General features: G+C 40.4%; 1 protein-coding gene, 1 long non-coding RNA gene and 1 pseudogene across 3 annotated transcripts in view; all 3 read right to left on the bottom strand.

The window, feature by feature from the left end:
* Positions 1-12,772, bottom strand: part of Nek7 (NIMA (never in mitosis gene a)-related expressed kinase 7) — a 135,921-nt gene extending 123,149 nt beyond the window's left edge. For both annotated transcript variants that reach the window (NM_001311148.1, NM_021605.4), the window contains exon 1: positions 12,567-12,772. The gene's annotated coding sequence lies outside the window, so the exon portion shown is untranslated. The remainder of the gene's footprint in view (positions 1-12,566) is intronic.
* A 20,337-nt stretch (positions 12,773-33,109) lies between these two features.
* Gm5833 (predicted gene 5833) lies at positions 33,110-75,090 on the bottom strand. Its single transcript, NR_040304.1, has 5 exons — positions 74,988-75,090; positions 70,831-70,945; positions 49,827-50,986; positions 46,670-46,735; positions 33,110-33,595 (listed from the first exon to the last, which is right to left on the bottom strand). It is a non-coding gene; the product is annotated as a predicted gene 5833 (long non-coding RNA).
* Positions 75,091-82,325: 7,235 nt separating this feature from the next.
* On the bottom strand, positions 82,326-117,854 carry Gm8790 (annotated as a pseudogene).
* Between the last annotated feature and the right edge of the window lie 26,325 nt (positions 117,855-144,179).

Consider the following 144,179-nt stretch of genomic DNA (forward strand, 5'->3'; position numbering starts at 1 on the left):
AAAGTCTCTGAGAAAGAGGCATCTGCCGTTCCCTGAACAGCCAGTTCTGACAAGAATGGTACGGGCTGTATGGGAAACACAGATGTGTACAGGACATGATTCACACCTTCCAGAAACCGACATTCCAGGAACAGCAGTAGGACAAGCACATCTACAGTAAGAGAGGGCTCTCTGGGCCGGGAGCAGAGGAGCAGACGTCTCTTTGTCATTTTCTGTATAACTTTGAGCAGAGGCTGAAAAGATGAAGATGACTTTAATAACTGAGATAGAATAGCCGCAGTGTGGGAAGCGGCATAAAAACAGCAAGAGGAGAGTAAAGACAGGGCAAAGGGCCCGGAAGTCAGCTAATCCCAGAAAGGATACATTGTCAGGCTGATTAAAACAAGGGGACACAGAAACAAATCTAAAAAGATAGGTCAGGAGGTGTAGACAGGTCAGTATAGATAGACAGGTCAGTATATGTAGACAGTTAAGTATAGATAGGTCAGTAGATGTAGACAGATCAGTATATGTAGATAGGTAGGTCAGTAGCGTATGAAGACAGGTCAGTGTAGCTAGGTCAGTATAAATAAGTCAGTATATGTAGATGGGTCAGTATAGATAAGTCAGTATATATAGATAGGTCAGTATATGTAGAAACGAACTCCTCATTGAAAATAGGTGAGCCAGGCCATCCTATACAACGCTAATATTTAATTTACTCTCACATTCTATACATAAAGCTGAAGTATAAAAAGCAAAAAGCTGGGAATTTGATTCCATCTGGAACATAATCTTACAGACTCACTGTGTAGTCTCAACGTGACAGTCGAACCCCAAGTGAAGCACCTCATGAGATTTTTGGTTTTGGTTTTGGTTTTTTTTTTTGGCAAATAAGCTTAGCACTGGCAAAAGAGGAGCAGGCTATTTTGACTACGGGTTAACTAAAATTGCCTGCCCTTACATAAACAGCCAACAAACACAAACGCTACTTAGCAGCTTTATTATCTACAATCAAAAATCATGTGCAGATAAATCTTAATGTTTTGTCTGCCACCTTAATTCCAAACTAGACGACTGCTAGCCGCCCTGGGCACACACTACACGCCTCCAGTGTTAGGATTGAGAACAGTCTCCATGACTGAAGAGCGTGGAAAGTTACTCACCTGCCTTCCTTTCTCATATTTGCTGTATCGCTCTCTCCCTTTTAATGCTATCTTTTTTTTCTTCCTGGTTTGCAACAATGGTTCTATTTCTGTACCCATACCTCCCAAATGCCACTGCTGCCTGGGATTTTCTTCCCCGCTTCTGTGACGGCCCTTTCCTTAAATGTCAGCAGTTCTGTTCACTTCAGCTACACACCCAACAAGCTCTAAATTTCTCTGGGAATGGAAGACTAAAGAAGAAAAGGAGAAAAAAAAAATCAAGAAAAAATAAGAGACAAAGGCCATCTGACTTACAGAACCACCTGACAGAGGCCATGAGGCCCCAGAGATCACGTGCTCTGTCGCTGGCAAATGGGGCTCCAGAAAGTTCACCCTGATTTGAAACTGGCTTTAGCAGCAAACTGTGTGCAGGCAACTGGTTCAGCTTTTGAATATTTTCAAAATATGTATGCAAAACAGCCTGCAAGGTTCTCAAGGCCGAAAGTGTGGAACTCCCACCGACCTCGTGGAGAGCCCTAGAATGTGGTCTTGCCCACTGGAAGACCATGTTCTGGGAGACAGAAGCGCTGCCACTCTGTAACGGTATCAGTCCTCCATCTTTCAGCTCAGCCTCTTCACCCATACCGCAGTCAGTACCGTCTCTCCCCAGGGCAGACATGGAACTGGGCTCCACGGCTATGTAGTTAGCCTGTATTGTCAAACCCTGCATTAGGCGTGTGACAAGATACAATAATGAACCTGTACTCGGTCCTCTAATAAGCGCATCAGGGAAAGGAGATGGGGACATAGTCATAAACAAAAGGAAGCTACAGTGTTCATAAAGTGTATGTTTAAAACAGAAAGCACTGGCAGAAGGTTTAAAATGGCCAAATAGACATTCTTAGTCAACGCGTTTTATAGTCAAAGGCCTGTATCTAGAAACAGGGAGGGAAGAGTGAGGCAACCCAAGTACCAGTCACATGTTATCAAAGCACCGAGTGGAAAGTGGGCAGTCACGGAAAAGGTGGGGAAGAGTAAGCTATTCATCCTAACGATACTGAACGCTTTCCAGCACAGTCGGACACTCAAGACAGAAACCTCCGGGGCAACGAGGCAGGAAAGCACAGGCAGGTATCCAGCCTCCGGAGCTACAGGCAAAAGCTCTACAGGGCAAAGCAAAGGAAGTTTGCTTTTATAAAAAAAAAAAAAAAGAAAAAAAAAAGAAAGAAAGGCGACAGGAGCAAGGGAAGTGGTAAGCTTTCACACTGAGCTACAAGTCCTGGAACAACACCAGGTGGAGCGACACACGGTGGAACGACACACGGTGGAGCGACACACGCAGCAGCAGCAGCAGCAGCAGCAGCAGCACACTAGCAAGGGGGCGGGATTTCACCTTATCTGAAGTGGAATGTTTCTCTGCTTTGCTCAGTGGTTATTTAGAAAATATTTCTCTTCTTTACTTAGGAATTTATAGTTAGTGTCTAATGATTTCAAAACACTCATCGATATTCTGAGCTGAGACGTTGTTTACATACTCTATGAGCGTCTGACGGCTAGATGGACATCAAGCCAAGACGTTGCATAGCCCTGACAGAAATGATATCTGCAATAGGAAAGAGTTCTCGCTAGAAGTAAAAGAAAAAGATATCACAATAGAGCACTGTACTGGCTAGTTTTGTGTCAACTTGACACAGCTGGAGTTACCACAGAGAAAGGAGCTTCAGTTGAGGAAATGCCTCCATGAGATCCAACTGTAAGGCATTTTCTCAATTAGTGACCAAGGGGGAAAGGCCCCTTGTGGGTGGAACCATCTCTGGGCTGGTAGTCTTGGGTTCTATAAGAGAGCAAGCTGAGCAAGCCAGATGAGGCAAGCCAGTAAAGAACATCCCTCCATGGCCTCTGCATCGGCTCCTGCTTTCTGACCTGCTTGAGTTTCAGTCCTGACTTCCTTGGTGATGAACAGCAGTATGGAAGTGTAAGCCGAATAAACCCTTTCCTCCCCAACTTGCTTCTTGGTCATGATGTTTGTGCAGGAATAGAAACCCTGACTAAGACAAATTGGTACCAGCAGAGTGGGGTATTCCTGTGACAATTTGACCATGTTTTGGGGAGGACTGTGGAAGGACTTTGGAACTTTGGGCTTGAAGATCCATCCGTTGTTAAGAGCTCTGTCGGATGTCGTGTAGGAGCTTGGAAGATAATGTTGAGAACACTGCAGAAGATGGAGCTCTGGTTTGTGAAATTTCAGAGGGAAAATTAAAGACTCTTTTCAGGGCCATTGCTGTTTTGATTGTGAAGATTCTGTAGTTCTGGTTAGTTGGGGCTGAAGAATCAGCTGTGATTAACAAGATACCAGAACTACCAAAGCAAAAACTTTGCATTACTGGGACTATTGATGCTGGTTAGCTGGAGCTAAGAAATTAGCGGTGATTAAGAAGAGACCAGCATCATTGAGGTGACATCTTCTGGGAAGTGTTTTCTGAAAGCACAAAGAGGCTGTGTTCCAGAGATGGCCAAGGTTGTACTCCTGCTGCAGCGGGACTTGGTAATATGTAAGGGTCACCCAGGTGGTACTGGTTTTGAAGGCATGAAGGGGTCACACAAAGCAGCTGAGGCTTGGCACTGTGAGAGGCCATGGAAGGCCATTGGTGAAGGTGCAGCCTCAGTTGCAATTGAAGGCCCAGGACTGAAGGGGTCATGCAGTGTTTTGGAGATGCCAGTACTATGAGATGACCACCAAGAGCAGCAGCAGCAGTGGAGTACAGGCATCTGGAGCCTAGAGGATGACGTGTGTGCTACAAAGGGCCTGGCTGGAGAAGTGACCCAAGCCCTTGGAGGAGCCCAGAAGATCGTGAGTTGGATCCCAGACATTGGACGGTTAGAGATTGACTTTTGCTTTTGATTGTGACTGTGCCCTGATATTTTCCCTCTTGAAGGAAGAAACTGTTTTAGTGGAGTCCACAGTTAAGAGACTTTTAATTGTAAAAAGACTTTGGATTTTAAAAGAGATGGACATTTTAAAGAGTTTGAAATTTTAAGAATATGTAAAGACTGTGGGACTTTTAAAGTTATTTAGATCTTGGGGATGAATAAGATTGTAAGGGTTGAGGCTTACTAGTGATGTGTTTGTGTGTCAAGTTGACAAGGGGTCAATTGTACTGGCTAGTTTTGTGTCAACTTGACACAGCTGGAGTTACCACAGAGAAAGGAGCTTCAGTTGAGGAAATGCCTCCATGAGATCCAACTGTAAGGCATTTTCTCAATTAGTGACCAAGGGGGAAAGGCCCCTTGTGGGTGGAACCATCTCTGGGCTGGTAGTCTTGGGTTCTATAAGAGAGCAAGCTGAGCAAGCCAGATGAGGCAAGCCAGTAAAGAACATCCCTCCATGGCCTCTGCATCGGCTCCTGCTTTCTGACCTGCTTGAGTTCCAGTCCTGACTTCCTTGGTGATGAACAGCAGTATGGAAGTGTAAGCCGAATAAACCCTTTCCTCCCCAACTTGCTTCTTGGTCATGATGTTTGTGCAGGAATAGAAACCCTGACTAAGACAAGCACTCTCTATTGGAGGTGTGAGGGACCCCTGCTTGAGAGTGGTCTGCACGATGTATTGACAATGCACGTTTCCAACACAGAACAATCCTTCCCATACCAAGCAAGGCTCATGAGCATCAAATCAGGCACTCTGAGGTCCATAGCTTCAGAAAACAATTTTGAAGAGCCGTACAAATTTTTCAATTTACAGTTTACTAATGGATTATGTAAATTTACAACTTACTATTTAAAGGAATCATGAGATCACACAGAATTGATCTGGTCCACTTCTACTTGACAAGAAGAACTGTCAACACACAGGCATTACACACAATAAATATACCAACACAATTTCTAAGAGTAAATCACTTGACTAAAGAAGTAAAGAAAACAAGCAGTGTTTGGTGTCTGAAACACAGCAAAAAAAAAGAAGAAATTGGCAGATACAAGTATGAGTGGCTATTTTAAACTTTCAATATACTAAGTAACAATGTTTGACTTTTACTAATAAAGGCATCTGACCAGATAACCTGTGACTACCCAAGAACATTGACTTTTCCTGTCCTTACTAGTAAGTAAGGATTCCTCTCTAGAACAAGCCTCCATACTAGTCAATTCTTCTTCCTTAAACCTATTTCAAAGTCAGACAGAGCATCAAGTCCTAAGGTTTCATCAAGTCCTAAGGTTTCTCCTTTTTTTTTTTTTTTTTTTTTTTTTTTTTTGCTGCAACAGAAATACTTCACAAGGGCACACTTCAGCATTCAGATATCTGCTGACTGAATAGTGTTCAAGGTCTTAACGTGGATGCTGGAAGGGGGACAGTGTTACCTGTCTCTCAACAAATCTTTACTGAGCAAACAGGGGCCACAAACAAAACACAACAGATTTGCTAAGTCAGGATGAAAAACACACTATATATCATCAGGAGCCTGTGACACGTACACAGGCCTCACAATTATTAGAAAGCAAAGACCAAGCTGTCTGTCAGGAGAAAAGGGATCCAATGAGATACAGGGGAGGAGCCTGCATCCTCTGGTTTTAGCTTATTCCCACATTCATTGAGAAGTCTAATCTAGACTTTGGCAGCTTCCTTCTACTTCTGAAAATACATGATTTAGTAAGTTAGACACTTGCAGTTCCCTCAGGAAACTACAAAATAATAACGGGAAATGGGAAGCTCAGTTCCAGAACATTCATCTCACTGTTTCAGGAGAATTCTATTCCTATTATAAATCTATAAAACGACACAGCCCTTGCACAAGCTTAAACTCTGCCATTATAGACAAAAGCATCAGAAAGTTCAAAATCCTTACTATAGCAAGGACTCTAAGTAAAGAGTATAAGTAAAAAACATTGTCACTAACTTTTAAGTGCAAGGAAAATTAGAGGTACAGCATATTGCAAAATTAGGTCCTCTGAAGAGACCCTGAGTGGACAACGTGCAATTCTATAACAGTGAAGTCTAAGTCACAATGGAGACCCTAGAATGGAGGAGATGCCAGGAACATAATAATGTCTACAGAGAAAAGCTACAGGTACTGTGTAGATTGAACCCTAGAGAAGCCACAATATTACAAATGGCAGAGCCAGACAACTGGGGTTATCTAACCCTATGGATGCTGAGAAGATGCCACCAAGGGACTAGGTGCTGGGTAGGGAGCTCCAGGTTTTGTTTTTTGCTCTCCATGTTTCTCTTGGAATCTTTCCTCCTTGCTGTGCCCCATTTTTCCCATTTTGAATGACACTTACTCTGTGCCATTGTATACTGAAAACACACGATGCAGATTTTCCCTTTTACAGGAGTTCACAGCTAAAACTGTGGACTTTTAAATAATACTGGAACTCTTGAGACTAAGTCAGACTGAACTGTGAGATAGCCATGAACTTATGGGAGTCCCTTCAGAATGTTGTAGTTTGAATGTGAAAAGTTCCCTGTGGGTTTGTGTGTTTGAACACTTCATCTCCAGTGGTGGTGCTGTTTTGGGAGACTGTAGACCCTTTGTGACATTAAGCCTAACTTGTAGAGGTATATCACTTGGGGAGGAAGAATATCTTCAGAGTTAAAGCCTGGCCCTGGTTCTAGCTCCCTCATCTGTTTCCAGCACCACTAAGTTATGAATAAGCCATATTACACATTCCTGGCAATCATGGTCAAGTCTCTCCTATGACTCCTCTGACACTAATGACTGTAGCCTCCCAAACTATGGTCCAACATTAACCTTAAGTTTAAAAAGATGTGGCAATTAGTATGTCCTTTTATAAGAAGATACAGATGCAGGCATACAGAGATGCTACCATGTGGCAGAGGCAGATTAGAGTGGTACATTTATTAACCAAGTAAAGACAAAATCTGCCACCAATACTGGACAGAGAAGGAAGGGGAGGAGGAAGATGAGGGGGCAGAGGAGGAGGGCGAAAAGGAGAGAGAGGAAGAGAAGGACGAGGAGGAGGAACAGCAGGAGGAAGGGAGGAAGAGGAGGGGGAGGAGGGGAAGGGGGAGGGAGAGGAGGAGAAGAAGGAGAAGGAAGAAGGAAGAAGGAAGAAGGAAGAAGGAAGAAGGAAGAAGGAAGAAGGAAGAAGGAAGAAGAAGAAGAAGAAGAAGAAGAAGAAGAAGAAGAAGAAGAAGAAGCAGCAACAATAGATGTAGCATATACTTTCCCTAACCTTCAAAGAGAAATTTGCTCTCTAATGTCCATCCTTCAAAACTGGAATAGAATAGAATCAGTCAAAGTTGTTTTATGATGCCAGCTAGCAGTATGTCACAGCAGTTATAAGAAACTCACATAGGTTTAGTGTCCCAGGGCTCAGTGATTCCAGTTCGGTAATGGGAATGGCTAGAGTATGGACCTGGGGCACCTAGGGTAGCAACTTCCTCCTTGATGCAGCTTTACTTTAAAAAAAAAAATCATTAAAATGCTATCTCAAATGTGCAAAGCATTAAATTATAAATAAGAGAAATCACAGGGCAAAGGAAAAGGAGAATTGAAGCAGAGGAAGATGCAGCTGCCTAACTGTGAGGCACCCTCATCAGACAAGGCCAGGCCGCGTGATCAGAAGAGTCTCTTAGCTATTTCCATCCCCTGAAAGTTCCATGAATAGAGAAACAGAGGAAATGAAACCACCACTCGCTGAACCGACTCTTCTGCACTTACAAAGATGTTCTCATTTACAAGTCAAAGCAAGCTTATGAGAGCTGGAAAAAACTATAGTCTGTACTAACTAAGACTACTCAACACAGGTGATTAAAGAGGAGGAGGAGGAAGAGAAGGAGACAAACCTAGGGTATTGGGCCTGAGCTTCTCTGAATCAAGGTAAACAAGGCAAAAGAGAATACACACGCAGGAAGGTCAGCTAAAGATGTTCCCTGGAGCTGAAGGCCACTGGCCACAAGCTCTAAAATGCCCCAGTTTCCACCTGGCCTCCCTGAGGACTTACAGAGTCAAAATTCCTACATCCAAGGTCCACTCCCAGCCAGGACGAACAAGTTCTGCTGTGTGATTTGCAAGGTGTTTCATTTTCCATTGCATTCCACTGCTTCTGAAGACTTGCACCCCAGCCAGCCCAAAACTCATTCTCAGACTACCTAGGAGGCCCCACTCCTCCTGATGGCCACATGCTGCTTGACAACAGGTCCCTTCCAGTAATTTATTGTTTTCCTTTTTCATTAGAGAGACTAAGTCCACTTTTCTTTCCCTCCCTGTTTTGTTCCTGGGGGCCGGAGGTGCTGCTCTGTTGTGGATGTGCTTGCTGTTTGAGATCTGACACAGCCCAAGCTGCACTGGCACTCCCAATACCCTACCTCAGCTCCTCAGCTCGCTCTGTCTAGGATTACAGACCTGCACTTGGATTCTCCTTTCTTTGTTTTTCTTTTAAAAAAGTTCATTTAAAAAAAAAAAAAAAAAAAAAGCAGCTTACTAAATCACACATACCCCAAATTGCCTCTAATGATAACAGTCATACCAAGAGTCTTACCAACAGTGAGCTAAGATGAACACTAATGAATGAAGCATGTCAGAATTCACTCGTGTGGTGACTATCACTAATTTAAAAGCAGATAAATGGCTGGCATCGGCTCCTACCTGAATTTCCAAAGGAGAAAGCAAGACACAGCATCCACTCACACTAAGTCCATGTCACAGGATGGGTCTAGGGTCCCCAGAGGCGAAGGCTGTCTAAATCTCTGCAGAGACAACTCCCATCCCCTCTCTAGGCTATTCTGAGGCTGTGCCCCCTGCATGTCTGTCTCTTCTTGCAGATTCTTTTCTCTAGTAAATCTTTTCTACATCTGTTCTAGTCTAGTAAGCATTTTTATGCCCTTATCCTTCACAGCAAGAGAGCAACGTGGCTCACACAGTGGCTCACATCGTTATGAACACCGATAAGAAAAATCAGGGAATGTACAGTGGACATCATACACAAAATTCCAAGCATCAAACCTTTCCCAGTGCACTGTTGTTGGAAACTCAATGGCTTAGAATTCATGTGTCGGCCTTTGCTGTTATCTTCCACATAAATACCGTTTTCTTGGAGCAGAGCTACAAGCACATATATGGGTACTGTTTGTGGCTATAAAAGCAGGAGCTCCAGGAGACAACACAGCCCACAAAGCCAAAAATACTTACTATGAGACTGTCTAGAGTTTGTGAACCTATCTGTACATAAGCAGCCTGGAGTTTAAAAGTAGCTCCTCCACACAAGAGCTGTGGCAACATACAACAAAGACTACTTCCACTAAGTCATATAAAACAGACAGCTGTACATGTTTATAAGCCAGTAAGTTTTCCTCATTTGTACACTGTGCCACTGATTCCATTAAAACTCATCCTATTAGGTCAGCAGACACACAGGATGACGGAGTGATTTTATTTTAATAAAGGCTCAAAAAAATCATTTATCCTGACCAAAAGAGCAAAGGATGTTCCTTAGCATCTTAGATTCTGTCCCCATTCCCACCCCTCACCATGAAGCCATAAACGATAAAGCTGCTTTCTTTAAAAGGAAAAGAAATATTCTGAGAGATATATAACACCACAGAGATAATCAAACTTTCAGCTGGAAAATGACAAATCAGTAGTTTAGAAGTTTTGCAGCTATATCAGTTTAGAAATTCTAAGCCAAGGACAGTAACTTATGTCTATAATCTCAGCCCTTGGGAAGTTGAGTATACCATGAGTTCAAAGCCAACCTGAACTGGATACAAAGTAAGTTCCAGGCCAGCATAGACTGCAAAGTAAAACCCTATGTCAAGAAAAAGAAAATGTTTTAACTGTAAATTGTAAATTGTAAAATTATGTACCACAAATGCATATACTTGGGTACAATTATATAACCAATGTTATATCAGCTATAATCTCCACAAATAAATTGTAGGAGGAAGAATTAAAATGGAACAACTTCAAAAGTATAAAGAGGTGGTTCTTTGAAAAACGTTGCAGTATTTGTAGAATTACAAATAAAGCAATTCGGAGTAAATAATAAACCACCATGTCATACAGTTCTAAACTATAAATTCCACACACCTTCTGAACTAAAGTAAGTTTGCTACTGCACTGTGGTTTAGCTTGTAAAGTAAAAGGTCTGCCCACACACTAATCAAATATTTGAAAAGAAAAGGTGAAAATGAGAACAGCTACCCTAAAAATTCTTATAATAATAAAATTGACTTTAAAAAAATTTCACTGGAATTTTACTTTATTTTAGTTTTAGCAAATGCTCAATACTTAATGTTTGTAGTCAGCCAGGGCTGAGAGCCACCAACTGCAGTCACCAGAAGCCTGGGACTGAGAGGGGAGTCCTGGCAGTACTTGTCTTTCCGGAGTGTAATTGCTCTGCACTTCAGCGTGTTGGAAACGGGAATGCTGGATTTTAATTTAGTAAGGAAAGACATGTCCGCAGCCTCTGCTCCCCTCCTCCACGAGTTCGGCCACCGGAACAGATGATTTCTTCTGTTTTACTAGGCTGGAGAGAAACTAAGTGTCCAGCGAAGAAAGTGTTTGTGGGAAAGGAATGGCGGGAGACAGGTATTATCCAGATAAACTTCAAATTACAAAATAGGTCTGTTTGTCTGAAAATGCAGTCTTGTCAATTTAAGCTAATGATTGTCTTAACCGTATTAAAATTGCCAAGCTGCCATAAATGTGTCTAATGAGATTTCTTCTGGTAGTTCTTGGTTTTCAGTTTCAGGCGATCTCGGGCAAAAGCCCCAGTCAGTCACGGACTATATTTAATTTGCTGACCAGGTTCGTTTCTTATCTCCTATGGTTTCGGTGGAAGCGGTGACTTCAACCTGAGCCCGAATCTTGAAAGTCAGCACAGGGCTCAAAGAAAACCAGAGCTCCCTCCCTCTATTTTTTAATGCAGTAATTTCACAAGACTGAGCCTCTCAACCCTTCTTTCCACCGGCCCACATCCTCAGACAAACTTGGCCTCCCTCGCCTAGCTCAGGGCAGCGGTAGGAAGTACCCGCCCTCCTGAGCTGGGGCCGGGTGTCCTCGCCGTTCACTGGCTGCAATGGCTGTCAGTGCCCTCAAGGGCGGGGACTCCCACCTTACTGTGGAATCTGAGGACTGCATGGTCACTGGGTCCAGATTCCCCTCCACTCCGCCCCAGAGTCTGTCCCTTCTGCACTTTCTCCAAAGGCCCTCCTCTCATCATCCATTTTTCTGACCCTCTAAGAAGTAAAGTTTCCCTCCACACGCCCCTACCCCTCGCCAGCCGAAGCAGAAGATGCAACGGTTTGGGATGTAAAGCAAATTATGGTCCGGGTCTCTCGGAGTGGTGGCAGATAGCTGTGAAGATGAAATAACTGCTTAGGTTGCATGTTAGTTCAATAAAGTGCACTGGCCATCACGAAATACTGCAGCCATGAATACTAGTGAGAAATGCTACAAAGCACTGCAGGCTTTATCTTTTATTCATCATTTTCAGAGTTTGTCCGGTTGTCCCAAACTATAAATTTTTGAGTATGAGTACTAAACCTTTCTTGGATCACATCAACATCCCATCGTCTAGAAGAGAACAGATTTATAATAAGCTTATTCGGAACATTATTCTGTAAAGCAACTCTATCAAAGCACACCGTCATGAACGTCAGTTCCTCCCGGGAACTGCAGATTCCTTGGAGGAGAAACTAAAGAGTGGTCCTAATAATGCTCTATAAACTGCGGGCATTGAATCCAATTACAACCTTTAAAGTTAGTAATCTCAAAAAGAAAAAAAAGTCCTTTACATCTCTAGATTGTTTTTGCTATATTCAGTTCCATCACCAGAATTGTAAAGGGCACAAAACATATCTTACTTTAAAGTAAATATATTCTTAGTGTTTAGCGCGGGCAAAGACTTAGGCTATTCGAGTATAGTATGTGAGTCAATAAATGTATCTCTTGTGGGTCTTCCAAGGCCTCTAGCACCAGGCGGAGGCTATCGACATTGCTTAGCAGCATCTTCCACGGCCTAACTTCACCTTCGCCCCACTGGGACTCAGCTCATACTTTGCTGCATCCCAGCCCTGGATCGGTTTCAATCGGACCTCGACCTGACTACCCCACCACTCACGCTCGACTGACTCCCCGGTCCGTGAACTTCACTTTTCTAAACTGGGCTGCAGCCGAATCGGTTGAGCCAATCCTCGAGCTGTAAATAGCCAAGGTGACCAATGAGCTCAGCCCGGAGGCGGGTCTTCGCTGGAGTTCCTCCTGTCGGAGCCCGGAGACCTGTTGCCGCCACCACCACCGTCGTGGAGCTTCCTGGGGTCGAAGCGCCCGGACTCTGAGCTCCTGCAGCCAGCGGCCTGCACCACGCTCCGCCAGTTGCAGGCGTCCCGGGCGGTCCTCGGAGGCACGAGAGCCCGAGGCCCCACGCGGCCCGCCCGCTCCCCGCACCGGCCCCACCCGGCCGGGCCGTACATACTCACCGGGGCGCCGGGGCAGCTCGGTCTACGCGGGCTGCAGGGCTGCGGGATCCGGGGCCGATCGCCTCTCCCCGCGCCACTGCAGGCGCCGGCTCCCACCCTGCTCGGCCCGCGCTTCCCACTGCGAGGTTAGCGGCGGCCCATCCTCCCGGCTCCGCTCCTCCTCCGGCGGCCGCGGCTGTCAGGAGGGTAAACATCCCGGCATCCCCGAGGAGAGGGCGGGCCGCCGCAGGCCCCTCCCCGCGCCCGCACCCTGCTCCGGAGCCCACGCTACCACTTTCCCGAGAACTGGGGTGTGCCTCGCTTACGGCGGTCGACCCCTGCCTCCAGATCGGAGTTTTTTGATCCCACTTACCAAGTAGTTTAAGCTGCCTCTACATGGTGTCAGTGCAGGCAAACGAGAGTTTTCCCGGAGTCTGGCTAAGCAAATCTAGACTTTAGCGTCCCAGTTTTAAGAAAGCTTTTCAGGACCCTTCCGAAAGTTGAACTAGTTGGTAGGTATGCAGAATCTTTGGGATACAGGCACACTCACAAAGTGGCATTACAAAAATATTACATTAGATAAATTCGTTTACACGTCACATATTTGCAATATGGGTCTCTCCCTAGTACATGGAGCTTTTCAAAAGCAAAGCTTTGATTCCTACTGTTCCACTAACCAGATTTGAACGAATGGAGCGAACAGCTAGGAGGCAGTGTAGAGTCTGTCATACCTAGATGCTAATCATTCAGTGGCCAGTCGCTTAACTTATCGTGGTCTTTCTTGGAAGTCAGCCTTAACGCCTCTCCTTAGAAACAGACGATGACATACAACAGCGTGCTTGAGCACAGATCTTAACCATTTGATATCAGTAGGCCTTTTTCTGGTTTCGTTCCCCTGCCAAGGGAATAGAGCCAAAAAACAACAACAAGAAAAAGCGGTATTATAGCTCAAATGGATTAAAACAATAGAAGCAAGATTTAGAAAGTTTGGGCCAGCAAGATGACTCAGGAGTTTGATTCCCAGGACCCACAAATTGTTTTCTGACATCCGTACTGCAATGTGACACACACACGAATGCAAGTATGTGAAATATAATTAGAAAAGAATGCAAACGTTAATTTTAGTAAGAAAATTAAATTTCAAGAGGTGACGTTGGGGCAAGTGCTTAATCGGTACAGATTTGCCAGGTGGAGTTCTACAATCAGCTACGTGCAAGAGCCCTGCTCTCATAAAACTTAGCTTCAGTGAGGAAGTCCAAATTACCTAATGTCTTTTATATCTATTTCATAGAGAAACAAAGCTCGGGGTGTGAGTGCTCCTTTAAACATGTTTATCAGGGAAAGTCACTTGGAATTTGAGCAGAGACCTGAAGATGTGAGAAAAGGAGCCATGTGACTGTCAGGAAGTAGACTGTTTTACCCAGGAAATGCAAGGTTACCCTGTCAGGCATGGGTTCGCCATGTTGGAGAAACAGCCAGTAAGCCTATGCAGGTAGGATCCAACTTAGTGAGCAAGGGAGAGAGGCTGGTGGAGTAAGAAAGGGTGAACTATCAGATGTGGAACTTCGAACTCTTAATTTTTATTCTGAATGAAATGGAAATTCATTGCAGGTGTAAGTTGAGAGACAACAGAGCTGTGAAGAATAAAGTGGAGGGTGAAGAAACTGGAAGTTTAAAAGGAAACATAATGGTATCTGTAACACATTCTGATCAGGCTTAGACCAGAATGCTAGCAAAACCAGACAGACCCCAGATACATTTCCATGATAGAGCCAACAAGGTTTTCTGCTGCATTGAATGTGCTATATGAGAGGAAGCTAGGATGAAGCCAATAAGTTGGCATTTGGCCTATATCATAGGTCACATCACACCAAATCAGCCACAGTGGTACTCCATGCATAGGCATAACTTTAGGAAAAACTAAAAGACCCGAGGTACCAGACGATGGATCAGAGCTTGTTCTTATTCGCTTTGCTATTACCAGTTTAGAAAATGTAGATTGATAGGTACCCCGATTTAAGCACACTGCCAATTTATCTACACGCTGAATAGTCTGTACAAGCTATACTTACAAGCAAACACTGCTAAGCAAACACTATACTTACCGAACACTGAGTGAGGGTCAAATTGGGCAAAAGTCAGCTCATACATGCTTAGTGGCTGCAAAGCCTTTATCTAGAAAGAATGCTTTTGGTGTTATATGATGTCCAAAGTATTAAACTTACGTAATAATGTGTCCTATTTTTTTCTACTTGTAAAGGCTTCATGGCTACAGATAAATAGTATACAGTGTTGCAAAGACTGGGAAGAGGGTCAAAACAGAAGACACTATATATACTTTTTCTTTCTAAATTTATATCCCCTTCTTTGTGGGCAGGCAAGGTTATTCCCAGGCGCCAGCAGCCAGCCTCCTGGCCTAGAGCAAATGCTAATGGAAAAACAGAGAAGCCTGCCCAAGAAGGCTCCTCCGGCTCAGGACACTTAGAGCAGAAGCGCCTTTAACTCCTCTTCTATCCATCTCTCCTCTGAGCGTTCTCCCCAAATGCTGCTTTAGCTTCATGCTCTGCATTCATTATAATCCTTTGTATGAATAACTCAGTATTTATACATAATTACCATGTGGCACATATACTACATATCAGATTAACTTGGTTATAAACAGTATCTGGATATCATACTTAAAAACTCTCAGTTCATAACCAAATCTTCAAGGTTTCTTTTTTCTTTTTTATATATCTGTTGGCCCCACACAAGAAAAAAAATTATCAGCAGTATTTATTCTCAAAACCATCTCTCCATAAACTAACCTGAAACAGATGTTGCATACCAGTGCTGGCATAAATATAATTTCTCCATAAGGAAAGAAACTTACGAGGGGAAAAAATGTTTCCCTGAAGAAGAATGATGAAGTAATATTAAAAATAATTCTCCTTTGAGAGAGAACCTGGCCAGTGGGGTAGACCAGAAAGGTCTGGTCTTCTTGATTCAAACATAGTGCTAGTAACAGCTGTACTTAAAAAGCTACTAGCGAGACTGGCAGCCACTAAGCTTGGCAGCTAAATGGTGATGAGGCTTAGTCAAGCTGTTGAAATGTCTGGACTAAACTGGGCCAAGAGGAGGAAGTCAGAGTACAGACTGCAGACAGCCCAAGGGAGATCACTTTTCTCTGGCCTTGGCTTGTCAGCCCTGTACAGTGTCAGAGAGCAAATACGATGCTTTGAAAGCACCATGAAAAATATTAGCAAGTTTCTTTTCCACATCCAATGACTCCTTGCTATCGTTTGTGGGTTATTAGCAGATGAGCTCCTGTTAAAAACAGCTAAATCCTTCTTAATTTTATCCTCACGTCAAATCCCTAGAATTCAAAATTGCAGAGACACAATGCTACTGTGTCCCAATTGTTGACTTATGACAGCTTGGGGATATAGTTCATGGTTAAAATTAGTGGTATTCTGACCATGGCTTTTCCACAGCTATTTTTGTAGTAGTTGTGAAACTGAAGAGATGTTTTGAGATGTATCTTAAGTAGAAGACACTGAGATACACTTGTGCAAAACAGGAAGCAATCGGTCCAAACAGCTGCTTGGATTTAGATCACAATTTCTTTGCTCATCAGAATTCAACTGAATTTCTTTCTTTGCTCTGACAAATGTCAAAGGACCAGTATGCAACGCGCAAAAGGAACAACGTGGAGAATATATTAAGAAGTTACACCCTCTCCTGTGGAGCCAAACTGTGAAGTCATTTCACAAATGCAATTTCCTCGGTAGTGTGGCACCTCCAGCCATTGCCACAGCTGGCAACCACTGATATCTATACTGTCAGCGACCCAGGTCAATAAAATAATTGAATCCCAAAGAGAGTTCTAATTGTAGGTTTCTTGGGAGTGTGAGTATATGCTTTTGTATCTATCTGGAAATAAGATGTTAAAAATATCCTCTCGTTTTACATAGCTAGATGGAAAGATCTCAAAGAATTGTGCTTAACTTTCACACTCTATCTCCATCCACCTCATCTTGGAGATTTCCTTCTGTGTTCTCCGCTCCAGCTTTAAAATGTAACAGACCCACTCGGGCACGGACAGTCAGATAGTCGGACAGTTGGAGCAGTGGTCTATTTCCTAACAGGAATGAAAGCAAGACAACAAGTACTTGTGTTTACCTTTAGTGTTTCCTCATACCTGTGTTGAGCAGCCTGCCTCAGGTTACATTTCCAAAGGCCTGTCCCTAACACATTCACTGAAAAGAGTGAAAACCAATACTGTTTTCCTCTTCCCAATCCACTTTGTTCAAATTTAAGCTCTGAATGCTTACAATGAACATTTCTTCAATCTTGGGTTACTCTACTTAATGACAGAAGTATGAAATACCTCAGTAATTTTTTTCAGCAGTTCAATTGGGTGCTAATGTTCAAGCTGCTTGGACACCTAGGGTGTGCATAAACTCCGATGTGGAATAGTGCCTCTACTGAAGCCAAAGGCATTACTGAAAGCAGTCTCCACATGCCTTAGAACAATGAGCCTAGTCAATCATAAACAGCCTCCCCAGCCTTTGTAATTCTGCCTCTGAATTCACCACTGGCTGATGTCCCAATTATGGAGTTTTTTTTTTTTTTCTTTCCTCTCTGTAACTCTCACCTTGTTCCAGTATTGTGTAAAGTAAGAAGCTCAGAGGATGAGACTTATAAAGCAGTGTTGTTTAGAAGGCTTGAGAAGTTGACACTGCATATACCATTCAAGCGGCACCGAGGCAAGCCCGTACATATCCATCAGCCTTTGGGATAATCTGCTCTCTAAAAGCATGGAAGGCAAACAGTAGACTGCTTCTCAAAATAACCCTATTTAGATAGAGCTATTATATATGTCTTTCTGTGTTATTTACCACTGTCGTAGGTTTATTTAACTTATAGAATTTTTAAATTTTTAACTGTGTATATAAATAAGTTTTCATCAATCTTTTAGATTAGCATATAATTGAATACATTTATTATAGGGTTTTCATACATATGTGCATGTGTAAGTTTTTTAATATCCCCCTTCTACAACCCTTCCTTCCCACTCTGGCTAGTCCCTTCCTTGTCCAGATAGCCTTTCCCTATTCTGTTATCATATCACAGGTATTCTAATACCTCCTAAAAGAAAATGGTTTTATAGGCAATATTATGTGTGTGTGTGTGTGTGTGTGTGTGTGTGTGTGTGTGTGTGTGGTAAAATTAATTCAACAACCAAAATATGTAACTCCTATTTTTATTTATTCTTTTCTCACTCAAATTAAAAGTAAAAAAAAAAAAAAAAGAATTTATTTTCTGAGGATATAAATAATTAAACCATTAGTTCTTCATCTTTAAATGAATTGAAATCCATAGATTTGCAATACTATATCTATGACCCCTATCTATGCAACCAGGCAGTTTTCTCTGTTCACTGTAGAAATTTAGTAGAAATAAAAGTAGAGATGCACGTTGTTATGAATTAAATTCAATGTTTATATAAAATTTGAATACATATTTCTACTGTTTATGTACAACCAAATCTTTATTACTAATAATATGGTATTGATACATTTATTATAATGACCTGAAGTCTAACTATGTAAGGGGATTGTATTAAGTTGGAATAATCCCATCTGATTTTGTGTTGCTGTTCTGTCTCAGAAACTCTGCTTCTCTCAGACACTCTCAGGATCCCTGGCCTTCCTCTCTTTTGTGGACATCTTTATATTTCCTGATTTATGATTCCTCAAGGTTACGTAGCCATAAACAATACAATCTGCCTGTTTCCAAGCATGCAGTGAGATCATCAGTTGCTATGTAAAGGATTTCACACCTAGAGTATGAGAGCTGCTCTGAGTGAGTTCTAGGGGCAGCAGGGGTTTAGGGTGAAATTTTAGAAGAATTTTACCTCTGGGACTTCTTCAAAGATGACAGATAGGGATCAGATGCTAAAGTAAAACAAACCAAAAAAAAAAAAAAATAGCCAGGAGTGAGGTGAAGGATGGAAGTGCCGAGGAGGATTTGTATCAAACCACATGCAGGTCTTCCAGCCTGCAAGAGCAAAGGGAGCAAGGCTATACTGTGCACAAAAGGCTCACCACTCTCCACACAAAAGGCAGAGGAACAGTGAAACAAGGACAGTGGCCAAGAAGATTGAGCAAGGGAGAGTTGTTGAAATTCCAGCATAATCTCAAAGAAAAAAATTTTAATGATTAGAAAAAAGATATGGCCTACAATCTGATCTAAACTTTCAGGGTAACAAGCCAATACTCTGCTCCCATGAACCATTAAAATGAAATGCACTTCCTCTCCCTGGACGGTTTACATGTAACCTGCCTAGAAACCAACCTTGCTCCGTTTCTGTATTTGTTTGTTTGCAGTGTAGCACGCAGTCAGTTTACCCTCCCCTTCCGGGAGCGGGGACATATCTCTGCTCTCATTTATCTTCCTGTCTTAGCTATACATTTTTGAGTCTTCTCATTTTAACGTTAATAACTCCTACCATGTTTGTTTTCTAACTGAAACTTGTAATTAATATTCAGGCTTTCATTTCTTTGGTTCTTGAATGTTTTTTTGATCTTTGATATCGCTGACATCATGGATATGGTTTCAGAAATAAGCTATGCATTAAACCAACTTAATGAGCACCCTATGGGGATGCCTAGGCAGCCTGAGAGAGCAAAGAATAAGAAGCTCCGAAGGGAGCAACAACAGGGAGAATCTTTAGATGGAATAGTGCAGGCTCCTCTCTGCAAGGGTTACATGAAGTAGGCTGTGAAGTTAAACAAGGAAACAGCAAAATGCTCACCTTCAATGAAGGCCAAAGGCACCACTACCACTGTCTTGTTGCCCTACCTCCCACTTGGAAAGAAAGCAGGCAGAAGACTGTGGCCCTGGGAATGGAGTGTCTTTGTTTTGATTAACTCCAAAGCAGTCAGAACACTATTGATCTGACGTTATCATACATGTGTTAGCTTTCCACTCCTGTAATAGTTTCCTGCGATGATGTAACTTCACAAGAAGAAAGGTCTATTTGACTCATAGTATGGAAGGTTTCTGTCCATGGCCAATTGGTCCCCTTCCCTGAGGCCTATAACTGCACAGTAAATCGTGGTCTAAGCACAGGGCAGAAGATGCCAGTTCATCTCCTAGCCAGGAGAGAGAAAGGAGGAAGAGAGCAGGGTCCCACTATCACCTTCAGGGCATGCCCCCAATGACCAAAAGACCTCTCACTTGACCTGATCTCTTAATGTTGCATTCCAATAATGCAAACTGGGTGTTAGACTTTTAATACAGGGAACTGTGGGGGATGGAGTAGATATTTAAGATCCAACTACAGCAATCTGTGAAAAGCAAACTTAAGATATTTCCTACAAAGAAAGAGTTTAAATTATGCATGTGTTTGGGAAGAGGCCATAATTTGCCCTCAGAACCGTTTACCGTACTTTCTTCCCTTTTCTGTCACGTTCTACTGAATGTCTGCCCCTCCCTCTCTGCCTGTTTTCTTTCCTTCTCTCCTTCCTTTCTTGATTCTTTCCTGTCCCTTCTTCCTTCTTCCTTCCTCTCTTCCTCCCTTCCTTTTGTCCCACCCTTCCATCTTCTTCCTTTTCTTCTTTCTTTCCTGGACACATTTACTGAGTTCTTCTAAAATGCCAGGATGCTACTGAGTGTTTCCCTTACATGTCATTGTTCCCGTGACATTTTTCAACATGAACATCTGTATGCTTCAAATGCATCTCCTATACCATCTTAAAATGAGCAAAGCGTGATACAATATTTATGATAAAAGAAACGAAATTGTTTTCAATAAGGACTGGAAAGATAGCCTACTGGTTAAAGCCTCTTGCTGCAAAGCCTGAGGACCATGGTGCCATCCCTGGTCCCCACGTGGTGGAAGGAGAACACTGATGCTACAGAGTTCCCTTTGACCTGCACATGTGCATTGTATCATGTACACATACACACACACACACACATACATACATACACACACAGAGGAGAGACAGACAGACAGAGGCTTTGATACTAATTTTTAAATCTAAAAATAATGACAGATCAACAGTGAAAATGAAATTTAGGCTAAATCCTTTTTATAGGAGCATCTAATGATTTGATCATTGTAAATAAATCACCTGTCACCATCAAGTAGCTCTTAATCTTAATTGTGGAAAAGAATACATGGTGGGGGGTGGGTGGAGAGATTCCTGAAAAAAGAAAAGAAAATGTTCTTTCAGGTGATAGTAAGTAAGGGGAAACTGGCTGTAACTTCCACACTTCCTATGCAGAAAGGGGGAAGGCAGAGCAAACATCCAAAAAAAATGACTTTTATTGGAATTCACAAGATCAAATAGAATATGGTCCCAGAACTTGGAGTGATTCTCAACTCAAGGCAGGGGAAACCTCCAGGAAACTAAGTTGGTGCTCAAGAAAGAGAGCTGAGACGGGAAGTCGAACATCCTGCCTCTATTCAGCCACTCTCAGAGTCAGCCTCTAACAACCTTTCCAGTCACAAAAGTGAATCCTCTGGCTCTCAACTCTAGTCTGACAACTTAAATAAGGTTGCCATGCCTGCAAGAACAGGAGTCCTGCCCAGTTTAATGTCACAGGCCACGTCTATCAGAGCAGACTGACATCTTGTCATGAGAATCTCCTTCTTTTGGGGTAGAAGAGGTGACAGAAAGGGACAGAGTAGTGGGGGTGGCAGGCGGGTAGGGTGGGTGTAGGGGGGAGGGGGATTGGTGGTGTGCACAGGCTCCTTGTTCCTTTGTGTGTTCTACCTCTTCTGCGCCTTTACTCTCACAGCCTGAGTTGTATGCTAACTGGGTTAGGTCAATCTACAAGAATCAGAGTGGCTGCTCTTCCTGTAGAAACACAGCAGTGGTATGTGCTTGGTTTCATACCTAAGCCCTAATGTGACCTGGGGAGGATAGGATCATGGTTTTCTGTATTTCCCAAAACTCAAGGCCACAGAGAACCCTACAACCCTACAGTAATAGTTCACACTGGGCATGAATAGCAAACCCAAGCATAAAGACTGGAACTTTTTATAGTGTGTCTAAGGACCTCCCCAGGGTGGCATTTACTGCCCACCTCTGCTATTGCACACCATGAACTCTGAATCAGGGATCACTTTTCTTCTTCCCTTCAGTCAAACTGTAGCCATCTGGGATGTATTCCAAGTCTTAGTATCTAAGCCTGTCTAGGACAGGCTTAATGGTTGTTCTGGTTAATTTTTGAATAACAACTTGACTAGACTGAGAACTACCCAGAAGATGAAGAAAGCACGACTCACACTACGTCTATCAGGCTTCCAGAAACAATTAGATTTGAGAGCTCTGGTTTAGTCCGTTGGTGGGGTAAAACTCCGAGCAGATGATAGACGTATGGAACAGGAGGCAGAGTGTGGAAAGTAGAGCCAAGTTAGAGCGAGTGGGTCCCTAGAAGTGCATCTCTGTGGAATATGTCCAGTTCGGCCTCCCTCCTATCATGGTTCCTTGCTTCCTGGCAGTCAAGATGTGAACAATTCTCCTCTGTGTGTACTTCCTCGTGATATTCCCCTACTACTCACCTAATACCGATGGAGTAGCTCATGGTGATGTAAAACCTCACAACAGTGAGCTGAAACCATCCCCCCACTTCCTGTTGCTCCTCAGAGACCTTTCTCATAGTAACAAAAACAAATATGATATTTAAAACATATTGTTACTATATGTCTTGAAAGAGATAACCCATATAAACTATATGATTGATATTATAATTAAGAAGAAAACAGATGTTTTACATTTCCCCAAATAACAACTTTTGTACATTATTACCTTATCTTAAAAATAGTTATTAGCTAATTCATGTAATGTTTCCTTCTAAGAATGCTATACTAAAATATGGTCATATACTATACAGAGCATTAATATTAATTTTATAGACTGAGTTCTGACATATATATATATATATATATATATATATATATATATATATGTGTGTGTGTGTGTGTGTGTGTGTGTGTGTGTGTGTGTGTATATATACATACATACATACATACATACATACATGCATACACACACATGTTTAACCCAAATAATCCCTTTTCTTACCCCAAATGTTCCTTCAGCCAAGCCCCTTTGGTTCAGGTAACTTTCTTCACTGTAGATTACTGTCATATACTCTAAATCTTCTCAGGTAAAGGGCCATACAGTTTTGCATCTCCCACCTTAAACTGTATGGTTTTCAGTTGCTCTGCATCCAGTCTGACATTTTCATTCTGGCTGTTTTTAGCTCTGCCATTGGCTACGCTCACAGAATTGCTATTCAAGCGAGCTGGATGTATGCCAGCCTCAGGACTTCAGCAGGTGATGTTTCAGCACAGTTTTAAGTCAGTGTCCCTCAAGGTATCATTCTCATCAGTCAACTCATCCCATCATCTGTTATATAAAGACAGTACCACAATAAGCTCAAGTCTTAGCTTTCAAATTCTATTCAAGGATGAAGATTTCACTTTATACAGTGTATACCTGTTGGGTAAGACAATGTATGCCATTTTATAAACCATTTTACAAATGTTTTAAAAAGATTTTATTTATTTTTATTCTAAGTGTACTAATGTGACTTTGCATATGTGTCATGTCCCAACACATGCGTGTAGTGCCCAGGGATGCCAGATGATGGCTTTGAATCCCTTGAACTGGAATTATAGACAGTTGTGAGGCACCATGTGGCTGCTGGAAACTGCTCCTGGATCCTCTGCAAAAAGAGAAAATGCTTTTAAACACTGAGCCCTCTCCAACCTGTGAACCAAATTTTAAATTTAAACAAGGAGAAAGCATCTCAAAGCAGGAAAAGAGTCCGGCCATATAGCTTGACATTGTATAGCTTGGGAAGATTTCTGCCCACACATACATAGACAATCCAAACACTCAGAAGCCAACCAGAAGAGATCAGAAATGTGTTAACTAGTAGTCCTTGAAGTATTAAGGATGTGTAGAGTTTAGTGGATCTTACTCTGGTTTTACTAGACCCTGTGTACAAACTGGTCAATTGGTTTAGGAAGAGTTGGTGATATTTCTATTTCTCAAAAGATTTCCAAGTCGCATTAATGTTTAGTCAAAGATAGAAGCCATTGATTATTTGTATTGTTAAATTCACTCCATAGCTAAAGTATCATATACAGTACTTTAGGAGGCATAAGGGTTTGGAGTTGTAATGTTGAATACTCTAGGGATATAAAGAAGAATACAATAAAGAACAGAAAACAATATGGTCTACTATTATCTCTATTATCTGTAGGTATTGGAAAGGCACATCTAAATCTTGTTGTTCCATACACACATGCAGAAACAGCACATTGGGAAGGCATGTAATTCATTCCATTCATTTGCTTTATTATACAAAATAAGCAGTGTCCTCTATTGAGGTTTCTTGACAGGCAATCTGTATTAAAACCTTATAGAGAAATTTTGGAAAGTAAGGTAGCCTTAACCCAGAATGATGGAATTTCAGAGGCTGCATCTAAGGAATATGGGAATATGAAAGTTTTAATAACCATTCACAGAATTCTAAGGCTTAAAACATTACCAAACAACTACCTAGATTATTTTCCCTTATGATATACAAATATTGAAATTCACACATATATAAAATTTTTCTGTGATAAAAATAGTCTTAATTGTCAGATGTATTAGTAATATATCATTAACTGTAATTGCCAGTTGGAATGGTACAGGTATGCTGTTGGCTATATACAATTCCCCCATCCTGCTGGATATGCAGTGGTAGATGTATAAGATTTATAAGTGGTAGATATTTAAGACCCTAAGTTCAATATCTAGCATCAGAAAGAATGAAGAAAGAAAGAAAGAAAGAAAGAAAGAAAGAAAGAAAGGAAGGAAGGAAGGAAGGAAGGAAGGAAGGAAGGAAGGAAAGAGAGAGAGAGAAAGAGAAAGAAAGAAGGAAGGAAGGAAGGAAGGAAGGAAGGAAGGAAGAAAATGGGAAAAATGTAAAACCATAGCAGTTCCAAAGCCAAAGAAACTATCAGCAGCACAAGAAGACCACAGAATTGGCAAAAAGCTTTGTCAACTACACCTCAGGCAGGAATCCAGTGCTCAGAGTTCTCAAAGAACATCAAAAATCTAAAAGTATCTATCATCCAATGAGCTACCAAAGTGACAATTCTCAAAAGAAAAAGAAAACCCAAATGTCCAATAAGAACATATTTAACATCCATTGAATCAGGAAAATGCAAATTAAGTATACATTGAGACGTCCACTTCACCCCAGTCAGAATTACTAACATCAATAAGTGTGACAACAAATGCTGGTAAGGATATGGGGAAAGAGAAACCATTAGTTGCTGCTGATGGGACAGTAAACTAGTGCCACCATTAATGACATCAGTGGAAGGGAGGTTCTCAGAACTTTAAAATAGCCCAGTCTGGTCCCATCCCCAGCTCTGCAGCAGAACCCACGTGGCAGTCTTCCCTGAATTCTCACCTCCCATCTTCTGTGGATTTCACAAATCTTTCCATTCTAACCTCCCTCCCCACACTCTTTACTTTATCTCACACCCAACTCTTGTAGGCACCTCCAGCTAAACCATAGGCCAAGTCTGCCAGAAAACCAGGCCTGCGGATATACAGAATACAAGAGACGGAAGAAAGAATCTTAGGTGCTGAAAACACAATAGAAGAAGTGGACAAATTGATCAAAGAAAGTGTTAAATCTAAAAAATTTATGACACAAAACACCCAGGATATATGAGGCACTATGAAAAAATCAAACCCAAGAGTAATAAATATAGAGGAAGGAGAAGAAACCCAGATACCAGGCCCAGAAAATGTTTTCAACAAAATTATAGAAGAAAAATTTCCTAACCTAAAGAAGGAGATACCTATAAAGGTGCAAGAATCACACAGAAGGGAACACACAAATGGTACAATCAGGTGGGAAAGGGAAGGAAAGATTGAGTTGAGGGAGAAGAAAATATGGAGACAGCTGGAAGTGAGGAGCATTTAAGGGATGGTATGAAAGCCTAGGGCAGAAGAAACTCCCTAAAATATATGAAGGCAATCCAAGTGAGGTTTCCTAACAACGGGGGAGATGGAGTTCCAACCGAGCATGTCTTGTCACCAAACAAGTCTTCTAGTACCAGGACTGCATTGTATTTAATTGAGATGTTGGCCAAGGGTGTTCCAAGAAAACAAACTAAGCTGTGGCTAAGACAATAGGATGCTCTCAGCAAACTGACAATGGGGCCCCACTGCTGAGGGTAACATACACACTCTTCATAAAACACTGAGAATTTGAGCTGGTGCCTACATGGAGCCTTCACCCCATACCTAACGAATAGTAAAGCCTCATGCTGAAAACAATAGCGCTGTAACTTGATGAACATGGAAAGGTCAAGGTGGTGCCTATATTTAGCCTCAAACCTTACTTTCTGGAATATTTGGTGCAGGGAGGTACTCTGCATGCTACCAAAAGAGAAACGTAACCACCAACCCAGCCACAGACCATTTGACCTATAACCTCTCCTGTCTACAAAATATGCCGGGGCAATGATGACATGAAGCTTGCGGGACTACCTAACCAATGTCTCCTCCAGGAGAAAGAATCCATACCCAACACTGCCTGTGTGACCAAGACCAAGAGACTAGAGAGCATAGAGACCTATGGTAAAACCAAACATTATTGTCCAAAAGGAAAAAAAATCAATAAAATGTTCCTAATGATATTCTAATATACTTCTAGGTCAATGCTTTACTCAGTTATCATCAAAAACTTCCTCATGCAGTGGAAGGGAAAAGATGCTGAGACCCACAGCCAGACATTACGATGTAAGGGTTCTTGAATCACACAGTTCTAAATGTGAAAGAAGAAAGAAAGAAAAAATGGAAGGAGAGAGGGAGGGAGGGAGGGAGGGAGGGAGGGAGGGAGGGAGGGAGGGAGGGAGGGAGGGAGAATTAATTTTAGCCACCTGCATAGTCTTATACTCCTAGCAGGGAAGTGCAAAAAAGAACTAAAATATTCAACTGTCCAAAGGATGGGACTATTCTCCAAATATTAGGCATATGTGTGTGTGTGTGTGTGTGTATAAAACCACCTGATGACTTCATCCAGCATATGTATATATACATATATATATGTATATATGTGCATTGTGTATATATATGTATATATGTATGTGTATATACATATATATGTATATATATATTTATATATATATTTGGAAATATGGAGTCCCGACTGGACATGTCTTGATATCTTCTCATCAAACAAGTCTTCTATTACCAGGACTGCACTGCATATAACTATATAGATTTTTAGATTATTTCTCAATATCAATACCCATCTTGATAAGGACAATAATGTCCATATATAAGATGTTAGTCTTTAGCTTATAGCAACATCTACAGACAACAGAGACAGACAAGTCCACTACTGTTTTAACCTAAAAATTAAGTGATGATTAAATATCTTTTCTCTGTCTATCTCGAAGCCATATGGGAAGAATATCACACTGATTCTCGCCACCCTAACACCTACCAACAAGACTGAGAAGCAGGTCCTGGTTTCCTATCTGTGGAGACCAGCCTTAAAGACCAAAGAGGAATGACCAGACTCCCAATAGGCAGATGTTATTGGACTCTATTTTAATGGACTCTGATCTGAATATTTTGAAAATAGTCTCTGTTATGGTTTCTCTTGGTTCCCAGCTCAGTATCTGTAATGCTAATAGCATTCTCCTCTCCCATCTCTCCTCTCTCCATAGCACCATCCAACTTCCTCCTCCCCTCCCTGCACCTGGTTATGTACATTAACCCCTGAAGCCCCAGATTGGCTGTTGCCCTGCTCCCAATAAGGGTAGCTTATTTTCTCTTCAGAGGGGAAGGAGAGTGATAAGGACATAAGGACGGGAGGAAGAAATTTGCTAGGCATCTCAAGGTTAAATGACCCTAAAGCAAAGTAACTATTTCTTGGGTAACAAAAATCTCCCCAGGCTTTTTGCTGGCCTTATCCTTGTTAAAGACCAGGTTCGTTAACATGTTTGGGTACCAGATCTCTGATCTGGTTCCCAAATCATTCTAGGGTTAACTTTTAAGGTGGTGAGAAAAACAAACAAACAAACAAACAAACAAACAAAAACTAAGTCCCATACAACAAAATTCCTTCTGGTCAACACAATAGGCTTTCTGGCCAGGATGAAACCTTCACATTCCAATTATAACAGACCACGCATGTGGTCAAGAAACTACTGTTAATAAGTCAACCTTAAACCACACTTCAGCCATCATTTATCATAGCAATAACTTATTACATTAGAAACTTCAAACAGTGAAACATTCTGGCCAAGACTGAAAAAAACAAAGTATATAATAAAAAGGCTGGAATTATGGAGAAATTTTTCCAATGAAAAGTAGTGTAGTTTTTCTCCTTTTCTATTAAAGTTGGTTAGATGAGCAAACACTCCTATTTCCTGAGCTCTTACCTTCCTCTTTATGATAATTAGCCAGTCTCATGAGCTTGTGAATTTGAGGTCCCACCAATGGGATGAGACAGTTGTCTCCTACATTAGGGACTGAAAAAAACCCAGGAGCTATTCTGGCCTAGTTTGCTTGCTATACTGGTTTAGATATCAGAACACACTTCGTTTAAAAAAGTATTGCCTTACTGAAGATTATGAAAAAATAATAAAACATAGAAAAGAAATATATAGGAAATATGGGGCACTGTGAAATGGTCAAACTTTCTAATTTTGGCCACAGATGAGGGAGAAGATTCCCAAGCACAGACCACATCTAGGTTGTTAACTTGAAGAGTCATAGACCATCTACCAAAACCTCCCAAACCAGGCATGAGGAGGCTTCTTTTTATTATCTGGTCAGGGTTGTCCAAGAGACTCTCAAAGCATGATGGACTGTTGCTATTGCCCTTGGTTGACCCCTAAAAGTGGAATGTAAGTCCTTATTATTGAAAACACCATGCAATTAACACACAGGGCCCAGAGGCTCCTGATCTGGAATTGACCTGAATGCCCCCTCCCTGAGACATAGCTTTTTATGGTACCACATGTCTCCATGCAAACGTCTGAAGATGGGAAGCAACCAACAGTCCTATGCAGCTGTGATGCCTATGAACTACATCAGTGACCAGCATGGCACAAGCAACCATAAGGATGGTGGTAGTGATAACTATTGTTAGTGACAACAACTGACAGTGGTATACTTGGACTTTAGATCTGTTCAACAAGAGCAAAACCATGCCTGGTGCTGAAAACAGCCAACTACCCAGAGCTAATGATCTGATGAATCTTGGAGGAGAACCTATAACTGCCACTTTATTAAACCAGCACAATTCCTAACTTCATTTTAAATATTTGACTTTATACGCCACAGAGAAGTATAGTCCTTACCACTCCTTAAAGCAACTTCTCTTTTGCAAAAGACATAGGCTACTGTAGGAACCCACAATTATTTAAACTTAAGAGTTGTGGAGCCCAGTCTCAGCTGGTACTTCTACAGTACAATTCTTGCACCTAAGACTCAGGAATCACTGAGGAAGAAGGGAAGGAAGGATTGCAACAGCCAGAGGAGTAGGAAGTAGGCTGTGAGATTATAAATCCTAGGAAGCTACCTAAAATCTCAGCAACATGAATGCCTGAGCATGAGATGAACAAGAACAACAACAGGCACGCCATAGTGCATGGCCTCAACTTTACAAAGAGAACTATGAGCAACTACGGAGGCTGAAAGTGGGGGAGAAAGTTTTCTCCAGAGAAGAGCACACCACCTGGTCATCTGGTACCAACTGCTCGGTCAGCCCTGAAAACATACATTTTTGTAACATTTTCCAGACCTATTAGGTTGTACTTGTGTATTTAAGAAAATATAGTACTATATATATAGCAACAATTAACAAAAAAAAAAAAAAAAGCCCTTGAAGAGCTATAGGAATGGGTTGGAGAGAGAAACAGGAAAGGGGAAATGATATAATTGTTTATAATCTCAAAAAGTAAAAAAAAATTTTAAAAAGCTAAAAAAAAAAGGAAAGACTTGACTTGCTGAACTTAAAAAGAAGTCTTGTTTTTTTTTTCAAATTAGGCACACACACACACACACTACACACACTACACACAGAATTACACTTTTTCGCATTGTTGAGTTGTTCTATATTGTTTAACTCATAGATATACAAAGAAGTTACTACTCAACAGGGAAATGCTAGTTACAGCACATTGAAATATTACCTGACATTAGAATAAATTATTTCTAAAATCTAAAAGATGAAATCCCACAAGTGTTGGTGAGGAACTGTTGAAAAGGGCATCCGTGCATACTATTGTCAGGAATGCAAATTAATGCAGTCTATTTGGAAAATAAGTTTCAAGGGAAAGGAGGAGGAGGAGGGGGAGGGGGAGGAGGAGGGGAGGAAGAGGGGAAGGAGGAGGGGGAGGAGAAGGAGGGGAGGAGGAGGGGGGAGAAGGGAGAGGAGGAGAGGAGGAGGAGGAGGAGGAGGAGGAGGAGGAGGAGGAGGAGAGGAGGAGGAAAGTAGATAACTCTTGCCTTTACTTTTCCTGCTAGTCTTTTTCCAGACACGTACTTTCCTGCCTCCATCTGATATTTATGCAAAGGAACCACTGATGCAATTTTGGAGTCTTTTAGATAGATAACCTGAATGTGTACCTCAACAGCCACACCTGACAGAGCCATTGTTTTTCCAATTCTCTATTGGAAAATCCTCAGAGGGGAGAATGATGGGAACAGGGGTTAGAAACCACTGTCAGCTCAGGGCAGGGACCCCAGAAGCAGCAATCCTAGAAACACCCTTGTTTCTCAGGCAGAAGTGAACCCTGGTCTCTTATTTCCCCCTTACTGAGCACATCTGTCTAAAGGCTATAAGTGAGGGAGGAACTAGAATTCCATTCAGTCCAGTGACAGATGCCTTCCAATGGAACTAGATTTCTAAATTTGATGAAAATGGGATGTTACACACACACACACATATGGATATATATATATATGGTTATATGTATATGTATGTATATATATATTACAATTTCAGCCCATCTCATAAATTATTTGAGAGTTACTTCTCCAAGATGGGAAATGACATGATAGAAGAAGACCATTTAGGGAAAAATAGCTCTTTCTGGTCAAAAGAATAGAATCTTTGGTCAGGGTTGGACATTCCAGTCAGGCTGGGACAATGGCCTGAATAATGGACCAGCCCTCATGAAGGCTGGAGTACTCTAGAAGGTAGGGTCACTTAAACCATGCTAAGGAGATGGGCAGAATAATTATCCCTTCAATGAGATGTAATGTTCCTTTGTTTCCCAGAATCCCTGATTCTCAACTAAGTAGCTTAAAGGGCCAGAGGCATACAACTTTACAAGTCAGTGCATTTGTCTGGATTACCCAGAAAAGTGTAAAATTTTTCCTTTTCTTTTTTCTATCTCTGTTCTAACACTTTTTCTAACACTTTGGGTTTCCTTGCTTCTCTAAAGCAGGGATCTCCACCATGAACTTGCCTGCCACCATGTGGCTGACCTTCATGTCAGCTTGACTCAAACAACACAGCTTGTCTTCCCTCTCCATACTCCTCCAGGCAGGAGCCAAGACACACAGCTTACCTGTCTGAAGTTTTCTGAGAAACTCTCACAAAATTGTCCTTGAGCTTTGGGGAGTGGGGGGGTAAAAACAACTACCTAACATATGACCCAGCAACACCAAATCTAGGTCAATTTCCAACACCATCAGATAGCCAGCCAAAAGGTTATTTGCTTCCTCTTGTTCATGCAACATTACTGACAGCAGACAACATGTGAGAATAACCTAAGTGCCCATCTGAAGTAGAAACTTCTAGTTTCTTTGGAAAGTTAGTTATGTCAAGTGTTGTTTTGTTGGGGCACAGGTGAAAGGATGTCTTGCTAAAGCAAAACACATGAAAGGCTGTTTTCCTGAATAAGACACAGGTGACAGGATGTTTGGATATAGCAAACATGTGAAAGGTCGCTTGATGAAGGAGTGAGTATAAATAGGACCCCACAGACAGTGGGAGACAAGCACTGAGCATTGGTTTGGTCTGCTTTGCTTTGCTATTATTGGCTAAACACACACATGTATCGGTTCGCCTTACATAGTGTTGTTGATTTCAACCTATGGTAATTGCTACTATTAAGAGAAGCTTGCCCAAGAACTGCCCTCAAGTTTCCTGCAGCAGTTTGCTGCCTCTGAGGTCTCACCTAGGCCTGTGGATGAGCCTGGAGATTTCTTCAGGATTGAACTACAGCTGCTGGATTCTGCCTGGTGTCTTGTCTGCTTGCTGGAAGGACTGGACTGCAGCCTCTGAGTTGTATAAGGTGTTTGCTACAGGACAGAACTGCTCCCAAAGAAGACCCAGCTCAGCCCCAAAGAACGATTGCTGAGCAGGTCCACCTCCCCCATCTGCTGATAACTTTTCTCTTCCACCACCTCTGCTGGGTGGTGGGCTAGAAGAGAGGTTGGACCCTTATTAAAAGTAGGTTACAAACAATTTATGTCTACACTCATCTACAAAGAAATGAAGAAAACATGGTGTATGCACTGGGCAGGGTATTATCTTCCTTAAAAGGAAAGGAGTTCTGACCTTTGAAACAATGTGGATAAAGCTGGAGGACACTATGTTAATGGGCATACACCAGAGATTTATGCCATTTAGCTTGTGGAATTTAGGTAAAGTCACAAATGAAAAAAAAATTCAAGGTATATTATAAGAGACTGAAGAGAAAGATGTTGGTCAAAGGTTACAAAGTTTCATTAGAGAAATAAATTCTGCAGATCTATTATACAGCATGTTAACTATCATTAATAACAATGCATTATATATTGAAAAATGCTAAAAATACAACTATGCAAAGTGGTAATATGCTCATTGTTCTGGTTGACCATTCCGCAATAAAGACATGTATAAAAATACCATGTTTATGTCATTACACTCATAATTATTGTTTATGAACTTTAAAGCACTTGGTTGTTTAGATCTAATTACTTGATAGGCTGAACTAAGAGATGAAGTTCTCACTTTCTTGTTATAGATTTCTGAAGGTTTCTACTTAGAATTACTAAGATGCTAAACACATGATCCACTGAAAAAGTCAAGGCCCTTCTGCTATGCTGGCTGTAGCCAATCTTCTTGGAGCTCCTCTGGGAACTGATGTTCTAAACCATCTGAGACTTTAGATACTTGAATTTGTTTTATCCTGATTTAAATCTGTTTATCCAATAAACAGTTATTAAATACTCACTGCATGTTACAAAGTTTCAGACACACACACACACACACACACACACACACACACACACAGATGAAAAGTATGTTTTATATTTCCCTACACAGATACACTTTGTACAAAGTGGACTGGTTTTCTCTGATATCTACCTTCTTTGTAACATGCTTACAAATGCTCTTTCCCAAATAGACATGAACACGGACACTTTAACATTTTCTACTTCTAAAGTTTTGCAGATTTAGCAACAATTCAAGAAAACTTCCTGTGTGTAGTACACCATTTGAAGCTGCCAGCTCAATGGCTTTAGACAGAGTATCAAGTTTTAGTAATTCTTTTTATTGAGCTATTTACATCCCAATCACAGCTTTTCAACCCGCTCCTCCCAATCCCTTCTCTCACCTCACTTGCTGGCCATCCACCCCTCCTCTGCTTCTCCTGAGAAAAGGGGAGGCATCTCCTGGACATCAACCGGACTTGGCCTATCAAGTTGCAGTCAGACTAGGTACATATTCTTCTATTAAGGCTAGACAAGTGAGAGGGAAGGGATCCAAAAGCAGGCAATGTAGTCAGAGACAGCCCCTGCTTCCGCGTTAGGAGTCCCACATGAAGACCCAGCTGCACACGTCCTACATGTGTTCAGAGGGCCTAGGTCTGTCCCGGGCATGCTCTCTGATGGGTAGTTCAGTCTCTATGAGCCCCTGTTAGCCCAGGTTAGTTGATTTTGTAGATTTTCTTGTGATGTCCTTGATTCCTCTGGCTCCTTCAATCCATCCTCTGATGACAGTTGTGTTAGGCTCCTGTCCTATATAGCAGAATAGCATTAATATTTTCAGGGGTGGGTTCCCTCTCATGGCATAGGTCTCAAATTGAGCAAGGCATTGGTTAGCCCTTCCCTCAAATTCTGCTCCGTCTTTTACCCCTACACATCTTGCAGAGAGGACAAATTGTGGCTTTAAGGTCTTATGGCTGGGTAGGAGACTTTAGAGAACATTAACAACCAAGAAACAAAACAAAAACTTCATCCACCAGCTCTGGTCATCATGTAATTAGATCTAAACAACTTAGTATTTGAATTTTAAATTCAGAAGTAATATATACTGTGTATATACTGAAATAAGTGTGGTGTATAATACATCCATACATTGTGGAGAACAGATCAGACTAGTTAGTGTTTCTATCACACTGCAAACCTATTTTAGCAAATTTGAATGGGGGAAGGAAGGCTCACCAACAGAACCACTCTCCTTCAAGACAGTTCGACAGTTCATATTTTAGACAAGCCCATTAACCAAGAAACAAGGAAGTCCACCTTAAATTTCAGAATCAGCTTTCACACCCTAAGTAAACCCAGGCGGGAAAGGCCTGGCAGGAATTTCCTCTTGTTTTCTTTCTTTCAGTGAGTCAACGAGCACCTCTGCAAACTAACAAAAAGCAAATACAAGAAAAGTCTAAGGTAATTATTGAGAAAATCATTTCATATGTTACCCCACAGCCAGAGATAATATAGTACAGTCAGTGCATGCCAAAGGCAGGCTGAATCATTTGGGGCCTTTAAATACGTCAAAGTTCCTAGCTAGAAGTTCTGCATCACCCTTGGTATTTTGTGATTTGTTTTTCAATGAGACAGATTTGGAGTTAGAGGAAAACAAAAATATTCTCTTTTGACTTTTTTATCACTATTTTTAAGCTAGACATTGGCTTCTCAAAAATAAATAAATAAAAATGGCAAGAAAAGGAAGGAGAGGGACGGGGAGCAGACAAGAGAAGCAGACGGAATGGCAGAGGTGGGAACTCCAGATCACAGTCAGGGAGAAAGCCGAACTTGATTTACAGCTGTACAAGACGCCAATCCATGAGGCACACATGACTGTCTTGTGTGCCTCCCAAAGAAGTGAAATGCCTAGAACAGAAAGCATTCCGAGAGCTCATTGTCTTCAGAGTCCTTACATTCATTTCAGTAAGAACACTTTAAATAGTAAGGTTTGCACTATACAATTGAGGAAGAAACAGTTAAATGAAGTTCTTAAAACTTATAAGGGTCATGCTAACGTAATTATTAACCTTTAACGGTCGCTTAAAAAGAAAAATTATCTTTTTCTAGGAAACTGGCTGTTCTTATATACCTTTAATAAAACTTGAAGCCGAAGTCATAATTTCCGAGTCTAGAAGCCACCTGTGCTTTAAGTCCTGCTTTTTGTGTCCTTGTAAACTCTGTATTTGACTGACACCTTGAAACCCAGGCAGGATTTTCTTTTGATATTTTCTAGAGTTGCAGTTAGTCAAAATGGTTCAAGGTGCAAATGCTAGTTTAGTTCTTAGCAAAAATGGCTATGATATATTTTGCTTTTAACTAACGTAGGTCTCTTTGCTCTAAGTTCATCCATCCAAATGACAGCATAATGGGGCCAGGGAAGGGGATGGTGGTCCCACTTGCTCCCCTGTGGCAGGAAGCAATACAGTTCATTAACTAGGAAGACAACACATCTTCAAGAATGTTCCACCAGTCAGTTAGCTGGCGTTAACCATTGTCACTGAGCCATGGATTATAACCAGGTCAGAGAAATAGTTTACAACTCATCGGAGAGTAATGTGAGCAGCATGCTTCAGCATGGCAGAGCATAAATAGAGTAAGTGCACGTTTATTGCCAAAATGGCATTCTGCATCACAGATTAGATAAGCTGGCAAACTTCAAACAAAGCAACTGAGATCTATTCCTCAAAGTATTTCTAGATTCATAACCAATAAATTCTGGAGCCATAAATCAAGTTTCAGTTACACATGAGAACATTAAGGTGTTTATGGTGTAATGTTCAGAACATATTCTTCCATAGCCATAAATGTCATATACTCTATGCTAGCCCAAATTTTTCTCTCATTTACAATAAAATAGGCAGGATAATTAAGTGGATTATCTATAGTCCTACATATAGCAGTTATAAAATTACTAAACTATGGGAAACTATAACACAAGTAGCATTGGGCAGAGAAGTGTAAAACAAAGGCTTTTGAAGATATGGTAGAGTTGGTTGGCTATGCAGGCACCTGGGAAAGTGTGTCTTCCCAAGACAACTAACTACTGGTAAGGGATGAAGGCAAGAGATCAGGAGTTGGATGCCCATGACTGATGAATAAGAGGCCACAGTAAGAACAATGGATAAGACTAGGAGGAGAAGGAGAAGAAAGAGGAAGGGGAGAAGGAAGAGGAGGAGAAGAAGGAGGAGGGAAAAAAAGAGGTCACAGGAAACAATAATGGTAGATCAGTAAGGCCCTTGGAAAACCTCTGGCTTTCCTCTGAGTCATCTGTGAAGTCTAGGCATTGCTCTACGTAGAGACATGATGAGATTTTTCCTAAAGCTCGAGACGCTCTTGCAAGCTGTTGAGTTTAATTAACTCTTCTGCGAGACGGACAAGGTATTAAGCAGTAAGATCCACTGGGAAGTGATTGCTGTAACTTAGGCATGACTACAATAGTTAGGATATGGTGGGGGCAGTGCAGCCACTGAGTGAGATTCATTTTGTGTATGATAAAGCGCTTTGAAAACAGAACCAATAACATTTCTGATGAATTGAATTCAATAGCTGAGGAAAAAAAAGTTATCAATATGGTATCAGTCTCTTTAAATCATTTTATAATTTTATATTCTCAATATTGTCCTACCAGTGTATAAGCACTTATCCACTGGAATTGCACATCTGGGAAAGAAACCAATGCCATGACTCACTCCTTCCCAATGTGAGAAGCACACACAAAGGCTCATTTTCCTTGCAACTACAACGTAGGTATGTGACCTACTTTCTGATCAGACTCACCTACTCAAGTCTCACCAACTGGTGCTCAGCTAAGGAGATCTGCCAGGCTACTGTGAGCATCAGTGGAGCAGGTATGTGAGAGAGAGTGGGCCTGACCATTCCCTAGTGTGGTCAGATGTGGTTGGTTCCTGGCACAGAAATGGAATCAGCTGGTGGGCAGAAGTCCTTTGCTCTACTGCTTAGGAGACAGCATCAAGGGTTTTTAATCAGACCTGTTCTGCAACACGCCTTTGAATATGTCTCTTAGGAACAGGATTGAGCGCCGCCCCCCCCCCAGCCCCCAAACACTAAGTCTTCCCAGGACTAAATTCTTATCGTTAACTTTCCAGTATTATTACCAACCTCCTTTCTGCTTATGAAAGTCAAACTTATCTTCCATGGCTTGCATATATTATACTTGATGGATGCAAGCAACTAGAAATAGTATTTGCATCTTGCTTAATTCTTTTGGTGTTGCTGTAACAAATGCCACATACTGGGTGATTCATCAGGAACAAACATTTATCTCTTACAGTTCTGGAGACCGAGAAACCATAGATCAAAGTACCTGTAAGTTGGCCTCGAGTTCAAGGTCTGGTGTGTACTCCAGGGATGAAGAACAATGTAGAGAAGACAGGGAACCTACTCAAAACCCCTTTAATAGTTGTATTAATCATTCATGAACAGAGCCTTTATCATCGAGGCACCCTCAAAAACTCCAAATTGCTGGACTAGATTTTTTTTGCTTGCTTGCTTTTTTTGAGGCAGGATCTCACTATGTAACCCTGGCTGGTCTGTAACTCACTATGTAGATCAGGCTGACCTCAGATTCACAGAGATCCACCTGCCTCTGCCTCTAGAGTGCTGGGATTAAAGGCGTGCGCCACCACACCCAGTTTACATCTCTGATGTTGGAGGACAAGTTGAGAACACAGCAGAATACTTTTATTCTTTGTTTTGTCTGGTGGGAATGGTGACAACCTTGTCTTGCCATCAGTTTCACACACATGCACAAGCACCCACACACACAAGCACTGTACCATCAACAATTAAAACTAGAACTTTTGGAGAATCGAGACTGATTTCCACTGGAGCTCAGGCTGCTGTCACAAAAGACTGGCTGACAAACAAGGAATTTCTTCTCCCAATTGTGAAGCCTGGAGGTTTTTTGAGATCACGTTACTAGCAGTTCTGAGGGAGGCATTTTTTTTTCAAATTGTAAAGTAGAGATTTTCTCAGTCTTCAGAGGGATGAATGTATTCTGTATGGGCACTACTCCCATTTATGAACGCTCTACCCTCATGAGCTAATTGTTTCCAAAAGATTATACCGCCAAACAAAACCACAAAATGGCTTTTATATTTGGACGCATAATCATCACCAAGTTTTATCTATAAGTTAACTCCAGAGGGGGAAGATGCAAGCATATTTTAACTATAATTTGTTATTTCAAATCAAGTTAGTGTTGTGAAACTGTCCTACATACCTCACAGACCTGGATTATCCAGAAGCTCGCATGCTTTTGTACTGTCATTTATTATTTCTTTCATTATTGTTGCATGTGCACTTGCCCACAGGCCGTGGGCATGTCAGAGTAGAGCTTCCAGAAGTCACTTCCTCCACACTGGCTTCTGGGGATTAGCTCAGTCTTGGCAGCAAGGGCTTTTCCTACTGAGCCACTGGACTGGCGCCAATAAGTCCTAAAGATCATTTCAAGTATGGTCAGTTCACAGACTCTGTACTTTTCCTAGGAACCTGGCCTCCTTGGCCAAGCACAGGACTGACAGTGGACTAAGCCCACCTCTCCCTCACTCTCCATTTTCCTTTGTATTTCATACAGCCACTGATGCCTGCATTCCTTGCCCCTCCACTCTTTTGATTAATACTCAAGAGTGTATACTAAAACATTTCCTAAGAAAGGCAACTGAAAATTTGTGGGGTGTTGTTGTTGTTTGTTTGTTTTTCTGAAAGGAAAGACACTCATCTGTTTTGCCCATTGCTTGATTTTAATTCTAGAGAAAGAATATAAATTACAACTAATCTTTTTTATTTTAAAGTCATTATTCAATTTTTTTAGCATCTATTTTCTGATATCCTGCCATTCTCATTCTTAGGAACATGATTCCTTGGTGGATTTTTTTCCCCAATTTTTTATTAGATATTTTCTTCATTTACATTTCAAATGCTATCCCCAAAGTCCCCCATACCTGCCCCTCCCCACTCCTCTACCCACCCACTCCCACTTCTTGACCCTGGTGTTCCACTGTAATGGGGCATATAAAGTTTGCAATACCAAGGGGTCTCTCTTCCCAATATTGGCCGACTAGGCCATCTTCTGATACATATGCAGCTAGAGACACGAGCTCCGGGGGGTACTGGTTAGTTCATATTGTTGTTCCACCTATAGGGTTGCAGACCCCTTCAGCTCCTGGAGTACTTTCTCTAGCTCCTCCATTGGGGGCCCTGTGTTCCATCCAATAGCTGACTGAGAGCATACATCCACTTCTGTGTTTGCCAGGCACTGGCATAGCCTCACAAGAGACAGCTATATCAGGGTCCTTTCAGCAAAATCTTGCTGGCATACGCAATACTGTCTGCATTTGGTGGCTGATTATGGGATGGATCCCTGGGTGTGGCAGTCTCTGGATGGTCCATCCTTTCTTCTCAGCTCCAAACTTTGTCTCTGTAACTCCTTCCATGGGTGTTTTGTTCCCAATTCTAAGAAGGGGCAAAGTGTCCACACTTTGGTCTTCGTTCTTCTTGAGTGTTCATGTGTTTTGCAAATTGTATTTTGGGTATCCTAAGTTTCTGGGCAAATATCCAGTTATCAGTGAGTACATATCATGTGAGTTCTTTTGTGATTGGGTTACCTCACTCAGGATGATACCCTCCAGATCCATCCATTTGCCTAGGAATGTCATAAATTCATTCTTTTTAATAGCTGAGTAGTACTCCATTGTGTAAATGTACCACACTTTCTGTATCCATTCCTCTGTTGAGGGGCATCTGGGTTCTTTCCAGCTTCTGGCTATTATAAATAAGGCTGCTATGAACATAGTGGAGCATGTGTCCTTCTTACCAGTTGGGGCATCTTCTGGATATATGCCCAGGAGAGGTATTGCTGGATCCTCCGGTAGTACTATGTCCAATTTTCTGAGGAACCACCAGGCTGATTTCCAGAGTGGTTGTACAAGCTTGCAATCCCACCAACAACGGAGGAGTGTTTCTCTTTCTCCACAACGTAACCAGCATCTGCTATCACCTGAATTTTTGATCTTAGCCATTCTGACTGCTGTGAGGTGGAATCTCAGGGTTGTTTTGATTTGCATTTCCCTGATGATTAAGGATGTTGAACATTTTTTCAGGTGCTTCTCAGCCATTTGGTATTCCTCAGTTGAGAATTCTTTGTTTAGCTCTGTACCCCATTTTAATGGGGTTATTTGATTTTCTAAAGTACACCTTCTTGAGTTCTTTAAATATATTGGATATTAGTCCCCTATCTGATTTAGGATTGGTAAAAATCCTTTCCCAATCTGCTGGTGGCCTTTTTGTCTTATTGACAATGTCTTTTGCCTTACAGAAGCTTTGCAATTTTATGAGGTCCCATTTGTCAATTCTCAATTTTACAGCACAAGCCATTGCTGTTCTATTCAGGAATTTTTCCCCTGTGCCCATATCTTCAAGGATTTTCTCCACTTTCTCCTCTATAAGTTTCAGTGTCTGTGGTTTTATGTGGAGTTTCTTGATCCATTGAGACTTGACCTTAGTATAAGGAGATAAGAATGGACCAATTCGCATTCTTCTACATGATAACTGCCAATTGTGCCAGCACCATTTGTTGAAAATGCTGTCTTTTTTCCACTGGATGGTTTTAGCTGCCTTGTCAAAGATCAAGTGACCATATGTGTGTGGGTTCATTTCTGGGTCTTCAATTCTATCCCATTGGTCTACCTGTCTGTCACTATACCAGTACCATGCAGTTAATATCACAATTACTCTTTAGTACAGCTTTTTATCAATTTATCATTGTAAAAATGTAGTATATTTTTTTTTATCATTGAGAAGAGTTTTTGCTATCCTAGGTTTTTGTTATTCCAGATGAATTTGCAAATTGCCCTTTCTAATTCGTTGAAGACTTGAGTTGTCATTTTGATGGGGATTGCATTGAATCTGTAGATTGCTTTCGGCAAGATAGCTATTTTTACTATATTAATCCTGCTGTTCCATGAGCATGGGAGATCTTTCCATCTTCTGAGATCTTCTTTAATTTCTTTCTTCAGAGACATGAAGTTCTTATCATCCAGATCTTTCACTTTCTTAGTTAGAGTCACACCAAGGTATTTTATATTATTTGTGACTATTATGAAGGGTGTTCTTCCCCTAATTTCTTTCTCAGCCTGTTTATTCTTTGTGTAGAAAAAGGTAATTGACTTGTTTGAGTTAATTTTATATCCAGCTACTTCACTGAAGCTGTTTATCAGGTTTAGGAGTTCCCTGGTGGAATTTTTAGGGTCTTTTTTATCACTATCAGATCATCTGCAAATAGTGATAATTTGACTTCTTGCTTTCCAATTTGTATCACCCTGACCTCCTTTTGTTGTCGAATTGCTCTGGCTAGGACTTCAAGTACTGTATTGAATTGGTAGGGAGAAAGTGGGCAGCCTTGTCTAGTCCCTGATTTTAGTGGGATTCCTTCCAGTTTCTCTCCATTTACTTTGATGTTGGCTCCTGGTTTGCTGTACATTGCTTTTGTCATGGCTAGGTATGGGCCTTGAATTCCTGATTTTTCCAAGACTTTTATCATGAATGGTTGTTGGATTTTGTCAAATACTTTCTCAGCATCTAACAAGATGATCATGTGATTTTTCTCTTTGAGTTTGTTTATATAGTGGATTATGTTGATGGATTTCCATATATTAGCCATCCCTGCATCCCTGGAATGAAGCCTACTTGGTCATGATGGATGATCGTTTTGATGTGTTCTTGGATCCGGTTAGCGAGAATTTTATTGAGGATTTTTGTGTCGATATTCATAAGGGAAATTGGTCTGAAGTTCTCTATCTCTGTGGGGTCTTTCTGTAGTTTAGGTATCAGAGTAATTGTGGCTTCATAGAATGAATTGGGTAGAGTACCTTCTGTTTCTGTTTTTTGGAATAGTTTGAGAAGAACTGGAATTAGATCTTCTTTGAAGGTCTGATAAGAACTCTGCACTAAATCCATCTGGCCCTGGGCTTTTTTTGGTTGGGAGACTATTAATGACTGCTTCTATTTCTTTAGGGGATATAGGACTGTTTAGGTCATTAACTTGATCCTGATTTAACTTTGGTTCCTTGTATCTGTATAGAAATTTGTCCACTTCATCCAGGTTTTCCAGTTTTGTTGAATATAGCCTTTTGTAGAAGGATCTGATGGTGTTTTGGATTTCCTCAGGATCTGTTGTTATGTCTCCATTTTCATTTCTGGTTTTGTTAATTAGGATGCTGTCCCTGTGCCCTCTAGTGAGTCTGGCTAAGGGTTTATCTATCTTGTTGATTTTCTCAAAGAACCAGCTCCTCATTTGGTTGATTCTTTGAATAGTTCTTTTTGTTTCCACTTGGTTGATTTCACCCCTGAGTTTGATTATTTCCTGATGTCTACTCCTCTGGGTGAATTTGCTTCCTTTTGTTCTAGAACTTTTAGGTGTGTTGTCAAGCTGCTAGTGTATGCTCTCTCTAGTTTCTTTTTGGAGGCACTCAGAGCTATGAGTTTTCCTCTTAGGAATGCTTTCATTGTGTCCCATATGTTTGGGTATGTTGTGGCTTCATTTTCTTTTTTTTCCATTTTTTATTAGGTATTTAGCTCATTTACATTTCCAGTGCTATACCAAAAGTCCCCCATACCCACCCCCCCCCAATCCCCGACCCACCCACTCCCCCTTTTTGGCCCTGGCATTCCCCTGTACTGGGGCATATAAAGTTTGCAAGTCCAATGGGCCTCTCTTTGCAGTGATGGCCAACTAGGCCATCTTTTGATACATATGCAGCTAGAGACAAGAGTTCCAGGGTACTGCTTAGTTCATATTGTTGTTCCACCTATAGGGTTGCAGTTCCCTTTAGTTCCTTGGGTGCTTTCTCTAGTTCCTCCATTGGGGGCCCTGTGGTCCATTCAATAGCTGACTGTGAGCATCCACTTCTGTGTTTGCTAGGCCCTAGCATAGTCTCACAAGAGACAGCTATATCTGGGTCCTTTCAGCAAAATCTTGCTAGTGTATGCAATGGTGTCAGCGTTTGGAAGCTAATCATGGGATGTATCTCTGGATATGGCAATCACTAGATGGTCCATCCTTTCATCACACTTCCAAATTTTGTCTCTGTAACTCCTTCCATGGGTGTTTTGTTTCCTATTCTAAGAAGGGACAAAGTGTCCACACTTTGATCTTCGTTCTTTTGAGTTTAATGTGTTTAGCAAATTGTGTCTTATATCTTGGGTATCCTAAGTTTGTGGCTTCATTTTCATTAAACTCTAAAAAGTCTTTAATTTCTTTCTTTATTTCTTCCTTGACCAAGGTATCATTGAGGAGAGTTTCAGTTTCCACGTGAATGTTGGATTTCTATTATTTATGTTGTTATTGAAGATCAGCCTTAGTCCATGGTAACTTGATAAGATGTATGGGACAATTTCAATATTTTTGTATCTGTTGAGGCCTGTTTTGTGACCAATTATACGGTCAGTTTTGGACAAGGTACCATGATGTGCTGAGAAGAAGGTATATCCTTTTGTTTTAGGATAAAATGTTCTGTAGATGTTTGTTAAATCCATTTGTTTCATATGAACTAAGCAGTACCCCGGAGCTCTTGTCTCTAGCTGCATATATATCAAAAGATGGCCTAGTCGGCCATCACTGCAAAGAGAGGCCCATTGGACTTGCAAACTTTATATGCCCCAGTACAGGGGAATGCCAGGGCCAAAAAGGGGGAGTGGGTGGGTAGGGGATTAGGGGTGGGTGGGTATGGGGGACTTTTGGGATAGCATTGAAAATGTAAACGAGGAAAATACCTAATTAAAAAAAAATCCATTTGTTTCATAACTTCTGTTAGTTTCACTGTTTCTCTGTTTCATTTCTGTTTCCAGGATCTGCCCATTAATGAGAATGTGGTGTTGAAGTCTCCCATTATTATTGTGTGGGGTGCAATGTGTGCTTTGAGCTTTACTAAAGTTTCTTTAATGAATGTGGCTGCCCTTGCGTTTGGAGCATAGATATTCAGAATTGAGAGTTCCTCTTGGAAGATTTTACCTTTGATGAGTATAAAGTGCCCCTCCTTGTCTTTTTTGCTAACTTTGGGTTGGAAGTCAATTTTATTCGATATTAGAATGGCTACTCCAGCTTGTTTTTTCAAACTGTTTGCTTGGAAAATTGTTTTCCAGCCTTTCACTCTGATGTAATGTCTGTCTTTTTCCCTGAAATGGGTTTCCTGTAAGCAGCAAAATGTTGGGTCCTGTTTGTGTAGCCAGTCTGTTAGTCTATTTCTTTTTAATTGGGGAATTGAGTCCATTGATATTAAGAGATATTAAGGAAAAGTAATTGTTGCTTCCTGTTATTTTTGTTGTTAGAGTTGGCATTCTGTTCTTGTGGCTGTCTTCTTTTAGGTTTGTTGAAGGGTTACTTTCTTGCTTTTTCTAGGGTGTAGTTTCCCTCCTGGTATTGCTTTGTTTCTGCTATTATCCTTTGAAGTGCTAGATTCATGGAAAGATATTGTGTGAATTTGGTTTTGTCATGGAGTACTTTGGATTCTTCATCTATGATAATTGAGAGTTTGGCTGGGTATAGTAGCCTGGGCTGGCATTTGTGTTCTCTTAGTGTCTGTATAACATCTGTCAGGATCTTCTGGGTTTCATAGTCTCTGGTGACAAGTCTGGAGTAATTCTAATAGGCCTGCCTTTATATGTTACTTGACCTTTTCCCCTTACTGCTTTTAATATTTTGTCTTTATTTAGTGCATTTGTTGTTCTGATTATTATGTGTCGGGAGGAATTTCTTTTCTGGTCCAGTCTATTTGGAGTTCTGTAGGCTTCTTGTATGTTCATGGGCATCTCTTTCTTTAGGTTTGACAAGTTTTCTTCTATAATTTTGTTGAAGATATTTGCTGGCCCTTTAATTTGAAAATCTTCATTCTCATCAACTCCTATTATCCGTAGGTTTGGTCTTCTCATTCTGTCTGGATTTCCTGGATGTTTTGAGTTAGGATCTTTTTGCATTTTCTTTGATTGTTGTGTCCATGTTCCTTATGGAATCTTCTGCACCTGAGATTCTTTCTTCCATCTCTTGTATTTTGTTGCTAATGCTCGTATCTATGGTTCCAGATTTCTTTCCTAGGGTTTCTATCTCCAGAGTTGTCTCCCTTTGGGTTTTCTTTATTGTTTCTACTTCCATTTTTAGATCCTGGATGGTTTTGTTCTGTTCCATCACCTGTTTGGCAGTGTTTTCCTGTAACTCTCTAAGGGATTTTTGTTTCCTCTTTAAAGGCTTCTAGCTCTTTATCTGTGTTTTCCTGTATTTCCTTCTTAAAGTCCTCCATCATCATCATAAGAAGTGAGTCTAGATCCATGTCTTGCTTTTCTGGTGTGATCGTGTATCCAGGACTTGCTATGGTGGGAGAGTTTGGTTCTGATGATGCCAAGTAACCTTGGTCTCTGTTGCTTCTCTTCTATGCTTGCCTCCTGCCATCTGATTATCTCAAGTACTTGCTGTCCTCAATATAACTGACTGGAGCCTGTCCTTCCTATAATATAATCCCAGTTGGTTCAGGACTCCTCAGAGTCCAGCTTTCTCTGTGATCCTTTGATTGTGGGCTCCTGTGGACCTGAGATTCTGGGTGTGTCAGAGTTCTTGGTAGTCAAGTTCCTCTGAGACCCTGAAATACTGGTGTCACCCAGCTCCTGTTATCCTGGGATCCTGTTGTCCTAAGATCCGGGATCTGTTACAGTGCCTAGAAGTGGTGTCTCCTTTGAGGAGCGTGGAGCTGTCTGGTCAGTGGTCCTAAGATCGCATGGAGAGTCCTCTAGGAACCGTGGGGGTGTCTGCCAGCTCTGTGCCTAAGGTGACCTGGTGTTGGCGCCAACCAGAAGGGACTTGTGCTCCTGGTCAGGCCGGTTTTCTGCTTCCCTAGTGCTGTCTCAGGTCCCGCACAATTGGATTGTAACAGAAGTTGTGTTCCACTCACCAGTGGTCCTAAGATCACGTGGGGTGTCCTGTAGGGACTGTGGGGGTGTCTGCCAACTCAGCGCCCAAGGTGACCCAGTGCTGGCACCGACCGGAAGGCATGGATTTTTTTTTCTAATCTATGTGATTTGATGTTTAAAACTTGCTTCAGAGTAATATAGGATGTGTTATGTGAGCTGTTAATGGAGTTAATGTAGACATAATGTTAGTGATCGTTTTATGCACACATGTTATACAGCTCTCAAATTATATTAATTCAAATGTTTGCTTAGTAAAACTGTTTAATTTTACATATATGCCAATAGTATTTTATATATTTTAACCTAGATAGACAATACATTGACAATATATAGACAATTTTAATAAATTATGTAGATTTCAGTATCACATGCTGATTTTCTTTCAATCACAGTGGACTTTCTAATTTCCTCTCTCTAAAATGCCAGCTGTGGTGTTCGAATGGGAATGTCTCCTATTGGTTTGTTTGTTTGGATACTTGGTCCTCAGCTCGTATAACTATTTGGATAGATTAGGCATGGTCTTCCTGGCAGAGATATATCACTGGGAGTTAGCCTTTGGAGTTCAAAAGCCCATGCCATTCCATTCCTAAAGCCTTCACCCTCCTTTGCCTTTGTTCCCCCATCTCTGTCACTCTCTCTGTGTCTCTGTCTGTCTGTCTCTCCTCCCCTCTCTCTGTTTCTCATATTTTTTCTTTCTTTCCCCCATATCTATCTATCTATCTATCTATCTATCTATCTATCTATCTATCTATCTCTTTGCCTCTCTCACTTGAAGATAAACTTATCAGCTCTCAGCTACTTCTACTTTGTAAGGACTACCTGCCTATCTTTTTGCTTCATGGTGCCTGACATGAGTCATGGACTTACCCACTGAAACTGTAGATCCTCAGAAACTCTTTCTGGTGTAAGTTGCTTTGATCATGGTGTTTTCTCCTGGAAATAGGAAAGGAAATCATCAGCTAAGGCAAAGATAAAGAAAGAAGGAAAGAAGGAAAGAAAGAAAGAAAGAAAGAAAGAAAGAAAGAAAGAAAGAAAGAAAGAAAGAAAGAGAGAGAAAGGGGGAGGGAGGGAGAGAGAGAGAGAGAGAGAGAGAGAGAGAGAGAGAGAGAGAGAGAGAGAGAAAGACAAACACATGTCTCCTTCATCAAGGACTTTGTGTGAGGAGTTATGTTTATGTCTCCATTTCCCAAATGAAGGAAATGGAGGAAAGAGACATTGGGCCAACCAATAGGCAAGAGTCAGAATTCCAGTGTGGCTGGTGCTACCTGTAGACAGTGATCCTGGTCACTGCGCTACATCACTTCCTATATTTATATGGTCTTGAAGCCAGGATTGGCTTAGAACTGTACAGGATGACTTGAGGGGAGGGACCAAAAGATGTTTCCAAAATTGCAACAAGAAGGCCAGAGACTAACGTCAGGAAAGACCAGGTGATAGCAAGAAATAGTACTAACATATCAAACCAACCTCTTGCCTCATGTGCCATATTCAGCAGATACTTTCCTGCACTCAATTTACTCAGCCTAGTGACACCTTCCTGTATCACTCACTGCTTGGCTGACACAAGTCATCTCCCTCCTGGCTTTCCTGCTCCCTCTCCCACAGTTCCTTCTTAGCCTACTTTGAGGGCTGTTGCTTCATGACTCAGTCTCTAAATGTGGCAGCAACTTTAGGCTGACTGCTTTCTGCAGCTGTGTCTCTCTGTATCCAGGACAGTAAATATAATTTTATACTAAATTCCAAATATATTTCATTAGCTTGTATTCTTCTACCAGGCTCCAGAATTATTTATATTAGTGCCTATTCATATGCATAGGGCATCTCAAGCCTGGAAGAGACTTCTGGAAGCTTTCTTGCCCTTCTCCCACGCCTCAATTATTGTCTTTCCTCTACTTCCTCCCTCTAATCCGTCAGCAAGTGTCATCAGTTAAACCTATTTCTAGAATTGACCCATCCCTAATTACTGATATTACCTCAGCCCAAGCCTCCATCATCTCACATCTGTACACCTACTGAGACTTCCTCATTAGTCCCTCTGATTGGCTGGAACTTCCTGGCAATCCACTTTTCACTCAGCACCGGGGACACTTTGAAAAGGTAAGTCTCTGTATGTGGCTTCCCTGCACCTAAACCTTTCAATGGCTTACTTTCTCTTCTGGAATAAAATAAAACTTTTTTCCATGACCACTAGGTACCCTGGGTCACACTGCTAACACTCTGTGAGCTAAATTTAAGATTCAAAAGGATAACTCTAGATAGTTGTGAGGAAATAGGTTGAAAGTAGCCAAGGGTGGATAGAAGGAGATGGGTAAGCAAGGAAGGTCTAGCAAAACTCCAAGGTACAGTGACAAGCTGCAAAAGAATGGGGAAACTGGGTTGAGAAAATGGGTAGAGCAGGATATACTGAGATTTAAAACAACAGCTCAACACACAGCCAATGGACAAAAGTCAGGACCCCACTCTACCCCCCGCAGTGGTTGAATTAGGGAAAGGCTGGAAGAAGTTGAGGAGGAAGGCAACCCCATAGAAAGACCAGCAGCCTCAACTAATCTGGACCTCTGAGATCTCTCAGACACTACACCACCAACCAGGCAGCATACACCAGCAGATATGAGGCCCCCAACACATATACAGCAGAGGACTGATGGGCCTGACCTAAGTAAGAGAAGATGCACCTAACCTTGGAGAGACCTGAGGCCCCAGAGAATGGGGAGGTCTGTTGAGGTGGGGTGAGGTGTGGGAGGTGGAGTGGGGTGGGGACATACTCTTGGAGACCAGGGGAAAGAAGAATGGGATGAGGAAATGTCAGAGGGAGGGACAAGAGAGGGGTAATGACTGGACTGTAAAAAAAGATTAAAGATATTTTTTTTAAAAAACTGACAAAATCGAACCATCGTGAAAAGGAGCTCACACAAAGAAAGAAATTGTGGAACAGAATTTACATTCTAAGGCCATCACGGACTGTACTCTCTCTTGATTTTTTTTAAGGTGGGGTTATCTACATAAGTAACATAGCACTGGCTATGGACTTGGTTGGTTTGGTCTGCTTAGTTTGGTGCAAGAATTCTATCCAAAACAATGATCGTTTACAGTAAATTTAACCGTGTGTGTGTGTGTGTGTGTGTGTGTGTGTGTGTGTGTGTGTGTGTGTGTGTTGGTCAGTAAAGGCAACACTGTGGAAAAGTATTGCCTAGGAGAAGAGGAAAGAAGTTGAGTTAGGAGAAGGCTGTATTAGGCAATACCAACATTTTAGAGTAAAGTTTGGCCTTCTGATTCACTTCCATGTGTTTCTACCTACCTAGAATAGTTTAGTTGCTAATTTCAAGCTTTGCCTGTTTGAAAGAAAAAGAAAGCAAACACTTACCTAATTGTCTTCACAAATAGTTTTTGGCTTATTGTTGAAAGCTACATGGTTAAATCCTTATTGATACTGATACACATTTTCATTACAGAATATTCTGTTCCCATACAAGTTTTTGTTTGTTTGTTTGTTTTGTTCTATAGAATTTTTGTCAGGTAAGAGGAAAATCATGAGTGACCAAGTAAAACTAGGTTCAATCTTAGATAAATGAGTCTTTTATTTAAAATTCCCAGTCTATGAGATGGAACAAACTATGGACAAGACAGGCATAAAGTGCTCAGTACAATATGTGTGAGTCATACAATTCCACATCTGTAAAGGACAAAACTTCTTTTGAATCTCTGTGACTATAACTATTCATTGAAAAAACCACAAAAGCAGTATTCTGAAACGAGGCAAATGACTAAGTATTCCAAAATCCTTGTAACTCTGATCAAAACACACCCAAAATCACGCTTCGCAGTAGAAGAGAATCTTATAGATGATGTGCATACTAATTATCTTTCAGATGAACATTTCGTGCCTTTTTTTTTTTTTGGCTTTTGTAATTTAAGGATTACTGTATTTACTGATACATAGTCACTCAACAGATGATTTCATGAACTCTTCTCTACATATCTCATTTAAGTAAATAAGAAAACAAAGTAAGAAAGGGTGAGCTACCTTAGCCATCCTTATAACAGCAAGGTGTAGATGTGATTCAAGGCTGGAGAGAAGACCGAACAGCATCGCTTCATTTGTGATGCATTTGTAGACAATTCAGTTTCCGTTCCCTGGGCCCACATCAGGCGGCTCACAAACTGCCTGCACCTTCAGCTTCAGGAGATGTGAAGCCTCCAGCCTTTGTGAGCACCAGCATTCACATGCACATGTCCATCCACAGACTGACAATTAAGATAATAAAATAACTCTTAATATAAACATGACCAATAGTTCAATCTAAAAATATAGAAGTCTTGAACAGAACATTTAAGCAAAGTGATATTTGAAGAGTAAATGGATATAAAAAATGAGCTAGTTTAGTTTCGGTCCTCATTATATGGTGACTTTCTCTGGCTCGAGGCAAGCCACCTTTGACTCAGGAGAGATTAAAGGTAGCAATAAACACCAAACAAGCAACCAAAAGTTTCATATTCAGGCTTATAATTCCAAAAATAAGCCTTTGATACAATAGATGATACAGGTTTTCTGACTCAAGAGCAGAGTGATTAGAGATCACAGATAATTATCTCTTGTATGTACCTGTGTTTATATGCAGCAAAAATAAAGAGGTCACGAATTTGAGAGAAAGAGCAAGTACAGGGAGAGCTGAGAGAACAAGGAATATAAATAATATAAATTTAATAGTCATGTCTGAGAAGTCTTTTTTTTAAAGTTTTACATAGAAAACAAATATAAGCAAATTTTAAAGGGGGAGTGATGTATTGCCTTAAAAACTGTAAACATCCTTCCCAAGTTAAGGGTAGAAACCTGAAGATAGAGGAGTAAGAGGGAGGTGAGGAGGAGGTGGGGAGATAATGTGTTCCTTGGGTTCAGAACATCTGAGTGGCCTTCTGGGATATGGTAGGGGTGTCATTGGAGACCATCAGGAAGACCTATGTCCTGGAGCAGAGAGTCCTGCTCCTACTTTCTTCTTGGCAATTGGAGGAGAAAACTTCTTAGTCTTTCTTGATGGTAATAGACAGGGCCAACGAAATGTGAACAGCAGCATGGAAGGCCTGGGGCGAGGCTCTGAGATGGCCAAATACACATTAAATCCGGCACCTTCTGCAAGTCACTCCTCTCAACACACAGAGAACTGGAAAACCGCTGAGGAGTGCCAGCTGGAAAAGAGGGAGCAGTAGAGGTGGATAAGGCAAAAAGGTTGTCATAAAGACTGAACTGGCTGCATTAAAACTTCAAATAAAGAATTTTTAAAGTATAATCTTTGTATAGGAAATGCATATTAAAATATTACTTGTGTGTCTGGAACATACATATTTTCATTGGTCAAATTTGACAACAGGAGAGTGAAACCAGTTTGGCAGGCTGATATATAGTTATATATTCTTTATAAAGCTTGTAAAGACCTAAAAATTGGTGGCTAGAAAAATGACTATGCCTACATTCTACTGGACAGCAGATCACTTTTCAAATTAAAATCCCCACTTGCCAGTAAATTTATTATTTACCTTCTCTTTGTGTGCTTCTGAACTTTACCTTGTGTGTGTGTGTCTGTGTGTGTGTGTGTGTGTGTGTGTGTGTGTGTGTGTGTGTGTGTGTTTGGATATTTCTACCTCTAACGGCATTAAGAGTCTGTGCTCTACAAAATGACAAGTGTGACATTGAGACATAAGTTCATACTTTGCGTTAGGGGAGTATAGAACTTCTCTGATTGACCTTTCTAAATTATAAAAACATAAACTCATCTTAATGGTTGTTTTATGAGATTTGAACTCTCAACCCCACTAGTTACAATTCTCAGAAAATACCTGACCTAGGGGTCAGTATTATTATTTAAAGTGATTTCAAATTCATAGTAAAAACATTACATAATCAGCATTTTATGTGTTGAAATAAGAGATGGTGAGGGTCACTTGCCAACGGGGTCTGTACAGTTTGAAATTCCCATCATTTTTTAAGAAATCATCTAAAGACTGGCCAATTAGAAAGCTGGCTAGATCAGCCAATTGGAAGGCAAAGTTTAATTCTCAGCATTCCATTAGGTTTTTAATGTACAGTAAACCTCGGGGCTACTACTTTTCACTAGCCCTGCAAATGAGCGTGTCTACATGTAGGCTGGAAACTGAGCCAAGAATTGAGTGTTAAAAGGACTTAAAATGGTCTCTTCATCTCTAGGATCTGCAGACCCTATCACATCACTATTAGGAGCAAGTGAGAAAAGTTCAAACATCAACAGGCCCCACACTTTACAGTCCAAGAAGTTTGACAGTGAAGGCCTGTTGGGAACTAAAAAAGCAGGGCCCTTGGGAAGTGGGAGAAGGGAAAGGCCCACACCCCACCAGAGTTCCACCTATTCTCTGGTCAGTCAGGCATGGGAGGGCTGCTAACTACCCTATCCACTCATGCCTGATTGGAAATTCTTCTATCCCACTCTTCAGAGGGTGGCCAAGGGGCAGCCCTGCCTGGGGACCCAGGAGCTACCTTGCTAAAGCCCAAGGGTTATAGGAGAGAGGGATGAGGGAAGAGGTTCCCAACACTGATCAAAGTGCACAGAGGATCTTGATGGAACAGAGACTCTCTATGGTTTAAGAGCTTTATTACAGAAATGCAGGGAGAAAGAGAGACGGTAGAAAGAAAGAGGAGGGAGGGGAGGGGAGGAGAGTGGAGGAGAGGAGAGGGGAGGAGAGGAGAGGGAAGGAGAGGAGAGCAGAGGAGAGGAGAAGAGGAGGAGAGGTGAAGAGGAGGAAAGAAGAGGGAGAGGGGGAGAGGGAAAGAGGGGGAGAGGGAGAGAAGGAGAGAGGGAGAGAGGGGGAGAGGGAGAGAAGGAGAGGGAGAGAGGGAGAGAGGAGAGGGAGAGGGAGGGAGAGGAAGAGGAAGAGGAAGAGGAAGAGGAAGAGAAGAGAAGAGAAGAGAAGAGAAGAGAAGAGAAGAGAAGAGAAGAGAAAGAGAAGAGAAAAGAAAATAGAAGAGAAGAGAAGAAAGAAGAGAAAAGAGAAGAGAAGGCTAGAGAGAAAGAGAGTAAAAGGGAGAGAGGAGAGGACAAAGAGAAAGGAAAGAGGAGAGAAGACAGAGGGGAGGGGAGAGATAGGGTGAGAGTGAGAGGTAAGAGGTAAGAGCATAAGAGAGTGAGGGGGGCTGAACAGCCCTTTCTATGGTCTTTACTGTTGCTAGGTAACTGGGGGGGGGGGAGTTTAGCCTGAAGGTCAGAAGCTTGGGCCATTGCCTACATGACTACTGACCATGCTTTTCTTGTGGGGGCTGTGTGGAGGGTGGTAACAGGCAGGGCCAGAGTTCTAGGAGCATGAGGGAACACCTACTGTGTCATGTAGGTGAATTATGACCTCGAGGTTCAGACCTCAGCTCAACTGGAGACCAACCTGCAATTCCCCACAAAGGGCCAGCTTTCCATTGCCATGTTTTATCAGTTTAGTGCCAGCATCCAGAGCCTCTGATATTTAAATTTAAAGTTCATTCTGCTTGAGCCTTCTGTATTTTGTACTCTCACTGAAGATTTGTGATTTTTTTTTTAAACTCAGCACCTAGTAGAGGCAGGGCACAAGTTATTATTGGGAGAGTTCAATTTATCCTCAAAAGAAGGTTTACTTGACGGAAACATCTTTGCATATGCTGTTGACTCTAGGGATTTAAGGTAGCATTTAGGGACAAAAATCTCAAAATGATACTACTCACATGTAAAGCATAATGTATGTTGTATACTAGTTAACAAAATTATACAATAATGTTAAATATACATTTATATTCATTGCAAGTTTATGCTAATTTCAGAAAATTAAGTTCGTTCGACCAATGCTGATTGAATCCTTGCTTTTGTCAAATGCTATTTTAACAGGGATTTATTAAATTTTTTACTGTGGATTATACCATGCATTCCTTATCTCTCATCAAGGAAACATCTCAGTATGACAGATAGGAACTACTACAGAAAACCACAACCAATCAAAATGCAGAGTTGGGGAGTCCAGGCCTAATAAATCCATCTACCAAACAACTTCCACATCTAAGGCTCATGGAACATTGAAGATGAAAGGGCAGAAAGATTGCAATGATCAAAAGATCAGGGAGTTTTCTATGAAGCTGGGTCTCTTAGGAATAGCAGAAGCTATACCCATAATGTCTCACCAACATGACTGCCAAACTATGAGCTGAACAAGGAGAACAACAATAGCCACCCCAGAATGGACAGGGGAAAGTCCATGAAGCTTCAACCCAACACAAAGAGCTACAGGCACATAAAGAATGCTGACTGGGAGACATAGTCCTACCCGGGGACGAGCACACCAACTGGTTATCAAATACTGAATGGCCAGTCCTGAAATCATATGTATACAAGTAAGATAATGCAGGCTGACAGATTATGCAGGTTGTATTTCAGAATGTATATCTATATACATGCACATATACACATGTAACAATAATTAACAGAATAGTCATGTATTTGAAAGAGAGCAAGAAGAGATATACAGGAGGATTTGGAGGAAAGGAGGAGGAAGACAGAATGATGTAATTGTATTACAATCTCAAAAATAAAAGAAATGATTAAAAATTTTAGTGTGATTGTTATTTTTTTCTTTATTATACACAATGAACAACTCTCTTATTTTATGACCTATGTGGATGGAGTCAGGTGAAAAGTTTAGAAATGAAACTCCACATCAGAAGATGTATAGAAAAATAAAGGTTAAGCACTCACCCCCATCTTAAAGTTACTAAACACCTCCATGCTGCTGGTTTGATGTTAACTTGACTCAAGCTAGAGTCATTTTTGAAGCAAGGACTTCAAGTGAGAAAATGTCCACTCTAGAATAGCCTATGTGCAAGCCTGTGGTGCATCTTTTCTTTTGAATGATAATTGATGTGGGTTAGTGTTTGCTTACTAAGGGCAATGTCACCCCTAGGCAAATGGTCTTGTGTGCTCTAAGTACGCATACTCCATGAGGAGTGAGCCAGTAAGCAGCACCCCTCCATGGTCTCTGCACCAGTTCCTGCCTCCAGGTTCCTGTCTTGAGTTCCTGTCCTGACTTGCCTTAGTTTTGGAGTGCGTGACGGTTTATATATACTTGGCCCAGGGAGTGGCACTATTAGGAGATAATGCCTTGTTAGAGTAGTTGTGTCATTGTGAGTGTGGACTTAAGACTCTCATCCTAGCTGCCTGGAAGTCAGTTTTCTCCTAGCAGCCTTCAGATAAAGATGTTGAACTCTCAGCTTCTCCTGCACCATGCCTGTCTGGGCACTGTTGTGCTCCTGCCTTGATGATGCTGGACTGAAATTCTGAACCTGTAAGCCAACCCCAATTAAATATTATCCTTATAAGAGTTGCCATGGTCACAGTGTCTGTTCACAGCAGTAACACCCTAACTATGACAGAGTGTGACCTGAGAGTTTTAAGGTGAAGTAAGCCTTTTCTCCCCAGGTTGATTTTGGTCATAGTGTTTTATCAAAGCATAGAAACCCTATGATAATCTTCATCACTTTTCTTGAAATTATTTCACATAGTTACCAGGAGAAAGGGAAGTATATATTAAGTTTATTCTTTCTGCATAAGTCCTTTAAATATTATCAACGGTTCTTCTGCAAACTTCTATTTACTTGTAGTTTTCTCATTTGAAAGGGTTTTCTAGTTACTGATTTTGGTAAGAAATGGAGACTGTGCATTGCCAGTAGTGTCCTTTTTTCTACAATTAGCATTTCTAATCGCATTAGACATGCTTGCAGTATCCATGGAGGATGCCTGCTCCCTACAGCCATCATGAACCATTAACTTTAATTAAAATTTACAAGTCTAATGTTGTTACATCTGCTAAAAGCATTAACTTCCATGTTAATTACCAAAATGTTAATGTTGCATTAAAATAATGTTCCCTTTTGACAGTTCATCTATACTTTAATTATTTATTTTGTTGGGGAATATGTTTTAGAAATGGAAAAGAAGAAAGACTCCAAAGTCATTTTGTAAAGATTAGATACTGCAACAAAACTGAGGAATAAATGTCATGGTTCAGATGAAGGTGATTAAAATCATTTATTCTACAGGGAAATGTCCTTTGTCTTACACGCAAACTACTTTTAGGTTACTTCCCTTCTTCAGTTTTTTTTTTAATGCTAGCTCTACTACCTATGCCCTTTCCCTGTGTCCCCAAGTGTTTAAGCAGCTGCTCAGTCCTTTATTTATACTGATCATTAAAAAATGACTTCCACTTAAAAAAATAGCCTTCTGTGTTTTCTTTTTAAATATTTAACATATTCTTTAAAGGGTGTTTACTTCAATAAGCTGTTCAATACACCTCTGAGAAAATGAAGATGCTCAAAAGAAATCTTCAAGGATCTCTGAGGAAGCAATAAGCTATCCAGTGTGAAAATCTTACAGGGCAATGGTGAGGACTGGAACTTTTTTCATAATATTGATGGTATAGTGTTGTCTTGTACATTCTTCCTAGACATAATCTCACACCTGCAAGTTGAGGTAGACAAGTGGATTTCCAATGGAGAGACAACCTTTTTACAACAATATATGTGGAGTTGAAAAAAATATAATCCAGGTCAATGGGCAGAAAGACCTTGCTTGAGTTTCTCATTAGTTGTCCCTGTGTACATACAACCCTTCCTGGCACAGAGTAGGCACTCAGTAAACACTTGGTGGGTGCCTGAAGTCCTTCTTACAATTTATCTTATAGAATATTATTGTATACCTTTCTCTCATCATTTTCTATATAACTCGATATGTTATCTAAGTATACAAGTCTAAAATTGGTCCTTTCAAAATCATAAGCAGCCTTTAATCCCAGCACTCAGGAGGCAGAGGCAGGCAAATTTCTGAGTTTGAGGCCAGCCTGGTCTACAGAGTGAGTTCCAGGACAGCCAGGGCTACACAGAGAAACCCTGTCTCAAAAACAAACAAACAAACAAACAAAAAAATCCTAAGCAATCACTTTACCTACCTTAATCAATATAGTCACTTTAGTTGATTTTATATATATATATATAATCAACTAAAGCTGATTATTGGCAATCTACAGAATAAGATTCTTCATCCATAAGAGTAAGAAATTAATTTTCAAGCAACAAGCACTCAGGGTTTCCTTACGTCTGAGAAATTCCATTTTTCCCGAGTCACTGAACAGAGGGCACAGCACTAAGACCTCCCTAACGGTCAGGTCTGGCCATTTCTAGGTTCCTGGTCTCTTCTTCAAAGGACTGAAATAAAGACCCGAGCAGTTTTGCCAACTTTATTAAAGCAAAGTATTAGGAAAGATCAGACTCTTGAAAGGAGAAGTGAGTCACATGAATGAAGCTATTCATGGATTCCAGTTATTGCTTGGGGATTTATTTTATAGGGTTCAAGAGAAGGAGGAGTTTGGTTACTAGGGGTCCAGAAAGAGTAGATTTCTGTTTTGTCAAATTATGTCATATGATCATTTTTCTAACTGAGCATGCCCCTTTCAACAATGCTCAACAGACTTTTGCTTCTTTTTATTATATTATATAGAGATTATAATGTAATTATAACATTCACCCATCCCCCTTTTCCTCCAAACACTCCCATACAGTCCTCATTAATCATATACCCTTCCAATTACACATGTATGTAAAACAGAAATAGGGGATTCTTTTTAAATTTCACCTCAAGATATATTTGCCTTACTATAAATGCAGGAAAATTCAGTTCAGGCTGGATCAGCCTACCTGACATCTAACCAGGTTGTATTGGGAACACATTTGAAAACTCTCCAAGATCCATGGTCACTAAGAGAAAGAGAAACTTACTCTGTTGCAGAGTGGTTCGTATATGCAGAGTTGCAGGTGAAGCGTCTGCCAAGAGTGTTAGTAGGGGAGTGTTCATCACCTCAAACAAGCGGTGTTGTAACTGAGGTTAATGAGGTCCACTTTATACACAGAGGGAAGATGAAATGTTACACATGATGCTAACAGTATCATGCTTAGGATGCTACAACTGGAACACTATAACCATTTCATACCTTTTATATAACATCAGTATGTTTATACAACTTAAGGAATCTTTAAAGACATTTCTCCCTATTGCCCTAAGAAAGGTGGCAAAAGCCTTGGAATAAGTGGGACTGATCTTGGGTATAAGAAGTATACTTGAGTCACTCTGTACTTTAATGTCTGGAACAGTGCAGTCTAAAGTAGACATTTATCGACAATTAACTAATTATACTGAGGGACTTGCACACCGGTACAGCTTGCTTGTGGTTTAATCAGCAACCAAGTGGAATCCGAAAGGATAGAACATAGAACAAAAGACACGTGAGAAGAAAGAGCGTGGGACAGACCCAGGACACTACAATGTCTCTGGTTGAGGAAGAATGGGAGGTACCAGGCCACCACTCTAAGGAGCATCCACAGATAATAATAATAATAATAATAATAATAATAATAATAATAATAATAAATAGCCCAGAAAGAATGAGGTTACTTGAGCGAAGAAAACAGTGACATTTATGAGGAGAGAGTTTGAAACTACAAACACTTCTGAGAGAGCAGATAACATGCTGGGTGCCCTGGATTTAGTTAAAGCTTGTCTTGGCAGATGGCTGAGGAAGAAAGGGTAAATAACACCAGCAAATAGAGAGAGAACTGTCCGTCCAAGAATGAAACATTCAAACAGCTATTAGCTTCATGAAGGTTAATTGAATGAATACTGAAAAGAACTTAAGTCAGGACTTTAAAGCAGCACTCATGTGGAGAATACTAGGGGGAACATTAGTTTATAATAAATCTAAGCTAAGGAGAGACAAAGTAAAAATGGAGAGCAGATAAAGATGCTAGAGCGAGAGAAAGTTTGGTCCCATTATACCAAGACCAATTAAAGTGAGAGCTAGGGAGGAAATGGTCCAGAAAGCTAGATGACTTGGGTTCAGGGCATTTCCAGCTTATTCTATAAAACATGGAGCCTGTGTCGATGAAACCAAGTTCAGAAGAGCAGCTCTCAACTTTTACTCTGTGTGAGGAGTCCCTGGAGAGGGCTGTAGGGCTGTTAAAATGCAGATTCCCAATGAGACTCGTTTTCAAAATATATGTATGACTCAATATACTCAGCATTGGAATCTGTACTTTTCCTTAGAAAGTCCTGATGCAGCCCGCCCCTGAAGCACTCCTTAAGAACTGTGAGCTGGGCTAAGTGGTTGATAAGATAGGAAAGAGCTGGCAGAAGATGACAACAAAGGAGAGAGGCCTGCGTGTAGGATGACTCAGCTGATGGGTGCCAAGGACAGCCAGGATGGAGAGCAGACAGGGTGGAGAACCTCAGAGGCAGGAGATGAAAATAATAATAATAATAATAATAATAATAATAATAATAATAATAATAATAACCTCACAGATGAATGGGGAAAGGTGGAAGCAGGAGGAGCGAGGGCGAGAGTGGGGATGAGGGTGAGCTGAATGTGCTTACCAAGGATGGGAAAGCAGTGGTTCGACGTGGACCATGAAAAGCAAGCTATTCTCTCCAAGAAAACAGAAGGAATGCTGAGAGGAGACTAAGAAGCTTCGCTTTAAGAGGCTGCAGAAAAAGCTCCCTACTCCGACAGGGGTTTGGGTTAAAGTATAGAACGGGTGCTACAAAGTATTTGTAAAAGGTGGATCTTGGGAGAAGCTCCTGAAGATACACGGAGGAGTGCGGATGTGGGTTAGAGGAAAGGAAGCACAGACATCACGTGACCAGGGACTCGGCAGAACATTGCGTAGAGGGGATGGCCTTCCTCTGCTGTAGAATGCTAGGCACAGAACAGCTAAAAGGGAAAAACAAGCGTGCTACCAAACCTTTCCCCTCCCTAGGCACTTTGGGGTGGGTGCAAGTTTAAAATACGAAGGAAGGCCTAAAGTTATTGGAAAGTATTCATATGTGTGTGTGTGTGTGTGTGTGTGTGTGTGTGTGTATTTCAATTTACGATGTCCTTTGTAACTCAGTTGTTTCTTCATGGAAGTCCTTAGAGTAAAAGAAACATTCACCAATTCTGTTGACTACATGTACAGAGCTCAACAAGCTGCTAAAATGCTTAGGTCCTGGTGCTTTTCTAGCATGTAAAAATTAGTGTGTACTTTGGAGATGATAATACTTTCAAAAGTTGTAATTTTTATTAATCATCCCCAGCCATCATTTACAAATGGCAATGGTGCCTACGTGTTTGTCACACCGAACAACACCTATTCCTATTCCAGCTGAATTTTACATAGTACTTTTTAAATCCTATGAATTGCTCAAACCCACTTTGCAAGATTATAACACCTTCAAGAGAAATGTAATTAGATTTGTTGTCCAAACTGTTGACAACCTTGAACTAACAAAGCATATAAGAGATTTCACAGTTCTAATGCTCCCGATTTTGTCTTCAAATTCTTACATATCCTACCGAACCCTTGTGAGTCTAAGTCAGGGTTTCAGAGTATCGGGGTGTATGGTTGGATATGTGTGGATGTAAGCTACAGAATTTGATTGTAATTCGTATCCTAAGGACCCACAAAGGATTTTTAAATCATGTAAGCATATTTTTAAAGAAATGATGGTGTGGGAAAGGGAGGAAGAATAGAGACAGGGAAAGTATGACAGGCAGCGACAACAGCTCAGGAAATATGAAAGGCTGGAAGCAAGGATCCATGGTGGCTGAACAAAAGCAAAGGTGGCAACCGGAAGGGAGGCTGTTGTTAGTAAGATCCCAATTCTGTGGCATTTTGCTCAATGCCCATTGAGAAATATTTTGTTCTATCTCCTTGTCTCTGGTACCTGCTTCAACAGCAGTATCATAGAAGTGATGTTTAGCCAATGTCTGAGCCACAGAAACAGTTTCCACTTCCTGAGCCATGGGTTTCTTGCTGTGAGATCCACGTCGTCTCTCACACTGTTTTGACCTCGTCCTGTGAGAAGATCTAACATGCAGAAAGGCCTATGTGGAATTGAGCGGAGGGGTGGGGTGCCAGGGTCGTCCCTGGGTAGCCTCACTCAGCCACACCCACACAGATTCGCCAACCGCCCAGTGAGCCAGCCCCTTTCCAACTGAACTCTCTAAACCAGTTCAGCCACTCCAGTTGATGATACAGTGGGCAGAGATAAGCTGTCCTCTCTGGAAAATACCTAACTACAAAGTAATGAGCAAAATAAATGGTTGTTTCTTTAAACCATAAAGAGTTTTTAGAACATTCTTGAACAGCAATAAATACAGGATACCAAGCTAAGTTTATTTAAGGCATTCTGTATGTCAAAATCTATCTAACAAAGCGCTTTATGAGGAAAGTTTTCAGTCCAGCAAATATTACTAGTGTTTCTGATTTTGATATGAGAAAACTACACAAGAGTTTTCTCAGGTGACAAATTCAGAGTGATTGATAAGAAAGGGAGAAGAAGAGAGGCCGGAGTAAAAGCTGGGAGTGAGTAATCTGAAGTTTGGGTGTTCTGGTGACATTGATGAACAATGTACTAAATATGAAATATCAGAGAAATAGAAAATAGAGGGAAATAGTAGATCATCCTTTGGAGAAAGATGGCGCTTACTACATTACATTTTCAGTTACAGATCTCTGAAAGCATTTAGCTATAAAAGAATGGAGTTTAAGAGACTGAAAAATTAGATATATTGACTGGAAAAAGAATAGAATATAATTGATAAAATTTTGACAATGGATGAAATGCACTAGGAAAGACTGAATATTTAAGTCATAAGGCAGGAATGAATGAAATTCTGCTTAGGATTAAGGTTTGAGTAAGGGATAGTGGAGAGATGGCTCAGTGGTCAAGAACACTGGCTGCTCTTCCAGAGGTCCTGAGTTCAAATCCTAGCAACCATCTGGTGGCTTATAACCATCTATAATGGGATCTGATGCCCTCTTCTGCCATGCAGGCATTCATGCAAAGAGAGCACTCATAGACATAAATAAGTAGATTTTATTTTTAAAGAAATTTGAGGAAGGGAGGAGAAATGAAGAAAACTAATCAATGATGAAACAGAATTCATGGGACTAGTGAATTTTAAAATGAGGTCTGACACACCAATATTTTCCTATTTTACAGACAAGTGGAAAATCAGCTGGCGATAGGAGAGCTTAGTGAGGGAGCGTCTCATGGTTCGGGGAGACTGGAGGACAGTTTACTGGAGTTTAGGAGTGAATGGAGAATAAGGAACTGGAAATGAAGGCATGCATCAATGAGACCTTGAAAGTGGCAGGGAAAGAAATACAATGATAAGGGAGTGTGCAGAAAGCTGTCTACTGTTGATGCAACTGAACACCCCAGAGCGTTTAGTGGTTAGTCACTGCTGAAGTCACCGGGAAGCAGTTTCCCTCTACTCACCTACTGGTCCTCTTTTTTCTCATCTAAGTTCTCTCTCTCTTGGGTTGGCAGACAGCCTGCTGTTATCCAGTGCTATCTATGCCCAGGCTTCAAACCTCATAAAAGCAAAAACCACCTTCTTTTAAAAATCCATCTTAATTGCAAAAAAAAAAAAAAATCTAAAGTATAATTTGATTTACCCTGATATGGGTCACATATACATTTCAGAATCAAGCAATATTGCATAGCTGGTTGGAGACTAATGAGATGAGGTTTACATCCTGAGGGGGCGGGAGGGATGGCACTGATGAGAAGATGCCTGCAGTTAATCCGAGAGGCAGTCATTGTGGTTGCAAACTGGACAGCTGCCAGAATTAGCTCTGAGACCGGACTGGAAGTGGTAGGTGTAGGTACAGGAATGACTTAAATCTGTGGGCGGAAGAGTGGGAATTTCAGGAATTAGTGCCACAGGACTTATGTTAGATCTGTGATCTAAGACAGTCATATGTAGAGATAGGGATAAGAAGAAAGCATTGTCTGGGGAAATGAGTGGGATGCTGTCTTTGGGTGAGTGGGAAAATTTGAGCCACAGGTAAATCATCAATAATAATGTAAAGTTTCCTGGGGAATAATTCAATTTTGTGTTATTAGTACATCCAATGAATAAAGCAAAAACAGATAGCAGTTAAACTGAACAAACTTAACCAGAGGACCTGGGTTCAATGCCTAGAACCCACATGGCAGCTCACAAACTCTTGCAACTCCAATTTTCAGGGATTCGGTGCTCTCTTTTGGTCTTTGTGGATGACAGGCACATACATGGGGCACAGCCATGAATGCAGGCAAACAGCCCCACACACAAAATAAACCAATTTTCTAAAAACAAACAAACAAACAAACAAACTAAAGTTAGATCTAATGTTTCCTGAAGGCTCATATACTGAATGTTTGGACCCCAGGATGGGAAGTCATGGAATCTTTAGTATGTATTCTCCAACAGTGGAGGTGGGGTGGAGGTGGGGGAGGGGTGGGGGTTGAGCCTTAGGCCATTGGTATGCCCTTGAAGGGGATAGACTTGATGCTGATGCAGGCAAAATCAAAATAGAGCTACGAGTATGAAGCATGGCAGCTGGAGACATCTGGATACTTCACCCCAAGATGAGGAGCACTCTCAGGAATTGCATTTCAAAGTACATTTAATTTTTTAGAGGACATTCTCACAAAGGGAAATATGTAATTTTTTGTCAGCCTCTTTTTTTTTTTTTTTTTTTTTTTAATGAGACAGGGTTTCTCTGTATAGCCCTGGCTATCCTGGAACTCACTCTGTAGACCAGGCTGTCCTCAAATTCTGAAATCTGCCTGCTTCTGCCTCCCAAGTGCTGGGATTAAAGTTGTGTGCCACCACTGCCCACCCAGCCTCTGATATTTAGTAAAATAATACTGAAAAAGAGAAGCAAAATAAAATAAAATATAAATCATGTCTAGCTTCCATTTTGATATAGCCATTTAATTTTAAAAGTTATTATCTGGGGCTCAACTGTATTAGAAAAATATCTCCAGGACGTTAACATGTTTGTCTTCATTTAAATATATTTGGCCTTTTCTTTCAGTGATTCAGTATGTCTTCTCAGTACCAGAGAATAATAATTGTAATTGTTGAGTACCAATCCACTGGTAAGGGCTACTGTCTTAGTTACTTACCCACTGTTGTGATCAAACACCCTGACAAAATCAGCACAAAAGAGAGAAGATTTATTTGACTTGTAGTTCCAGAATGATAGAGTCTATCAAGGTGGTGGTGGCGGCAGCCACAGGCAGGGAAGGCATGGTGGCAGGAATAGGAGATGGGCTTATCACAGGGTACCAGCACTCAGGGAGCAGGGAGTGAATAGGAGAATAAGAAGCAGAGCCGGGTTATAGCATCAAGGCCTGACCACACTGATCTTTCCCCTCTCCATTGAGCTTCCATCTCCAAAGGTCCCACAACCTTTCCAAACAGTACCACTAGATAGTAATGAAATGTTTAAACACAAGCACCTGGCATATATATATATATATATATATATATATATATATATATATATATATATATGAATACACAATAGAAATACATTGGTGTAAGTTAGATAAATAAAAATTATCATTCCATGAGTAATTGTATTACAGAAGAGAAAATGGCATTTCATTGTTGATGATCTTCATAACAGACTTTGGGAAGTCTAGTGTGTTTTTACCTAAATATATTACAATATATAACAGTTACTCTAGATTATCAGCTTGAGGGGATGTAGAGTCAGCAAAGAAATGAAAGAAATATGCTTCTGAATATGTTTATATGGGCATTTACAGAATAACAGGGAGGTAGGAAGACCCACCCTGACTATGGGCAGAACACACAATGGTATAAAGAGGAAATCTAGCTGAATATCAACATTCTTCTCTCTGTTTCCTGACTCTAGATGCATTGTAGCCAGGGGCGTCAAGCTCCTGGTACCATGGTTTCTCTGTCAGGATAGTCTGTATCCTCAAACGATGACACAAAATAAACATGTTCTCCCTGAAGTTGCTTTTGTTGGATGTTTTGTCACAGAAAGGAGAGAAGCAACATGGAGCTATTTTATCCCAGTCGTCATCTGAGAAAACACAGAGAAGTATGAGCATTATTGCTACACTTTTGTAATAAGTGATGTGACCAGGGTCAGACACTTAGTATTGCCAAGCTTCACAATCCAGTTGTTCTTGAAAGAAGAACATGCTAAGAGATGCTGATCCTCAGCCTTCCTGAAACAGAAACTACAACATCTCCCCCTCACATTCTCCATACATAAAAGAGAATTTCCTGTTGTGCACCATAGTCACCATCTAACATAGGATGAAGGGAATCAAAATCTGTCTCCCTAGAATAGAACAGCTCCACCCTAGCCTATTGCTTCCTCAAAAATACCCCAAGATCTTTTCTTATAAACATTCATTATAAAAGGACTTTATGCCTTCTTGATCAACACATTTTAGATTTCAGATTACAGCTCTGGGATGGCCCGATAACATTCTGAGTTCAAAGATGACACTTCATCAAGCCTGTTTGGTTACAAAGAGAAAAATCAGTGGTAAGTGCTATACAGGTTGTTGGAAGAGGCATCAATGGTGTTACCAACTGGGAGCCTTATGATCTACAATATCAACCTTCCAGGTAAGATGTTCCCTTGGGGGCAGTAGTGGCATAACTGTATGATCATAACCAACTGTCTTTGTCTTTTTTGTTGCTGTTGAGTTTTTTGTTGTTGTTTTGTTTTGTTTTGTTTTTTCAAGGTCCACTCTACAAGAGGGAATTAATAAACTCAATCAAACCCCTATGATTTAGGGGCTCTTAGTTCCTAGTGTTAAACTAACATGATCCTGTTGTTTAGCTAAAATGTCACGTCACCAAGCTGCCTTATAAACAATTTTGTCTATATTCATAGATAAATGCCTCTCCCAGCTTTTTTGTTCGTTTGTTTTTTGAGAAAGAATTTGTCTGTTTAGCCCTGGCTATCCTGAAACTCAATCTGTAGACCAAGCTGACTTTGACCTTAGAGATCCACCTGCCTCCTGCCTCCTAAGTGCAGAGCCCATGCACAGCCTAGCTGCCTCTTCCAGCTCTAATTAGAGAGGCCATAAATGTGAGTCTAGAGATATGTGGCTGCTCAGGGTGCTAAGAATAAGTGAGTGCTCCTTTTGATGGACACAGAAAGGGCCATTTTAAATTGATGCTATTTGGGAAAGAAGCCCCTGATTCCAGGAAATGGAATACAATGAATAAATCCAAAGAGAATCAGCAAAGGGGTTTCCCAGGAGTTGTAAGAATAAGTCCTTGTATTTGAAGTCAGGTGTTCAGAGGTTCTGTTGTGTAGCACAAACTAACTGGATCCTACCAGGGTGAGGGTGCTCTGGGTATTTCTGGAGCTGCCAGGGTTGCTGAGTAGAGAGGAACCCTTCAGGCGTGTAGGAGATCACAGGGAAACAGTGGCATGTTTAGACTCTTTGCAGATACCGTCAGGACACTTGCACTTGACTTTCTGAAAATCACTTTTAAAAATGTTACTTTACCTTATTTTTTTAGAAAACATTTCAAATATGGTCCTTTTTATTTCTATTATTTTTTTGATTTATTTATTTTTACAAATTATGATGATATACATGCCTTAAGACTGTGCATTTTGACAATGAAAATGCTACTGGGAGCATACACATAATTTATGGAGAGCTAAGGAATGAATTGAGCTGCCTCCTGTTTTTCTTATATCTTCCCTCCTCCTCTCCTTCTTCCTCCCCCTCCCCCTCCCCCTCCTCCTCCCCTTCTTTCTTCTCTCTTTCTCTTCTGTATCCCCAATCCAAATTTCCCTTTTCTCTCCTTAGAGCTTCTAGCTTGGGTAAAAAAGAACAAATCATTGTAGACTGGTTTTTCTTTACATAAATTTTAGTTCATCATTTTTAAATGTAGAATAATATTTAAAGAAACCATCTTCAGGCAGAGGCTATGAAAGCTGTTTTGGGGGAACCTTTGTTGGAATAGGCCAGCTGGAGCCTACTTGGGTGCTGTCACAGGCATAATTGCCCATAGCAGGTATTTTAAAGGCATGGTCACTAAATTCTGTGTACCTTTGAGGGGATATCTTCTAGAAACAAATGCTTTTCAAATCACTCATCTTATAATTTAGTTGTGTCTTGGCTTCACAGTATATAAATATTTTTAAAACATAAATATTAATGTGTATAGAAACTGATATCAAATATCCAGTTTTTGAAAGCCCCCCAAATGAGGGTAATTTTTTGCACATTTCCCTGTTACTACCATTCCTAGCTCACTCCACCCCCACCACTTGACCTGCTCAGCTCTTAAAACTGTCTGGAAACCAAACCATACTTTAAAAATTTATTTTTATGGGGGAAAAATGAAAACACATTTCACTTTCTTTATGGAAGATGGTGTACCTTCCCATGACTCAGGTTGCAAGAAACTGAAGTGGCCACATTTCTGCTTGCTCTCTCTCCCCCAGCAAGAGACAGCATCCCGAAATCTCCTACTTCCTAACCCTTAATTCCCATGAGATAATATCAAGATACCCCTGACAGTGGTAAAGTCAGCTCCTCTCTCATCAGGAGTCCCTGTTAGGTTTTTAATCCCATAGGAATTATGTGTCTTAGCTCTTCCACAGACTTCTGAACCTCATTTCTTTGCTCAAGCTTTGGGATACGGTATGAAGGTGGCAAGTACTTGTCAGAATAAATTATAATTTTTGGCAAGCAGCTGTGTCTCTTAGCCACTCAGGAACCAGAATATTGCCTTGTAAAACAGTGCAGCCCTTCTATTAATACCTAATTATAAGGCCAAAATGAGGACACTGTTTTATAGGCTCTTTTAAGGCACATGCATTGGTTTTCATCGTGGAAACTATCAAGAGACTAAATGTCTCCTAGCTGCCGGCAGGCTCCGGGGACACCAGCAGAGAGGCTATGCTTGCCCAGGAGCTCACATCCACTGCACATTTCCTTTGTATGCTCACTCCTTCACGTGCACAAAAAAAAAGTTAATAAACACTCACTCCAAACCTGAGCAGGAAACCATTCTTACAACACAGGTTCTATTCTTACAATACAACTCTATCAAGGTCCCAAGAGCAGGGCTGGGATAATTAATGCCTGATGTTGGCCCCTCAGCTCTGAGGGGTGTTTCTGGTAGAGGAAGGGTCCTCACCACACCATCATTCCACAGATCTTACTCACAGGCTCTCCTTCTCACTAACTCACGCCTGAGTCCACTCTAACCCCTGGTGCTGCTGTTCACTGTTGGAGAAACCTGGGCTGTATGCTCATGAAAACCATGGTGGACATTTGGAAAAGGGTTTGGGATGGCTGGAGCAATACAAAAGGTCAAGATTTGAAATCTCCATTCCAAGCTCTTACATTTCAGCATTTAATGTCTTCAGGGTCACAAAAACCTCTGAAAGGACCAGATCACAGCACCAAAACTTAGGTTTAATAGACACAAACCAGAAAGTACATTTTGTATTTGGTACATTGCTAGCACCTCACTAATGTCCTATATATTTTCTTTCTATAAATATGCTTATTAAGTGGAAATGACTTCTAAGATCTTGGTATGAATTCAAAGCCCTTAGTCTAGGGTAGTATTCATGGAATGGACCTCTTGGTTTTATTCATTCATTCAGAGGCAGGGGATCTCCTGCATTACTTGATTGCTGAGATACACACTCAGCTTCGGGAATGGCCACTCCATGACTTGGTTGCCCAGTCTTAGGATCATGTCTCCTAATCAGCCCTGGAAAGATGCCGACCATGTTTTTAATCTAAGTTGTGTCACTGTTAGGATTCCATTCAATATCAGTTTCCTTCAAAAGACAATGTGGTTGACAATAAAGATGTTTTACATATTTTTTCCTGATTGTACTACATCTCAAGCAGTTTGGATTTGTCTGGGAAGTTTGAACTTGAGAATCCAGTCCTTCAAGGAAAAATTTTAAATGTAGGAAACTCCCCCTCCCTCACCATTTTAGTTTTCTTTTTATTGAGTATAACTAGGAGATTCTTGAAATGAAATCCTCCTGCCTTAACCTCCTGAGTGCTGGGATTACAAGTATGCTATGAGGCCCAGCTTTTATATTTGGTTTCGTAGAGAATCTTAGTTCATTTACTAAAGTGTTAGGAATGCCCTTTACAGATATAGTTAGTGGACAAAACCCAAAATACATTAAGTATCATCTGCTGTTTTCAGGTCATGAGGCAAATGTATACTAAACCATTTATATGCACTCTTTCCTCAAACCCTTACAATGTTACTACGGTACATGGAATTACTTTCATTTTACAAGAGACATAGCCTCTGTGACCTAAGTAAACTGTCTAGTGCTCAGAGCTACTAAAGTGGTAAAATTAGAACATTGACCTATATATTCTACCATACAAACTTATTTTCAAGTGTCTATGTTGAAAATGGCCTAATTAATATTTTCCGGTCTCTCTGAAGTCTGGTCTCTGAGTCATCAAAGACATAGTCTCCTATGTCCTTGATAATCCACTGCCTACACACAGGGGTAATAACAGAAACCATGGCTCTTGAATATAAAATGAACCACTTGTTTAGTTTTCCATTTTTATTTCATCAGGATATTTCATGTATCTATTGGACCAGTTGAAATACAAAAATAAATGTTGACAATACTAATAAATCTTATTTGCCAGGTATAATTTATAACAGGTATTAGCCTAAACCCATTGTCTTTTATTGCCATGGACTCTTATCCTCTGAGATTTACTCTCTCCTTTGCCGATGAGAATACTAGAGAGTAGATATTGGTGAAGCACCGTCCATTGCCTAAGCGCACAGCAAAGGAAAGCTGGCAATGTTAGACGGTGAAATCACTAACCACAGATGTGACCTACCTATGAGAAATCTCTATCGTTCTTGAGTCGTTGGTCCTGCTTAGCAGGTTTTTAAATATCAGTTTTTAATGAGGACATGAAAAGTTCAATTCTCACAGAAGAAAACAAACTCACTATGTCTCAATTAGGGTTTTTATTAATGTGAATAAATTCCATCACCACAGTAACTATTATAAAGAAAACCAGTTACTTGGGACTGGCTAACAGGTTCAGTGGTTTGATCCATTCTGATTATGATAATAAGCATGCCCATGCACAGGCAGGCCCAGTGCTGCAGAAGGAACTGAGAGTTCTATGTCTGGTTCTGCAGCAGGAAGAGAGAGTAACATGGGGACTGGCTTGAGTGTCTGAAATCTCAAAGCCCACCCCTGTGGCACATTTCCTCCAAGGAGGCCACACCTATGCCAGCAAGACCAAAGCTCCAGTCATGCTGTTCCCTATGAGTCTGTGGGGGCCATTTTCATTCAAACCACCTCACACTGCTACCCAGGCTTTCCAATGCACAGTCACTTCAATATTGAAACAAACAAATCAAAGTACCTACATTGCTGGTTCATTGTGTTCAACCAAACACAAATAAAAGATATTGATTGAAGAACATCTAAGGTTATGAGAATTTTACTGCAGCTACAACAGATTGTTACAAATTTAGTGGCTTAAGTTAGGTCAGTAGCCCCACTCCCACCCTGCCATTTGAAGATAGCTCCTGTATAACCTGATCCTATGTACACTGTTTTTTACATGTAAGTATGCCTATAATAAAGTTTTATTTATGAATTATGTACAGTGAGAGACTAACCACAGCTAATAATAATATAATATAACAATATAAAATATAGCAAAAATCCCACAATTTTTTCATGAGTGGTTTATTTCTGGAACTTAGAACATTAAGGAAGTTTCTGTCTAGTATTTTCAGACCACATATCTGACTACAAGGAGCTGAAATGGAAGATGAAGATGAGGATAGTCACGAGCTGGAAATCACTTGGGCTGCACTAACACATGGTATACAAATTCCTCTGGAGGCTAAGGGGAGAACCCACTTCCTAGGCTTTCTTTGGGGTCTGAGGCTACTGGTGGTCCCCAGCTCCTGGCTCATTCCCTGCATCTTCAGGGTCAGCAGAAGACAGTAAGATTTTTCTTCATTCACTATGCCTTTCTCTCTATGCTTAAAGATCACTGGGGTGGCAGTGGGTGGGGCTATATTGTGAACTATAGCCATCCTAATTTGAGGGATGTGTGTCAGCAGATTTAACTTACTTCCATACAAACTTAAACTTCTTCTATCATATATTCCAACACAGTGACAGAATCCAGGAACAATTTCTTGGGAAGGCATTGTTCTTCCACAGGAACACCACCGGACCTGTGATGGCTAGAGGGAAGGAGTTAAACAGAGGAAACAGATTCTTAGACTATGTTGAAATGCATGGGTAATGACAAGCAATCAGACTCAGTGCAGGGCTGTAGGTTCAGAGGATCTGAAGTGTCAGGTGTATGGTGGAGGAAAAGGCTCCGATTCCAAAGTGTTTGACTTCACAGTTAGAACCACAGCAGAAAGAAGACTGATAAACATGAGCTCTGTAAGCTATGGTTTGAATGTTCCCACGGAAGACATGTTGAAATTTGTCACTGAGACATTAAGATGACATTGTAAGAGGCAATGGGGTCTTGAGTATTCTGGCCTCATGAAGAAAGCTGTTATGGTGGCAAAGAGTTAGCCACCATAACAGCAGGGGGAATATGCTGTAACTTCAAGCCCTCCTCTTTCATCATGCTTTGGCATAGAAAGAGTTCCTCAGCAGGTGCCAGCACTGTGATCGTGGCCTTTACAGCTTCTACCACTTATGGGAATAACAATTCCAATAAATGTCTATGCTTTTCGATTGACCCAGTGTGGCAATACGTTGCAGCAACAGAGAAAGTATTAAAACAGTATTTACTAGGAAAGATGTGTCGTCTGAGAACATTTTTATCTGAGGCTCTAACATGAACTGACTTGGTCTGTATGGGTTAAAGGCACAATTTAAATATAAGCGAGAATTCAGCACTCAGTTTATTTCTTTGGGACTATCCTTTGTTCCCAGAATCACTGCAGGTTTCATAAGTTGATAGGAGTAAGTGGGAGGGTTGGTCCAGTTCTCCATACATGTGCCTGTTCTTTGTATTTTCTTCCTTAATTTTCATATATGTCATTCATATTGTGTCTTGCATTGAAAGGCTGTAAACACAGTTGTAGTGGGCCACTAAGATCGAAAGAGAAGTGTAATGTGTTAAAACTAAAAAGAGAAGTTCCCTCAGTGGTAACAAGGACCGAAGTCTTCTCGGGATGGATGGCACCTTTGACTCCAGTGGAGGAGATGTGGCAAGGTCTTTGGGGGTCCTATGTGTCTCATTCTCAGAGTTAGAAGTTCCATGCAGGGGTGACCAAGTGAACAAAGAGGTCCAGGCATCCTCTACCAAATCACAACCAGGAATGATGGTGGACCAGAACATTCACAGAGAGATAAAGACAAAACCTAGACCTTAAGAACAGATCCATGGCATTCCTACCTCTGCTAGCTCTAGCTGTGTAAGAGAAGGACAAGGAGAAAAGGAGAAGGGGCTGGAAGTTTGACAAGACAAGGCAAGCATAAAAGAAAGACAAGCTACAAGAAATGATTATTTGTAACAGTATTTTTTCCAAATTTGTTTTTATGTTTTTTGATACTTTATCCAGAGAGGTTTCTTACTGAACACTACATGAATGCTAACCAAGATTCTCTGTGTGAGCATACGTACCAAGTGAGAGCCGTGGGTCATGAAGTGGCACAGCTCTTTACATTGCCCTGTGACTCCATCCTTATCTGACAGTAGCAACACAAACAACAAATATCCATGTGGATCACTGCAGTTTAGAGAAGGTGAGGCCCTCCCTAAGTTCCCTTGTGGTTGGCTCCAAACACAGTAGCCATACCGAATAGACTCTCCAGGGTGTGTAGGTGATGGGGTTGGGGAAGGCTGTGTAACAATAATAAGGAAGGAGTCATGAATTTGTCAGACAAAGGTTCATGAGAAGAGCTGGTGAGGGAGAAGAATGGGTGTAAATACAGTACTCGTGAAGAAAACTCTCAGCTTTTCTAAATTAAAATACTACAATCCTATGGTTTCATGTCTTCCCTGATAATCGCATAGATTTACAAAAAAAAAATTAGTGCTACATTCTTATATATTTGAGGACTGCTATAAAAATGTTAATGAATGTTGAGATTGTAGAATCAATCAATATTATTAAATAATGGTACTTAATGTAGAATATCATAGGCCTTCTTTGAAGTTTCACTGAAGAGTAATTGTATATATGAAATTTTAGCTTTTTTCCTTTTCTATTTCATGAAACTAAAAAGTATTTCCCTTACTGTGAAAGAGCAGTTTCTGAACAGATTGTAAGCAAAAGCAAACAATATTTTTATCGATCGTTTCCTTAGTGATACCATGTGATTTCGTGCATGAGACTTTAAAAATCTAATCAATATGCATTCCGGAGCAACAATAGGAAATGTCTTAAAGTAACTTTCATTTGGAGTTCTACTTATTATGCTATAGACTGGGAGGCAATACACTAAAGCAAAGTGCACAGCTCAGAAAGAAACCGAAATGGTTTGACCAGTGCCTCTGCTATTCACGAGCAGTGCTCCTCTGTGTTTCTCCTCGCTCACTGGTATATCACATAAAATGGTGAACCCCAAGAATTTCTGAAAGTCTAAGTAAGATCATGCATTTCTAAATGCATAGAAAAACCAATCAATGTGTAATACTGAACCTCTTCTTTTCTCTCAAACTAGAAATTGAAAAAAAAAAAGATAAATTGAAACATAGTAATCAATGTTTCCTGAACCCTGAAAGCCATAAATAGATTTCAGTAACAAGCTGAATAGAACCCTATACATTTCTAACTTCAGAATCATGAGGGGAGAGCTGGTCTACCAAGGATCAGATGCTGTCTTGTATTCTTTAAAGAACGATTTAGCTTTCTGGTTGACACTGAGAAATTAAACTTCACTGACTGCTGAGTCCTCGCTGCTAGGTCCTCAGTTGTATGATACTTGGCTTAGTCAACCTGGCCATTATCCAGGGAAGGTCTTGTGAGAAAAGACAGAGCCTCGACAAGTCTTTGAACTCCAAGCTCTGAGTCGCCTCTTCTATAGCTGTATTTTTGTTAAGGCATTTTTACATTCATTCACCCAACAGTTAGGACAGGCTCAAGAAACCAAGGTTGGGGCTATCTTCGTTCTGCTAGAAAATTAAACCCAATTCTAAGAAACTAAGACTATATCGAAATTCTCTGTTCACAACTGCCATCATTGGCTGTCAGGGTATCTATCAACAAAAGAGCAGGGATAAATACCCAAATAATTGATGGCTATCCCAACATTTTAAAAGCTCTGATATGTATCTTTAGATGTATCTAAAAGAGAAATATTGTATTAACTGCTTTGTGCTTCATCTCTCTCTCTCTCTCTCTTTGACTCCTTTGGAGATTTGTTTTCCAATTTTCATATTGAGCCCATTGTTACCTAAAGTTTGCAAACTGCAACTTAGCTATCATTATCATAAATTTTTGTTTACCAAATGGCATCAAAATGATCAAAGAAAAAGCTCTGACTACAAGTATCAGAACCATACTTATAATAGAACCATAAAGCCTAGGAGCTGGGGCAAAGGCTCAGCCAGGAATGTACCTGACACCGGCATGAGGAGCTGCATGAAGACCTAAGCACCCATGTTAAAGATGAGCGCTTCTGTGCAGGCCAAAAGTCCCAGTGCTGGCAGCGAGAAGACGGGTGGATCTTTGAAGCAGATTGGTCAGCTAACCTAAGCCAACTGGTGAACACAGCTCAGTGAGAGACTCGGTCTCCAAAATAAGGTAAAGGACAACTGAAGAAGATAGGCAAGGCCAACCTCTGTCCTCCACACACATATGTATACCTGTGCACACAAATCCACTCACCCCCATGTATACACACACACACACACACACACGAAACATGCCCACATATATGTATAACACACACAAACATAACACACATACAAAATAACAACAACAACAAAAAAAAAAGCAAAAGAAAGCCCACTTTAAGTGGGAGATCTCTTAAGGGGAGGGTAGCCTGATTGATCAGCAAGTTCCGTGAAGTTCCTTCTAACCAAAGAGCCTTTACTCTAGTCACAAGTCAGCAACGGAAAGCTGCCTTACCATGCTTGTACATGGCCATGCCAGCTCAATCCTGCATGCCCCGCACCACAAAAGGATAACAAAGGCCTTCCAGAAACAGCTCAATCCAGTCATTCCTCACTGACAAAGCCATGTGCTTATAGCAGCATTTGAAATGTCAGACTTTCTCATGGATCATTCCCAGGGCAGAGAGCTCATGGCTTACCTTTGTTTTTTGTTTTGTTTTCCCTTCTCCTCTCTAGTGGGAATCATTTGCATGCTCGACAACAATGTAGCTGCAAGGCATCTCAGATGCTGTCCTTGCATCCTGGCTTTCATGCCGATTTCCTCATTCCTTGCCACATTGAAATTGCCTACCCTTCCCCTGGAATTACTCAGCATCTCCCTGGCTGTCTGAAAGTTATAGCAGAAGTTAACAGTTTGGAAATGTGGTTAGCGGTGTGGCATGACTGATTTCAGTCGAAGTGTTAAAACTGCCAGTAAATCAGGAAAAGAAAAGAAAGAGCACTTGCCCAGAGCTCAAAGTCAAATTTTAAACAACATGAATAATTTTCAGGGCTTAGGTGGCTGTTAAACCTTTTCTTTACAAGTATTTTTATGTTCCTTTGAGAGTGTTCGCTGAATTCACAGATGCTTATAATATCTTGATGATTCAAGCAATCTTAAATTTTAAAATCAAATCCTAAGTCGCCTCCAGCTCCAAATTTATTAATTTTATTATCTCCTCTCCAAAGGTCTGGCAGGCAGCTTTGACATTATAGTGTGAAACTGAGCCACATGGATGGTTAAAGTAGGAGCTTATTACCTAAGTCTCAAAAATTCAAAAATGTGCTAAATTTAATTACCCAAAATAGTACATTAACAATTTTTCAGTTAAGCCTCTACTTAAACAAATACTTGTTAACTCGTCACCCTGTGTCGGTGCTCAAGTGGAGGACTTACTCATAGGTGCTCCCTGGATTCAACTTGCTCGGGGTTAAATGCCGAAATCTTAAACGTTTGCTAAATACGATGCAGCTCGTTCAGCTTAAATTTTTTATGTAAGAAAATCCCTTATGTCATCATTCTGGATAAAGCTGTTGTTCTCAAACTTTCCCTCCCCAGGTTTTGCCAGCTGATGCATTTCAGGCCATTTCAAAGATGAGACTTTCTATGGTTCTAATTTTGGTACCCCTGCTAAAGATGAAGAATCGGGATCTATACAGCTCTGCCATCATCCAAGTGTCCAGAGACGCTCGGGTCCCTTTGTAAGGAAGGGCCATTATTTGGATGTGTTTCAAACAGTTTTGGAAAAGAAAATGGTGGATGGTCATTGCCTTGTGTTGCCTACGGCCATTTATTTTTGTTATATTCTTGCCATTGAAGAAAGCTTCTTTGTAGATCCAATGTCCCTAGGAGCCAAACATACTTATTCCCAGTCTTTAGCCTATAAACTTTTCCAGGGAGCTAAAACCACTAAATAATTAATCATTACCTAGTCTCTGTCTTCTTCTGCCTGCCAGGATGCACATTTTTCTTGGTTTTCCCATTAAACTGCCAAATAGCTTTTATTCTCGTAGTGTTTTTTTTAACTCCTTTCTGAGCTTAATGCCCAAGCACACATTTTCAATCTGCCAATCAATAACATCAAAAATGTATAGAAAAAGAGCTTAAGCAAACTGACAAAAGGATTTCCTAAAGTGAGAGAATGGATTTGCTTTTTCATTTTGCAACTGATATATATATATATATATATATATATATATATATATATATATATATATGTATATATATGATCATTTTTATCTTATTAAAATAATGCATGCATATGTTTGAAATTAGCACAGACCATACACTGGGAACCACAGAGACAACAGAGAGTAGCTTGCTGGGGGAAAGAAAAAAAAAAAAAAAAAAAAAAACACGGGCCAAGGAGATACTAAGAAGTGGAGAGCCAAACTGTCCCTACAAGAGTTCTTTGCGCAAACGTGCTGGGAGGAGCAGAAGTACTCAGATGTTTCAGCCCACTTCTTAGAATTACTCAAGAAGACTATGTCTGCCACAGATAGAAAGGGAGAATCTGAAGACCCGGCGAAGATAGGCATAGCTCGCGATGAAAGGGAAATGAAAACCTATCTATCTCCAAAAGACAAAACAAGAGCGAGTTTCAAGAACCCGGTGCACTCAAGAGCCCCCTTCAGCCTTCTTTTGGAGTATCAACTCCACATCAAAGGAGGACTTCTCGGTGAATTCATTGGTGGCAGTCAAAGGGACCAGGGCATGCAGAAACAACTTTGTTGCAAAAGGCAAGTCGCTGGATGAAAAGAAGGTTCTGAGAGCTGAGAAAGGGAAAATCTGCCTACAGAGCACAAGGGAAACCTGGTGAATTACAGGAGAGGAAGGGGGCAATTGGAGCTGAAACAGCAGAAAGGAACAGGAGGGAGAGAGAAAAACAGGATGAGGAAGAAGAGGAAGATGTAGATGAAAACCACAAAGATAAGGAGTGAGTTGGTCCTATTGCAGTTTTCCCCCTGTGTATAAAGCATATTAGCCCCTGTATACACAATGCTCTCATTTTAAAGAAAATGATAAGCCCAAGTAAAGGTTCTTTTTTGTCTTTGTGATGTCTTATTCTGCAGAGATAACATCCTACCAAATATGCTTTTAGGTTGCCATGGTCATTAGCCAGTTATCTTGCTTGGTGCAGAATGGGGGCTATGAATTGACATGGGAACACACAGATGTCTCTTGGTTTGCTGCACAAATGAATTAAATATGGGGACAGTGGGTTTTCATCTTTAGTTATTTCTGATGTAGCTTATATAAAATAATTCTACTTCTATTAACCGAATATCACTTTGTAATTGCAAAAAAAGCTATAGATGTTCGTCTGACGATTCTGAATGTAAGTATAATTTTTAATACAAAGCAAATGTCATTGAAAAGGATAAATTAGAAAGCAATGTTCATCTTCTACTCAGTTACCACACCACATAATCTTACTTTAAATGCTTAACTTTATGCCTCTAAATTATTATTCATCGGAATGTAACATAATTCAATCTGTTCTGACAAAGTCCAAAATATAATGATGTAAGTGGGTTAGCTGTTTTTTTTCTCTCTAATGTATCAGTTCCAGCAGAAACTGGGGGCAATGTGACAGTGCTGGGACCCAGATTTCTGCCTTTTGCTGCCCTGACCTTTCTAGGATGTGACCCGACTGAGTGCTTAAGAGATTGATGCATACACCTTAGCTTTAACTCTGTGTGGAGAAGGTGGAGCCAGATAGGAAGGAAGCCTCACTTGCTTCACATGAGGGTCCTGATCTAACGGTCACACCCTTTGCTTCAACTGGCTTCCATATTGGCCATACTTAACAGCAAGGGGTAGAGCCATTAGCTGATGAGTCATGTTTTCAGGTTCAATACTATTGACTGCATTTTTTGAAGGCAGAGTGAAGGTTGAAGGATGATCACGGTGCCAAATGCAGTGGCTGAATTCCATCCACTTCTAGAAGACAGAAAGTCGAGGGAATTTAAAAGAAGATATGAGAAACGGCACATCACAGACAAATTCCTTCATGGTCCTAATCTTTGCAAGATCATTTCATATTTATTTGCTATATTTTTATTCATAGATTTATCACATAAATATATAATCTTTCTGTTTATGATTTTTTTCTCTCCCAGCTTCTTACTTCTTCTGTCATTTGCTTAGAACTCATTTCATCTGTTTCCATGAAGCAATTTTTTAACTTCCTGCCTGCCTGTTTATAAAATTCCTGTATTCATTAACAGGGATTAGCGCTTAAGCATGGAATTACAAATTGTCATTTGTCCCTCAACTTTGAAGAAACTGCTGTAACTTATTTCCTGGGATCTAATGTTCAATGTTCCACCTACAAACTAGCAATTCATTCCCAGTTTCTCCCTCTCTCTTTAGCTTGCTTTCTAGCAGGCCAGCCTAGTGATTAGGAATCTTGTATCTCTTCAGGGCTCTGCTTGTTCCCACAGTGCCTCCTCTCTCCTCTGATGAAGCCTCTCCATGGGAACTACAAACTTATAACATTTGTCAGCATTCTGCCTTCTACTTTTGATATCTACCATGCTTTCTACTGTCATGTGACTACATCAACTTTTAAATATATTGTTATTGTTTTGTTGGTTTTTGAGACAGGGTTTTTCTGTATAGCTCTGGCTGTCCTGGAACTCACTCTGTAGACCAAGCTGGCCTCGAACTCAGAAATCTGCCTGCCTCTGCCTCTCAAGTGCTGGGATTAAAGGCATGCACCACAACTGTCTGGCATTTTTATTGTTTTTTAATTATACAAATGTATGTATGTGTAAGTGTATATGAATGCAGGTTCCTGCACAGACCAAAATAGACATATTTCCCTGAAAGGGGAGATACAAGCCACTGTGAGGCACTAGATATGAGCACTGAGAACCAAATTCAGATGCTCTGAAAGAGCAGTACGTACTCTGAACCACTGAGCCCTCCGTCCAGCCCTCTACAGCTTTTTCTGTAGAAAGGATTACTAACTTTCTGTACCTTATCCTGAGACTGACTCCTGCTCAGACATGAATCATCTCTGGGTTCTCCGAACTCATTAGACCACTTTGGGAATGTGACTAATATAAATGTATACATTAAAGAAGTCAGTCCCAACTCTAACCCAATTCTACTACAAGACAGTAGGGAGGTTGCTCTTCAAGAGCACCAAATTGTCTAATCACCATTTTGGAGATTTTCTCCTTTGTGACATAAAATGCAAACTCTTTCCTCTGCCTTTCTGTAACAACATTGTATATATAATAGCATTGTATATAATAGCATTGTACAGTGCTTTTTTCTGTGATCTTTGTGAAGTGGAAACTTCCAGTTTCTTTGGAAAGTCAGTTATGTCAAATGATGTTTTTCTGGGCCACACAGGTGAAAGGATATCTTGCTAAAGCAGACATGTGAAAGAAGGCTTTGCTGAAGCAGATACAGGTGAAAGGATGTCTTGCTATAGCAGACACTTGAAAGGATGAGTGATGAAGGAATATAAATATGACCACACAGACAGTGGGCACTAGAGTATCGGTTTGCTTTGCTCTGCCTCGCTATCCTTTGTTAAAGACACACATACATTGTGTGGCTGAGTTCCTTTCTTTCGGCTTCTTGAAGTTTTCATGGACTCCGGCCAGTTGGCAAGCCTTGTGGTTCCTTCTGGACTGAACTGACCTTGTTGGTTCCTGTGTGGTGACTACAGAGAGACTGGACTGCAGCTGCTGATTCGTATTTACTGTTTGTCAATTTCCCCCATATTCTAATAACTTAGTTATCCTAATAACCTAGTGCTTTCATCACCTCTGGTGGGTGGTAGGCTAGAGGGGAGGTTGAACTCTTATTAAAGTAGGTTAAAAAGTGTATACCTATATGCTTGTATACAAAATATACCATTAACTTGCTTGACAGTTACCATGCCTTTATGAGATAGGTACCCCAAGCGATAGGCAGTCAAGGCACATAGCTCAAATGCTTGACCCATAATAACTAACATCCAAGAAAACACAGAAATAAACCAGGATGTAGCCATTGCTCTGTGTTGACTCAGTAGAGAGACCAGCGAAAGCTACTCTTTGTGTGTTCTGCCAAAGTTGCTAATGCATGAAGATTACAAAATGCCAGCAAAGTCTACATCCAGGTACTGAATGGGCAAAGAGAGGTTAATTTTAAGACTACAAAGCAAATGATTATGTAATAGTTAACATGGAGTCAAAACATCTCTTTACCACTTTTGTCAAAAATCAAAGACCATGCCTTCATCATTTGCACCCCTGCAATATTTACTAGTGTTTAGGGACTCATAACTATCTATTAAATTGAATAATAATAATACAATAAATTTGTTGAACAAGATCTATGTGACCAAAAACATCCTTAATCCTAATAAGTTGAAGGAAAGCCATTTAGAAATGGCATGAGATGAATAATAGCAGTAAATATAATTTGCCTTCATTTTTCCTTTCATATCTCATATTAAAAATAATAGATAATATAATGCTATGGCATCCTCATCCATAATCAACCACTAACTGTCAAGTTGTGGGAATACAAATTAGATCTGTTCCGTAGAATTCTCCAACCTTGAACTCCAGCTCAAATAATGTAATTTCTACAGTCAGTAAAGATTAATAATTCATCTTAACAAAGTGAGATATGAAGAATTAGTTAACATTATGTTACCAACTTCCCTGATTATGTATTCTTCCAGGATTACCAGTAATTGTGATTTACTGACCGAGAGCATATGTTTTGTTTCCATGACATTCAGCAGGAATAGATCATCAATCAGTCTTTGTTTTCCATAAATCTGAATGTTCATTCCAAAGGAGTTTCACAGAAACTCTCAATTACTGGAAGGCATGGTTATGTGACTACAGAATATTCCGAATATAAATATAATAAATACTATGCTTATGGGGATTAATTATTAAATTCATCTAGGGATAATAGGCTTCGTAGTGCAAGTAATAACAACTGCACAAAATAATGCTTTAGATCTAGGAGGGGCATGGAGACGTTAATATGGATAAGAACGGTAAATAACATTGAGCCTACGTATCATAGTAAAAACACCGTTTATAAAACTGCTGACAAGGACAGATCATGACTCCACATTTTTCTCATCTATTACAGAACTCTATGTGCAAAATATCTTCTAATCATAAAATTTCTATTTCCAAATGGACAAAGCTAGGACAGGAAAAGATTGCACAGCAGTATTTTCTCCTTTAACAGACAATGGTGTGGACTCTTCCACTGTCTGCCAGCTCCATTACCTTGGCTCAGCTCTCCTTTCTGATCTACCCCCACCCCTGTTCAGTTTGTTCTTCAATAGAATTGAAGAAATGCTACCTGCAATAGGTAGGCAATCAAGAAAACCTTCACAGGAAGTCAGACTTTTACTGTTGTTGTTGTTAAGCAATGTTAAGAGTTGGTATTTCTAAGAAGTACAGAAAGTTTAAAAGATTCTAATTGCCTGGGTTTTTTTGTTTGTTTGTTTGTTTTTTTAGAATTCAGCAAAATAAAACTCCAGCTTAGTGTTGGACATTGTTTCATACATACATCAAACAGGCCAGAATGAATGAATGAATGAATGAATGAATGAATGAATGAAAAAATAAAATAAACAACAACTTCATAGGAAAAAAATCTTTTATCTTTAGCATTTTAAACCATCTCGTACAAACCAACTACTTATAGTATAGCTAGGTACATACACACAGAAAAAGTTACTGGGGTGCTCAGAATAAGGTTGTTGTTGTTGGTTTTGTTGTTGTTTGTTATAAGTTTTTTTTTCCTCCTTTGAGATTGCAACGAACATGGTCACACGACAAGCAAAGTCTGAAGTATGACAGAAAACGCTCTGAAGGCTGGTTTGGTCACCAGTCGTCATTAAAAGTGATTGACACCTAACAACATGTACAAAACTATAACATGTAAATGAAAATGCAAACAAAATTTCCTTTTAAAGTATTTTAAAGAAAAAAATATGCAGGGATGGCCTGGGAAGTTTTTGATTCATTTTTCCTCCCCTGCTGCTAATTCGTGCTGTGGCTTTGGTGGGGTGGTGGTGGAGAGCGCATGGCATGTGTGGGTGGCACTGTCCCCTGTGGTTGGGCAAGGCCTACTTCTCTACTAGAAGGTGACCTCGCTTAAATTCTGAATAGGGAAGTGGAGGGTGACTAGGTCATGGTGGCCTTGAGTTTAGCTTTTCCTTTTGCTGTCTAGTCATCGGCATCAGTCTTCTGCTTCTCAGTGTCGACATCTTCTTCCTCATCATCTTCAGCTATCTGCTCGCCCATAGGAGCCTCAGCTTCTTCAAGCCTCTTTCTCAGTGTCACCTTCTTGTTCCTCCTCCTCTGCTTCCTCCTCACCTCCTTCCCCCTCTTTATCTACCTCATTGTCAGCCTCAAGCTCCCCATTTTCCTCATTAGCATCCCCATTGGCAGGTGCATCTCTTCCACTCTCTGCCTTCTACACAACTTCCTTCTTTTCCTTCAAGACCTTGGTGGTAATCTCGGAGCTCGTGTCCACTGTCGCATCTGACTTGGTAGGGCACACTTGTGGTCCAATGCAGCAAGTGAGGAAGAAGTCAAACTCGAGGACTCTGCCGAGAAAGCTGCCAGTGAGCTTCGAGCGCGACCTGGGAACAACGCAAACACAGCTTTTTCAGGGATGCCAATGGTTTTCTCTCTCTCTCTCTCTCTCTCTCTCTCTCTCTCTCTCTCTCATATATATATATATATATATATATATGTGTGTGTGTGTGTGTGTATGTGTATGTGTATATGTATGTGTATGTGTATATATGTATATATGTATGTATATACATGCATACACACATGTATACATACATACATACATATATAATTTCTTTATATATACTGAAAACCCATAATTCATGGTGTCCAAGGGAAATGATAAACCTAGAGATAGTTTCTATAACTAATAACACACATAAACCAATAGGAAAATAAATAACAAAAAGAAAGAGAATAGTAAATTAAACAAAAAAAAGAGTATTAATATGCAATTTAGGAAAAGCAGTATCTGTGGTAAGTGCTGAAGCCTGAACATTTATGCCCCTCCAAAATTCACACATTAAAATCTTTAGTCCACAGTGGTTGGTTTGGCTGGGACCTTTGGGGTTGTCAAGATGGTTGGACTGATGACATGGTTAAAGAGCCAAGTGGGTTCCTTTACCTACCTCTTCCACACAAGGCCACACAAAGGATGTGCCATGTGTGAACCAGAAAACAAGTGATTTCAGATCAGAGACTAATTTTGTTGCTATTTTTATCCCCAACTCTCTGCCTTCTTAAAATATGGGAAAGAAATGTCAGTTGTTAAGAAGATATGTAGTTGATAGCTTTTTGTGATAGAAGCTGAATGTACTGTGTTCTGCTTTGCTTTCTATTGCTGTGAAAAAGACCACAGCTGAAGGTATCTTGGGAAGGAAAGGGTTTATTTCATCCTTCAGTACCAGGTAATAGTTTATCACTGAGGGAAACGAAGACAGGAACTCCAAGCAGGAACCTGAAGGCAGGAACTAAAGCAGAAAGGCATGCTTCTTACTGCTTGCTTTTGATGGCTGGCTTAGCCTGTTTTATTATACAACCCAGGAGTGGCAAACCCCACAGTGAGCTAGATCCCACATCTGTCATTGATCAAGAGACTTGGCCATAGGATATTAGAAGTATTTTCTCAATTGAAGTTCCCTCCTCCCAAATGATCCTGCCTGTGTCCACTTGACAAACATCATCATCATCATCTAACCAGAACAGATTGTGACAGTGGATACACACAATAAAAATGCATAATTTCTCTCATAATAAAAAACATTGTCAGTTAAAAACCCACAAGGTTCCATTTCTCACATATCAGAAGTGTGAAGGCAAAGGCTGATGCCTCCTATCCTGGAGGGAACCTGCGGCGTCCTCTTAGGGCTGTTTCCAACTTCATCAACACACAAGATGATGTGCTGGCTCAGCAATCCCGCTTCCAGAAATTTAGACTTTGGGTCTACTTTTGTAATTGTTCTGGAATACATAAGCATATTTAATGTAGAAAGTATTAGGAACATTCAAAAAATGGTAGAAACGACCAGTGCCTTCATAACTAGGAGCCTGGCTAACATATAGAATATGCATAACAGAGCAGAGCAGTTACAGAGATGAAGTTGTCTTTAAAACAAGATAACATGGCATGTATAGAATGTAGAGCCTTCAGAGCCTTCTGAATCAAGTCAGGGTTTTAGTGTTTATTTGTTTTAAAATAATTCATACTCCCGAGTAAAGCTTTTCCTTAGATCTTATGATTATAGTTTAATAATGTCTACAATGCTTCATCATGTTGTTTGCTGGGATGAATTATATTTCATCATCCATTACCATTTCTCAATGATTTTTAATATACCATGACTCCACAAACTACCGTGTCACACACTGATTCTAATCCTCCATTCAGAGAGTAGATTCCTACTGGAATGTGGCAGTGTACGTCATCTGTTTGCGCACTGCCCATAGCTGCTTTTCTGTACCGCAACAGCTCATTAGCTGTGACAGAAGCTACATAGCCAACATCAGCAATATTTATTACCTGGCCTTTTATGGGAAAAGTTTATAAGCCTAATACATAGAAGAAAATTTATTAAACTGATATATTAAATGTGTGCAATTTTCCGGTTTAATCTTCATATAGTGCATATTTTCTATTTCTTAGTCTTTCTAAATATGAAAAATAATATCCACTCTAAATAATGACAATGCCATCTTTTTATTCAAAATATTTAATTATTTATATCTTCTGATTGTATTGGGTAGATTTTTCCAGGGAGCTATCAAATAATTGGTATGGCAGTCAATATCCCGACTCTAATAGGATTGCTTCTGAAATATCACTGCAAACTGTGATCTTAATTTTATTCTTAAATGCATACTTTTTATCATGTTAAGGAAACATTAATTAACTGTTCTTTTACTGCAGTTTTGTATCAGTCAAGAGTGATCACTAGTCTTGCTTAAAGAACATTGGCTATCATCTTTTTAAAACATTCTAATCTTGACCCACAGAACATTAGCAAATCACCTAATGTGGTCATTGCAGCGACTCAGCCCATATCCCTTTCAGGGAAGACTGGCTGGTCAGGCCAGAGAGAGGAAATGCAGTCACACCCATTCTCTACCTCTTTCAGGCACTGCCTTAGTTGAGCAGAGCTGCCTGAGCTAGAGAGAAAGCCATGGAGCTGGTGATTGGCGATAGCGCACACTTCTCAACAGACTGGCTATAAAGCTTAGAAAAGCTTGCTTTGAGTTCCCCATCTATCCAATTTTACTTCCTCCTTCCATTCACAGATAATTGACCCTTAATAAATATCTCACACCTTCAAATCTTATGTCATATAGTACCAGAGAACCCCATCCCCTACTTTTTTCCACATCATATTTGATATTTACTTAAATATATATATATATATATGGTAATTTGTTTCTTAATAATATTAACTCATAGCCAGGTGGTGGTGGTGGCACATGCTTTTAATACCAGCATTTGGGAGGCAGAGGCAGGCGGATTTCTGAGTTTGAGGCCTGGTCTACAAAGTGAATTCCAGGACAGCCAAGGCTATACAGAGAAACCCTGTCTCAAAAACAAAACAAAACAAAACAAAACAAAACAAAACAAAACAAAACAAAACAAAACATATTAACTCATTTAATCCTGACAAAAGCCATATGCAATAGGTATTATTTATGAAATCACATTACTACAAACAATAATATAATTTTATTTTATATCATTTATATCATATATATATTATATAATATTAACAGTACATATTTCCTATGATTATTTGATGAATAAAAGAGCTTAAATCAATTAGAACATTTGGTATGCTTGGCTTACAAAGTAAATACTTCTAAAATGATAGCAAAAATTATTATGTATCATATATTTTTAAATATAAAAACTCACTAAAGTAGTAGAGTTTGGGGGCCATCAAAATGTATATTGAATTTCAAAGATGAAAAATATTGTTACTATTTCCACACTTATCATATATCACAGCAATTCTTAAGCTCTTAGTAGTTCTATTGATTTTTTTTGTTTTATTTAAAAAAATACTAACCTGATTTTGTTCTAGCCAAAGACAGCTTTGTTGGCTTCAATGCAAAAGATCCTTATTAAGTTCAGTGAAGCATGAGCAAAATATCGCAAGTACAGATGTTGCTTACAGGGTTATCTATTAAAACAAATAAATATCTAATAACGGAGAATTTGTAGACTCAGTTGTGATTCTTTTCCACTTAAGGAACTACCCTGTAGCCATCAATATGTGTCCATTAGAGTTTTAATGATCACAGAGGACTGCTGACTAGGCACGAACTTGAAGCAGTGCGTGATTCAGCATTGAGATGAACTTGCTTTCAAGAAGAGATGAACCTGAGGTTGGCTGAGTATCATCATTTGGAATAGTTATTAGAATATGAAATTGAAAATATGGTTTCAACCCTGCAAACATTATAAGGATTTTAGAAAACAATCCTGCATTTCATTAGTGAGACTCTCTGAGTGAAGACACTGAAGGCAATTTTAAGCCACTTGCCATATATTTGATTTTAAATTTAAAAAGCTATTGCAAGTCATTACGGTTAGTTTTCTAGACATTGCTAATTCAGTCATGCATAGTATAATTTGAGATTCTGAACTTTACATTATAGGATTCACATGGACTTCAGGATAAATGCTTAGTAAAGCAATCACAAAGTTATTAAAAATATATTCATAACATAGAAGAGGTTTAACATTTATATTTGAATTGTATTGGAAGCATTTACTTCCTATTCTGTACCTAAAATTTATTTTAATCAAGCTTCATGCCCACATATATTTCGTATTTCTGTCAGTTCCTAATATTTAAAATATAAGCCTACTATTTTATTTCCTTATAAGATAAAATACATGTACCGGTGGGTTTAAAAATATATGCATAATTTGCCATTAACTATGTCTTATTCTTGAAGATCTCTGATAAAAAGGTATAATTAACATAATTCTAAAACCCATCAGTCACCCATCCATGAGTTAGTTTCCCTGGGTAATTAGCTGACTGAACATTTCCTTTCTGGGGCATTTCAATTTTCTAACACTTCTTGATTTTTTCCCCCCTTCTATATGATGGTCACGATGAGTGACCCTTATCCCTCAGAAGTGCTTACAAGTACAGACAACAGAGGAGGGTTTTCACATTGAAATGCCCATGGAAAATAAAAGCAACCATGCATATGAGTAGACCAGTGATCACTCAGTACTGCAGTGGAGTAGCTGCAGCTAGCAACTCAAGCGAGGGAACCAAGTTCAAACCATTTGTCAACCATCCTGACATCTGTAGTGGTTGGATGTGAGGTTAATTGGATTAATGAACATTTATTCTGTAACATGACTATGTTCTACTAAAAGAAGAAAAGGAAAAAGACGTAGACAGAAAGGGAAGCAGTGGTAAGAGGGAAGGGAAGAGAAGAGAAAGAAGGAGAGTGGGTAGGTTGCAGAGGTGAGGGCTGCTTGCTAGTGCCGTCATAAAGTCCATCTTTATAAAACCCTGAAATCAATTTGCTGAACATGACTGTGAGGTAGATCTTATTCCTCATTGTTCATCTTCCTATGTGCCATCTGCTTTTAGCAGTTAAACTGACATTCAGATGGGCTGATGTGTTCAAGACAACACAGCAGAGAAAGCAAGCCTGGAAACTCAGTTTTACCTCTCTGGTTTCCAAGCCAAGTAGCTCAAAGCTGTACTGTGTTAGCATGGCACTCAGCCTCCCACAAATACAGCTGTGACTTCAGCTGTGAGCCTTGGCCTCTGGGGTTTGGTGACCTCTTTCTTGTTCTAATCATTTTTTTAACGTAGTACCATGTTTCCTCCATTTCCTTCACAGTTCTAAGAAAATAAAACGTGTGACTGAATGGTACCTGTCTTCAGAGACTGCTTATACCTGCAGCTTCAGTTTCACAAAGGGAAACACATTGCATGGTCTTGGTGACCTATAGATGTTGACTGAAGGTCTGCATGAATGGATGGATGGATGGAAGAGCAAACCTCACTGAAGCTAGCTGTGTTTCTAATGTCAATTTTTCTATCACCTCTGCTTAGAGTAAAAATATGGTGTCTACACTTCTGATACTGACCTAATACCATTATGCCTGCCCTGATTTCTGACTGTATCTTTGAGCCAGTGTTGGCATTTGGGGACTTGGTTATATCCTGTCACACAGAAAAACCTTTTATCTTAGCTGGAAGAAAGCAGACTGTCTCCAATGTCAAAGTAGATGCTCCAAAATAGTGTGGAAGAAAAGATCAGGAGGCCTCCTTCTCTAGGACTGCACCTACATAAAATTATTCTCCCATAATGCATGGGAACGTATTTACTCAATCTTATGAGAATACCATCTGCTTTATAAATCAAGAGAAATGTCATTAGAAGGAAGATGTCTCACATAAAATATCTTAAACATGGGTGTTTCTAAATGAGTTAATAACCTGGCGAGTCATTTGATCTTAGTGAGGACACAGGCTGAGTGTAATCTACTTAGAGAAAACAAGCCACCCACTTCTTTCTCTGAAGAAAAAGGCCACAAGGTGAGCTTATCTCTTCCTCATTTATACTTTCAAGTTATTTATAAATATATAAGGTGCTGGAAACAATGGAACTTATTAAATGTAGCATGACGTGCTAACTTTTGATCTTATCAGCATATGCACTATTTGAAAACAAAAGATTTTCAACAATCTCAAGCCCGCAGGAAACCCTAGGATGAGCTCTGCTTGCTACATGCATGTTATTAACTAGCGTGTAGCTCACTCATGTCCTGTGATTCGCAGCCGTGCTTAAGAATAAGCTGTTTTATCAGTTCAGTGACCCAGAAAGAGTATATATGTACAGCATATACATGGAATATTTATGGTAGTGATTAATTATAGAGAATAGCAACTTCAAAGCATGCTAATGAAAACGTGCATAACATATTCCATTATTAACATTCCCGTGTGAAGTGGGCGGTCCGGAGAGACAGGAGCAATGGCAAGTGGGGAAGTTGGGTCGGACAAGGGATAAATCAGTTGCAGGAAAACGGGGAAGAATTATCATAAGCACTAAGCTATCATTCTAACAGGAGAAACGAAGAGCAGTAACGCCATATTTGTAATTGTAATGATATTCTTATAAATCAGGGATCAATTCAGAAAGCAGACTTTTATATTTTTAAATAAATGGAGACAGTATATCCACAACAGTAATGAAAAGATTCACATTCCACACCTCTGTAGAATCTTAAATCCTCAAACATGGCTCCCTACACGAATCTGAGACAAGAAATATTTCTACCTTTTCGTTAGAACTATTGTGCTGGATTTCTTTGACCATCACATGGTGGTCCACTTGCTCCCTAGCTCTGAATGTCACCATGGACCTTCCCCAGAATGAAAGAACCAGAACCTGCAGGCATATCTCAGGTTTCTGGTGAATGGAGCAATGATCACTGCCTACGGCTGTACCACTCCTGGGTTATTTTAAGCTCTTTACAGACAGGACCTGATCTGTGTTCCCACTGCCCATGATGTTCCTGACTATTCCATTACACAGCACCCACTTCATAACTTTTCTCAAAGACTGTCCTGTGCAGAGAGCAGAGAGTTGGGAGAATCATACTGGAAACAGAAAGGGGAAGTCTAGAAGCCTGGACATGTATCAATGTCACCCCCAAGTTTTAAACATGCATGGATTCCTTGGCATGGCATCAGATGTATGATTCAAAACTGGTGGAGTGCAGACCTTTAATGTGGATCCCAGGTGACTTCAGTGTGTGGCTGGGAATGGGAACGCTTGGTCTGATACCTCATATTTCTTTATTTGCAAGACTTCTGTTCCAAAAATTAGTGTAATAACTAACACCTTCTTGTTTTATATTTCTCAAAGTATATATATCATATATAGAATCCATTTCATGTGAGTAATATGTATTTAACAAATTCTATTCTTCAAAGATACATTCAACACATTGCCGCCAGTTGAGGGTTGTTCTGGCCAGCTCCATCCCCGGGCAATTAACTTGTTCCAAAGGAGGGTCTTCAGACAGCTCCTATCCTTCTCTATATCTAGATACTGGCACCCCTGACTTTTAAAGAAGACAAGCAAAATGACCAGTGTTTTCAGCTTGTCCTCAGTAACACTCAAGGAAAGAGAAATATCTACCTCTGCTCAACCCTTTTCTAGTTATTTGGTTCAGAGAAACGGAGATGGGAGGGTGGGGAGACTTTTCAAACTTAAGAAAACTTGCCTAGCTACTGATATGGTGTTCCAAAGCAGTGTCTCATGAACACAGCGGCAACAATTTTCTTTCAGCCCTGCTGTGTATTATTCCAGGAGGAAAGGGGGCTAGGTGCAGCTCAGTGCATGCTGGCCAAGCTCAGATTTCTCATGGGGTTGAGACATACTGCCGTGTCCAGAAGCTGAGGTTCAAGCTGTTCAGGGCACTGAGTTTGTCAGTCACACCCGAGACTCCTTTATTTCTATCTTTGTGAACCAAAGAGGCAACTTCCACATTTGCCATGACAATATTTTTGGTGAATAACAGCCAGTCACTTTGCTCTAATAGGATTGATGCTTGTCATTCCACTTTAACTCACAAAACAAAACTAACTAGTTATTTAAAAATCCTCATCAAGCTAACATAAAAATATTAGTCTTTGTTTCTGAGCTATTTTTGTTTGAGGGACTGCTCTATTGCATACCAAATATCTCAGCACTTTAAAACTCTGTGGCTTGGATATGAATGCAGTGGGTGAATTAGATATATCAGGTTGCAGTGAATAGCCTCTGTAATTTTTCTTTGCTTTATTAGAATACTGTTCCTAGATTTCTGTTTAAATGCATGATTACATGAGTGAGTTCAAGTCTCTGCATAATAACCAACTGCCACAAATAACCTAAAAAGTTATCTGAATGCAAACCTGTCACTATTAGTTCATAATCTAATGATTATAGCATAGCAGGTATAATCTGGTTTAGACCTCATTAATGCAATGTCTAACTGCTACTAATATTTAAGATCTTATCATATGCACAATCATTTCCAAGTATTGTAAAATATTAATCATTTCATTGTTTTTCTCTAAAGACCAGAAAGTATGTTTTAACTACTGTAGTCATAAAACATACAAATCTACAACAGAAGAAAAAATAAATATTTGGGATATTGAATATAAAGGTAGTAAAATTACATGTCTTTTGGCAGTCAGGGGATAGAGCCAGTGTGACTGCTATGTGGGGTAAATGCATCACAGACATCTGCTGTCCAGGAAACACAGAGGGTGAACTGCTGTTCTGCTGAGGATTCAAAGGAAAGGGGAATTTTTGTTTTTGAAAAGAAGAAATAAACTGTAACTACGCTAACATGATTTTTAACAGAGATGCCAAAAATATACATTGGAAAAAGGGCACCATCTTCAACAAATGACTTGAGAAACCTGCCTATTGACATGCAGAATGATGCTAGAGCCTACACACATACACCCTGCACGGAACTCTAAATGCATGCAAGTGGAGAGACTGCCAGTTTATGCTAGAATGTCACTGAGCTACAATGATTAATGTATACAGTTAGAAATTTGTGATTTCACATATGGTTTCACTGTGAACATTTGAGCATTTATTCTTTTTAAAGATTTATCACACATACACTGTATATATAGTAAATATAAATAAATGTATATGGTGTGTGTATATATGTATATACATAGTGTATGTGTAATACAGAGATGTGTAAATCAGTGTTTTATACACACATACACACACACACACACACACACACACACACACACACACACACACACACACACACAGAGTACATGCATGCAGTACTTGAGAAAGCCAGAAGAGGGTATCTAATGCCCTGGAATTGAAGCTACAGATGGCTGTTTGCGTTGGTATTGGTACTGGGAACTGAACCTGGGTCCTCTGGAAGAGCAGCAGTGTGCTTTTAGCCACAGAGCCATTTCTTCAGTTATGAAGAATGAACTATGAACCCTGAAGTGTTGCTGTGTCACCACCTTCTCTTCTCCACTGCTTTTGCCCACATTAAAAGAGAATTTTGTTATTTAAGAAATGCTTATTTATGCCTTATATGTAGCAGGCATCAAATGCATAACATAAAAAAGGTGCTTTCTCCACTTACAATGGTGTTAATAACCTTCGGCAAATGATTGGTCTTTGTGCCTTACTGTGACTGTGAAATAAGTAGCCTATGTAGTGGTTCTCTTCTCATCGCTCATATGCTTTGTGGGAGTCAAAATAAATGATCCAGAGACAGAAGTCTTTAAAATCCTGAGGTCCTTCATCTTTCAAAGATTCTGAGGACAATTTGGGGAGTCACTTTGTTATCATTTCCTCAAAAGCCCTGACAAGCTGATCTAAGATGGGCAAAGGTGGAGTCACGTGTATTGGTCAGGCTAAAAAACGGATATTTCAAATAGCATCAATCAGAGATTAGAGCTTCCCCTATTTACCTTACAAGCTATCTAATTAATATTTGTAGAACTTAGTTACCTAAACCAGTAGTCTCTTCATGAGTCTGAACTAATTTGAACTTTTTCAAGCTACTGGTTTATAATCAGGCCAATTTCTTTTCAGGAAATGTTCGGTTTGGAACCCCTTTGAAAGAAAAAAAAATAGATTACCAGTCCTTAAAATAAGGTGAACATAAAAAAAAGCATTTTTAAATTTGTATGCATTCTCTGAAATGGGAGGTGAAATTATCACTCATTGAAAGCAACTCCTCCTGTCAGATAATAACAGGATAATGAGAATGACATTTACACAGCCCTACAGTGTTTTCCTAAACATGATGTGCAATTAACACAACTAACACACAAATCACAGACAAGATGCACCCAATGGTCAAGGCACATCAATTAATATGTCCTGCAGATTCCAGGCAACTCTTGCATTTCCTGGCCAAAGTTAAAGCTACTCTTTTTTCTAAGTATGTATAGCAAAGACAAACTAGATCCCATTCATGAAGCTGGTCAGGTCTTTTCAACTTGGAAGGAAGGGAAAGAAGAACAAAGGGCAGAAAAGAAGAAAAACACTAGATTTTTAACAGCCATTTGAAATGTTTGCTACAATTCAGAGAGTGTGGGTGAAGCCTACCTTATGTTTGCACCTATTTCCTGTCTCCATAGGCTGAATCGGCATCATTACACAGTGCTCTATTTATTTCAACTAACAATATTATTTATGTGTAGGTACATGTATGTTTGCATCCTTATGCACTACTAGCAGAAAAATGAGGCTAGAGAAACAATGTGTTGTTGTTGTGTGTGTGTGTGTGTGTGTGTGTGTGTGCGTGTGTGTGTGAGTGTATGTATGTGTGTGTGTGTGCGCGCACACGTGCACGTGTGTGAGTGTGTGTATGTGTGTGTGTGTGTGTGCGTGTGTGTGTGAGTGTGTGTATGTGTGTGTGTGTGTATGTGTGTGTGTGTGTGTGCGTGTGTGTGTGAGTGTGTGTATGTGTGTGTGCGTGTGCGTGTGTGTGTGTGTGTGTGTGTGCGTGTGTGTGTGAGTGTGTGTATGTGTGTGTGTGTGTATGTGTGTGTGTGTGTGTGTGCGTGTGTGTGTGAGTGTGTGTATGTGTGTGTGTGTGCGTGTGCGTGTGTGTGTGTGTGTGTGTGTGTGTGTGTGTGTGCGTGTGTGTGTGAGTGTGTGTAATAAAAGATCAAAACCTCACCAGACTATGGAATTATCAAAACCAGGTGTGATTATTCAGGAAAACAGAGAACTGCTTATGCTTTATTTTGTTTTGACAATATTGAACTTTTCTCGTTTTTTTTTTTTTAATGTTAAACAAAACAGACTTTGATGAAGAGCAATACAGAGAAAATCAAGGCATCATGATTTACCTGAACCAAGACTGTTAGATGGGCTAGGGAGATAGCTCTGTGAATAAAGGCATGAGGACCCAAGCTTAGATCTCAGGATCCACTTAAAACATTTGGCATGGTTGCTCATGCTTGTCTGCGGAGGTAGAGACAGGAAGTTTCCTGGGCTCACTACAGCCCCAGGTCTCAATAAGCAAGGTGAATGGCAGATGGCTCTTGAAGAATGCTGAGATGGATTCACAAGGTTCTGTGCACACTCTTTCCTTCTTACCTCACTAAATTCCCAGCAGCTTTTCAGTCACAGTTCTCTATACCGGATAAAAAGAACTGGAATGCAAGGCCATCTCCCTGCTTAATACCCTTCTGTGGTGTTCTGCTCACCATTTAAAATGGCAAACAGTTCAGGATACCCATCTTCCTAGTACAGGAAGTTCCCTCTGTCTGCCCCTTTCCTTTGCCACACCACACCTGCTGCATGGACTCATTACTAGATCCATGAATTCATAATACCTCCAGTATACAAGACAGATGAGTGGCAGAGACGGGAGAGCTTGAGAGTAGTCAATGACTGCAGAAGTATATGAAGAGCTCAGTCATAACTTGTATCTAAGATGCGTACTTTAAGACTTCAGAAATAATCTGACAAAATTTGAAAGAACCAATAAGTTACTGAAATAAATCAATAAAAAAGGGGGTTATATTCCCATACTACTTCACTGAAGATAGAATGGGCTACATCTTAAAATTCTGAAGCAATCTCACGGTCATAGAAACAACCACAGTTTGGTGGAAAGCTTCATCGAATTGCTGCTTATATTTCCTTATATAAAACCCAAGTACGTTGCTAGACTTGTGAAGCGTTTAGTCTAGAAAGACCAAACTATTACACTTTCTGGGCTCTAGAAAAAAAGACACTTAGACTCTCTGGCACCAGTGACCAGATTAAGGATGAAATGTTATAAAAACCAAAAATGTCTCCCGAGGAAATCACCCAGAATGCTACATGCAAGTATGGTTTGTGGTAATGTGCTGCGTAAGCAGACCCAGGTATTGATACAGAAGCTGAGGAAGAACAGCCAAGGGTCTACTGTTTGGGAAAGGTTCCCTCTCCAAAAGAAAATAGTCGAGAGATAATAAGGAGAGACCTTTAGCCACCCTGTTCGATCCTTCTTGAAGAAAAAGCAAATCTCTCCCTCTCCCTCTCCCTCTCCCTCTCCCTCTCCCTCTCCCTCTCCCTCTCCCTCTCCCTCTCCCTCTCCCTCTCCCTCTCCCTCTCCCTCTCCCTCTCCCTCTCCCTCTCCCTCTCCCTCTCCCTCATCCCTCATCCCTCATCCCTCTCCCTCATCCCTCATCCCTCTCCCTCATCCCTCATCCCTCTCCCTCATCCCTCATCCCTCATCCCTCATCCCTCTCCCTCCTCCCTCCTCCCTCCTCCCTCTCCCTCTCCCTCTCCCTCTCCCTCATCCCTCATCCCTCTCTTTCCATCCCTCCCTCCCACACCTTCTCCTTTTCTCTCTTTTTCTCTCAACAAAACTGTAACACCCTGGCAAGATTACATTTCTTGATCTAGTCACAAGGCTATTATTTGCTCTACAAAAATTCATTGACCTGTATATTTATATTTGAACACTTTTATATGTCTGTACTCTGTTTAAATTATTATTGGGAATCTTTGAGGTGTGCTTGCTCCTTTATTCTATTTGAATGGTTTCCTTCTAAAACATGGCTAAGGGCTCCAGGTTTAGGAAGGCAGGCTGGAGACATGCTGTCACCTCTGCTCGCTCAGAGGCTACCATCAAAGTCTAAAAATATTTTTCAAGGAGTGAAGACAGAAGAGGCATGGGAAAGAGGTAGGGGGCCAGAAAAGTTCATGTCTGTAGTGGAAAAAAGTCAAGAAAAGTTTTCTCCTAAACCCATAGCATTATTCTTTCCAGAGGGGTCCTGAAGAGCACTAGCGCAGAGGCAGCTTCCGCAAAAAGAAGTTGATGGACCGATGATAAGTGAATTCACTGTGGCTTTGGGCTGTGGTGAGATCCAAGCCCCTGTTGCTTTTGGTGTAGCTTAGATGGCTTTGCTTCCACCCATCCAGCCTCAGCGTTCAGAAGAATAAGAAGCTGAAGATTTTAGTTCTCAATGTGAAAAATGAAACTTGCTTTTTTTTCTTGCAGGATTCTTTAAGATATTTTGGAACCTAAAGGAGAAGCAGAGAAGAGCCAAGGATAACAAACCATTGGTCACCGAGGACATTAATTAGAAGATAAAGCAGCTCCATCCAGTGGTAAAGAACACTAACGCATTCCGCCTCAGTAAAGCGCTTCTTTCTATAACAAGGAAGGCTTCTATGGGCCTGGAAAATTCTGTCTTCTAGAGCCAGCTCTCCTGTTTGAGGAAGCAGCATGCCAAGAAAACAGAATGATACAACTTCTGAAGGAATTCACAACAAACACATACTATAAATCTTAATATATGTAATATATACACATATATACATATATATACATATGTATATGAACGCAAAATATGGACTCTAATCACTTAATAAAAACTGTCAATGTAAACATGGTATGGGAAGAAAACATATTCATAGAACACAAGGAAAAAGTACAGGTATGTAATTAGAATGTTCACATTGGCAAAAAATAATAACAAAGAGCAAAAATAACAATGTTACACGAAAACAACTGAAGAACATAGCAGAAAGTAATGGGCTTGGAAGAAAAAAAGGAAAAATTCTAGGTGACAACGAATCTAAGTGCCGAACTGAGAAAATCAGACAACAGACAGACACAAACTGGGCTGCAGGGACTGGGGACAGTTGCATCAAGAAACACAATTTCACAATAATAGAGCTAGGTTCACATTCCATGCACAGATAGAGAAAGAAAGATTTTTTGCACATGTGCACAGCAATCAGAACTCAGGCTCTATAAACAATGAGGCTTTTGAGAAAGCTATCTTGTCAGTGAGCAGCTTGAAAAATATCCTTTACTTGCTTGTGTGTGTATGGAGGAAATTTGTCTTCACTTACAATTCTATCTTAGAGGAATAACAGGTTAAAGGCATGGGACAAAATGAAATTAGAATTTTTGGTATTTGGTAACACGCTCTTTGTGCCAAGAGATTATCTAAAAACTGTCCAAATCCCAGTCTCACTATATTGGGGCACCCATGCAGAAGCAAGTCTAAAATTATTTTATATTAGTCCTTCTACAAACAGAAGCTGAGAACTGTTATAACAAAGGTACAATGTTCTGAAGATGAGCTCACAACAACAACAACAATAAAAATAGAAAACAGATGAAAATGATTTGAGCATAAGTCAGAACCAGAAGATACAATAAAAAGTGTGGGAATCTGAAGAGACTAAGATAAATCCATCACAAAATAATTTTCTTTAACTAGAAAAGGATATAGAAACCACAAACTCTTACATCCATAAAGTGTGAAAAATTAAACCAAATATAAAATCTAAAAATAAAAAATACAGTGAAATATAAAAAATCTCCAATTGAAACATAAGCCAGAATAGATTGGGTAATCAAAACACAAGACATAGTTAAAGAGATAATTAGTAAAGTGGAAGTTAGACCTCAGAAAAGTACCTGAATAGAACAAAGAAATATACAGAGATGGAGAACAATAGATGACATTGTCAGACATTCAGGCAGAATATGGATATCTAATGTGTACTTAAGAGGAGATTCAGAAAAAGAACACAGAGAAAGAGGAAGACCGACAAGAAAATATCCTGACTATGGATTTTTTTTTAATTAATGAGGTTTTCTAAAGAGCCAGCATTAAAAAGAGATAAACGAAAGGAAATTCATATCTTAACTAATTTTACATAAACCCCAGGACATCAGAAGCAAGGACAATCTTAAAATCAATCAAGGCAAAGAATAGATATCCATAAAAATCAGTGAAGAAAGTAAAGCGACTCCAAGACCTTGAAGTGATATATTTATGCTCAAGAGAAAACAAGGAGGCCTTTCTATGCCTTCAATGATTGAGTTTGGGCCCAAAAGATTCTCTCTGAAAGATTTTCTAAACAGCCTGTTTTAGAGAAAGAATAATGAGCTAAATGGGGTGAGGGGCATTTTCAAGAAGTAACTGAAAGCAAACAAATAAACAAAATATGATAAAAAAATGTGATGGTTTTATTAAGAACAACCCCACTGGTTCATATACTTGAACATTTGATCGCCAAGTGATCATACTGTTTGTGAAGGACTAGATGTGGCCCTGTTGGAGGAAGTGTGTCTCTAGGGATGCGCTTTGAGGTTTTCAAAGCCTATGTGATTTCTGGTTCTCTCTCTCTCTCTCTCTCTCTCTCTCTCTCTCTCCCTCTCTCTCTCTCTCTCTCTCTCTCTCTCTCTTGCTCTTCCTTCTTCACTCTCCTTTCCTTCTCTTCCCCTCTCTCTTCCACCTCTTTATTGTTGCCTTAAGATGTAAGCTTTAAGCTACTGCTCCAGTGACTCCCCTTGACCACGATGATCTTGGACTGTAAAGCTCTGGAATTGTAAAACCAGATAATGTGCTTTGCTTTGTTTTGTTTTATGAATTGCCTTGGCCATGTTATTTCTTCACAATAGTAGAAAAGAAACTACAACAAAGAAGTAATTATCAATAACATTTAAGTTTAACCCCATTGTTCAGATTTAAGCCCTTCAAGGTCATGCTATTTGCACAAATGCTATTGGCACTAATTTAACTTTCAGTTCTATGTCAACTGTGCATGTTAAAGGCATAAATATGGAATCTGTCAAACTAAGAAGAAAAGAGGGGAATAAGATAACTAAAACTCATATCAGAAAATACAGACAAGAAAATTAGTTAAAGCCTTCAGAAATTAACACTAAAATTTATGTTGAAGTCGTTGTGGATATTTTTATAATTAAAATGTGACCCTCTGTGCCCTTGGGGATCATTGGCTGATATGGGTCCATGAGGGCAAAGGAAGAAGAAAGGATGGATGGGAGGGGGCGGGGGGGATGCCCTATGAGTACACATGGTAAATGACATTAGGATCATCTACAGGGAAGCAGAACAACTTTACTTAGGGTGATTCAAGGCTTATATAGTTTTGGGGGAATGGGGGTGGGGCTTAGTAAAAGTCATTGGTTGAAGGCGAGATGCTTCATTAGCGGGGGGGGGGGGGAGCATTTCAGCAATCTCAGGTGCGAGCTGAAGGCGTTCTTATCTGGAGAAAGGAAGTTGAACCTAACTAAGGCTGCATGACATTCTGCAAGGGGTGGGGGTGTGTGAATTCCCTAGACAAGGTCATAGAAAGGGGAACCCTGCCACTGAAGGGAGTCCTGCATACTGTGCCTAGTTTAGTATGCTATCAGATCAATGGTAGACTTGGACCTTAATTAGCAGGGCAATAGAAAGTTACCTATACTGGGAATCAATCATAATCACATTTTATACACACACACACACACACACACACACAAATGAAACACATACATACATACATACATACATACATACATACATAAGGAAATTTGCCCAAAAGGAAAAAATATATTTCAGAAACATGGAAGACTAATATAAAGGCACAAATATCTAAGAATAAGAATTTCAGAAACAGGGGGACAGGTAATAAAAAATAAAGATTCTCATTCTAACTCCAGTCTTTGCCTGACTGTTTCATGGCAATTGCACCTACCATCCTTGTGGCTCAGGAGACTGAGGTGTGTGGACAGGTTGAACCCAGGGGCTAGAGGTCATCCCAGGCAAGGGTGAGACTCTGACCTGAGAGAGGTAGGCACCTCAAATGCATTTTGTTTTAAAGTGTATCCTGTGGAGTTAGAGTCCAGCTTCAATTTAAGGATTATATAAGCAGGTTCACGTGCTATTGGATTGTTAAAAATTCACACAAAAAGTCACATATGATGGCACTCTTTATTGCAAGGCTCTCTTAGGGCATTTAACATTTATGACATGCATCACAGGGCATTTAGCACTAACAACATGCATTCATAAATGTTTCTCCTTTTTATAATTAATAATTACCCCCACCCACACACACTTCTGGAAATACCCACTAAAAATTAGGCTAGAAATAGTCTTCCTCTATCTTCTAGCATGCACAATGATAGTGTTGGGAGAGTGTATTGTTCGACAAGGGTAGCATGCTCCACGTTCCTGAGATACGGGGAGTAAAAGGAGCTCGGGCTTCTTGGGGTCAACAGGAACACTTGGGAGGCCAGCAGTGATCATACGAAGCTGGGAGGTGAGGCATTTGTGCTGTTGGGCACAATGTTGATACCTTTGGTTTACAACAGCAGCTGATAACAATGACCAGGGTGAAGAATGGGGAGGGTCTCTCATGCTTCCTTGTAGTTCAGATATTGTTAAGTCATAAAGAGCCATGGAGTTGTAAAATGAAAGCCAGGCATAAAAGTACAGGCTCATAATAACAATGTTAGCAAGTTTGAGGCCATTCTGTCCTATATAGTGTGTTCCAAGCCAGCCAAGATTACACAGCAAGATCCTATCTTAAAAGATCTGAAAAAGAGAAAGAAATCATAAAACAAAATTCTGTTCCACTCTTCTAAAGGAGAGTAGAATTTACAGGCGAGGTAATAAAATTTGTAAATAAATGGAACTGAAAATTTAAATTTTACATTTTCTTTTTTATTATATATATATATGTATGTATGTATATATATATATAATAAAATATAATAAAATATATATATAGTCAAGTTGAGTCCTCTACATAATTGTGCACACCTGTGAGATACAGAGAGAAAAACAGACCATAAGGACTCAAAGGTGTCACTGGGGCTAATGTGACAAGCGTCTTGCTCTGAAAGAGTTCACCTGCAGTTACAGTAGCTGAGCCAATTAAGCAGGTGGCACTGTAGCCCCCAACACACTGCCCATGCCCATCTCGCTGCAGTGTGCTGGAGAGGCAGGAAGAGGGTTGTGCTGATTAAAGCAGACAAAAGAAGGAATCGGGAGAGCTCAGAAGTGCTCCAAGGAAGCTTTTAAGGCTCAATTTAACTCTATTTTCAAAGTGGTTCCCAGAACTATAGACCATATTCATTAATTTTAGTACAAAAGATTCTTTTTTTTAACTCTCTATAAGGTGATCCTAAATTAATTAATCTCCCACTTTACCTTTTAATCTATGTGACATAGTAAGAAAATGTCAGCTATTTCTTTAGGGTATGTTAATTATTTATAATTCTAGAACAAAATCACAGTGGTACATTATTTTTCTGAAGTAATAACAAGTAAGCTTTTCAAGTTTATTTCCACAAATTACTTAAAAATTGAAAGCAAAAGTGCATTATATTTTACTTTTTGGTGAACAACAGTTTGATTCATTTTTATTGTGAAACTAATTCTAAAATCTAAATTACCCATGTACTCAAAATAAACCTTTGCTCTTTTTAAAATGTCTTTCCATTTTTTAACGTTATCTTCACCTTGAGTGTGCTCCCCTCTGTGGGTATCTTGCACTCCATATGCCCAAATCCAGTAACATTCTGAAGGGCGGGGCTTGCTTGCCAAAGCAGGTGAAAAAGAACACGGGCTACTAAACCTACTTTCCTGATAGCTGTTATTGCCATATTGTAGCTCTTTCTGGGGAAACTTTTAATCGTCTTCTTAGAGTGTAGTGTGAATGACAGAGAAGCCATAGCCTAGACACACTTTGTGGAACTGAAGTGCAAAGAAAAGATCCATGACCACAGACTTCACTCAAATGCTAGTCAGCCATCTTGCAAGTAGTATTGCTTGTTTGCAAAACACCCACAGGGAGTTATGAGTGACTCGTGCAGAAATTATCAGGATCACACAGCTCAGTGCCAGCTCAGCTGACGGTGAGTCCTGCAGACTAGCTAGCCCCCATCACTGTAAATAGTATCGGCCTCCAGTAATTTGTACCATCTCCTTGGTTATAATCCCTTGTGTTGAAATGAATGTGTGCTCCCATAATGATTATTTTATTTAAAATATTTAAACATGTGTATCTGTATCCTATGCTCTTTGGTCTCAAAACATCAAAAAACATGTTTTTAAAATATTCATTGGTTTTGCTAATTTGAGGACCTTCAAACCCGTTTTTTAATTCCCTCTGCTGATCTTGACATTCAGTGTGCACTTCAAATCAGTAGCATATGATAGTTAATTGGTAGATAATGTTTGATGAATGTCTGACACAGTGAGATTATATAAAAGCCTGAGGAGTATACACTATATGTGATTCTGACATAAAAGATTTAGCAGTATAGACAGCTTTTAATTTTTTAGTATGTAAATTGCAAATGCAGATGTTTATAGTTGCTGTTTATTTTTGTGTGTGTGTGTCTGTGCATAGTCGTGTGTGTGTGAGTGTGTGTGTGTGTGTGAGTGTGGTGTGTGTGTGAGTGTGAGTGTGTGTGTGAGTGTGTGTGTGTGTGTGAGTGAAAGGGGGGAGTGGAGGAAGGAAGGCATAGAGGAAGGACTGGAAAGAAGGGCGGGAGGGAAGGAGTCAGAGGGAGAGAGGGAGGGAGGGAGAGAGAGAGGAGAGAGAGAGAGAGAGAGAGAGAGAGAGAGAGAGAGAGAGAGAGAGAGAATGAGTACCTGTGCACATGTGTGGATGCCAGAGAACAACTTTGGGTGGTATTATTCAGGAATAATGCACGTTGATATTTTTGAGATAGAATTTGTCACTGTCTTGGAACTTGCTAAATAGGCTGGCTAGCCAGCAAAACCCTGGAATCTGACTATCTTAGCCTCCTTAGTTGCAAGATTATAGTCATGACATCAAATATGCATTTTTTAACGTTGATGATTTTTCACTGACACATAAAACTATGCACATTTATGAGGCAGGCTGTAATGTTTTACTATACATACATAGTATAATATCTTATGGTTTGGTTTTAACTCATTAACACATTTGGTTTAAACTCAATGTCTCATTGAGAAGCAAATGTTAAGATGACATTAACAACACAAGAGACTTATTCAGGACAGTTGGGGCTGGAGAGACTGCTCAACAGTTAAGAGCACTTGCTGTTCTTATAGAGGACTTGAGTTCAGTTCCCAGCACCCATATAGTGCTTACTACCATCTATAACTCCAGTCCCTAGAGATAGAACACCGTCTGACCTCTGTGGGCATCAGGCATGCATGCGGTGCACATATACACATGAAGGCAAAACACATACACATAAAATAAATCTTTTAAAATTAAAAATTGGGAGGGGCTAAAGGACATGACCATCTGAGATACAAACAGCAAAGCCTGCAGATCCATGCCCCGCACCCACAACTGGTGGCATCACGTGGGCTCCAACAGATTGGAGCAGCCCTCCCCTACAGTCTTGCCACCAGTGGCATGTTTCTCTCTTGGCCCGGGGTACCTTAAGGTTTTCCTGATGGATATCATATACTTCTGGTGTTTCTAAGACCATACCTTGTCTCAAAAAAAAAAAAAAAAAAAAAAAAAAAAGTGAAGGACACATGAAGAATGACACTCAAGGTTATTGTACTGGATGGTTTTATGTGTCAACCCGACCCAAGCTCGACTCATCAGAGAAGGAGGATCTCAGTTGATGAAATGTCTACATGAGATCAGCTGAGGGTATTTTCTCAATTAGTAATCAATGGGGAAGACCCAGTGCATTTTGTGTGGTGCTATCCCTTGGGTGGAGGTCCTAGGTTCTATTAGAAAGCAGGCTGAGCAAGCCATGGAAAGCAAGCCAGTAAACAGCACCCCTCCATGGCTTCTGCATCAGCTCTTTCCTTGAGGTTCCTGGCCTGCTTGAGTCTGTCTTGACTTCCTTCAGTGATGAACTGTGATGTGGAAGTGTAAGTTGAATAAATCCTTTCTTCCCCAACTCTCTTTTGGTCATGGTGGTTTTTTGCTTGTTTTTTTTTTTTTTTTTTGATTGTTTGTTTGTTTTTAAGCAATAGAAATCCTAAGAGAAATGTCCTTTGGCTTCTATATACACACACATGCACATGGACTCCATACATGATCATGCAATGTACATATCTATTCTATTTTATGAAGACATCCTTTGAAAGTGTTTCCATTTACAAACTTCATTTTGAGTAATTCACACACCTGACAACCTCACTGAATCTCTGGTTCTTCGAACCATGGAAGGAGAGAACCAATACCTGCAGGTTGCCCTCTAACCTCCACACCACACATGAAACACATACATCATACATACACACATACATACATACATACATACATACATGTCTTTAAAAGGAAAGAGGAAGTGAAGAGACAATCTATAGCATGGGATAAATTTGCCAACTATTCAGCTGACTTACAATTAATATCCACAGTGTATAAGGAACTCATTATTTTAAAAATCAGCAGCAATAAAAAAAACAAGAACTGCAATTTAAAAATGAAATACGATGCAGATAGACCCTTGTGATGGTCAGAATTGACTGTCAAATTGATGGGATTTAGACTCAGCACAGAAGCAAGACTCTGACCCATGCTGGGTGTGAACAGCACCATTCCACAGTCTGGAGGCCAGGACTAAATACAAAATAGAAAGGGAATGATATAGAAGCACTCATCCCACCCTGGCTTCCTGTTGTGAATATAGCCAGCAGCTTCACTCCTCTATAACCATTTCTTCTCTGCAGTGGTGAACATGCTCAAACTCTGAGCCAGAATACAGCTTCTCTCTCGTCCTCCTCTCCCTCTCTTGCTCCTGACCTTCCTTCTCACTAAGTTGCCTTTGTCAGTCCAGTGATTAAGATAGCTAATACAGGAAATCTCTACTAAGCAGTAAGTCCTTCACTGTGATAAGCCTGGCTGTGTTCTATGTAGGCCTTTAGAACTGTATATGAGGGGAACATGTAAGGGCTTAGATCAGTAGGCTGGAGAAACCCTGGATTCCTACAAGCAGAACCTAATAGACCATATAGACAGGAGTTCAGAAGATGATAATGCCACTGGAGATGTATCTGGTAGAGTCCTGACTCCTGAAGTTTCAGAGAAGAATAATGACTTTATGAGGAACCGGACTAAAATATCATTTGTATCACACTTGTGCAAAGAATCTGACTTCATTCTGCCCATGGTCTGGAATTATGAATTCAAAAGAGGTGGATGGACAAACTGATGGACAGCAATGGGGGTAGGAGAGGTTTCAGTTTTGCAAGGAAACATGCATAAATGAGTTCACATTTTCAGATAAAGGGGCTAAGTCAAAATGGCTTTAATCACTCCAGAGATCAGAACAATTAAAAAGAAATCTGGTACTGTGCATAGGAACAATAGAAAAGGTACCCTGAGGGTTACAGCCCACCAAGCAAAGGCTTCAGCTTATGAAAACATAAGTTAACTTGAAAGGAGAACGTCCAAACTAAAACGCTACCAGAGGGTTTCCTAAACAATGGCCTAAAGGAGTGTTTCTCCAGGTTCAAGGCCAGAGTACACAGAGATCACTACAGCTGAAGCAATGTGAAACCAAATTATATCTTAAGCTGGCACCAGATCTTGGCAGTGTCATTTACATGGGTGTGTTTCCAGACCTGAAGAATGCAAGAATGGTAGGTATTAAGAGAATTGTGCCAATGTTCTAGGAAGCCAGTGTCAGATCCTCTGCAAAGAGATCCTGAGAGGCCTTTGAATAGAAACTGAAGATGGAATGCAGACCTCAAATGTCAGAGATGTGAGAACCATAGGATACTCACCAGAGGAAGATGCAGAGACAGGGTAGAGCCAGCCTAAGAGATAGGCTCTGTGTGCTGCAAATGGCAAAGCTGGAAGGGAGTGGTTGTCCAAGGCCATAGGAACCCTAATAAGGTCTATCATGAACCCCAAATGCCAGACATAAAGCTGTAAGTGTGGTGTTTGTCCGAATGCTTAGATTTTTCTCAGCCTGTTCTTTGCTTACTCTTCACTCCTTCCTTTCTGTTGAAATGGGAACATTTACTCAGTGCCATTGTACATTGGAAGTGTGTAACTTGCCTTTTTTTTTCTTTTACAGTGGCTCATAGTTGAGTGATCAACTGAGCCTCAGAAGTGATTCTATTGAATAATTTTAAGCTGTTGAGACTTTGGGAACTTTGTTAGTTAGGCTAAATGCACCTTGCATTGTGAGATGAACACAAAACTTTAGAGACCTGGAGTAAAATATCGTGATTTGAAGGTGATATGCTTCAAGCAGGCATGGCAGTGCATGCCTTTAACCCACTAAGGAGTAGGGGCAGATGGATCTGTATTGAGTTTGAGGCCAGCCTGATCTACATAGTGAGTTTCTGGATAAGAGTAATAGCACTCTATTAGCTGGGGTTCTGGACTGGACAAACAGGAGAAAGTGGGAGGGCAAGGGTTAGGGGCATTGAAATCAATCTCCCTTGACCTCCAGACTATAGATGCAGTGTGAACCGATGCCTCATGTTTCTGGTGCTGTGGCTTCCATGCTAGGGTGGATTGCACCTTGGAAGCAAGAGCCACACTAGGATAGATCATACAGACCAGAAATAACAGTGCTTTAGACTAGTATGGTTGTAGTTGGAGTGATATACAGGGCTGGATTCAGGATATGTTTACAGAGGAGTGCTAACGTAACTTGTTGGCTTTCATGGTTAAGATATGCAGTGATCATCCCCCAAAGGCTTGTGTGTTGAGAACTTAGCCCCCAGTTAGTAGAATCAGTTGTTGAGAGGTGATCGGGTCCTGAGGATTCCATCTTATCCCCGATCCCTGCCTCTAATCACCAGCGAACACAAGGTGAGCAGTTCCACTTCGCTCGGCCCCTTCTGCCCAATACGTCATCACAGAGTCCGTCCCGAGGGCTAAGCCACTGTGACTGAAAGTGCGGAGACCGTGAGCCAAAACCAATCTATCGTCTCTCAAGTATCTAACATAAGTCTGCCGCTTCAATACTCCACACTTGGATAAACACAATCTGCCAACTTTGTGAAAAAAAAAATGGTTGGTAGCTTGCTATACTTGGCTCAAAATCTATCAAGGTCTCTCAAAACTTAATCTCAATGTATTCGACCTTAATCTGTTTTTTAATTAAGAAACTCTAACCCACCCAACATGTGAACACATAGCTACATGCCTGCATCCAATGGAAGCCTTTGGCTTTATCACTTGCATTGAGTGATACCTGAACGCCCTCGTGCCTGGAGTAAAGCCACCTCAGTTCTCAGTCCATATGTTTTAACCTTCATGTAACACTTGGGCTGCCTTAGACCTATTAGTTCTCAAGTCATTGTGTCCTTTAGAGGAAACTCCAGAAGTCATTCTAATCACAGGACAAATGCTAAGTTGGACATGACTCTGAGACAATGCAGGTAAAACAAGACCTTTAATGGAAATGGAGCTATGTTTACTTCAGCCCATGTGAGCTATTCCATGTGTTCCAGCTAACCTTCATGTTTCAGCCAAGTTTCCTCTCTCACATCAATCTATATGTCCACAATCTTCCCTCAACTCCCAATTCATAAATCCCTTCCATTGTGCCTTCTGTATCACAGTGTGTCTGTATTAAAAATCTCGTTTATCTACCTTTTTCTCTAAATCTTTTCTCATTTTTTTCATGCCCTTCTGAGGACACAGCTTCCTGTACAGCCCCTTATATTATGATGGTTTTTTCCCCATACTCCAGACATCCTGAGTCCAGGTGATGGGTAAGAGTCCTTCTTGTTCCTCTTTGTTACTTCCAAAGCTTTCACCTATGTCTTGCATAAGAAGCATCCTTATTTTGACTCTCATGTCACCAGACCCCTCCATCTAATTTTCTACATTTATCACTCTCAGTCCTTTATCACTATACCAAAAGTCCTTAAAACTCGGCAGAGCATTTCTTTTTAAGGAGAGCCAGGTGTAATGGGAACATTTCTATAATCCCAGCACTTAGGACGTAGAGGCAGAGGAACCAGGAATTCGAACAGCTTCAGCTACATAGCAAGGTCAATAGCAACCTCTGTGACCTGTGAACCTGTCTCAAGAGTCTTACTCAACTACTGTTTTAGGAACTGAAAATCCATAATAATGCGACCTGATCTAGACCAATTACTAGGTAAGACAGGAATCCAGGAAATGAGTAAAGACTGAACTTGGTTTTTGTTGTTGTTGTTGTTTATAATTGTCATTTCTCTGTGGACTATCCCCGAGTCTTACTAATGGGTAGGGCCCCCTAGTGGCCTGATAACATTACAGTAAGCCCTTCTTCCCCAAGTCATCACACTGAAGACCAAGATTCTGACACATGAAGATTGTGGGGGAGATCATACCAAATCAATGCAACCCTCTAGTGTCTGGTTAGTTTATGTAATTTCTTGATAGTTTTAAATGTAAAACTTGCTAACATTCCCTTATTTTAATAGTGATTTCAATCCGCATAGATGTTTCTGGAGTTACTGTTCTATGTTCCACATTATCTCATTCACTCTCACCTGCCACACCTGCTTCCATAGCGCCAGAATATAACTGCTCATTCACGGTCTTCTGATCTCAATTTACTCTTTGATGATCTCACTTCTGTTTTATGTAGTGTAAATTAGTCATTCGCTATCATAGTTTCTTTACGTTTACCCTCAATTCCATGCCATTAATTTACATAACTGACTGGCATAAACTGCACCTCCGGACTCCACACTGTGCTTCCATCTCTGAAGATGGCTGGTAAACCATTTCAGAAACATACGAGTTTGCCTGACTCCAAATTCTGAACCATGAGCCCCACTTCGGCACATAGTTCTGCTGATATGTACTCTCCACTTCTTGGGCATCTGTTCATCTTCCAGAGACTTATTTCATACAATATCTAGCCTCAAGCTTCAGCTGGATCTCCTACACTTTCAGAGGGTGACCTATCTCCTATTTCAAAGAGGCAGTGTCGGCACTGAGAAGGGAACCTGAGCACACTCCCAGCCCTGCCGACCTTCACCTTCTCTGTCTGATGGACTTGCTAGAGATGAACTTCCACCTGCCAGTGGGTAGGTGGGGACAACCCTATATGCTTCTGCACATGAACTATGTTGCCTGGTGTAGATTATTCTTTTATGCCTTTTTAAACACTTGAGAGAATCTCAGTCAATTCCAATCATCTCACTGTGTCCTCTTTCCTCTTTCCAGCTAACTCGCACAAGTCTTGTCCAAAGTCTCCCTTGCTCTAGGTCCTATCTCTCACTCTCTTACAAATGGTCCATTCAGACATTCATCTTATGTCACCTTTAGGAAGTGCTTATGACTTCTGTTTTGAAGCCTTCTGCTCACATCTCTGGCTGAAAACACCCCTCCTCATGTTCTCCATCTCCCAGTAGTGGCTCCTTCATTGTCTCGTGAGGATGCTTGTCACTTTCCAAGCAGCTACAATCAGGGTTTTGTCTTCACCCCACATTGTCCTGCTATCTGCTCTCACTAGTTCTGGAAAGCCATTAGCTTTCAAGTCTTTGACACCAGGCACACACTGACTCACACTTAATATCTTAGCTTGTCTTCCCTCCAAATTTTCCTCTCAGGATTCTAATGAGATTCTCAAGTATAACATATAAACAGAAGCCCCTGGTCACTCCAAAACAGCTCCTACATAGCCTTTTCCATCTCTGTTAATAGCATGTTCTTCTTAAAGTTTAAGCTAAAAATAAACAAAATGGACATCCATCCATTCTTCTGTCCAACTATTGCTGTTTTTAGTGGTACATTTTTCTGGCACACAGAGCAACATTTCAGTGGGATGAGGATGGAACAAATTCAGGTAGAAAACACTTCTCTCTCCGTTTATTATATCTTGAATTTCTTGATGTGGAAATTTCTGGTTTCTTTGGAGGCTCAGTTGTGTCATGTGATGTTTTGGGGGAAACTGTACTGTGAGAGGGTGTTTTGCTAAAGCAGACACGTGAGAGGACAGGTGTGTTTGGAAAGACTAAGGTTTTTGCATTGGTTCACGTTGCAACACTTTGCTCTGCAGTGAGCTTCGCTTGTCGTGACATCTTAGAGAAACTGCTTCTTGCTGCTTTTCAGGACTCATGCCAACTTGGCAGAGCCTCGAGGTTTCTTCTGGGTGGAGCTGCTGGTCCTGATTTGTGTTTGGTGTTTGCTGATTGGACTAGACTGCTGCTAGTGATTTGTATGTGCTGATTTAGACTGGACTGGCAATGAAGACTGCTGTATTCCCCCAAAACTACTTCTAAACAGGTCTACCTTATCCTTGTCCTATTAACCATCTTCCTCCCCTAACTTTAGTTGGTGGGTCAGAAGAGAGATTGAAGCACTTGAAAACCCTTATTAAAATAGGTCTTGAAAAATCTAGGCCTACAACTTCTTAGCATTTTTGTTTGCATTGAGTAATTTTGAATGATTCTTCTAGTTCAATATAGTAATAATAACAATACAGAAATCTTTAGCAAAAGGTGAAATATATATATAATATGAAGAACTACATCAGCTGACATGCCAATGTGTAGGGGAGAATTCCCACAAGGCCCCATTTGTATACAAAAAGCTACAGGATATGAACAGCTGCTAGAAAAGGGAGACTCTGTCTTCTCCATGGATACCCACCCCATAGATTATCCAATCTTAAATAGCCAGACATAAACACATATACATAAGTCACCTAAAGGACTCAGCAGGTTATAAATCTATATACATGTCATAATAATAATTAAAGAATAATGGGTTGTTAATTTGAGAGTGGGGACACAGAGTTAGAGGAGGAGGGGGACTTGATATGAATATATTCCTCAGCAAGAAATCCTCAAAAATTAAATTAAAAATAATAACCTGCATATATTTTCATATTACATAATAGGCATAAATAGCAGTAAATTGTTGTGAGTTAGGGTTACCTTCCTGTTGTGTAGAACACTAGAATTTATTCTTTTCATCTGTGTTCTACTACACATTATAGGACTCCCACACTCTTTCCTGTCACCAGTGCCTGATCTTCTGTTTGGCTAAGAAACTGGCTCATTACAACTCCAACCATAAAGAGAAATTGTGACATCTGCCTTTCTGTGCTTCACTTTTTCACTTACAATAGTGTCTGCAAGTTCCACCTGTGCTGTTGTATTTTCTGTTCACACACTGATAGATATTTATGACTCATACATCACGTATGACCTATCAGCAAATCCCATCACTTCTATTTTCCAAGTCTATCTAGAATCCAGCCTCTTTCATCAGCCTCACTAAAGCTATGGTAGTTTCTGCTAAAACACAAGCCCTCTATCATGAAATTTCTCTGTTCAAACTATACCATATGTCCCTGTTTCAATTTTGGAAAGAGGTCAGATTCTGATACCAGTCTACACAACTTCATAGTGTCTCACCACTGTTGGCTTTTGGTCTTATCTCATTGTATCTCCTTCTTGCTTATTGTTCTCTGTCCATATTAGCCTTCCTAGTGTTCCTCAAATATATCAAGTACATACTCATTGTGGTACACTGCAAACTGGCCAAAGACATAGCAGCCACAATCCATGGAATCTATTGTGTGATCCTCTTTTGTTCCTGTTTTTGCTTGGCTGAGCCTTGCCTGGGCCTGCCCATGCTATCTATGCAAACAGCCCACCTTTGAGCTGCAGCTTCACCCCTGCCAATGTGACATTTTCTAGGAAAGCCATTGTAGACACATTGGTTTTCAAATGCTTCAATCTCTCTTCTGACCCACAAACATCTTGGTCTACTCTTGCATAAAGAAGGTAAGAACCGGGGCTGAGGAGGTCATTCGGAGGCTAAAAGCACAAGCTGCTCTCGCAGAGGAGCCAGGCTCCCTTCCCACAACCCACAACCCACACTCACAATTATCTGTAACCCCAGCTCCAGAGGATCCAACACCCTCCCAAGCACCTGTATTCTAGTGAGCAGTCGTGCACGTATGTGTACACACACACACACACACACACACACTGAAAATAAGGAATCGTTTTCAAGGTCAAATAAAGATACAATGTCTAAAAGCCAACAGTACCGTGCTATAACACTAAAGCCCAGGGACCAATCCCCTTAGGAGTTTTATAAGGAATATTCTGGGCTTCTTCACAAATAATATCTTTGGGGCAGTGCCCAGGTGTCAGGATTCTTTTAGGAAAACAAACAAACAAACAAACAAACAAACCTAAGTAGTTGGATTTAAAAGCTGCCACAGACTACTTTTTTTTTTTTACCCATATATTCAAAAACTTGAAACAGAAGGTTATTCTGTTTGGTTATGTTTTTGTGATCAAACATAAATGTGTCTCCGCATTGTGTGTCATACACTAATTACTTTTCCATGACCTAAAACAGTCCCAGCTGTTGCATGCCACACATGTCACTGGATAGGATCATTTTGGAAGCTGCCGGGTTTTATGCTGTCCATCAAATGTGTTGACATTCAACATCAGCAAAGGCCATGAGTCTCCTGACTGCCGAGAGGCCCTCTCCAGATTCCCCTAAATCTTACTGCTACTGTACGTGGAGAAAAAGTGCTATTCTTTTTGTTTCCTTGTTCTGTTTGATTCCATTTTGTTTAAAAAAAAAAAAGAAAAAAGGAGTAGCTGAGTTTGTGGTTTACTTTTATTTTTGTATTTAAATGAAAGCAAACTGGGAATTATAGAGTGATCTGTTTTACTTGACCTGTGATCTGTGGCCCTGTTGGCACACTATCTGCTTGAACACCGAGCTTCTGATTTATAGGATAGTTTGGAAGTGTTTGGTTTGTTGGTTTGTTGGTTTGTTTTTAATGGTGTGTATGTGTTTTTCTGCATGTGAATGTTGGTGTCTGTGGAGAACAGAAGCACTGGGTCCCACTGAAGCTGGAACTGTAGGCAGTTGGGAGCCACCCATCCTGGGTACTTGTAACTGAATCCAGGCCCTCTGCAAGAATAGTTTATCTTTTTAACAGCTGAGACTCCACCCTCAGGTGGAAGTTTGTTTATTACATATCTTTCCTCTGTTTTTGAAAACCATTTTCTTAGAGGAAAATAGATTAGTCTCATCATGGATTGAGCTGAGAAACTGGCTTCTGGCATGAGAAGAGGCTCACCTTGTCATTTGACCATGGTGACCTTGTTGGTGCCCAGTTCCTGCACTGGCATTTTTACATCTAAAGTGCAACTACATTCTGTTTTGAAGCCAATACTGAGTAAATGACAGGGTCATCATTAAATTGACACAAAAAGACTCTTCTGTTACCTATCACCATCTTGGGAGCTTTTGTCTCTGGAACTCGAAGAAGAAAAAAGACACAATAAAGCAAATTCTAAACAAAATCACCAATGCAGATTGTATACAGTGGGAACTGTGGTCAATGTCTGATGGACAGGATCTTATTTAGTACTGTGATATCAGCGTTATTATCTGTATTGTGCCATGGGAGAAACTGAGGAATAGTCAATTAACTTGCTACAGAGCAGTTAAGACACTTGGCTTGTTCAAGGGACCCATAAGCATTTATTTGTTCAAAAATTCTACTCTAAGCCTGTCTGATGCCCAGTTTATTATTTAGTCAGTTATTTGCTAAATTTCCTTGCTTCAGTGTAAATTGAATCAAAGAATCTGAGGTCTCAAAATATTTCTCCTGAAAGGGATAAACGGTCCTGTAAAGTGAGAAGATCCATTCTTCCTTACTCAACAAGAGAAACACCACGGGTCTGGGAACTCTGAGGAGGAAAGGGGGCTTTAAAGAAAAAACAGACCATGGCTATAAAGAGTCAGATGGCTAACATCTGGACAGCTTGTGGCTGAGCTGAGAAGGCTGCTGTGTGAATTACAAAGGTATGACAAATTTTTGACTCTGTTCTAATTTGGCTCTGCCTGCCTGCCTTCAGCTTTTTTGGCAGAGCTTTCCCCATTTGGGCTAAACTACCCTTCATGACGCAGTGCACTGCTGAGGATTATCAAGCAGGCTCTCTGTTTTGGTTTCCACCTCATTTTGTTTATTTGCTGCAGGGGAGGGATCTCGTCATACTTGATGGTTCCTTACATCATATTCTCTATCCCTGGGCACGGAGCGCCCAAGTATAAGCATTCGCCCTTACGCGGAGATTGTTGCTAAGACATCTGGCTCTCAGGGATACCCACAGGAGTGCAGACCTCTTATGGGCTCTGGTTCTTCATAAGGTTCTCGGTCTCTGCAGCCTCTTGACCTGAAGCTTCCCCAATGCTCACACGTTGGTATCTGGACTAATTCCCACTAGCAATCTGAGGTGCTACAGTCTGCCTTTTTAACCTTGATCAAGCCATAAAAAGACATTGTTTCAGTTCCTATTTAAGAAAGGATTTCATGTTACAATGTTTCACGAAACTAACTGCAAGGTAAGACGAGAAAGGATCACAGATTCCCGGGCAGAAAGCACCTGAGTTCTGTGCTATCAATACAGGTCAGTGGGAGTTTGAGACAGCCTGTGGGCTGCGACCCTTTTGTGGGCTGAAGGACCCTTTCACAGGAGTTACCTACAACTATCAGAAAACACAGATATTTACATTACATTTCACAACAGTTGCAAACTTACAGTTATGAGGTAGCAATGAAAATACTTTTATGGTTGGGAGTCGCCACAACATGCGGAACTGTATTGAAGGGTCACAGCATTAGGGAGGTTGAGAACCACTGCTGTCAGGAATTGCTCTCACTAGGTGCAACTGTGTGATACAGGTGGACAAAAGAACCAGAGAGATGCAACGTTAACTCACATGGTCACATACCCATGGGATAGTATAGAGAGAATTAAAACGTAGATCTGTTTTATTTGAAAGTTATTGCTTTTAGGTGATTTGATAAAATATTAAATAGATTTGAACAAGGCAAGCTTAATACTGGGTTAGTCCTTTGAGTTTCAGAATAAATATAATAAAGGAGAATAGAACTCAACGGTAAAGGGAAGACTCTTCCATGTATATAAACACATTAAGGAAGGTAGACAGGAGACACAGGTCTCAATCCCAACCTAACATACCAAGTTCCCATGGAAATGAATTAGGAAAATGTACTCAGCTTCCACGGCACTCAACTCCTCAGTAAATGAGCTTCAACTGTCCTCCAAACACATGCTTATATTTAACATGACGATAATGTTCCCTAAACAAGAAGATAAGACAAAGTTCCTCCTATGCAAAAATTAAAACTTTATTCTTATAAATAAATGGACTTTGTTCTTCTGTCCTCTAAAGAACCTAATTCTCAGAGTTATGTTTATTTACATTTAATTGTTCATTTCTGGCTATAAAAATTTTATGAATAAATCTGGGCTGGGCATGGTAGTGTACACCGGTAGTTACAGCTCTCAGCAGCTAAGGGATGGAAGGTTACGAGTTCAAGGCCACCTTGGACTACACAGCCATCCCCTGCTCTAAAAACAAAAGCAAAACAAGCATATACATTTATATCACCTTGCTTTGAACATACAAGCTTTGCAATATTAATAATAACCAACATATGGGTGGGTTTTTTTCTAGTTGTTTTTGATATGGTGCCTTAATTGTTTCTATAACAACATGGAAATCTGTCCTTTAGGTGAGAATTTAACTTCTCATTATGATAGAGAAAATTCATTCTGAGTTTCATTCTTTAGATTTAGATTAACATCTACCTAAAAAGAAGTCTGTTTCAATCCCCACAAATGCCTATTAATAATTAAAGATGCTTATGTATCCACTTTTGAAGGCTAAAAGTATTTTAATGTGGCCTAAGTACATAAAAATACTGAACAGATATGTTTCTCTCTGTCTAGAATCCACGTCAGTCTACCTGGATACATACACACCAAACTACTAAAGATTCATTTTCAGAGAGTAATGGACTTGAGAATATATTTTCTTCTTTGTGTTTCTGTGAATTATATTAATTTCCTAAAATGAACAAAGGTTATTTTTATAATAAAAAGGTTATTTCTACAAGATTATCAGACAATGTTTTGTTTGTCAACTCTAAGCTATATTGATATTTGTTATATTTTATTTACTTTAATAACTGAAAATGCTGGTGAAGGTGAATGACAGATGCTGTCAGAATATCTAAATATCAGACACACTTACTAAACAGAGAAAATGCATCTCTGAAGATTAACAGTATAAGACCATATGAAGACAGTGACAATGAAGGGCCATCTGAAATCTGTCACAGCCATCCTGACAGCAGCTTACTATTAATAGTGAGGCTGGCTAAGATAATTGTAAACAATGAGGCTGAAGAATAAATAGAAAAAGTGATGCGCTAGAATCCTAAAATTAGTTTTTCCCCATAAAAGAGGCTCACACAACCACTATTCACAATTTCAACTCCAGCATTCCGAGTCTATGAATTCACTTGCATTAATACATGTATTTTGCAGGCTGAATATCCTTGCATAAAAACAGGTTCTAGACATGTGTGAGTGAATATCATTATTTATTTTGGTTATTTATAACTATAATCCATATATATGGATTATATATAATTATATATAATATATGGATTATATATAGTTAAATGGATTATATATGTAGTTAAATGGATTATATAGTTATAATCCATTTTCTAAAATGTATTTTTAAAAAGATTTATCTGGTAAAGAGTATGTCAAAATTAATTGAAGGGAAATATGAAGGAATCCCACCCTTTTGCTTAATAAAAAGGAAAAGTCATGAAAACAGTGTAGGGGAAAAAGCAAAATGGCAGGAAGGACTCAGTGGCTTCTCACAGAGATGCGAGCTTAAAATTATAATTCCTCAGCCAAGATAATTCCTACAGAACCCAGTGAATGAGAAGAAAATATCAACTATTTGGGAAAAGTTGAATATAGCAGAAGACATAAAAGAAAATATTAGTTTATCTGGCAAAAATTAAAAATTCAGTTTGTTATTCAAAAGTTTATATATGTGAAGAATTTAAACACAGGTTTGTGCCTTTAAAAAAAAATCACTGTACATGATAATTTTATCAGTTATAACTTGGGACTATTATCCTATTAAAAGTCAAGAAGGAAGATGGCCTAGTCGGCCATCACTGGAAAGAGAGGCCCATTGGACAGGCAAACTTTATATGCCCCAGTACAGGGGAACGCCAGGGCCAAAAAAAATGGGAGTGGGTGAGTAGGGGATTGGGGAGGGGGGAGGGTGTGGGGGACTTTTGGGATAGCATTGGAAATGTAATTGAGGAATATACGTAATTAAAAAAAAAAAAGAAAAGAAAAAAAGTACAAAAAAAAAGTCAAGAAGGAACAACTATTTTTCCCAAAAATCCTATCAATTCAAAGTTATCAGTTTTCCAAGTGTGAGGTTTTGTATATCACTGTGTCATAATGAAAGATTCTTACCGATTTAAATGTATATATAAAGTCATATAAAAACCCATTCATAATGTTATAAAGAAGAGTGGTTCAGGATTTTTCTTTTGAACTAAGGATTTGGCTTTCTTGGAGGGCTGGTGTGTTCTACCAAGATCTTCCCTTGGCTCAGCATTATTAAGGAAGCTGCTGGCTGAACCAGTGTGGTGTTTCAGATTTTTTACTGTCTATTTTTGAAGCTAATTCTCAGTTCTATTATTTCCAAGAAAAACGGGCATTAAAGAGTGCAGACAAAGATGCTCACAATAAGCAGATTATCTTCCCCCTGTTAATTTTACAGCTAACAATGCATCATCCTCACGGGTGCTCAAATGAAAGCGCGGCTCTTCGCCCGACAGACCCACCTAAGAGACTCACAATCTGCATCGCTTCGAACGGGGGGGGGGGGGGGGTGAGTGCAGGAAGACACAGCTATTAACTTTCCTAAAAATGTCAAAACTGTAAATATCTCCAAATATACTCTGTGCCAGGCACCATGCAGCTTTAGGTATTTTAAATTTCTCAGAAGCCCCTTGAGAGAGGTTGACGTTACTTCCCTCTGACAGAAACCGAGCCTCAAAGTGATTAAGTCCACGCTGCTGGAAGATGGTGACCCCAAATTTTACTGTCTCCAAAAGTTGGGAGAATTTCTTAAAATTCACTCTTTTGTGTTCTCTGGATAAGAACATTAATATATATTTTAAACAAAGGAGAACTTTCTCTCTCTGCCCTGTAACAGAGATTCAAATCCAGGAAGCCTGAGTTAAGACTTGATGAGCTAGGATGGGGGAATATGGGGAGGGGGGGCTCTATACTTTCAGAGGAGAAAGGGATGGGGAGGGGGAATAAGGATTGTGGGAGGGGTGACTGGGAGGGGGGGTCACTGAGCAAGATATAAAGTGAATTAAAAATAAAAAAGACCCAGACATCTCCTGTTTCTTAGGTTTCAGAAATGATTCTTTTGCTCTGTAGGTCAGAGGATCACAGCTTCCTGTTGTATTTTCTTGGGTGACCTCTTAGCTTGTTAGACTAGTGCCTTTAGGCCTTTTCTCCCTGCTTGCCTCTCTTGAGTACACAGAACCACATCTCTCCTTTGCCAAACGGGCTATTCCTTTATTTATCAGTTATGAATGAGCCCCCGACCCCCACCCCACACGCAAAAGCAAACAAATGATGGCTGCTGTCCTTCTCAATCACATGGCATCCATAGAACACTAACGCTGCAATTCTGTTCTTTAAGGAGGGGCTTGCGGAGGAGCCCAGTCAGTAAGGTGCTTGCTATTGTCAGCTTGAGGGCCTGGCATGCTGATAGCAACTGGGAAGCAGAGACAGGGGGATCCCTGGAGCTTCTTGGCCAACCCTCATGCCCTAACGGCCAAACCTCAACACCTAGTTAGAGACCAGCAACAACAAACCCTACAAAACAATGTAGACACTACAAATTCACACATTTGCATGTTATACACACACACAATGAGGTAAAATGATTTTGTCAGTGCTTGTTAAGAACATGTAAAAGAAACTTCTTTTAAACCTTTACCATTTTACATTGCCTCAAGCTCTCTCCAGCCAGTAGGTTTGCAGGAGTGTGACTCCCACCAAAGTGACAGTCTCTGAAGATGTTCTCTTTATATCAGAGTGGTTCCCGTTGGGCATAAAAGAGCTAATAATGAAAAAGACATAGATATTTAAACGTTAACTGCATGTTGTTATAACAACTATTCTGACTTTGCTGCTGGGTAACAAAGAAAATGGGCAGCAGCAATGACAGCAGGGACAGGGCGTGAGCTGGTAATGCGGTGCATGGCACACATGATGTTGAGGAACACTAACACAGAGAAACCTTGCAGGAGGAAGGCCATCTTTAAATTGGTGATAGCCAGTAGCTTTCTACCAATGGATACCACAGTAGGAGGCAGATGCTGGTGAGTCTCTGGGCATTCAAGGCCATCTGGATCTGATAGTGAATTCTAGGTGACCCAGATCTACATAGTGAGATGCTGTCTTAGAAAAAAAAAAAGAACTAAAGAAGAAAAGGACGCAAGGCAGGAAAGAAGATAAAATAAGGTGCAGTATTATAATAAGGTATAGCACTGCATGCTTATAATCTCAGGACTTGGGAGACAGAGACAGCAGGATTGCTAAAGTTCAATGGCAGCCTAAAGTACATGATAAGACCCTGTCTTAAGTGAAGGAAGGGAGGAAGGAAGGGAGGAAGGAAGGAAGGAAGGAAGGAAGGAAGGAAGGAAGGAAGGAAGGAAGGAAAGAAGGAAAGAAAGAACAATGTATTATAAAGGGCTACTTATTTCCAAATCAATTTTCCTCTCTGGTATTATTCTTATAATTCTTGATAGTCCAACTGAAGCAGATGAGGAACCAGTCTTTGAAAGACTTAACCCTTCTTAGCCCTTCATGATTCTCTGCTGTGTGACCACTCCCAAACAACATTACACAGGACATTCCAATCTAATTTTTTTCTGGCCTGTTAACACTTTCAACTATTGAAATTTTGTGGTGTGTGTGAGGTGTTTCTAAGGGTGCACATGTGTGGGTGTATGTGTAGGCTAGATGTCAGTTTACTGTTGTTCATCAGATGTTATCTACCTTGTTTGCTGTTGATGTTTTCGTACAGTGTCTCTCATTGGCCTGGAAGTCACTAAATAAGCTATGCTGATTGGCTACATGTCTATCTCCTGAGCACCAGGATCACAAGTGTGCATCATCATGTCTGGCACTTTTTTAATGTCAATTCTGAGGACTGGTCTCAAGTATATGACAAGCACTTTTTCTATTCCCTCAGCCCACCACTGAGATCTCTAATGGAAGCTCTTCCCATGAGTTCTTTTCATCCAGCTTCTTCATATGTGCACAATAAAATGTCAGATGCTCTTCAGGGTGATCTATATCATTTCCTGTGTACCCTAAGGAGAGTTTTCTTTGTTCAGTGGTGTTATCACTAACACAGGAATTTGCTCTGTAGCTGAAGGAAAATGGGGTAAGTTTAGAAAAACAACAGGAACTACACTATTTCCAGCATTTTGGCAAACAAAACAAAAACAAAGCAACACATTAAAAAACTGACTTAAACAGAGTATGCTTTTAATGAGAATCCAATCTTATGTCTAGTCAATGGGAGGGTGAAGTGCTTGACTGAATATGATCTGTTGTGAAGCTTTGGCAGTTAGATTCACCCAGAATGCACTTTGCTCAGTCCTGCAGAGCATGTCCCTAAACCACTCATCATCCTCTTTACAGACTTGAATCTTACACGTCCCTTGTCAGAAGATTTCATCAGCACCCCACTCCTAACCAATAGGATCATTTCGTTTGTGGTTTTTTTTTTTTTTTTTTTTTTTTTTAAGCCCTCAGACCAGGCTCCTTTGTCTTTCACCCAAGTCACATACTCAGCATAAAACCTGAAAGAAATGAGCTTGCTCAATGACTGTGGCATAGTGGAAGTCGTAGGACAGGTCTTTGGAGGAAGAGAGCCTCAGAATGGAAGGTTGGGCATTGGATTATCATTCATAGGATGCCTTGAACCAAGAACGAGCAAGCCTCCAAATCACTGTGCCCTATGCAAGCCCCAACTATTCATTTTTTTAGGTGTGGTGTCTATTAGAGTGGGGTAGGGACATGATGCTGATGAGAGACTCAAGTACTGATAACAGTTTCCCTTCATTCCTCCGAGTTTCTGTACAAGCAGAGACACTTACCTCCTTTGTTTAAGGTCTTCATTGGAAGACTGTTTCTTCTCTCTAGAGCAGAGGGCAGGCACAAAATGTCCAAAGTAAAATGTTCAAGACCCATAGCTTTGGGTCTCTCCTACACAGTGAGCATGAGGCTCTCTTCGTGATCATGGCACCCTGACGGAGTTGAGGCTCAGAGCTGGAGAAGGATCGATGCTCATACTCTTGTCTGCTACTATTGCTGTGATTAGCAAAGGCCTTTATCCCTGGCTAGAAGTCATATGTCTTCCCCAGCATCCATGCAAACAGCAAGCTAACTTGTCTGTTCATAAGCAGTGTCAAACTGTCTCTTTACAGCTCTTCATTAGAGCGCCTTTTCAAGGCTCAAGTGAAAAACCCTTTCTGCTAATATTTTCTCAACTGAAAGAAAGGCAGGAGGTTCCCTTACCTGTTTGAGGATGCTGTTTGCTTGCTTAATCGTGGAAAGGCAGAGTGGGCTTTCTTGCTTTGGGTTCTGTAAGATTCACACTTTGGCTGGGAATCTAAAACCCTGCATGGTAGGCATATTCTATCATGAAATCCATTTATCATAGCATTTGTCAGTGCTAGGAAAAGATCAATGAGAAACAGACATGTTTAGAAAGGAACTCAGTACAGTGGCTCACAGATGTTACTGCCACGGTGATACCTTGTACAATGCATGCCTATTCTTCAAAAGAGAGAGGCACTGGGTAGATGGTTCGGTTGGTAAGTACTTGCTGTGCAAGCCTGAGAACCTGAGTTCAAATCCCCAGCACTCATGTACAAAGCTGTGGCGGCACACCTGTGACTGTAGCTTTAGGGAAGCAGAGACAAAAGGGTCCCAGGGCTTTCTCAGCATCCCATACTAGCAGACAGAACCCAAGTTCAGTAAACAAGCCTATCTCAAAACAGTAAGAGGGACAGTGATAGAGGAAGTGCTCTCTCTCTCTCTCTCTCTCTCTCTCTCTCTCACACACACACACACACACACACACACACACACACACACACACACACACACACCAGAAAGAATTGAAGCACAATATAAATAAAAAGCAACCTGGGTGTCTTTGACAGTGGGAGAGGATGGGCCTAGTCCTGCAGTGATTTGATATGCCAGGGTGGATTGGTATGCAGGGGAGCCTCCCCCTTCTCAGAGAAGAAGGTGTGTGGAGGGAGGGGGGGGGGCTATTTGAGGCGGGGACTTGGAGGAGGAGGGGCTTTAATCCAGATTAGAGTGAATAAATACATTAATTAATGGGGAAAAACAATGATTGTCTTTGAACTGGACATGGCTCTGTGGGCCTGTACTCCTAGCACTCTGTGGAAGTTAAGCAAGATGATTTGGTGTATCCGGACAATCTGAGGACAGTGTGAGTTACAAAGCAAGTCTGAGGGAAGCTTGAACTCCATAGTGAGTTTGAGGCCAGTTTGAGCTACACCACAGGACAACCTATACCTCTACACCCATGAAAGAGGGAGAAGAAGAGGGAGAAGGGGGAGGGGAGGGAAAGGGCAGGGAGAGAATCTGAAATTGAAAACAGCAAATTTCAACTTTAAGGGATGAGAGTTAACTTTATGGTTCAATTTGACTGAGTTATTATAAGCTATCTGGCCCCAGATGCGTGGGTTATATATTGCTGAGTGCATCTATGAGGATATTTCTGAAATTTTTAGCATTTTTATTATTATTGTGTGTGTGTGTGTGTGTGTGTGTGGGTGGGTGGGTGGGTGTGTGTGTGTGTGTGCCTGTCTATCTGTGCCTGATGTGAGTCTGGACATGTGTGCCAGGGTGCATGGCTGGAGGTTAAAGGCCAGCTCTGTGAAATCGGTGCCCTCCTGCCTCTACAAGGATTCCAAACACTTAAGGACACTTTTTCAGGCATGTACGGCAAGAACTTTTACCTGCTTGGCCATCTCATGGACACTTGAGCTGGCACTCACGGTCGTACAGTGACATCATTCTCTCCTCCAAGGAACCAAATACAGCACAAAAGCTGATAAATTCACAGGCTCCGAACTGAAGTCAAATCAAAAGGAAAATCAACACAAAAGCAGGCCTGCTCGCCTGCCTTCTACACCGCTGGTTTCCCTATCCCACCAGACTGCACAACGCTCAGCCCCCATTGTCTTCCTAGATTTTATGTATATAATATATAAATGGCATATGGCATAACCTGGGACCAGGGCACACACACTGATGCACATTTACCTAGTGATGGCTCCGTGTCTCCAGAGAACTCTGAGTGGCGTAAAGCCCATAACCATGGGCTGTATTTTTGTGGTACTTGACACATATTTTTTACATATTATTATCTTATTTGGCTTTTATAACATCTTTTAGAAGTGAGCAATGTGGCATTTTATTATTTGCAAGTTGAAGAACTGAACATTCGATCTTAAATCCAGCTGTGAAATTATATATAATTGAAATGGTAAGTCTTGGCCAAGTAGAGTGGTATCCACCTACAGTTCCAGCACTCTGGAGGCTGAAGCCGGGGACGGAGAATTCAAGGCCTGTCTGGAAAGCACAGCGAGATACCATCTCAAAAGTCTAAAATAAGAGCTGGGGCTTTAGCTCAGAGGGTAGAATGATTGCCTAGCATGCACAAGGCCTGAGTTTGACACCCAGCACCACTTAAAACTGGACTTGGTGGCACATGCCTGTAGTAGAGACAGGAGGTTTCTAAGTTCAAAGTCATCCCCAACCACATAGCAAGTTCAAGGTTAGCCTGGACTACAGGAGATCCTGTCTCAAAAAATAAAATAAAATAATTAAAACATCAGTAGTAATTATAATGGTGCATTCTCTGCTTTTCAGCTCATTTTGCTTTGCTAATAGGGACTGTTTGTGAAATCTTTGCAATCGTAAATTCATAGCACTCACTCAGATAACTCTGAGGACAGAAAATCAACTCTGCTCAAACACTAGCCAACATAGAATGCTCTGCCGCGATTTTGCCGCCCACTGACAGGCAGAGAGTTGCACGGTTTGTTTACATTGAATGCTCAGTTAGCTTGAAAAATGGCAGTTTGAGCTTCTTGGTGCTTAGTAACCCGTATGTTTTATGAGACGAGGTCAGAAGAAGAGGGGAAGTTCAAAACATTACTCTCTGGACGCAGCATAGTACCAGGAGCAAAAGTGAGCCTCATCTTGTTATTTCACTGGCAATAAATTTAAGTGCTGGGCGTTTCCCGGGAGCAGCCATTGGGAAGCACGCCCCCCATCTGAAGTCATCCGTTGACTACGGCTTTTCCCTTACCATCACAGATATTAATTATAAAGGCAAACATTCATTTGAACAGTTATGTCTTCTTTTACGATTTTTTTCTTAGTCAAACTCCATCAATTTTGACAGGCAAACTTTTATAAAAACATATCATCCTCACATGTCTGCCAAATTAGCTTGTTGCTATGTATCAACTTAAAATATTACTTTAACTGTTATACCAACACTCAAAAACAGATGGGACTGATGCAAGATGGTGCCGCGAGAAACTCTGGGGACATAAACTGATTTTGTTGTCTTAATGAGAGCTATTTGGGAATAATTCTTCTCTCAAGTTCTTGCCACAAAGGAGAACATTTTTTTTTTCTGTTTATAGAAAGTGTGGAAATCCTGAAGCCAAAACAATTCTCCAGTTAGTAGATACTGCATAAACTAAAATAACAATTATTATTTAAGTTTACATCATGCTACCTGAAGTCTATGTTCATGCTGAGAGGAAAGATGCTCTGCTTAAGCTTTGCCTCCCACTCTGAAGAAAAGGATGCCGAAGAGCAAGAGAAAGAAAGGATAGCAAACAGGAGGAACGCTGGACAAAGACTGTGAACGTAATGATTGGACACCAATGGTCAGCCACTGCGGGTTCCTTTCTGTCCTCGAGTTCTGATAGCATCAAAGCTGGACAGTAGGAGACGAAGCTTCTAATCTCCACTAATCACTTATTTGCAGAAGGCAGTCTTCTTTACGCATACTACATGTGGACATATTGTTGTAGAGTTCAGGTTTAAAATACGAGACAACAGGAGCCCTGTCCTTAATCTCTGAGTCCGCGCTCGAGAATTAACATTTCTTTCTCATGTATGTGAAATAGGCCTACTGTCTCATAAGTTGAGATTTTTTTTTAAACCGTTTTTGTTCTAGGGACCATGTTGTCTACCAACTGCAATGCTTTATAGGAGGCTGTTCCTTTGTCCTTTGTTGTTTGTTTTTTTGTTTTGTTTTGTTTTTTTGACAGAGTTTCTTTTTTTTTTCCCCTTTGGCTTGAAAGTGGTGGTTCCTAAATAAGTGAGTCAAACTAGGATATTCACAAGACAATTATCATTCTGAGAGGTTTTCATCCTTTAAGCTTCCAACCATCAGGTCTTAATGACCATTTCCAAATCAACAGCCAGTTTATTTCTGTTTCAGAGTCCATATATCCTGGTTTTGTTTCTTTGCCCTGTGCTTTCCTTTCTATTAACTGTGTGAGGGAGAGGTCAGCTATGGGCACTACATTGATGCTCCTCTATCTTGACCAGAACACTTATACTCTTTAATTCATAAGAAAATAACCAGCAAAACAAGAATAATACCACATACTGACATCTCCTCTTTCCCACAGGTATGTGATTTTAGATACGATAAATGGTCATATTTTTCCTTGTAAATACTCAATCCATAGTAGGCATACACACTGTTCAGAGCTTCCTAGTAAATTCTCAACCTTAAGGATGATGGCTTTTGGTGGGAGAGTTACATGTGTATAAAACTACAACAGAATGGGAAAGAGAGTGTAGCTAGGGAAACACTGTTTCGTATGTGTATATACATGATGCCGTTAGTCAGCCATTATTCTAAGCACTTTGGTGCTCAGAGGCCTGGTCAAAAAGGCTGAGGTCTATGGGAATTCAGTTGCATGAGTTCCTCTGTGGTATGAGCCAAGTAACACAAGTTTCCTTTGACAACTCCACATGGTTCTTATTTCATGATTTTATCAACATAGACATTTTAAGCAGGACGATCATGAAGATCTTCTATGAGATGTATTCAGCTGGATAAATTCTATTGAATGGAATTCTATATCTCACAAATCACTCATAGGCATGAAGGTGGAAGGGAGAGGGGTGGGCAGAGGTAGCAGAGATTAAAGGAAACCCCTATTTATCATTTTACAATCACGTGGAACCCTAACTGTAACTCGCTGGTACAAACACTCAGCATTTTCTCAATTTTAACAACCAAAGGTGTTTAGCAAGTACTTGAACTCCAGCACATTAGATCCAGAGCCTGGGTTTTCTGTTCACTCACTCACCAGATGAGAGATGACAACCCTGAAAATCCAACCAGCACTTCACACAACACTGATGCTTTGTTAATGGGGGAGCTAATTACTATTCCAGTTTCCTGGCTTAAGTGTCTTAAATTCTTCTACTTGCTTATGCCTCGGGCATCAAGAATAACAAAACTAAACACAAGGCTTCCTATGAGCTCCATTAATGAAAATAGCCCAGCCATGTTTTAGTGAAATTGTTTGTCATCAAATATACATGAAGGACCTGCTGCCCTACCTGACTAGACATGACAATTTAACTTGGTGTTTCCCATTGTGGCAACATGATCATAAACATATTAACAAGTCCCACAGTGTGATCAACAACAGATGTAGAATTCAAAGTGTTGACAAGTCTCATCAGGTATTTGGGCTTTACATGTTTTCCACCACATCTAAATCCCATTGCTCCAAAAACTGCCTAAGCAACTGTTCTCAGAAAAATCTGTTTGCTGTAAAAAAAAACATTCCCTTTTGTTTCATGCTTCAACTGGATAAGCAGACATAGCTTCTCTTGAATTGGCTTTGGGGAGCAGGGATCTCTTTTGCAATGCCAACAACTCATTGCAGAATAGAACCTAAACAATTCTTCAAAGTTTGGAGCCAATTTTGAGTTTAAGATCACCCCCACCTGTGATCACTGTGCCTTCCTGAACTGTAAAAGCTTCTAGAGAGAAGGGCACTTGCACGGTATGACGGATGCATGAAGCAAATCATCATGGGATGCCCATCTCCTTCTTAAGACATTGTGTTTGTTGTTTGCCATTTTAAAATATATTCAGTGTGAGCTTAAAAACAAAACAAATGAGCCCAGTACAAGGAGTTCTATTGAAGTGAAGCCAGTGATCAGATGAACATCTATTAAAATGAGAGATGAGCTTTTTAAAACATGAAGCTGGGTTTTCTGGAAATATCTGATGTATTCTGGCATCTTCCTTTTGGGAATTCCCTACTTCCCACTGGAGGGCTGTCAGTCCTCTGGCCTTATGATTCCGGGGGAGAACTTTACTAACCTAGCTAATCAGAATTCTTCACTCTTCAGGCACAGTAATTTACTCCATCAGTGAGCTATGGAGCCAAGGCACAGGCACCAAGGATTTTTCCTCTGGGCTTTGTAAAAAGCTCCTGGGAAATGCATGCTTTCTGGGTTCACTAACTATAGGACTAGGCTGAGCCCAGCAGTGTAAGTTACCATTTGCTGCTGCCTGGGAGGAGCATTTCTGACAAGACTGACACAAAGGGGTAGGGTTGCGGGAGGAGGTGGGGGAGAGGGGGGCAGAGCTGTGTTGGTGAAAGGGAGGGAGGAGGAAGAACAAACCTTTGTGACCACTGTCAAGGCCTTGACACAGCTTCCTGATGTTAGCCGTCAAATAAGCTGGTTTAAGTAGTGTAGTATTGGAATTGGTAAGCATTTCCAAGGCTAGACAGTATTATACTTAGCTTCCTCTTTGCTTCGTCCCAGGCTAGCACAGTCACTCAGTTCTGTCCCTATGCTGCAGAGGCAACCACAGGCAATATCAACACCTGAGCATGCTAGTTTTTCAAGAAAACTTTTGTAACTTTTTTGTATGTTAAAATTGGGGTTTCATATCAATTTTAGGGGCCCACAAAACACTCGTTTTCTTTTGATTTGTCTCCCCTGGTTGTTTTAAAGGGTAAAGGAAATTCAGAGTATAAGGCTTAGTGGTAGAATGCTTGTGTAGCAAGTACAAGGTTGGGGTTCAAGTCATAATACTGGGAGTGGGAAGTAAATCTATTCTGAGCAACAGGGCTATCCAAGACTGCTCATAGGCAGGCATTAGCTCACAGGCTGTGTTTTGTCCAACCCTGATCTAATGCTCACTTTTGGTATTCCCTAAGCACTGACTCTACCTCACTCTTCTTCCAAGGGTATTTTCCTAAGGAAAATTTTCCACATGCTGTGTCATTCAGTATAAATAGAGTTAACTATCTTCTTTGCTCTAGGAGTGTCCATTGGCTAAAGTCAATGAGAAATTTCCATCTTACTGCCCATGGAACTGATTCAGAACTCACCAAGGACTGAACGGTACACAATGAGCCAGGGATTCTAAGAAAAATGCATCTTCTATTCCAGATGCCTTATATATCCACTCTAGTGATCCAGAAACTAAGCAGAGACTCATGGTTGCTATCCAGGAGTCCACCTTGTGGGGCTGGGGCATGGAGTACTGACCAGAAGGCAATGGTCAGAATCAGTGAAACTCAATAGCATCCACCTGGAATCAGGCAGCAGGATCTCTAAGTGGCCCCTTTGCTTTGCTTATCTAACTACATGTCTACTAGGTTCTCAAGGCTTCTAGGAAAAAGACCCTTGGCATTTGAGGAAGAACCAGAGAGAATCACTCTAGGCTGCTTCCAGGAGGATCACGGGGCTCAGCACTGTCATTTCAGAGTCAAGTGCAGGTCACATCTTCAGCTTTTGAAGATAAGGCACTGTCCTTTGCCTGTTAACTGAGAATTCTCTGAACTCTGTGGGAACAATTTCATACAACACAAAGTAACTATTTATATGCAAAAGTATCTCTATACTAGTACCACCTAGCTCTCCTTTAGTCTGTCCCTTCCAGCCAGAATGGCTTGTCTTCCTCAAAGCATAGCAAGCAAGAAAAGCATTATAAATTGTTTTCCCTCCATGACCAGCCCTCTTTATTCAGATCTTAATGCTATTCACCCTGTGTTATTATCATTTCCATCTGCAGTGCGATATCACTTTCAGAGAGGGCTTATCTATCCACTCTGTCTTCCCAGCCATTTTTATCTTCTAATTCTGCATGGGTTAATTAATAGAATTGCCATCTATCTGAAATTATTTTTTTTCACTGTTTTTAATCATCTATTTCCCTGGTAAAACAGACGTTTCATGAAGACAGGAACCTTGTCAACCCTTCTCGCAACCGTGTTCTCAGTGAAGTGCCTAAAAGAATGTCTCACACTCAATAAATAAGTGCTGATAAAGCAGGAAAGGAAATTGGAAGGGAGGAAGGAAGGAGACAAGAAAGCGAGGAAGAATGGGGTGGGGAGGTGAGGCGGGGGAGGAGACCCTGTCTTAGGACTTCATATATCTTTCTTAGCATCACGCAGCTTAACCTTTCAACCTCCATAAATGTCTGGCTTTCCTGTTTTAATTGTTTCACTGAGTGATCATCTGTTGGACCATTTCATGAGAGAGTAAGTGTCCAGTGTCATGTAGGACCCCAGAGATCGCCACAGCAGAGACAAACACCAAGAGGAAGATTATACTTTAAAGTGATCTTTAAAAATATATACTTTTTAAAAGTATATAGTACCCTTGTCAGTCAGGAACTAAGAAGGCTAGATGAGGAGAAAAGACGCCTCCCTTCTGGAGAGCATTACAGAATCAGGCAGTATTAACCAATTTAGCCTAATGCCTGATTTCTCCCTTGTTCATCATGCCTTTTCAGTAATATCTAACTACACTGATATTAGTACTCCATTTTCTTAAGTACTTAAAGGACGTCCCCCCTGGGTGACCAGTGTTATATCCAGAGTGTTTCTAGCTAGAACTAGATGTAAGTGTTTCTAGCTTAACAAGTGCACAACCCTCCCAAGAGAAAAAAATACCTGTTTTATCTGCCGTTTTCATGAGAACTAATGAGTAGCTCTTTTTCCTACTTCAGGGGGCTCTTCTAGAGTAGGAAATAAAGAAGTTAAGAAGACCAAGAAAAAAAGCCACCCAGCATCCCCTTGAAAGGTTTGGGTTTGGGTCTGGGTTCTCAGAGTCTAGGTCTTACCTTAGAATCCTGCTTCTAATAGTGTTTCTCTTAAAAGAGAGGAAGAGGAGTCCCGAGAGAGCCTGGGTGCTCTCAGACTCCTGTGTGTGCAGTGAGAGCCACATTCATTTTTCGTGCATGGTGAGGAGGGGCTGATTCCTAGATTTGTTTTTTAATAATCTAAAAATTCACCTAGACATAAAAATTTTAATGTATCAGTCAATCAGTCAAAAGCAAAATGTGTATATATTTAAAAGTAAATGAATAGTAATTAATAAATGTTTATTTAAAGTCTGCGTGTATTTGAATTACCTAGGTCATCAGCTGATTATTACAGCCATAGGGAATTACCACATCCTCAAGTCACAACGAACCGTCATGAACTAGAGGCTCATTTAGTGCACTTGCCAATTAATTTTACCCAGGTATTGGACTCCTATCAAGGAGTCATCAGGAGTGCATGAAGCAGCATTAAAAGCAGGATCCCACAGTTAACACAGATAAAACTTCCTGCGTTAGCCAAGAAGCAACAAGGCAGCTGACTTCAACCCTACCCGTATCCATGATTCCCCTGGGTTCTGGCCAGTGCCGGCTGAAAATATTCTCTAAAAGTTTCTTTGAACCTGTCTAAAGATGGAGTCCTTAGGCCTCCTGGAATGTTTCTATAGTGACCAGTCACTACATTTTAAGTGCGTTGGCTTCTATGACAGCTCTTTGTCTGAGCATCTACTAATGCATAGTTATCTCTTCCAGGAGCAGCCTAACACTTAACACTTAACTTCTTCCTGCACATTCTTACGAGGGGTTCCTAATTAGATCAGCAATCCTTTTTATTTCCGCAGCATTACAAAATCATGTTCCCAAAAGATGTCTGTATATTTATTAACCCTTTAACCTCTAGATAATGACAAAATCTGGTGTATAAAATAAGTTCTGCCATCTGGGCAGATCTTGCCACTTGGCAAGAAGCCATATCCCAGGAGTGAAATGAGATTTGCGATGGCAAATCCTCCCTGAAATTTCCTTGTTTCCTTCCTAAGACATGATGTACCAGGAGTAAAAAGTATGCTTAGATTCATTAATGTCATCTTAAATGAATGTACTGGGAGCATAAATAGTTCAAACCAAGGTCAGGGGGTCATGAGTCTCCCCTAAATTTGGGTTATGAAAGAAGAGTGACAGAAGTCCAAGCATGCTAATGACAAAATGTGAACAAAATTAAATGTTACAGGAGGTGGTAGGCCAACTAGCTAAGTAGCAGCACATTTCATAAAGGACCAGGACGTTCAAGAAGACTCCAATGTCAAGTTAACGTGTGCTTCCAGTGCTTCAGTGGGTCCTGGTATTGCACGTAGGTGAGGAGGTTCCTGCCACTTGGTCAAGAATTACTGATCTTTAATACTTACCATGAAATTGAATAGAAGTCCGAGGGATTGTGTGGGAAGTGTGGCACATGTTCCAGGCCCGGAATCTGGCAGGGACTCAGGTGTATGTACCCAAGTTTCCAGGGTCTCAGACCTGCTCTACCTTATCAAGTTTCCTGGCATGGTCCATTGTTCCACAGGTCTGTCCTTGTTTTTCCTAAACAGACTGACAGTCACAGAATGACCAAGCCATGTCCCAAGCAAGTAGCAGTTAAAGCACTAATTTTAAGTCACTGAAGTCCTACTTCTGTTTAGGATCTGAGTGAAGGTGTTGCATCCTGAAGGACTAAAGTCATAAATGATTTCAGAAAAGCTGAGCAAGGCTGTAAGTGCATGCTTCTTATCAGATGGAAGGACTTTGTCTTCCTAGGGAAATTCTGCTCTAGACAAAACCTTTCCTTTTCAGAAAATTTTACCCTCTGGTTGGAAGCCTTACATTTCTCAACTGAGAGTTGAGCATCTTGATGGAGTCCATCTTGGAGCTTCCTTCATCTTCAGAACAGGATACAGGACATGCAAATACTGGATAAGACTAGAATAAAAAAGAAACCGAATGCCTTTGAGGTTCTGGTTGATAGACTGAAAAAGACCATGGTGCCTCAGTAAATTTTGGAGGTATGATAGTCTAGAAATAGTCACAACTTTACCCAGAAGATTAAAAAAAAAGTTAACTGTTTTCATTTAAATTTTAGATACTAAAAAGACACTAAAGACATTGTTATAAAACACAATTGTAATCAAAATACAATTACACAACTATAAAATGAATTGCTACTGAAGTTGTTGGTGTCAGAGCAGGCCCTTGACAGACCATCACATACTAGGCTGAGTCACACATTTCCAAGAGATGAGCTTATGACCCATGAAATAGTGATTATCACAAAAAGGATATTTATTCAATGTGGCCATGATGGGAAGAGGAACAAAGTGCCCCTTTCCTCTGTGTCCCCCAACTCTGTCCATCTCCTGAGTAGTGATATGAGGCTTGGTTTAAAGAGAAGTCAAGAGGTAGGCATAGCTAAACAGTCCTGATAAAATGAGACTCTGGCCATCACTGATCCATCCTGTCTCCGCTCAAGACTCTCCTGAAAGGTAATCTTAGTTACCAGCCTATGTGTTGTCGGCCTATGTGAAGTCTCTTTTCAGGAGATAATTTTCCCTTCTGGCTGTCATCAGGGGCATAGGCTTCAGTCTTCATAAGACAGTTTGAGAAATTCCAATTTCTTGGGATTCATTGCTCCAATAGCCTAACAGCCAAAGGTAGGGGGCACAAATGTCTGCTTAGCATATCTTCCTTCCTGCCCAAATGGGTACAGTAATTCTCTGAGGGTCACCAGAAATGAAATGATACATGGTTTAAACCACCCAGGGAAGTAGAGAGTGGGTGTTCTATTTATGATCCCGAAGTCATTTTTAATAACTCACCTATGTTCGCATTCGTTGTCTGTTTGCTTGTTCTCTCCTGGTAAAACAAATGAGTAACAAGGGCTGCATAAGATCTGATGGCTCCTTTATCGATTGGAATTCTAGCTCTTAGTATTCGATTGCTTTTAATCTTCCTTTGGTCTGATGTAGGTTGAAGCAGAGATTTCAATGACTCTCTTCTAGCTTTAACGCGTTCTTCCCCCAATAATCCTGCCCGTGTCAGTAAAATGTTTGGTCCTGCCCAAAAGTCCGCACCTCTTTGAGCTCTTCAGTGAGTGTTTGCTGGAAAAATGGGTGTTGGAGAATCAATCAGCCCAATGAACTCTGATTTCAGGAGCTGCGTGGAAGAGCTATGGGGAAAATATTTAACATTTAACCTGGCAATTCCGTCTGCACAGTAAGGTGACAACTGGGACATAGAAATGTCTGAGGACTCTTGGAGCTACCTACTTCTTATGTGATCTGTCAGTTTCTAGGGAAAGAGTAGGCAATGCTTGTAGTTTTTAAGTGTGGCAAATGTTTCATGGTCCATACGTCAATAAATAAATTTCCAAGTTTGCCGTATCCCATGTTGACAGGTTTTCTTTGTGAATTCAAGGTCAAACTGGGAAACTAAGGGTTTGATTTTTCTCTGTTGGAGTACCACTATTGATTATTTGCTTCTCTGCCTCCTTTAGAGTCTTTGCTATTAACTATAAAAGCTAATTCTTTTCCTAGGTCCTATCTGCTTACAATAGCGAAAGGATCTCTAATGAGAGACTCTTGCTCAAAATGTTTGACATCCTCAGACACATGGGGATGCAACTTACAATCACATTGAGATTCCATCTCATCCCAATCAGAATGACTAGGAAACAAAAGACAAGAAATATTGACAGAGATATCAGGGTAAGTAAATTACCAGTAGGGTGTGTAAATTCCTATAGCCACTGTGGAAATAAATATGGAAGGTCCTCAAAAACTACCATGTAATCTAGATTTACTACTCCAAGCTTATCCCATAGGAATGTAAGTTAGGGTGCCACTAAGATACTTGCACTGTGTTTAGTGTAGTACTATTCCCAACCAGCATAAATGCCCATAAATGGATGGACGAACAAAGAGACAATAATACGCACAATGGAACTTCATTTGGCTATAAAGAATGTAATGTAATGATGTGAGGTGTAGGACCATAGATGAAACTGGAGATCATGATGTTAAGTAAGTCAGAATCAGAAGAGCACTTATTAGTCACATTTTCCCATATGCAGGGGTGTGTGTGCAGGGGGGGGGTTGCTCATACACACACATGTGCTCTGTGGAGAGAATAGGAAGGTGGCAAAAGGAAGGAGCAAGAGACAGTAGGAGTGGCAATGGAAAAAAGAACAACAAATATGTTCTCTGTCTTCTGAAAAAAAACCACACAGAAGGATGGTATTTTGAGAGGAAGAATGGAGCCATCCATCTGCAGAGGTTACAAGGGAGTATGATGTGTGGGGTAAAAATGACATATACCCATGAACATGATATAAATGTCTTACATTAAAAAATAATTTTAAGCCGGGCATGGTGGCTTTAATCCCAGCACTCAGGAGGCAGAGGCAGGCAGATTTCTGAGTTCGAGGCCAGCCTGGTCTACAGAGTGAGTTTCCAGGACAGCCAGGGCTACACAGAGAAACCCTGTCTCGAAAAACCAAAATAATAATCGTAATAATAATTTTAAGATAGCATTCCTTCAAAGTCTAATGAGTAGGGTAGAAAGATACTGAGTTTGTATGGAGAGATGGGTTTGTAGTTTGGTTTCTGCTGCTGATATACAACATCAACCAAAACAAATTTTGGGAGCAAAGGGCTTATTCAGCTTTTGAACTATTGTCCATCACTGATATATGACAATATGATGACTTTTGTCCTGCCTCTCTTTGTATTAGTTTGGCTAGGAGTTTGTAGATCGTGTTACTCTTTTCAAATAACAAACCCTTTGCTTGACAGAGTCTATGTATTATTGTTGCTTTAATCTATTTCATTCATTTCAGCCCTAGTCTTTATTAGAATGGCTTCTTGTTGTTTTGCATTGGTTATTTCTCTCAAGTCTCTCCAATTGCTTCTAGAACTGCTATGTGCATCCCAGAAGACCTGAGGTTACATTCTCGCTTTCATATGCTTCTAGGATATTTCTAATTTCCTCCATGATTTCTTCAATGCCTCGATCATCATTCTGGAGTGGATTCTTCATTCTCCAATATCTGTGTAGTTCCTGAAGTTTCTCCTGCTATCAATTTCCACTTTTATTTTCCTATAATCAGATGGGATATAAAACTGAGTTGTCTCTGATTATTTTTTGTATTTGTTATGGCTTTATTCATAGTCTATGATTAGTTTCAAAGAACGTTTCACTTGTTATGGAGAGGAATATGTAATCCTTGTCTGTTGGAGAGAATGTTTTGTAGATAGCTGTTGAAAGTCATTTAAACATGAACATGAGGTATTAACATCTCTCACTATTATGTGGCCTTTTATGCCTTTCAGTTTTGTTTATAAAATTATAAATGTTCAATTTGGTACATAAATGATTACAATCATTATATCCTCTTCATAAGTTGTTCCATTTGCCAATATATAATTGTCCTCTTGATCTTTTCTAACTTTTGTTTTAAATCTACTTTGTCATGGTGAAGTATCTTGAGAGGTACAAGACTTGCTGTATAAGCCCAACAACCTGAGTTTGAGCCTCAGGCCCATATGGAAAAATCTAGATGCAGTGGTGTGTGTGTCAGCGATCATAGCACTCTTCTAGCAAAATGGGGAAGAGACAGAATAATTCTCTGGAAGCTCACAAGGCAGCTAGCTTGGGATATTCACCACAGAAGAAACAAGAGTGATCCTGCTTTGACAAGGGGAAAAATGACGCCTAAAACTTGTCCTCTGACCTCCACATATATTCCCTAATGCATACATATACTCACACACGTGTGCACACACACACTTAAACTCACATGCATGCGTACACACACACACTCACACACACATACTCATTCACAGTCACACACACTCACATGTGTTCGTGCATACACACACTCACATACATACTCATACATATGTATACACACACATACACATGCACACAAAACCCAAATAGTTAATTAGATTTCTAATACCAGATATATTATTAGCCATGCCTATCAATTTATGCTTTCTGTTCACTTGATAGGTTCATTTCCATCTTATTTTTGACACTCAGTATTGGATATCTATGGTATATAAATGTGTTTTCTGGAGACAAAAATAGTTTTCTCTCATTTTTTAAAGCAAGTGTCTCTTTGTTTTCATTGGTGATTTGAACCTATTTACATCTGTGGCTATCACTGAAAGAGATACTATTTCATACAAATGTGTGACCTATTTAATTAGATCATTGATATTTATTTTCCTCCTTCCTTATTATACTTGGAGGCTTACTGGTTTCCTGGGCTGGACATGGTTGGCACTTTCCAATCTCTTTGCTCATTTGTTTCATGGACTGCTTTCTGTCATCAGCTCCTGTGGATGAGACTATCTTCTTTCTCAGTATGTAGTAATCCTTTAAGAAGTTTCTGTGGTGCTATGTTGTTCATCATGAATTTCTTTAACTTGTGTTTGTCTTCAAACACCCCTACTTAGCCATCAATTTGGAATGGATAACATCACTGGGTATTATAATCTTGTTTAGCAGTTATTCATTTTCAGGACTTGAAATAATACAGTGCTGTGACTTCCTGAATTTGGTGGATCTTCATGAAAAATTTAAAGTTAATTGACATTCCTGCCTTTGTCTGAGAGCTTTCCATTTAGAATTGTTTTGTGCTTTTCACACCTTAACTCTGAGGAGTCAAAGAGGGGCTTTTCTTGGGTAGTACCTATTTGAGGGCTTGAATCACTTCCTGTTTGGATGTCACCTTCTTTCTTTGGGTTTCTTTAGACTGTATTCCTTTTGCTATTACATCAGTTTTTCTACTTCATAGGTTACTAAATTCCAAGTGTTTACAGGTACCCCGAGCACTTGGAAGTATAGGCTATTCTCACTTTTTCTTCATATATAACTGAGTGTATGCCTTGACTTTGTGCTCTGTCTCCATAATAGATTTTTCTCATGGTTTTGTCAATTTGTTATGTTTTCTGACTTTTTTGAACTGATTGCTTCTTTCATTTCCAGAATTTCTATTTGATTCTTTTTTCATTGTTTCAGCTTCATTACTGAATTTTTCCTCTCTCTATTTTTTTTTAATTTTCTTCTCCAATTCTCTGTTTCATTCACTTTGAATACTCTCTTGCCAAGATCATGAATTCATTTTTTTCGGTTCATTCATTGGTGTGAGTCTTCTGTATGCTAGTGATCCTTTTTAAAGCTGGACTCTGAATTCCTTCCTAGACAGTTCAGCTACTTAAGAGAACTGTGAGGCTGGGAATGTATGCTGCAGGGTTGTTATTTCAGATTCTTGCTCTTTCTTTGTTGTGTTTGGTGAATATGTTGGGATGAATGTATATTCTAATGTTAATACTCCCTTTCTCCCAACTCTATTTGGTTGGTTTTGTTTTATTTTATGTGGGCCTCCCTAGAGGGTTGTCTTCATGAGGAATTACATTTCTTGCAGTGAATTAGGAGGTTTTGTCTGTGTAGACCTTTCTATATCACATGTGTGTTCCCACTAATGGTTGAAGACAATGGAATGAGAGCATTGACTAGATAGAATGTGGTGTATAGGACTGTTAAAGCAAAGGTTTCAGCATTGAACTCGTAAATGGGAAAGGAACAAGAAGGATGAAAGGCGGTACAATATGAATGAGAAGGGAAGCATGTGGGCTGAGGGTATGAAGGGACTAGACCACCACACATGCAAAAATGTAGTCAAAATGTTTGTAGGCATAGCACAGCAACAGCCAGCTGGGAAGGTCTTTCCTGGTGCAATGGGATATAACAATTCACCTAGAAAACTGCAAGCAAAGGATAAACAGGCCGAGAAAGAAATTAGGGAAACAACACCTTTCACAATAGTCACAAATAATATAAAATACCTTGGTGTGACTCTAACTAAGAAAGTGAAAGATCTGTATAATAAGAACTTCAAGTCTCTGAAGAAAGAAATCAAAGAAAATCTCAGAATATGGAACGAACTCCCATGCTCATGGATTGGCAGGATTAATATAGTGAAAATGGCTATCCTGCTGAAAGCAATCTACAGATTCAATGAAATCCCCTTCAAAATTCCAACTCAATACTTCACTGAGTTAGCAGGGCAATTTGCAAAATCATCTGGAATAATAAAAAACCTAGGATAGCAAAAACTATTCTCAACAATAAAAGAACTTCTGGTAGAATCACCATGCCTGACCTAAAGCTGTACTACAGAGCAATTATGATAAAAACTGCACAGTACTGGTACAGTGACAGACAGGTACATTAATGGAATAGAATTGAAGACCCAGAAATGAGTCCACACACCTATGGTCACTTGATCTTTGACAAGGGAACTAAAACCGTCCAGTGGAAAAAAGCATTTCCAGCAAATGATGTTGGGACAACTGACGGTTATCATGTAGAAGAATGCAAATTGATCCATTCTTTTTTTTTATTAATTAGGTATTTTCTTCATTTACATTTCCAATGCTACCCCAAAAGTCCCCCAAACCCTCCCCCCACTCCCCTCCTCACCCACTCCCACTTCTTGGCCCTGGTGTTCCCCTGTACTGGGGCATATAACATTTGCAAGACCAATGGGCCTCTCTTTCCACTGAGGGCCGACTAGGCCATCTTCTGATACATATGCAACTAGAGACACGAGCTCCGGGGGGTAATGGTTAGTTCATATTGTTGTTCCATCTATATGGTTGCAGACCCCTTTAGCTCCTTGGGTACTTTCTCTAGCTCCTCCATTGGGGGCCTTGTGATCCATCCAATAGCTGATTGTGAGCATCTACTTATGTGTTTGCTAGGCCCCAGCATAGCCTCACAAGAGACAGCTATATCTGGGTCCTTTCAGCAAAATCTTGCTAGTGTATGCAATGGTGTCAGCATTTGGATGCTGATTATGGGATGGATCCCCAGATATGGCAGTCTCTAGATGGTCCATCCTTTCATCTCAGCTCCAAACTTTGTCTCTGTAACTCCTTCCATGGGTGTTTTGTTCCCAATTCTAAGAAGGGGCAAAGTGTCCACACTTTGGTCTTCCTTCTTTTTGAGCTTCATGTGTTTTGCAAATTGTATCTTGTATCTTGGGTATTCTAAGTTTCTTATCAGTGAGTACATATCACTTGAGTACTTTTGTGATTGGGTTACCTCACTCAGGATGATGCCCTCCAGGTCCATCCACTTGCCTAGGAATTTCATAAATTCATTCTTTTTAATAGCTGAGTAGTACTCCATTGTGTAGATGTACCACATTTTCTGTATCCATTACTCTGTTGAGGGGCATCTGGGTTCTTTCCAGCTTCTGGCTATTATAAATAAGGCTGCTATGAACATAGTGGAGCATGTGTCCTTCTTACCAGTTGGGGCATCTTCTGGATATATGCCCAGGAGAGGTATTGCTGGATCCTCCGGTAGTACTATGTCCAATTTTCTGAGGAACTGCCAGACTGATTTCCAGAGTGGTTGTACAAGCCTGCAATCCCACCAACAATGGAGGAGTGTTCCTCTTTCTCCACATTTTCGCCATCATCTGCTGTCACCTGAATTTTTGATCTTAGCCATTCTGACTGCTGTGAGGTGGAATCTCAGGGTTGTTTTGATTTGCATCTCCCTGATGATTAAGGATGCTGAACATTTTTTTTTCAGGTGCTTCTCAGCCCTTCGGTATTCCTTTGGTGAGAATTCTTTGTTTAGCTCTGAGCCCCATTTTTAATGGGGTTATTTGAATTTATGGAGTCCACCTTCTTGAGTTCTTTGTATACATTGGATATTAGTCCCCTATCTGATTTAGGATAGGTAAAGATTCTTTCCCAATCTGTTGGTGGCCTTTTTGTCTTATTGATGGTGTCTTTTGCCTTACAGAAGTTTTGCAATTTTATGAGGTCCCATTTGTCAATTCTTGATCTTACAGCACAAGCCATTGCTGTTCTGTTTAGGAATTTTCCCCTAGTGCCCATATCTTCGAGGCTTTTCCCCACTTTCCCCTCTATAAATTTCAGTGTCTCTGGTTTTATGTGGAGTTCTTTGATCCACTTAGACTTGAGCTTTGTACACGGAGATAAGATCCATTCTTATGCTCAGCCTTTCTTAAAGGACCACCTGGCCAGTGGTGGCACCACCCAGAAGCGGCTAGACCCTCCCACATCCATCATTACCAAGACAATATTCCACACATCTACTACAGGTCCATTTCATAGAGGCATTTGCTCAACTGAGACTCTCTCTTCCCATGTATGTCTGTCTAGGTTGGTGTCAAATTGACAAAAACAGTCAACAGGAGATATTGGTTTAGTTTATATATATTTGGATATATGATCTCTTTCTCTACTAGAACTGTCATTTGGTTGAGTCTCCATGTAGGCAGGGAGGATGACTAAAATGAGCAGTTGAAATAATTTAGTCTGTGTGCCCTTTTAGATGAGAGGTTTCTGTAAGCCTAAACTTACCCCTGCCAGAGTTTCCTGGCCTGGGTCAGCTAACCTCTGAGCCAGATACAACCCAGCCCCCTATAAATGAGGGATCACACTTTCCACAGTCAGTGCTCTGTGATTCATGCTCTGGAAGAATATGGCAGACCGTCCCAGCAGAGTACCCGTGTATACTGGCAAAGCCTGGTTTCCACAGCACAATGCTCCCTTGTAACTTGACCTAGGAATGACTGAGTAGAAGTTTGTTTATCTGGCTTTAGTTTGTGTGCCCTCTCTTTATGCTGCCATGCTCTGCCCTGCACTCCCTGTCTACCATTCAGGTGTTTCTCTCCCAGACTCCTGGAGACACACTGCAAGAAGTTCACACACAAACACTGTTGATAACCAGTCCACAGTTTTGGGTGGCTGCGGTGGTTCTAGCTCAGTGGCAGCTGCCACCATTTAAAAATTCACAGTGGGGGTAGCTACAGTGACAGCTGTGGCTGTAGTGGCTTATCCCAGAGCAGTGGTCACTGGGGATCTTGTTATATAAGATCACTAATAGTGCGATTTCTATAGGCGGTTCATTAGAAGTAGCCTTTAAGACTGAGCCCCATGCTACCTAAGCCTGTGCTAGCTGCAGGGGCAGCTGAGGCTACAGATACTGAGTCAAATTATGGGAGATGAGCACTGGTGACCAGAACAAGCACTGGTCAGTTGGTGAGTTGTGGAGTTGGAAGGTACTGTGAGGGGTCTGAGGCACAGCAAATCTGGCCTTTCTCTTTTCCTATATTCATCTACTTGCTCAGACATGGTTTCTAAGCCACCATCTTACTCACAAGTCCAGATGACTGATTTTAGATATGTGCCATCTTGACTGGCACTGAGATGCCTAGCATATCTGTAAAGATATTTCATCATTGAGGTTAGAAGTTGAACCGAGATTCACTCAATACACCTCCAAAGGCCTGAGTAGAAGAGAAGGTGGAAGGACAGCTTCATTCCTTTCTGTTTCCTGACTGCATTTGGCCTAGACATGTCATCTCACCCCCATAGTCCACCTTCCTGGGTCTCTAGGTGACAAATCCTGGGAGTCCTTAGCCACTATGGTCAAATGGACCCGTCCTCCATCATAAGTCAGTGTAGCTACTGGTTTTTATCTATCTGGTGAATCCTAACTAGATACAATGATTAAGTTCATTACCTGTTCTGAGCTAAGACAGAATTCCAACAGTGAGCTTCTTCCCATCAGTTTACATTTTCCATCTAGTCTTGGGATCCACACCATTTACAAAAAGGAAGGAGAAACTTGCAACTACCCTTGCTTTGCAATAATCTCATAACTGCTCTCTAAACATGTTAAGGAGTCTAAAGACTTCCATGAGGTTGTCTTTTCTATATTCTCAGGACTGGGTCAGGTCTAACTTAAAAAAAAATAAAATAAAATAGACTGGAGATAGCCTCTAAAAGACTAGTCCTAATCTAATCTTTTCTACCCTGTTCCCTGTCCCTAGTATTCCTTACAAATCATTCAGGATTTTCCATTCCATTCTGCGTTTTATAATTTATCACTACTGAGATGCATACTAACATACAAACCAGCTGGTAAAGCTTTGGTACTCCTTGCTGAAAGGGTCTTAAAACCATGCCACGTTCTCCTGAAATTGCTGTCTCCCTGATCTGAGCTTAGTAAGCCTTATAAAATGGCTTTGAGCTCTGAGCTCTCAGAAAGCCAGGGCTTCAATCAACTCTAAGAGTTTCATTCTTGGTTTTGAAGAGTGTTCATCTTTAAGGTGGTGGAAGAGGGGTGAGGAGCTGGTCCCACAAGGAGACTGAGGCAGAAGACAACAGTAGTGGAGAGAGGAGGAAAGGAAAAACACAATCAATGTATGCTATAAGCTATTGAGTCTGAGCAGTAAAAAACAAAATGTGAAAAACAATAGCTTTGGAATATATTAAGTATGCAATTTTGAAATCTGAATTTCATTTTTATGGTAGTATGGGAGGGAGTTACTGACTATTTGAAATTGTTTTCCTATATCATTCCAAGGCACATTTCAGATAAACAAGTTTAGTTGCATCAAAAGCCCCCAAAAGCGGCAATTACAACTCTTAAAATACTTTAGAAAAATGATGCCATTTACAAAGATGTTACAAAGAACCAAGAACAGAAGCACCCTTAAGTAGAAGATTACAGAATGTGGAGGTCTGGAGCTGCGGTTTAGACTGAGATAACTTACAGGAGCACCAAAAGCATGGTCTCACAAAAGCCACATCTCAGAACCTTGCAACATTTCACAACTCCAAAAATCAGAAACAGACATCTTCCATAAATAGAGTCAACAGCTGAGGAAAACTCAAGATTTAACAAGTGACCTAAGACAAAAACTGAAAATAAAAGCCATCTGAGAAGGTACTTGGCTCAGACTTCAGTAGTCTGGGGACAGAGCTTACAATAACTACATCAAAAACCACCTAGCATCTCCATTGCAGCCTTCCTCATACTAACAGACCAAAAATAAGGGAAGGGGGCTTTCTTAGTTAGGGTTTTACTGCGGTGAACAGACACCATGACCAAGGCAACTCTTATAGAGACAACATTTAATTGGGGCTGGCTTACAGGTTCAGAGGTTCAGTCCATTATCATCAACATGGGAACATACAACATCCAGGAAGACATGGTGCAGAAAGAGCCAAGAGTTCTATATCTTGTTCTGAAGGCAAACAGAAGAAAACTGGCTTCTAGGCAACTAAGAAGATGGTCTTAAAACCACACACCCACAGTGACACACTTCCTCCAAGGCCACACCTGCTCCAACAAGGCCACACCTCCAAACAGTGCCACTCCCTGGGCCAAGTATAGTCAAAACATCACAGGGGCAGAGAAAAAAAGCAATGCTTTCAAGAATAAAGAAGATTCCCACCATGGTAAGTAGTTTCATAAGTATGATCAGAAAGCTAAAAGCTAAAAGAGACCCCTCAACTATTCCCTACAACCTGGAATATATTGACATGGTATTTATGAAAATGAAATGGATAAGAGTTCACTTTCCATTCCCACCCTCTTTGGACAAGTCCCTTAAAGGTCTGAGTGCAATCTTCAGTGCTCTCAGTGAAGATCTAGAGCAGGTTCTCAGTTTGTCAGTCATAACCCCTTTGGGGGTTACATATCAGGTATCCGCACATCAGATATTTACTCTATGATTCATAACAGTAGCAAAATTACCGTTATGAAGTAGCAATGAAAATAATTTTGTCTGGGGATCCCCAAAACATGAGGAACTATATTAAAGGGGTACAGCCTTAGGAAGGTTGAGAACCACTGGTCTAGATGGTACTATCAAACCTCAAGTAGAGCCAGATACCTGTAAGACTCTCATGCTAAGCATTTAAATATCTGTCTCACTCAGAATCCCCATGGCCCACATCTTTTAAACCTGTCTAATCACTTAAAGGTTTTTTTCTTACCAGAGTATAGAAACTAATTTCATATAAATAACCATATTAATATTAATGAGTTGCTTTAAACATGAT

Source organism: Mus musculus, chromosome 1 (genome assembly GCF_000001635.26).
Source record: "Mus musculus strain C57BL/6J chromosome 1, GRCm38.p6 C57BL/6J".
NCBI lineage: Eukaryota > Metazoa > Chordata > Mammalia > Rodentia > Muridae > Mus > Mus musculus.